Below are 144,179 nucleotides of genomic sequence, written 5' to 3'. Positions count from 1 at the left end.
ATTTATTTCCCATGAACTGAAGGGACCAGATGCCATGATCTTAGTTTTCTGAATGTTGAGCTTTAAGCCAACTTTTTCACTCTGCTCTTTCACTTTCATTAAGAAGGTTTTTAGTTCCTCTTCACTTTCTGCCATAAGGGTGGTGTCATCTGCATATCTGAAGTTATTGATATATCTCCCAGCAATCTTGATTCCACCTTGGGCTTCTTCCATCCCAGCATTTCTCATGATGTACTCTGCATATAAGTTAAACAAGCAGGGTGACAATATACAGCCTTGATGTACTCTTTTTCCTGTTTGGAACCAGTCTGTTATTCCATGTCCAGTTCCACCACAAATAGAATGAGTTCTAAAGCATTATTATAAAACATTTTTCCATAGCATTCAGATGTTAAATATAGGTGAGGAAGAGTTTTCTTGATTATAAAAATAATAGATTTTCTAGAATGTGCACATTTTGTCTTGTAAAAGGTACTCTAGCATGGTGTATACTACTAAATGGTCAAATTTGCTTCTATATACATTGGAATTTTATAAAAGTAAATGGCAGTGGACTTAGAAAAATAATTTTAAATATTATATTGTAGATTTTCCTCATTAATTGTATGACCTTGGCAAAACTATTCAGCTTATCAGCATATTTTATTGTTCATGTTTATAATAAAAACACTTAACCTCAAGTGATGATCATGTAAATAAAAGGTTTTACCTAAAGTAAATGCCCTGCATAAAACTGAGCTCACAATAAATGTTATATTATTTCCTTATTCACTATTATTATAGTCCCAATATACAATTATATGGATAAGCTTGACTATCAGTTCAATTCAGTTCAGTCACTCAGTCGTGTCCAACTCTTTGTGACCCCATGGACTGAAGCATGCCAGGCTTCCCTGTCCATCACCAACTCCTGGAGCTTGCTCAAACTTATGTCCACTGAGTAGGTGATGCCATTCTACCATCTCATCCTCTGTTATTGCCTTCTTCTCCTGCCTTCAATCTTTCCCAGCATAAGTATCCTTTCCAACCAGCCACTTATTTGCATCACGTGGCCTGATAAGTAATGGAGCTATTCAGGTTCAGTATCAGTACTCCCAATGGATATTCAGGATTGATTTTCTTTAGGAAAGGGACTCTTGCAGTCCAAGGGATTCTCAAGAGTCTTCTTGAACACCACAGTTCAAAATCATCAATTCTTTGGTGCTCAACTTTCTTTATGGTCAAATTCTCCCATCCATACATGATGACTGGAAGAACCATAGCTTTGACTAAACAGACCTTTGTTGGCAAAGTAATTTCTCTGCTTTTTAATATGGTGTCTAGGTTGATCATAAGCTTTTCTTCCAAGAAGCAAGTGTCTTAATTTCATGGCTGCTGAAATTTGGAGCAGCCCAGGAAAATTGGAGCCAAAGAAAATAAAGACAGTCCCTGTTTCACTGTTCTCCCACCTATTTGACATGAAGTGATGGGGCCAGATACCATGATTTTCATTTTTTCAATGTTGAGTTTTAAGCCAGGTTTTTCACTCTCCTCTTTCACTTTCATCAAGGGGCTCTTTAGTTCTTTTTCAATTTCTGCCATAAAGGTGGTGTCATCTGCATATCTGAGGTTATCAATATTTCCACCAGCACTCTTGATTCCACCTTGTGCTTCCTCCAGCCCAGCATTTCCCATGATGTACTCTGCATATAAGTTAAATAAGCAGGGTGACAATATGCAGCCTTGATATGTTCCTTTCCCAATTTGGAACCAGTCGTTGTTCCATGTCCGGTACTAACTGTTCCTTCCTGACCTACATACAGATTTCTCAGGAGGCAGGTAAGGTGATCTGGCATTCCCATCTCTTCTTAAGAATTTTCCACAGTTTGTTGTGATCCACACAGTCAAAGGCTTTAGCATAGTCAATGAAGCAGAAGTAGATGTTTTTCTGGGATTCTTTCACTTTTTCTATGATCCAACAGATGTTGGCAATTTGATCTCTAGTTCCTCTGCCTTTTCTAAAACCAGCTTGAATATCTGGAAGTTCTCAGTTCACCTACTGTTGAAGGCTAGCTTGGAGAATTTTGAGCATTACTTTGCTAGCATGTGAGATGAGTGTAATTGTGTGGCAGTTTGAGCATTCTTTGGCATTGCCTTTCTTTGGGATTGGAATGAAATCTGACATTTTCCAGTCCTGTGGCCACTGCTGAGTTTTCCAAATTTGCTGGCATATTGAATGCAGCACTTTCACAGCGTCATCTTTTAGGACTTGAAATAGCTCAACCGGAATTCCATCACCTCCACTAGCTTTTTTAAGTAAAAGGCAAAGGAGAAAAGGAAACATACACCCATCTGAATGTAGAGTTCCATCAAGTAGCAAGGAGGGATACAATAGCCTTCCTAAGTGATCAGTGCAAAGAAATTAAGGAAAATAATAGAATGGGAGAGACTAGAGATCTCTTTAAGAAAATTAAAAGTACCGAGGAAACATTTGATGCAAAGATGGTCACAGTAAAGGACGGATACAACATGAACCCAGCAGAAGTAGAAGATATTAAGAAGAGGTGGCAAGAATACACACGGGGGAAAAAAAAAAAAGGAATACACAGAAGAACTAGACAAAAAAGATCTTAATGTCCCAGATAACCAAGGTGGTGTGATCATTCACCTAGAGTCAGACATCCTGCAGTGCTAAGTCAAGTGGGCCTTAGAAAGCATTACTAGGAGCAAAGCTAGTGAAGGTGATGGAATTCCAGCTGAGCTATTTCAAATCCTAATGGACGAAACTTGACTGTGATTTACTCAAAACTGATTAGTGAAATTAATGGAATTGGTGTGGGTTGGGTGAGGGGACCTATTTCAGTTTTATCATCCATAGGTAAATAAGTATTTGGAAAGTTAAGTTAAATAAAATGCACAATAAAATACAAGAGTGGATTTAAGATAAGATGTCTAGTTTTCTCACATAGATTGTGGATAGTCAAGATGTTTCCATGAGTAAAAAGAATGTTATGTGGTATTTGATAGAGTCAAGCCCTATAGGGCTTGCTATCCCATACAAATACAATGATTGAAACATGATTTTGCTATTAAGAAAACAAGTATTGTTAGATATATAAATAATGAATTAATAAAATATGAAAATAAAATTAATTTATGTAAAAGTATATACATGTCATACAATAAAAAAGGTTATGACTGGCTTTGATTTATTAAATGGGTAATATAATCTCTAATTCAAAAAAAAAAAAGATTCAGTAGGAAAATGCATGGAGCTTAGAGTTTACTAGCTTAATATTACATTCAAAAGAACTGAGAAAGGAAACAAAAGAAAGGAAAGGAAAGAAAAGTTTCTGTGGAGTTCACAGAACTAGTATTTCAGTACTATAACAGAAAAAAAAAAAAAAAAAAACACACACACAAACAAATGAGAGTGATGTGATTAGCAAATAGGAATTATCAGATAAGCTTTAATGGGAGAGTTTTATGACTTGAATTGTCCCAGCGTTATTCTACTAGGTAAAGACACCTTAGATCAAATTATATGGACAACAAAAAGTTGAAAATGAGCTTTGTTATACTGCTTCTTTAAGTGATTTGAATGCCAAATTTGAAAATACATCAATTTGAAAATAAAAACAAAAATTGCAATATTCATTTCCATTGTTGATTTTCTGGGCCTTCCACTGTGGCTAGGAGTTAACAGTTTGCTCAGTTTTTATTCTGCTTTTAAGAGGCATTATTATAATACTGCTAATAGTTTCTTTATAATAGCTAAGATGTAGTACTTCCTACAGGCCAGACATTGTGGAGAGTTACTTTATATGAATCACTCTGCTTCACATAATTTGGGTCCATATTTTTTTTACTGCAGATATTGCTGGATCAACCAGTTGTGCACCAGTTACAGTCTAAGACAAGGGCTAATCCAGGAGTGTAAGGAATTTGACAATCTGTGACATTATGATTTATTAAAATTTAAAAAACAAACCAAAAAACAAACCAAAAAACTCTAGCAAGGAGTTCCTAAAGCCTTTGACTTTCCTAAGTAATGAGAGCATTAAAGATGTCTTTTGTTAAGTTAATGAAGTGACTTTGGAAAAACTCAAGGTAATCTAAGGTAGGGGAAGAGGGGGTTCCAGGGAACTGACCCTGACTAGAATGTTGGAACTTTCAGCTCCATGAAGGTACCTTTTGGGAGGAGGAGAGGGTCTGGATTCATCGGTGGATAAGTCACCAATGGCTAATGATTAAAGCTGTCTTGTCTGATGTAATCATTTAACCATTTATAGTGGAGCCTCCATAGATATTAAAAAGGAGGGGATTTGGAGAGGTTTGAGGTTGGTGAACATGTGGAGATCTGTGCAGAGTGGACCATCTAGAGAAAGTTAGAAAGCTTCTTGTTCTTGTCTGCCTGGTTGTTCCTGAGTTACATCCTTTTAAAATAAGCTAGTAAACTTAGGTAATTATTTCTCAGAGTTCTGTGAGATGCTCTAGCAAATTAATCAAACCCAGTGTGGGAGTCATAGGAATCTTTGATGTATAGTCCTTTGATCAGAAGTACAGATAACAACCTAGACTTGCAACTGATATCTGAAGTGGGGAGGAAGAGGTAGGACTAAGCTCTTAATCTATGGGATCGAATGCGCTGACTCTAGTTAGAGTGCCAGAATCAAGTTAAAATGTAGGACACCAAGTCAATGTCTTCTGAGAATTAGAGATTTGGAGAATTGCTTGGTGGTGTGGAAAAATAAATTACACATGGTACACTTAAAGGGAAACAGAAACTTGTGGATTCGTGTGCTTCCCTTTCATGTTTCAGACAGACAATTCTAGGACTCATTCTAAAGGGCTTATCAAAGTGACATCATTTCACAAGGTTTATTGAAGTGAAAATTTAACCCCAGTTGCACACAGTTGTGTCAAATTCAACTGCATACCATTTAGACTGGCTTTCCTGGCTTTCAGGTTTTCTTCTTCTTAATCGCACTGTATTCCTTCCCATATTGAACCACCTGCAGTCAAGTGCCGGAGCTAGTCTCTGTTCTTAGTGGAACCCAGATTTCCATCATTAATAAGATAGTTCTGATGCAGAGTCAATCTGCAGTCAGAAGTAAGGACGCTTACACCAGTTTCAGCCTTTTGATACATGATGAGAACCTTGAGTATGTAATAAGATCACAATTTGTAGGATTCTCACAAGTGGAGGCCTGGACTGACTCACAAGTGTATGGTGAAGCATTAGTTTATGGCAGGCATGGGAGACGACTAGAATGGGGCAATCAGTGTTTGTTTTAAAGATTGTAGAAATCACTGGCTCATGGTAATGGCTATAGAAGCCCAGAAAAAAGTAGCAGTCTCAACTTAGCCAATATCAGGTCAAGGCGTACTATCAAAGTTAAAACACATCCATGACAGCATGTAGAGAGACTCATATCTTCTGCAAGCACAGGGAAGATTCTCTTGTAAACGCAGGCCCAAGATGCAATTAATAACAAGGCTACAAAGGGGACAGATGACATAGTTTGAAGAGTTATTTTGCCAAGTTCTCTGACAGAGAATCCTGGACACTTGAGACCTAAACTCTCCCCTGAATACTTGAGTGGAAGAACTTGAGAATCCTGAACACACACATTTACCCTGACCCTTTGAGCAAGTAAAAACACCTCCTTTAACATCTATGGAGGAAACACTGCAAAATTCTCAGCCAATTATGTCATAACTGATTTTGATTGGGTTGAATAGATAAGGTAAAATTTAGAGCTTGACAGGAGATAATTTGTTAAAATGAAGGTGTTCACTCATTAATCATGCTTAACATCTCAGTAAGGAAACTTGGGGCAAATTTTAAAATGCTTCTAGGAATAGTTCCAAGAAACTTGGATACATGGGATGGCTTATAGTCAGTGAGGTAGAAATGCCTGGACTTCCTTAGCAGAGTATGGAGTTAGATAGTTCTGAACTAAGGTTCAGTTCAGTTCAGTTCAGTCGTTCAGTCATGTCTGACTCTTTGCGACCTCATGAATCGCAGCACGCCAGGCCTCCCTGTCTGTCACCAACTCCCGGAGTTTACTCAAACTCATGCCCATCGAGTTGGTGATGCCATCCAGCCACCTCATCCTCTGTCATCCCCTTCTCCTCCTGCCCCCAATCCCTCCCAGCATCAGGGTCTTTTCCAACGAGTTAACTCTTCACATGAGGTGGCCAAAGTATTGGAGTTTCAGCTTCAGCATCAGTCCTTCCAATGAACACCCAGGACTTATCTCTTTTAGGATGGACTGGTTGGATCTCCTTGCAGTCCAAGGGACTCTCAAGAGTCTTCTCCAACACCACAGCTCAAAAGCATCAATTTTTTGGCGCTCAGCTTTCTTCATAGTCCAACTCTCACATCCATACATGACGACTGGAAAAACCATAGCCTTGACCAGACGGACCTTTGTTGGCAAAGTAATGTCTCTGCTTTTTAATATGCTATCTAGGTTGGTCATAACTTTCCTTCCAAGGAGTAAGCATCTTTTAATTTCATGGCTGCAGTCACCATCTGCAGCGATTTTGGAGCCCCAAAAAATATTGTCTGACACTGTTTCCACTGTCTCCCCATCTATTTCCCATGAGGTGATGGGACCAGATGTCATGATCTTAGTTTTCTGAATGTTGAGCTTTAAGCCAACTTTTTCACTCTCCTCTTTCACTTTCATCTAGGATGCATTTATTAAGGAGACCATAGAATTTACCACTTGAATATGTTTTCCAAGATCACCTAAAGGGCACAGTTCAATAAAGCAAAAAGAACAAATAAGAAAAAAAAAATATTCAGTAAGGAATAAAAGATGAAGGGCACTGGCATGTTTGAAAAGTTCAGCCGTGGTTGCCTTTGTAAATCAAAGCTAACAGTAAGAGATGTGACCATGGAAATGTGCTCCCTGGTTTCACTGGAATTAATAGAATTCTGAAATTTCAGAAGCCCAGGAGTTCCAATTAAATGACAAAGAATGGTGAATATAATTACTTTAATGGGCATCAAGGTTAGACTGGCAATCTAGATGACTTGGCCTCAGGGATAACTTGCAATGCTAAAAGACCATAGTCTTTCTAGGGTCAAGATACCTCAGAATAGTCCTTGACTTATTTATGGAGAAATAAAAAATTGAAAGCTGAGAGCACAGTCCTGATATCAGGTGCTACAACCATATTCTCTTACTAGGTTCCAAATCTAAGCCAAACCTTAGACCCATAGTAAAGGAGAACACATATTCTTTTGTACAAAAGCCCTAAAATGCTACACTAAATACATAAGACAAAGAAACAAAGCCTTTTCAATCCTTCCCTAAGGCACTATAAGGCAAAATTTATGGGATACAAACCATAACTGGAATCATGGTCCATGTCCATCTCAAGGGGTTTCAACAGGCCTGTGGACCCACCTTCTGTTAATTTCCTGGCCCCCAAATGCATAATTAGAATGGATATAGTTAGCTGTTGGCCCTAGGAGGAGTGTGGTAGGAAAAAAACCAAGTCTAATGTCCTATGCACAATCTAAGATAGACAACAATATCAATAATTAAATTTTACCAAAATGTAATAAAGATTAGCACTAATAACAAATAATTAAGCATTGCAGGTTCATGATCATGGTAATATGCACTATCATGGAATAAACACATAGGCTTTTGGGGTGGATGATGAAAGACTACTATAAGCTTATCCATGTAATTCCATTGTGAGCTTTTCCACAAGATATGGTATTTTTGTGGAACACATTAAAATAGTTTCTGGAATTTGGTATGTAGCTATTGATCTGAAAAACACCCTCTTTATCAGTATCTGTCAATGGAATGATAACAATTATTTTATGTGTGGAAGACAACAGTATATAGTCACTGTCTGTTCCCAAAGACTTCAATTAAACTGCTTTCTGGACATTATTGGGCTTCCCTGGTAGCTCAGAGAGTGAAGAATCCACCTGCAACGCGGGACACCTGGGTTCGATCCCAGGATTGGGAAGATCCCCTAGAGAAGGGAATAGCTACCCACTCCAGTATTCTGGCCTGGAGAATGCCATGGACTGTATAGTCCATGGGGTCACAAAGAGTGGGGCATGACTGAGCGAGTTTCATTTCACTTCACTTCATGTCCAGTACTTATCATGAATGGTAATTTCAATAGCTCATCCCCGACATAAGAATAAAGTGACTAAGAGTTATAATGTCTTCAGATAAAATGCTAGTTATCTGGCCAAAAAGAAAGGGAATCTAAAATGGATAGAAGGGAGAAAAATGATCAATTACAGCCTTGTGGCTAGCTGATGCAATGTGAAATGTAGGTGAAAACATCACTCTTTTTATGCTGAATTCCTCTCAAAACATCAGGGAAGCTCTACGACTCTAAAGCATTTAGTGCAAATTACAAGCTCGTCTCTGTGTAAAAGGGCATATCACAGTCCTCTTTTACCTTCCTCACTTCCTCTGGGCTCATTTTCTCACTCTAGATAGTGCTGTAACAATCAGCTAGATGCAGTTTTAAACCAAAAACACCTCACCTCAGTTAACAGTATGTTGTGCACATTTCTCATTTTCTGCTCTGAGCCTTCTCTGTGGTCACTGAATGATTTCCCTGCAGGAAGCAGCTCAGTTAACCTGATGCATATCCAAATACAGAAGTTATAGTTTTTATTCTCCTTTAACTGAATACTTAAGTCCAACATGAATGGAACAGGGGAAAATTTTCCACTTTTAAGTGGAAATTACATAACACAAGGAGTGGATATATTTCTCTATTACATAGTAGTGAATAATTCAGATAATATCACATTTTTATCAAAATATGGTTATTCTTTTAAAACTCTTAAACTTTTTATCAGAAATTGCAATTAATATTGATTTCATTTTATTAAGTTTATCATAACCATTGAATGCCATACTAAAAATATTTCCTTAATTTAACCACGATGGATAAGTTATTTTTATTTATAGAGCTTGATGCTTTTTAATTATAGTTCCTTTCCTCTTAATATTATTCAAATTAAATATCATAGAGTATGTGAATATTTTCTAAAATGGTACTTTTTTAAAGAAATACATTAGAAATAATTTTTAAAATGTTAAAATAGTATTCATTGATACATTTACTTAGAAAATATAAATGACATGGATGGATGTGGCAAGCCTTAGTAAAGTGACATAAGATTAGGAAGAATAGAAAGTATAGAAACAGGTAGCTTTTGTGCTTTAGTGCAGAGATTAAGAGTAGTACAGTAAAAGAATATGAGATCCTTTTAACTGCTTGAATGGACAGAGTTGAACTCCTGAGAGGTGCCCTTGGGTGGAGTTATAGATTTTTAGGCTTCATTATGAGCTCTAGATTTCGACCTGTGGAGAATTGTATTAATTATCTGTCTAGGGTCCCTTAAACAAATGATATAATAGGGTCTGCGACTGTTACTCTAATTTACCGTGTCATTTTAAAGAGAGTAGATGAGGCAATTAGCAATAAACAGACAGCAATGTGTTACCAGCCACAGATAGGTCAATAAGTGTTAGTCTAAACACACATTAGCCAGTGATGTACTAAAAATGATTTGGAAGGCAGCTCTGGGTGAGTTCATATCACCAACTTATGAATTGACTTTAAAACCTCACTTGTAAATATCAAAAAAAAAAAAAAAACTTTTTTGTTGTTGTACTAAAATTTAATACAGTGATTACTATTTTTATTTTTGCTTTAAAGCAAAAATGTGAAGAACATAGTCTTTCAGGACAGAAAATAGACACTGTTTTAAAAATAATTAAAGGAACTATAAAGTGGTTAAGTTACTCCTGCAACTATTACCTTGTTTTAAGTAGTATTGCTAATGAGTTTGATGGTGAGAAAAATTCAATAATTGTAAACTGATGCTTGTACCTTGTTGAAGTAGAAGTCAGCAAACTCAGTTCCCTTGACTAAACCAAGTGACCTGTCCACTAAGACACACCACCTGCATGGGGCAGAGAAATGCATCAAACTGAAATAGTCTACCAACAGATATCAATCTCTTCTTTTTGTGAGTAAATATATATTATATATTATTAATTTATTTATATAATATATATAAAATATATTATATATAATATAATTATTTATATATTATATAAATATATATAAAATAAATATATATAATATAATATATATTCAATTATATTTTATGTTCTGCTTCATAAAGTGTCAGGATGTTGATCATGTCACAAGTAGTGGAGAGATATTTATAAGAATAAAGGAAAATACACCCTGAAATAAAGACTAAGAACTTTGATGTTAGATGCTCGCAAGTAATGTTGATTAATGTATCATGAATGATACTGTGTATGCCATACATCACCAGAAAACAAATAAAAATAATTGCATTTTCCCAATTGGGAAATTTTATTTAGTTTTTATGAATAATTTAAAACAATTATTGTGACATGAAATAATATTTCCCTAAATTTCTAACTGACCAGTTATATGTAGTTAAGTTTAATCAGGTTATTATAGAATCACTTCATTTACTTTTATTGAAAAAAGTTTAATGTCAAGCTAATATTTTATTAATTTTATAACCAAATCCAGGGAGTACTTGCTACAATATTTTAAAGTTAGAAACATTAAGACTCTACTCATAAAAAGAACCAAATATATCAGAAAAGAGTATAAGAATTTTGATATATTTAAGTTTACAAATATTGAATATTGTTTATTTTAAAAAATATTTGCACTTGTACATATTCATCTTCCCACTTGAATTTGATATTGAACTTCCATTATATTTATAAATATTATGAGAAAACAGTTGATAATATAAGCAAGATCTCTGCATCTGAGAACTTTTCAGGATATATAGATGTAGACAAGACATAGATAGGGACCACTTCAAAGTTTGGGGAATAATGGTTAATCTAAGTTATAAAGGGGTAAGTACTTTTTAGTATTATATCATTTTCCTAAATGAAAAATATATTCTAGGCACTTTTCAGTAGAAAATGAATCATGTATAAAAATTTAAAATATATTAAACAAATGTATAAATGTACCAAATAAATTTCTTTCAAAAATAAATGCTAAGTGAAAACTCAGTAGTATTTTGTAAAAAAGATCAAATCATGGATACTACATTAACACAATATTTTATATACTGATAAGCCATGCTTTACTATTTACATAAGTCCAATTCAGTGAAAATAATTATTCTTTGCAGCTTCATCTTGAATTATAAAGCAGTTGAATATGTCCTTGGAAACTATAGTACATTGATTATTCAGAACTGGTTAGAGCCTATCATGTATGGGAGATGTTTAATTTTCTAGACCCCTAATAATTTCTAATAAAATGTATGTGTTTTTTTTTTTTTTCATTTTAAAATAATTTTAAAGCTGTTAGCTCAAAATGGAGGTGGGAAAACCTTTAAGTTGCCAATATTCATTTATTGATAATCAGAACTTCTAAATTCCCAAAAGTCAGATGCTTTCCAATGAGTAGATCCCGTCTAAAACATCACTTAAATGTGTTTTTATCATCCAGTGAAACAAATATATAAGTAGATATAGCTGTGTTATACAAAAGATTAATGTTGACCACTGAAGTCAGAAACTACAAAACCCTCAAGAAATAGATGAACACTGTTGACAGGTCTTGGAAAAAGAGGCCCTCTCTTGCATTGAGGGGCCTTTGTTGCATATAGGGAAAAAATGGCAAAGCATCTATGGAAGGGGAACTTGGAAACAGCTGATATATGTGACTATATTTATATAATTTATATAAATTTTATAGGTACATATATATGTGATTATATATACTCTTCATTTTGCTATAAAATTTTTGTGTTTTTTTTTTTGTTTGTTTTGTTTTTCAGTATTGAGAGCTCTTGTATGTTAGTTTCCTGTTGCTGCTGTAGCAATTCACCACACACATTAAAATACACATTTATTACTTTAAAGTCCCATAGGTCAGAACTCTTACAGGGGTCTCACCAGGCCAAATTCAAGATGTCTGGAGGCTCTAGACAAGAACTTATTTTCTTGCTTTTTCCAGCTTTTTCCAACCCAGCAATATCGCCTCTTACCATTCTGTCATAGTAATAGCCCTAGCTGCAGCTCTTCAACTGAAATACCCATGTGATTAATGTGGTCCCCCTTGACAATCCAGGATAATTTTCCATCTTGGGCTCTTAATTTAAATCACATCTGCAAAGTCCATTTTGCTTTGTAAGCCAACAAGTCCCAGATATTGGAACATTAACATCTTTGGAGGACATAAATCTTCCAACCATAATTTTGGTATTTTAGGTATATATATATATATATACATTTTAGGTATGTATATATATCTTTATATTTCTAAACAATATATATTTTTATATTTCTAAACAATCCTCATCAAATAAAAAATATGGCTCCAGAGATTCTAATTCTTTTATTGTATTTTATAGGACAATGTGCTAATTATTTTTATATCTCATAAAATATTAAAAATCAAATAAATTTTGTCCCATAATCATCCATTTCACTTGATATTATATATGAAATAACATGCTTGCATTCAATCTTATTTATTTCACTTCCTTGAACTTTCTAGGAATTACAATATTTCATTATTATATCATAAAATAATTCTTAAATTTCATAAAAACATCTATTTACCTATGTCTCTTATTTACATGTCTCCCTATGCTTCAGTGTTTATATTACTAATGAACAATATAAACTCTTGGTTCAGTCCTAGAGGAAAATTATATACAAACTACAATTAGAAATATATGAAGTGAATGGATTAATTTGCTTCAATTTCGGTGCTTATAGAAAAGTCAAATGAGACACCCAGTATGTGGTCAGTTCCAGATTGACTAGTGAAAGTTCTCTGAATACCATGCTTAAGTGTTAAGTAACTGCACATACTATCCAATGTATCTGGCCTCCATTATCTTAGATATAGCTAATGTAGTTAATGTTAACACAGACAATGTAAGTAAAATGCATATAAGAGTGCCTGCCATTGTTCAAGGGTCAAATATATATTATATATTTATTATATTATAATATATATATTACATATACATAGTATATACGTATACATATATATACACACACATATATATATATATATATTTATACATGTGTGTGTGTGTTAATTGCTCAGTCATGTCTCCTCTTTGCAACCCCATAGACTGTAGCTCACCAGGCTCCTCTGTCCATGGAGTTCTTCAGGCAAGAATGCTGGAGTGGATAGCCATTCCCTTCTCCAGGGGATCTTCCCAATCCAGGGATGGAACTTGGGTCTTCTTCATTGCAGGCAGATTCTTTAACTATCAGGGAAGTCCAAGAATACTGGAGTGGGTAGCTATTCTCTTCTCCAAGGAATCTTTCTGACCCAGGGATCAAACCCTATATATACACATATATTAATATTAATACAATTTAGTCAGTCATAAAAAAGAAGGAAACCCTGCCATTTTATTGTAAGAGTAGGTCTTGAGGGCATTATGCTAAGTGAAATAAGTCAGACAGAGAAAGACACATACTGTGTAATGTCACTTGTATGTGACATTACTTGCTCTAAAAGAGCAAGACTCAGAAAGAGAGAATAAAAGAGAATGTTTGAATGTCTGACATAGATATATACTCAAAAAATTTATATGTTACCATATAAGAATAATGAATATCATCACTGTTACTATTGTATAGAGCTCTCACATGAGTGTTTCAATCTGAATTTGAGATTTGAAAGTCCTCAGTATTTGAAAAAGTTTAAAATATTTGAGATTTTCAAGGGAAAACAGATGAGATATGAAAAGGAAAAAGATAAAAATCAGAATCACCAAAAATTGTCTGTCACATGACAATGAATTAAAGAAGGATGTAAAGTATAATAAAAGGGAAGAAATCAGTCATTAAACATTCTGAAATCAACTAGCATAATCCAACACATCAACAGACTGTAGAATACAAATCATGATTGTATCAATTGCTGTAGAAAAAATGTTCGACAAAATGCAAAGCACATTCATAGTAAAACTTCTCAGCCAACTAGGAATATAGGGGAACTCTCTCAACTTGATAAGGGCCATCTATAAAAAGTCTACAGCTAACATCATACTTAAATGTGAGAAATGTGAAACTTTCCTGCTAAGCTCAGGAATAAGTCAAGGGTGTCTCCTCTTACCACTGTTTAAAAAAAAAAAAAAAAAAAAAATTAGAAGCTCTTGCCAATATAATAAGGCAAGGAAAAGAAATTCAAGGTATACAGGTTGAGACATAAGACTGTCTTTATTCAGAGAGGACTTGATTATCTATGGAGGAGATCCAAACTAACTGGTAAAAGCATACTTGGAACAAACAAGCAGTTATACCTAGCAAGCCTTTTCAGTGAATTAAATTCAACATGTGTAGATCTTGTTAATTTTGCAGGTGAGTTATAAAGCACTGAAAAGGCTTGTTTACTGTTTAAACACATTGGCCAGAAAGTGACATGCTCTACTGATGATTACATTTTATTGGCAAGTACTAATCACATGACAAAATCTAGAAACAAGAGCAAATGAGGAATACAGTATTTGGCTTTTCAATCCTTTTCTAGTGACAACTGTATATTAAGTAAGAGGATCCACAGTGCTATAGATGGTTATCTGTTTCTGTGCCTGCATACTCAGTCATATCTAACCCTTTATAACCTCAGGGACTGTAGCCTGACAGGCTCTGCTCTCCAAGGAATTTTCTAGGAAAGAATACTAGAGTGGGTTGATAATTCCTACTCTAGGGGATCTTCCTGACCAAGGGATCAAACCCACAATACCTGCTTGGCAGGCGGATTCTTTACCACTGAGCCACTTAGTAAGCAGCAGAGATATATCTAGAAATAGAATTACTGCTGATAGACTAGGGGCTTCCCTGGTGGCTCAGTGGTAAAGACTCTGCTTGCAATGCAGAAGACCTGAATTGGATCCCTGGATGGGGAAGATCCCCTAGAGGAGAGCATGGCAACCCACTCTAGTACTCTTGCATAAAGAATCCCATGGACAGAAGAGCTTGGCAAGTTGCAGTCCATAGCTACGATGCAGTCCTTAGTCACGGCTGAAGTCACTAAGCAGCAGATGAGAGATTAATTGGAGTTGAGAGTCATTAATGGGGAAGAGTCAAAAACAATGAGTGATGCATAGAACAGTCATTCCATTTATGGCAACAAGACATAAATCAGAGTTGGTAATTTTAGTGATATTAAAATTAAGTCAAAATCTTAGTTTGGGAAATTTTAACATTAAGATGTTTAAAAGATTTCCAGGTAGCCAAGAATTTGAAAGGTAGCTTGAAAGGTGGCTTGAAAGATTTCCAGGTGGCCAAGATTTCCAGGAATCAAGAGCTTTTCAAAGAGGTTAAGACTGAAAAGATTATACCAAAACTTATTTAAACTCACGTGAAAAAAAAGTGAAGTGAAAATGTTAGTCTCTTGGTCATGTCCTATTCTTTGCGACTCCATGGACTGTAACCCGGCAGGCTTCTCTGTTCATGGAATTCTCTAAGTAAGAATACTGGAGTCGGTAGCCATTCTCTTCTTTAGGGGATCTTCCCAACCCAGAAATTGAACCTGGGTCTCCTGCATTGCAAGTAGATTCTTTAGTATTTGAGCCACTAGGGAAGCCCTTAAGCTTATGTAGTACCTTGCTATCTGTTTCTACAAAAATATGAGTAGATCCAATATTAGCTTTCAATTTTGAATATCAACATTTTAAATTTGGAATCTGTCTCAGTAAGTTGTTTTGGTCAAAGGAGTGCAGAGCACAATGATGATGATGTGGCATTTTTTAATTTTTTAGATTTTCTGACATCCTTTCTATATTCTGGCATCTCAATCCTACTTATAGTATGGGGTCTAAGGGAAAGAACTGAAAGACTATCCCCCCCCCCACCTTATTTTATTCCATTTCCATCAGAGGACAAATAATAGCATATTGCAGCATTTTGAGCATCTGTATTGAATGCAAGGGCTTCTCTGGTAGCTCAGTGGTAAAGAATCCACCTGCAATGGGGGAGATGCAGGAGACATGGGTTCAATTCCTGGGTCTAGAATATCCTCTGGAGGAGGGCAAGGCAATACACTCCAGTATTCTTGCCTGGAGAATCCCATGGACAGAGGAGCCTAGTGGACCACAGTTCATAGCTTGCAAAGAGTCAGACATGATTGAAACGACTTAGCATGTCAGCACACTGAATACAAATAAAATGGATTCAAATGAATTCTTTTTAATGGCTGAGTAATATTCCATGGTGTATATGTACCACAGCTTCCTTATCCATTCATCTGCTGATGGGCATCTAGGTTGCTTCCATGTCCTGAAACTGGAGCCCATTATACAGAGTGAAGTAAGCCAGAAAGATAAAGACCAATACAGCATGCTAACACATATATATGGGATTTAGAAAGATGGTAATGATAACCCTATACGCAAAACAGAAAAAGAGACACAGATGTACAGAACAGAATTTTGCACTCTGTGGGAGAAGGTGAGGGTGGGATGTTTCGAGAGAACAGCATCAAAACATGTATATTATCTATGGTGAAACAGATCACCAGCCCAGGCTGGATGCATGAGACAAGTGCTCCAGCCTGGTGCACTGGGAAGACCCAGAGGAATCGGGTGGAGAAGGAGGTGGGAGGGGGAATCGGGTTGGGGAACACATGCAAATCTATGGCTGATTCATATCAATGTATGACAAAAACCACTACAATATTGTAAAGTAATTAGCTTCCAACTAATAAAAATAAATGAAAAAAAAAAGTGAATACAAATAAAACTTATCCTTTCCAACTAACACTTCATGGAGGACTTGACAATATCTACAGCATTTTGTAAGGTTTATATTACAATGGATGATATAATGTGGAGGAATGCTTGAGTTCTTCAAAAATCTTTTCATTCTATTTAAATATCTGAATCATAAACATTTTCTCCTTTTATCATTCTGCCCTTCTGAAAACACCCCTTCTCATCTGGGTGATTAAAAGCTGTAATTTAAAAGTTTTCTCTAACTTAGATTCAGCCATCCTATAATATACTGGATTATACAGTACTTAAAATATAAATCACTGGTCCTGGAATCATAGTACCTTTTTCTCAGAATTCAGTAGGTTAGGTAAATAATTGGCATGCCATTTAATCAAGTAATTTAACCTCTTTACAACTGTAATTCTTCATAGAAATAGATGCATATTGTAAAGAAAATTCACTCCTAAAAATCTATGAAGGTCAAAAGTAATAATATGTGTAAAGTATACAGCAAATGCAAAACAAAAGATTTTGTGGTATTATTAATACTGGTTAGAGTATACATTAGGATAAAAGTATCTGGTCCAATCACTTCATGGCAAATAGATGGGGAAATAATGGAAACAGCAAAAAACTTTATTTTCTTGGGCTCCAAAATCAGTGCAGATTGTGACTGTAGCCATGAAAATGAAAGACCCTTTCTCTTTTGAAGAAAAGTTATGACCAACCTAGACAACATATTAAAAAGCAGAGACATTACTTTGCCAACAAAGGTCCGTCTAGTCAAATCTATGGTTTTTCCAGTAATCATGTACGAATGTGAGAGCTGGACCATAAAGAAAGCTGATTGCCAAAGGACTGATGCTTTTGAACTGTGGTGTTGGAGAAGACTCTTGAGAGTCCCTTGGACTGCAAGGAGATCCAACCAGTCCATCATAAAGGAGATCAATCCTGCACATTCATTGGAAGGACTGATTCTGAAACTGAAACTCCAATACTTTGGCCATCTCATGTGAAGAACAGACTTGTTGGAAAAGACCCTGATGCTGGGAAAGATTGAAGGCAGGAGGAGAAGGGGAGGACAGAGGATGAGATGGTTGGGTGGCATCACCAACTCGATGGACATGAGTTGAGGAAGCTGTGGGTGTTGGTGATGGACAAGCAAGCCTGGCATGCTGCAGTCTATGGGGTCGCAAAGAGTAGGACATGACTGAGCAACTGAACCGAACTGAGGATGGCCTTGCCCATCAGAACAAGACCCAGTTTCACCCATGGTCAGTCTCTTCCATCGGGGAGGTTTCATAAGCCTCTTATCTTTATCCATCAGAGGGCAGACAGAATCAAAACCACAGTCACAGAAAACTAACCAAAGTGATCACATGGATCACAGCCTTGTCTAACTCAATGAAATTATGAGCCATGCTGTGTAGGGTCAACCAAGATGGACAGGTCATGATGGAGAGTTCTGACAAAACGTGGTCCACTGGAGAAGGGAATGGCAAACCACTTTAGTATTCTTGCCTTGAGAACCCCATGAACAGTATGAAAAGGCAAAAAGATAGGACACTTAAAGATGAGCTCCCCAGGTCAGTAGGTGACCAATATGCTACTGAAGAGGAGTGGAGAAATAAGAAAGAAGAAGAGATAGAGCCAAAGTGAAAACAATGTCCAGTTGTGGATGTAACTGGTGATGGAAGTAAGGTCTGATGTTGTAAAGAACAATATTGCATAGGAAACTGAAATGTCAGGTCCATGAAACAAAGTAATTTGGAAGTGGTCAAATAGGAGATGGCAAGAGTGAACATCGACATTTTAGGAATCAGTGAACTAAAAACCTATAAACAGTCTAAATATCTACTAGCAAAAGGATGGATGGACAAATTTTTGTCATATATTAGCAGGTAAACCATATAACAATGTAATTATTGAACTGTAGAAACAACTAACAAAACAGATGGATCACCAAAAATGATGCAAGACGAAAGAAAACACTGAATCATGAATCCACTATATAAATTCATAAAACAGATAATAAAATGTTTTGATTTTAAGAAATGCTTAAATGAAAGGGAAAGTGAAAGTCGCTCAGTCGTGTCCAATTCTTTGCAACCCCACGGCCTATACGGTCCATGGAAATCTCCAGGCCAGAATACTGGAGTGGATAACCTTTCCCTTCTCCAGGGGATCTTCCCCACCCAGCAATTGAACCCAGGTCTCCTGCATTGCAGGCCGATTCTTACCAGCTGAGCCACAAGGGAAAACTTAAGGGGCAAAAGTATAAAGAAAATAAAGGAAACGTTAATCACAAAATTTTGGATATTGGCTGAGTCAAGGATGCAAGGGGAAGGTTCTGAATGATGAAGATAAATGTGAGACTTTGGAGTCATGTAAATACGTTTTGCGTTGGCATATGTGTGATTACAATGGTTTGTGATTTACAATTTTTTTCTTTAAACTATATATGAGTTTCTGTCAGTCTTCTGTCCATATATATATCACAATTTGAAGAAAAATTTCCTATTAAAAAACAAATGAGAACAAACAAAAAGAAATAGACAAAACAAACAGCCCCAAACAAGGCAAAACAAGATCAAACACTGAATGAACAAAGAAAGGAACAGCATTCAGAATTAGCAAGATTGGATAGCCAAATGGAGGTTACTTTCTGTAACCTTAAAGCCTTAACATGTTTTCTCTGATTATTATTCCACTGATCAATTTGTAAATTGAATTTATTCTCAGAACCTGATTATAAACAAATTTAACAACAGAATGATTCAATCAGATATGCACACAATATGATGAGTTATTCATTTTGGAAATTATCATTTTATAAACATATATACACTCTTCAAAATTTTCCCATTTTAATATATTTACATATGGAGAGTGTCAAATCTATCATCTGAGCCCCCACAGAAGTCCAACGCCGTGACAAATCTAAATTTATTATGAATATCTGTATTCTCAACCTTCATTCTAGTATGCTAATAAGTTTTCTAGGTTATATGTAGACAGATAGTTACAGGCTTTAGTTGTAGTGAGGAATATATTATCTTAACTATGTCATCTATCATATTCATATCAGATCTAACTGGAGCTTACTCTGCAGTCATCAAAAGTGTAAAGTGTACTTCTTTTGTGACTTGCTTTATTATAATACTATGTTGTCTCTAGTTAGAGTGAGATTTTAATTACAGTGTTTTTCCCCCCTTGATGTTTCTCACTCTCTTCCTAATTATGGTCGGAATATTGGCTAATAAAATTATCAGATCACTTCAAAAAGAAAAGAAAAAACAAAGTAACATAACTGGAGTTATGTCTATACTGTTTTATAATAGAGCTTGAATTGCTTTAACTGCTGAACTTAATCACCGCTACTTTATCCTGTTTAAGGCTTAAATATATTCATTTTTATCTTAGTAGAATTACCTCCAAAAATAATATTTGATTCTTTTCTAGATTAAACTAATAATATACCCTAAACTATGTCATTGATTTAATCTTTGTCCAAATAAAATCAGAAGCCACTGAAGACATTTGAGAAGAGGAATGACAAAATCTAACTTAATATGTGATGTGTTGAAACTGGGACATATAAAATCCATATATACTAGATCTATTTCTTTTTTTTCTCAGTTTTTTTAATTGAATTAAAAGTTCTTTAAATTCTATAGTGCTTTACAATTTCAAAAAGTTTCAAAATACATGATTTCATATATAATAACCCTTTTCCTCTTCTACCCTTTATTTGCCCCTCCCCCTTTCCTCTTCTCACTGGTAACCATTAATTTATTTTCTACATCTGTGAGTCCTATTCTTTTTTGTTTTATTAACTAATTTGTTGTATATTTTAGATTTCATATATAAATGATAAGAAGATTTATTTATTCTTAATTCAATGAGAACATCGCATTCAATGTTATAAAAACCTTTAATTTTTTTTTTTTTTTTTTAATTTACTGGATTCTGTAAGAAAGCAAAAAGTATTACAGTGATTTTTGGTAATTAAGTACCATTTTGCCAACTCACAGGAATTAAGTTCAATGTAACTTCTTTAGTGTTTTTCAAAGGGCAAGAAGCTATGTTATGCCAAAATCTCTTATAAAGTAGATATAGATTCTTGAAATTGGAGTATACTGATTCACTGTGACAGATTATATGCTAGATAAAAATTGTACCTAGATAAATAAAGATCAAATAATCAAATGGTTTTCAAATATATGCTTGATAACTGAGTTGATATTTTATTAAATCAGTTTTCTTAAAAGGCTTTTCTTTATGACTTAAAGTCAAAAATTATATACTTAAGAAGGGGCATATATGGTGGTTATATTTATATATAAAATTATGATAAATGGCTTATTGAAATTGGGTATGAGCAAATTCTAGCTTTAGAAAAATTTATTCAAGAAATTGAAAGAGTTAATTCTTAGGTAGGTTGATAAGGAGACCAGGCCCCTCTAAAAGGAGAACTGGGTCCAGAGCCCTTGAGGAGAAAGGGACAAACTTTTCTTTTTTTTTTTTTCCTAAATTGCTCTGTCTTAGTCACATAAGACATTTTTTCTTAAACTGAGTTGTTATGACAACAATCTTTAAGACTAACTTCTTTCAGCCCAGAGCTAATGATTATACAACAAAACAATTCATCTTTCTCAAGGGTATGTTTTTCCTTCTGTTCTGTACTAGTGATTATATAACAACAATGTATCTTTCTGGAGGACATGTTTCTTCTTAGCAAGAACCTTCTGACTAATCTTGTTATTTTGTAATCTTGTTATGTTTTGGGAGTGGGTCAGTTCAGTTCAGTTCAGTCCAGTCGCTCAGTCCTGTCGGACTCTTTGCAACCCCATGAACCACAGCATGCCAGGCCTTCCTGTCCATCACCAACTCCCAGAATCTATCCAAACCCATGTCTATTGAGACAGTGATGCCACCCAACCATCTCATCTTCTGTCGTCCCCTTCTCCTCTTGCCCTCAATCTTTCCCAGCATCAGTTCAGTTCAGTTCGGGCACTCAGCCGTGTCGGACTCTTTGTGATCCCATGAATTGTAGCACACCAGGCTTCCCTGTCCATCACCAACTCCCAGGGTTCACCCAAACCTATGTCCATAGAGTCGGTGATACACTCCTGCCAGCTCCCCCTGACCCCGATCCTTCCCAGCATTAGGCTCTCTTCCAAAGAGTCAACTCTTCACATGAGGTGACCAAAGTATTGGAGTTTCAGCTTCAACATCAGGTCTTCCAATGAACACCCAGGACTGACCTCCTTTAGGATGGACTGGTTGGATCTTCCTGCAGTCCAAGGGACTCTCAAGAGTCTTCTCCAACACCACAGTTCAAAAGCATCAATTCTTTGGCGCTCAGCTTTCTTCACTGTCCAACTCTCACATCCATACATGACCACTGCAAAAACCACAGCCTTGACTAGACGGACCGTTGTTGGCAAAGTAATGTCTCTGCTTTTAAATATACTATCTAGGTTGGTCATAACTTTCCTTTCAAGGAGTAAGCGTCTTTTAATTTCATGGCTGCAATCACCATCTGCAGTGATTTTGGAGCCCAAAAAAATAAAGTCTGGCACTGTTTCCCCTCTATTTCCCATGAAATGATAGGACCGGATGCCATGATCTTAGTTTTCGGAATGTTGAGTTTTTTTTTTTTTCTTTCTTTCTTTTTTTTTTTTTTATTAGTTGGAGGCTAATTACTTCACAACATTTCAGTGGGTTTTGTCATACATTGATATGAATCAGTCATAGATTTACACATATAAGCCAACTTTTTCACTCTCCTCCTTCACTTTCATCATGAGGCTTTATAGTTCCTCTTCACTTTCTCCAGTAAGGGTGGTGTCGTCTGCATATCTGAGGTTATTGATATTTCTCCCGGCAATCTTGATTCCAGCTTGTGCTTCTTCCAGCCCAGTATTTCTCATGATATACTCTGCATATATGTTAAATAAGCAGGATGACAATATACAGCCTTGACATCAGGGGCTTTTCAAATGAGTCAGCTCTTCTCATCAGGTGACCAAAATATTGGAGTTTCAAATTCAACATCAGTCCTTCCAATGAACACCCAGGACTGATCTCCTCTAGGATGGACTGGTTGGATCTCCTTGCAGTCCAAGGGACTCTCAAGAGTCTTCTCCAACACCACTGTTCAAAGACATCAATATTTCGGCACTCAGTTTTCTTTATTGTCCGATTCTCACATCCATACATGCCTACTGGAAAAACCATAGCCTTGACTAAATGGACCTTTGTTGACAAAGTGATGTCTCCTTTTTTTTGAGACCTTTCTATTGTTAGTTCTAATCTTGTTAATTTAAGAGGTTGTTGGAGTGGGTCAGGTAAAAGTATATAATGCCTTGATAAAACAAGCAAGTGGGGCACTCTTCTCCTTCGGATGTCCATATCAGAGATTTCTCTGTCCTTTTTCACTGTAATAAGACTTCTGCCCCACAAAAGCTCTGATTGATCAATCCTCGTCCCTGATCCTGAAGCTAAATCTTCATAAGAGATCATGAATTTGACATCGTTCACCATAAGCTATCAAAACCTAAGTTTTGTAAAATTTAAGCATCTGTCCTAGAGCTAAAATGTAAGGAAGAACTTTACTCAGTAGCCATATATTTTTAGAATATTTGATGATTTATGTAGTCTGACCTCAGACTATAACTTATCTATAGTCATCTGTAAGTTCACCTATAACAAATTGTAAGCTCAGACTGAAGAAAACATACAAATTGCATTTCACCTCTTGAAAATTTGATTTTCATCACCTCTCCTTAAAATCTTCAAGGATGAAGTAGACATTATACTCTTTGAGTTGCTACATAGCATAGAAAATTAGAAATCTTTCTGATTCATTTAATAAGGTATCATAACTGGTCATTAAAAGACATCACAAATCAATACTGAAGATGATTCACATTTTTCTAAACAAACACAAAATTATCAACTCAAATATTAGGAAATTGAGTTAGAAGTTTTAATTAGCTAAAAGACAGAAAGTCTGCTAATCTGATATTAAAACAATCAATAAAACAATGAATCAAAAGCTGAATGGTAATATTTGTCAATTTCCATTCCATAAATACTCTTTTTCAGGTTAACAATGATACATTACCTAACACAGAGTTGGGAAGAAATAAGCATATGATCATATAGCATTTTTACTCTACAGGTGCAATAGACACGTTAATAAATTACCTCAAAAGCAGAGATAGCAGTAAAATATAGTAAAAAAGGAAGTTACAAATTTTGACTATTTGTTTTTAACATTATTGTAACTTTACATCCTTTCACTTGTAAAAGCATCTGTATTTAACATGTGTAAATTTTTTGTGAATATTTAACAGTAAGCTATTGGAAGCCTACATGAGCTGACTCCAGTATACCACTGCATTCACTTATTCTCTATCTGTATATATACTCAAACAAACATAAAACAACTGGTGGAGGCCCAACTTTATGACCTACTCTTAAAGAGCTCATTATGTGTTCTGGAAAGAATCTAAATTTTGCATTGGATCAGGTGAGAAGCAGAGTTTTTCTATGTTATGCAATTGTTTCAATGAAGTCAGAGACTCCTCATAAATCAGTGTTCACAGAGTTTTGTTTTTTTGTTTAATCATATATTGAAGCTGTGCTGTGCTGTGCTTAGTCGCTCAGCTGTGTCTGACTCTTTGCAACCCCTGTTGAAGTTAAGAGCAAGCAATTGCAGTTTACCTTAGAAGGAGATGTTTAATGTCTCTTCATAGATTTAGTTACTTTTCCCAGAATTAAAAAAAAAAAAAAAAGTCACAAAAATACATATTCCTTTGGAGAAAAAAAAACTCTCCAGTATAAAATAATAATAAGCAGAAATCTCAATTAAATAGAAGTGGAAAACCAGAAGGGGAAGCTGTTATTTCTTGTGACAAAAGTAGAACCCAACAGGAAGAAGACAAACTCTTCTTTCCTAGCAAGAACTCAGCCAATGGAAGTCAAGGATTCAGTTACCTGAACCATCCCAGTTTACTTTTCCCCTTTATAAGAGCATTCTCCTTCCCTTACTTTGTGTGGACTTTCACATGGCTCACCATGTTTGCAGACTCCAAAGTGAAATTATCTGTTGATTCCCAATAATTCCAATCTTTGCTGGAGAAACATCCAGCCCTCTATTTGTATTAGGTCAACATAATAGGCAAACAGAAAGACAAAAATAAGCCTTTTGTAAAACTTTATGAAGATCATACATGAAAATGTTTCTAACATAAAATATTCATTGAGATTCTAAAATTAGGCTTCTTTTCTATTACTTTAGACAATTCTTTAAAAAACAAAACAAAACACTAGGGAAAGCTGTATTGCTGAAAGAGTTGAGAGTTCTGCTCTCAAATGTAAAAAAGAAGTGCATTTTTCTCATTAACCTCAATAAATGAGCTAATGTATTTCTCACTGCTGGTTACATGAAAATATTATAAAGGCAACACAATAGATTAAATCTACTCAAAACATATTTTCTTCCCAGTATGAATAGCAACAGCTTCTTCGGTCTGTTTCGATGTTAAGTCAATTTCAGAATATTGGAATGCAACAGAGCCAGAGAGTTCACTTATATTTACTTCGGTGGAATGTGTCTCCTGGACTGAGTGTAATTATCATCTAAGTGCATCTTTGATAGAAGAATATGACTTAGGGCAATAGTTTATAAGTGAAACAACTATTATAGATGAAAGCATTTTTTTTTTTTACATTAGAATGAAAGTAATGAAGGACATATGGAACATCATGTGATTTACTGTCACAGATAATATTTTGGGGGAATAAAAAAAACTTAAATATCTTGTTGACAGGTTCTTTATTGTACCTAGTGAACCAATTTATTCTATTAAAAATAAACAGAGCATGCTTAGGCTATGATAGTAGTCTTCTAAAGTGTTTCTTCAATGTTTGATTTGTCAAAGTATGATTGTAGTTAGAGTAGAAGCAATAAAATTAATTTGTTTTTTATGCTAACCTGAGAAGTCTGAAACTAGAAAACAGTTAATTCTTAGAATTTCAAAAAGTCATAAAAGTTACATTTCTTTTCAACCTGATATATATGAAATAAAGTAGCCATTTACAGGAAATATAGAATGTCTATGCAATGGAATATATGTATCTTTCAAAGAGTATCCACAACCTATAAAACACAGAAATCCTTAAATGACAAATAAAATATGATCTATGATCTATACACATAAAGCCTACACACACACACACACACACACACACACATACACACACACTGCCATACAGAACCACTGGAAGATACTTAATTCTATCTAATCCATCAGTTCACTTGTAAACATTGTTCCCCCTGATTTGGAAAACTGTTATTCTTCCAGATTTAGCTTCTCAATTCCCAATCGTACCACAAGAGCGCTCAAACTCTACTTATTCCAGGATAATTCCCTTATCATTCCAGGATGAGATCTATAATCACCTCTGTGCAACTACAGATCCCTGTGTGTAGTATTACTGGATTACTGATGTAGCTTGTTGAGATAACTATTTTACTGAAATTGAATCTCACTTTGCTAGTATTTAGCAGGAATAGTTTTCTTTCTTTTTTTAAACTTTTTTCAAGCCCTTAGACAGTATGTAGTACATTTTCTATGAATGTTTACTGAATGAATTAAAAGAAAAAACACAACATACATATATATTCTTTATCAGTCAAGAAAAATATCTTTTTTTTAATTGTAACATGATATGGTCTGTTTATTGGGACATGATGATTTCACATTTTTTTTTAAGAAAAAATATCTTTACATATTCATCAACTTTTATCCTATCAGTGATATCACTAATACTCTAATATATAAAAGATACTATACATTATATTTAATTAATTTTATAACCATGCTACTCAATTAATAAGTCAATCTTTGATCTATCTTTTCAAAATAAATTTTCTAGTTAATTTTATAAATTTCAGCTGCATTGTTTTAGGTCATCGAAAAAAGATTAATGCAAACAACATAAAGCCAAAGTACATTTTTTGTTAATTTTATTTCTATCTTTTATGTAAGATTTTTTTTTCACATTTGAAATGAAAAAAATGGTATACTTCATTTAAATGAAAATTTCTGTTCCTATTTGAGAATATGCAGTGATAATAATTGATATGTGCCTAATGGTTTAATAGTAAAGAATTCATCTGCCAATGTAGGAGACAGGTTTGTTCCCTGGTTCCTGAAGATCCCCTGGAGAAGGAAATGGCAACCCACTCCACTGATCATGCCTGGGAATTCCCATGGACAGAGAAGCCCTGGAGGGCTACAATCTGGGGGGTTGCAAATGAGTCAGGCACAACTGAACAACTAAACAACAACAACAAAGATCAAGACCTGGAGATGCCTTTGCCTTGCTTCTTTGACAATATGACAGGACATACTCATTTATACATCCCAAGCTCTTTGGAAGAAGACATAATTATTTTGTTGGGGAGCTAGTTATAAACCCCAGCCCCTTAGTTTTGTGGGATAATCAACAGCTAGGACTATATTTGCCTGGAAAATTCCATGGACAGAGGAGCCTGGTGGGCTACAGTCTGTGGGGTCACAGAGTTGGACAAAACTGAGCAACTGACAACAGGTATCCATTGAGTTTGGCTGACATTATCTGTCCTTCACATAGATACTTTTGCTCTACATGTATCACATTGTTTCTCTTGACACAAGAAGAAAACCTGTTGGACTGCCAAGTACAGCCCCCATTCTAGCAAAAAGCTTTATATGTGATAGACTACCAAGACTAAACGAATAAATGAATGAATGCATGTTCAGACTTTGCTATTTAGTATCACTGACATATTTTTAAAAATATGGAGTACTATGTTTTAAATACATGCCCAGGGATACCTGGGTTGGGAAGATCCCCTGGAGATGGAAATGGCAACCAACTCAAGTATTCTTGCCTGGGAAATCTCATGGATAGACAAGCCTGGAAGGTTACAGTCCATGGGGTCCCAAAAAGTTGGATTCGAGTTGGCAAATAAACAAACAACAAAAATAGCCTATACAATTTCACTGACTTACATGATTGCAGCTAAATAAATATTTCATATTTAGCAAGCTGCCAATTAAGAAGTAAATTAATTGTGTAGTCAAAATATCTGAAAGAACTATCAAGGATACATATAACCTCTACTTAATATATATTACACAATGTTACATGTTCACCTATTATTATTACTTTTGAAAATGGTATCAAACTGCTAATGTACTTTAAATAGTCTTCAAAAAAAAATATATATATATATATATCAAATAAGCTTAGTATATCAAAGTCAGAGTGTAAAGTAAATTTTTTCCAAAATTTCAAATAAGTAAAAGCCAAAAAAAAAAAAAGATTGAAGCCTTTCAAATCTCTTAAGAATGACAAATATTTTAGAAATAAAGTTTGATTAGAAAGTTGGAGTTGTTTTTTGATAGAAGCGTTGCATCACTTTGAAAGTATGAGGTAAATTAATAAGATTTTAACAGGGAGTACAAAAATGCAAGTCACAACTTGCCATTAGATCTCCTTCTTGCCAGGAAAATAGTAATAATAGAAAAATATATTAAAGTAGAATAATTTTTATATGAGTACAAAAATATAATTTTTATGTATTGAGATGATAGAGCTAATTCAGGAAATCATAGGAATGTCAAATAGTTAAAATTATATTTATTGTATTTATTCTACCACTTTAATCTATGAAAACAGAATGCTTTATTTTATAATTATGGTATTCATGTCTCAAAAATACCTTGTTCCAATCAGACCCCAAATTAATTTATTTCACCCAACAGATTTCTGAAAATAATATTCTATTAGAAACATTAAATTTTAAGAGCTTAATGAACATGTATACTACCTATGATCGAGGTTTTCTGCTAACACAAGTGATAAATGATGAGGTAAAAATTGTGTTCTACATTTAATGCTATTGGAGGCCACAGGGGAATACAGAGAGTAAATTGTGGTCTAACATATGCAGTAACAGTGCTATATATAGGTTGCTTTGTTGTCATTGTTGCCGTTCAGTAGCTAATTTGTGTTCAATTCTTTGTAACCCCATGGTCTTCAGCATGCCAGACTCCCCTGTCCTCCACTGTCTCCCTGAGTTTGCTCAAATCTATGTCCATTGAGCCAATGATGCTAACTAGCAGTCTCATTCTCTGCATCCCCCTTCTCCTTGCCTTCAATCTTTCCCAGCATCAGGATCCTTTACGATGAGTAGGCTTTTTGCATAAGGTGGCCAAAGTATTGGAGCTTCAGCTTCAGCATTAGTCCTTCCAATGAGTATTCAGGGTTAATTTCCTTTAGGATTGACTTGTTTGATCTCCTTGTTGTCCAAGGAACTCGCAAGAGTCTTCTCCAGCACCAGAATTCAAAAGCAACAATTCTTTTGTGCTCAGCCATCTTAGTGATACAACTCTCACATCCCTATTTGACTATTAGAAAAACCATAGATTTGAGTGTATGGACTTTTGTTTTTTTTTGGTTATACTTTTTTTTTTTTCATTTATTTTTATTGGACATTTGTTGACATAATGATGTCTTTGCCTTTTAACACACCGTCTAGGATTGACTTAGCTTTCCAACCAAGGAGCAAATATCTTTTAATTGCATGGTGGCAGTCACCTTCCACAGTGATATTGGAGGCCAGGAAAATAAAATCTGTCACTGTTTCCACTTTTCCCCCTTCTATTTGCCATAAAGTGATGGGACCAGATGCCATGATCCTATTTTTTTTGAATGTTGAGTTTTAAGCCAGCTTTTTCACTCTCTTCTTTTACCCTCATCAAGAAGCTCTTTCGTTCCTCTTCACTTTCTTCCATTAGAGTGGTATCATTTGCATATCTGGGGTTGTTGATATTTTTCCTGGCAATCTTGATTCCAGTTTTGATTCATCCAGTCCTGCCCTTCACATGATATACTCTTCATATAAGTTAAATAAGCAGGGTGACACTATACAGGCTTGTTGCACTCCTTTCTCAATCCTGAACTAGTCTATTGTTCCAAGTTTGGTTCTAACTGTTGTTTCTTGACCTGCACGCAAGTTTCTCAGGAGACAAGGTAGTGTGATCTAGTATTCCCATTTCTTTTAAGAATTTTCCACAATCTGTTGTGATCCACACAGTCAAAGGTTTTAGTGTAGTCAATGAAGCAGAAGTAGATGCTTCTCTGGAATTCTCTTGCTTTTTCTATGATCCAATAGATGTTGGGAATTTGACCTCTGGTTCCTCTCCCTATTTGAAATCCAGTTGTACATCTGGAAGTTCTGTGCTCGGGTACTGCTGAAGCTTAGGTTGAAGGATTCTGAGCATAAACCTGCTAGCATGTTAAATAAGTGCAAATGTATGGTAGTTTGAACACTCTTTAGCATTGTCCTTCTTTATAATTGGAATGAAAACTGACATTTTCCAGTCCTGTGGCCACTGCTAAGTTTTCCAAATTTGCCAGCATACTGAGTGCAGCACTTTCACAGCATCATCTTTTAGCATTTGAAATAGCTCAGCTGGAACTCCATCACCTCCACTGACTTTCTTCATAGAGATGCTTCCTAAGGCCTGCATAAACTCATACTCTTGGATGTCCGGCTATAGGTAAGTGACCACACCACTGTGGTTATCTGGGTCATTAAGCTTTTTTCTGTATCGTTCTTTTGTTTATCCTTCCCAGATCTTCTTAATCTCTTCAGTTTCTGTTAGGTCCTTACCTTTTTTATCCTTTATTGTGTCTATCCTTGCATGAAATGTTACCTTGATATCTCTGATTTTATTGAAGAGATCTCTAATCTTACACATTCTATTATTTTCCTCTATTTCTTTGCATTGCTCATTTAAAAAAAAAAACCTCTCCATTCTGTTCTTTGGAACTCTGCATTCACTTGAGTATATCTTTCACCTTCCCCTTTGCCTTTCACTTCTCTTCTTTCCTCAGCTATTTGTAAAGCCTCCTCAGAGCACCACTTTGCCTTCTTGCATCTCTTTTTTTCCCTTTGGGGTGGTTTTGGTCATTGCATCTTGTTCAGTGTTACAAACTTCTGTCTATAACTCTTCAGACACTCTGTCTACCATACCCAGTTCCTTGAATCTCTTTGTCACTTCCACTGAATAATCATAAGAGGTTTGATTTAGGTCATACTTGAATGGCCTAGTGCCTTTCCCTACTTTCTTCAATTTAAGCCTGAATTTGCATTGAAGAGCTGATGATCTGAGCCACAGTGAGCTCCAGGTCTTGTTTTTGCTGACTTGTCCAAAGAACTTCTCCATCTTTGACTGAAAGTAACATAGTAAATCTGATTCATTGTTGATAGTCTGGTGATGTTCATGTGCAGTGTTCTCTCTTGAGTTGTTAAAAAAAAAAGTGTTTGCTATGACCTGCATTTTCTCTTGACAAAATTCTCCTGGCCTTTCCCCACTTCATTTTGTACTCTAAGGCCAAGCTTGCTTGGTCTTCTGGGCATCTCTTGACCTCCTACTTTTGCATTACAATTACCTATGATAAAAAGAACTTCTCTTTCCAGTGTTAGTTTGAGAAGGTGTTGTAGATTTTTATAGAACCAGTCCACTCCAGCTTCTTTAGCATCAGTGGGGCATAGATTGGATTACTATGATGTTGAATGGTTTGCCTTTGAAACAAACTGAGATCATTCTGTCATTTTTGAGGTCACACTCAAGTACTGCATTTTGGACCTTTTGTTGACTATGAAGGCTACTCCATTCTTCAAAGGGATTCTTTCCCACAGTCGTAGATATAATGGTCATCTGAATTAAATTGCCCATCCCTGTCCATTTCATTTCACTGATTCCTAGGATGCTGACGTTTAATTTTGCCATTTCCTGCTTGTCCACGTCCAATTTGCTTTAATTAATGGGCCTAATATTTGAGGTTCATATGCAACATTGTTCAGTGCATCGTTAGACTTTTACTTACACCATAAGAAACATCCACAACTGAACATCGTTTCTGCTTTGGCCAAGCCACTTCATTCTTTGTGGAGCTATTGTTAATTCCCCTTTGTTCCTCCCCAGTAGCAAACTGGGCACCTTCTGACCTGGGGATTCATTTTCAGATGTCATATCTTTTTTCCCTTTTCATACTGTTCATTGTTCTCTCCAGGCAAGAATACTGGGTTGGGTTGCCATTTCCTTATCCAGTGGATCACGTTTTGCCAGAACTCTTCACTATGACCTGTCTGACTTGGGAGGCCCTGCATGTCATGGCTAATAGCTTCACTGAGTTACACATGCTCCTTCATACGTTCACTGTGATCGATGAAGGGGATTTACATTGTTATGTGAACATACAAATTGGCTGAAACAACATGTCCATCATTTTCTTAGTCTCATTTAACAAGATGCTTTTTCTTTCAATTTTTCTAAATCAAATATATTGCTATTAGAAATAGCAATATACAGTAAATGAAGCAGTATTTCATTAGAGTTTTAATTAGCTATCATTTGGTTCTAAAGTTCAATAATATAATATCTCCAAATTTTGATTGTATATTGCCTTTTGTCATTTTGCATTAACCAGCCAATGTAAATAAAGAAAGGTTATATGCAGCATCATGGCTCACTTAGGTCTTTAATGATAATTCAAAGAAAAAAGTAAGTGGTGTGTCAGGAATTACAAGTTAACATACAGGTAAAATATGAGCCTTCAATTGTCCTAAATGGAGAATGAGAACATAGGGAAGGGCCAATTATTACAGGCACCTCCTAAATCCTACTTAGAATGTGAAGTTTATTCTGTAGGTGATAGAAATCCCTGAATGCACAGAAAGTTAAGTAATTTGTTTAATTTTAGAATTAGAAAAATCAGTCTGCTTGAAGAGAGAAGAATGAATTTGAGTGGTTAGGAGAAGAGAAAAAGCACTGATTACTTGGAGATTATTTTAACATCTACAACCTATAAGAGTCTACTTGTGGCTGATCAAAGTAGGCATGCAGAAGAGGGACATGTATTAAAATGCAACTGAGACAGTTATATTTCTAAGAAAAGGTTTTACTTCCCCCTTTTATAAACATGTTTTTTGCTTATAATGGTTAGTCATAGGCAATATTTCTTGGATCCTCTTAGATCCAGGCAGGATTTGGGCATGATCAAGCCAGCTAAGTCATTTCAGTTGTGGCTGACTCTTTGAGACCCTATGGACTGTAGACTCCCAGGCTCCTCTATCCATTGGAATCTCCAGGCAAGAATACTGGAGTGGGATGCCATGCCCTCCTTCAGGGAATCTTCTCCACCAAAGAACTGAATCCACATCTCTTATGCCTCCTTCACTGGCAGGCTGTTCTTTACACTGGCCCCATCTGGAAAGCCCTTTTACATAAAGTTCAGTTCAGTTCATGCCATCATCTTAGTTTTCTGAATGTTGAGCTTTAAGCCAACTTTTTCACTCTCCCCTTTCACTTTCATCAAGAGGCTTTGTAGTTCCTCTTCCCTTTCTGCCATAAGCGTGGTGTCATCTGCATATCTGAGGCTATTGATATTTCTCCAGGCAGTCTTGATTCCAGCTTGTGCTTCTTCCAGCCCAGCGTTTCTCATGATGTACTCTTAATAAAGTAGATTATCCCAAATAATACAAGGTATAAAAGCAGCAGAGCTTGATAACTGATTAAATGTGGTCCATGCATGAAAGACAGAAAGGCAGACAAACAGAAATATTTAGAGAGATAGAGAGTGTAGTAGGGATTATTCTCAGATTAAACTGATTAAATGTTTCCCATTCTTTTATATGGCCAGGACTAAAAATTGATACTGCCCTTAACAAATATATTTTCTTTCTCCTAAAATTTTTAGAAATAGTTCTTTCAAACACACTGTTTCTTTCTTTCTTTTAATTGATCACACTGTTTAAAGATGATGAAATGTTTAAGTTCAAAACTGTGAAAGTTCTGTTATTTTACCTTACTTAAAAGCCTGCCTCAGCTTCATATACAAAAACTTACTGAAGACATCAACACCTAAGTTAAAGACACAGGTGGTTTATCACTCACAAGATCCAGTTAGCTCTGGTTCCCCAAAGGCCAATCCACTAAGGTTGATGAGAAGAGGATTAGGTGTTTATCTGATCTTGAGTGGGTTTACATCACAGGAAAATAATCCCCAAATCAAGGGATCCGGAATGTTTATAAATTTCTAGCTTATCTACTCATACCCCCCTCCTGAAAAACCAATTACTCATTGTCCTGGGATGTAAATGATTGTCCCCAGGACAACATGGAGAAGGATTTATCTTAACCTTGGGAAGTTTCTAGGGTCTCTCTTTAGGCTGACACTTTCTCTAATTTCCAAATCATATTCTATGTTCAAAAACACTCCTTCTCTGAAGACCTGAATGGTGCAGGAATATAAGAAGAAGTTCAGGGAAAATTGTCTCTTGACATATTTATACATACAACTCAGACACAGATATAGACATATACAAACACATGGATACACACACTTAGAGTTGATCATCATTACTTGTGAATACAACACTTTCAGGATCATCTACCCACTAAAATTTATTTGTAAACCCCAAATCAATAATCAATATAAGCTACACTTTTGCCTAGAGACAGAAAGAGTCAGTGCAATGTAGTGAAAAAAGTTCAGGTTTTGAGAACAGTTGAGTGAGTTGGATTCTAATTCTGCACCCATTAGTGGAGCTTAACACTTCTGATAATCATTTTCTCTTTTGTAAAATATAGAACATAATTTACTGAATGAGTTGGTTTTAGCATTTAAGACTACATTCTATGTTATACATAGAAACACCTATATATTTCTATATATCTTCCATTGGAGTCATGATTTAATATTCACTAATTCAGAGTTCAGTCCTGAATATTCATTGGAAGGACCGATGCTGAAGCTGAGACTCCAATATTTTGGCAACCTGATGTGAAGAACTGACTCATCTGAAAAGACCCTGATGATGGGAAAGATTGAAGGCAGGAGAAGTGTATGACAGAGGATGAGATGGTTGGATGGCATCACCGACTCAACGGACATGAATTTGAGTGAACTCCATGAGCTGGTGATGGACAGGGTGGCCTGGCATGCTGCAGTCCATGGGGCAAACAGTTGGACACGACTGAGCGACTGAATTGAACTGAACTGAACTGAATTCAGTTTTCAAGGTTATTTAACGGGCAGTAACTGCTGTGAACGTTCTTTAGTTGCCAAGTTGTGTTTGACTCTTCTGCAATGCCCTGGACTGTAGCCCGCCAGGCTCCTCTGTCCATGTGATTTCCCAGGCAAGAATGCTACAGTGGGTGGTCATTTCATTCTCCATGGAATCTTCTCAATCCAAGGATCAAACCTGTGTCCAGGCAGAGTCTTTACGTCTGAGCTACCATGGAAGCCCCAATTACTGTGAATAGGAGTATATATATATATATATATATATATATATATATATATATATATATATATATATACACACACACACATATATACATATTTTTACATACATACATATATATATTTACATACACATATATATATATTTGAAAGCTCATGCTAGGTTCCTTCCTGTCTCCCTTTCTTTCCTGATTCATTCAGTTCAAAAGTCATTAGATGAGGTTGAGCAAGGTAAGTATTTTTGCTAGTTGGGCAGTGGTGGCATTGCCCTGCTTGGGTGTCAGAGCCTGAGTGGGATGACAAGGACATCCACAGATCCTGGTATGGGGTGTCAGAACCTAGGCCTAATGAAGAAGATGTTCATGTGGAAAGTGAGCAGTAGTTACTGCAGTGCAGGTCGATCTGCCTGGCCCAGGATGTCAAAGCACAAGCATGAGAAGTGTGCACCATAAAGAGTGTCATTGTCTTTGATGGTGAGGGGGGATTGTTTACCTAAAGGAAGACTGATCAAGTAAATATATTGAAGATGATAAAAACCAGTTTTCTCATGGTCAATTTCAACTTGAAAACATACTAGTCATATTTTCAGCAGAGAATAATATTTAGCATATATATATATACCATTTGATCCATATCCTATTGAATATTTTCTAAAGATACCAATATATGAAACACATTTTTCTTTTGATAATTTATCAGGATGGATTTTAAGAGTATTGTTGACTTTACACAATCTTATTTGGAGACTTCATCATTTTAATCATATTAAAATACCACCCAAACATATTAAATCGGATTTAACTCATTGGAAATTGAGTTGTACTGGGTTACATTAATGAACAAACATAATATTGGATATACTCTGGAATAATAAGTTATTATTTGGAGCTTTTATTATTTTATAGATATCAGAAGAATCAAATATAATTATAATCCATTGAATACATCTAGCTCATAGCCATTGTATATTTGCTGATTTGAATATCTCATTATATGAGTCAGTACAATGTGGCTAATGAAACAAATAGTAAAGATATATCACACACATCCTATTAAAAGGGTTAATCTATATCACAAGGTAGGATATGCATGGAACTAAAAATCTAGAATATTTCCAAAATGCTATTACTAAGTTTTACATTCATTTTTCATTATTTTGCATAATGATTTCCAACACTGGATACTTTACAAGTTAAAATTTTTCTTATCATTTGTATTATTTTGAAATTGTACAATTAAAGCTGAGATAATTTTTTTGAGATAATTTTTTTAACTGAACCATTTTTAATATTTTAACACAATGATATTCTATATCAATGTACAATTTAGTCAGCTGGAGGAAAATTGCTTTTAAGCAATCCAAGGAGAGTATAATTTGTCTTGTGTGACTGCATTTGCAAAAACAGCTACTGCATAGAACAAAAAGTCTTAAATATATCATTACTGTGGGTTCCCACTGAGCCAGGGAAGATTCTCATAAAGCAAGAACATAAAGCTGATCATGTTGATTGAACAACTATGGTGCATTTCCTGGATTTTTTGAAAATTTGTTTCATTTGCAGATTTTGCACTTATGGCCATTTATAAGCAATAAATGAGTTTCTTTTTATATTAGGAATCAATTCTGTTAAGCTTCATTGTTCTATCTATATCTACCTCCTGCACTCCATTTCCTAAATAACTTCCCTGTTCATTAGCAATGCCTTGCAAATACTGAAGCCATTGATGTGCACTCATGTAATTTATGCTCAAATGGTAAAAATGACCGCAGAGGTACAGAGTTATTTTGTGGTTCTTCCGCCTTTAAAGTCGTTATGGCTTAATTTTTCACTCTGCCTGAATGCCATAGAAACATTAGCAGTGGATTCATGAATTACTAATGTGGTACTTAGAGGTGAAATGTAAAGACCTCATCTAACTTTGAATATTTGCTTATACATTGCAGATAATTAGGTATAGCTGATAGGCAATATTGCCCCCCTCCTTGCTGTTGGGATCTCCAACAATGACATTTAATACAATATATTTCTCAGCATTAACTTCACTTTAAGAATGTCCAGGTGAGTGTATTTTAGGGTTCTTCGAGCTGGCACCTCATTGAAATGCTGTTGTTTTGTTGTTTACCTTAAGGTTGATAAAATTAGTCACATTTTATATAAGACCTACAAGTTATCAACATGAATGCAATTTTTATTTTGCTTTGCTTTGGTAAGTTTAACAGTCTCTTTTGAACAATGTAAGTTAACATTTGCTTAAGTACTAGCTAGAGAGTCTACCTGTCCGTAATATTTATTTTATAAAATGATTAGCATTCTGTGAAAATAAAATGCAATAAGCAGGCTGGAATACTGTTTTGTTTTAAAACTGGCATGTGTCTTTTCTTAATTAGCTATGGCTTGCTTGCTCTAGGCCATTTGCTTTAATCTTTGAAAACAGTAACACTGAATATTTATTCTAATGTTTCAAAGTTTACAATGTATCTGCAAATGTATTATCTCATTTGATACAATGTATCTGTAAACTTAATAATTGATGTCTAGATTTAAGCTATAAAACAGTTATTTAGAATGAAATGAGACAGATTTTATCTTTGTTTCTCATTTACATATATTAAGTGTGTTTTATAAAATTCTAACTCAGAAATTAAATCATGTAGTGAATCTGAAATAGAAGATTATAGTTATTTTCCTACACTAGATCCTACTTTATCAACTGCATGCCTATAGAAGGGAAAAAATACTTCCTTTTAGGCCAAATAAATAAAAGGATGATAACAGAGACTTTGTTTATAGTTTGTCATTTCATAATAATCCAAGTTTTTGTTTGTTTAAGTCACCTATGAAATGTCAGATTTTATCCAACAGATGTTTACAGAGCTGTTATTTTAAATTGGTTTAAGGGATAATAACACCGTCTGAGACTATATTCTTTTTCTTTTTTATTATAGAGTACTTTTTGAGTTGCAATAACTTAACAATAAGTGGGAAGCTAGGTTTTAAGATCTTACAGTAATCTCTACATTTTAAGAACTATGGAAGCATAAAATTGCATATACTTTTCATGATTATGAAGAAATAGACTCTACAACATGCTATGAAATTCATGCTTCCTTTGAGAATTTTGGGAGGGATTTTTGGGGAAAATATTGTTTTTGAAATTTAACAGCCAGGTTTGGATAAAACCTCCTGTTGAATAAGATACGAGGTTCAACCTTGAGAGGTAGCACTCATATTACATCCCAAATGGCTCCATGTCTAGCAAAAGTAAGATGGAACCTTAAAATACTCAGTAAGATGCTTTCTTAATACTTACATTTATAATGTGATATTTTACTAATAATAACTCTGACTTCCTCATTTAAACCCATACTCTGTCTAATGGATCAGAAAAAAAAAAAAAAAAGATAGACGCAAAATCAGTCAAATATACAAACACCGCCATCACCATCACTACCAATACCAACCACAAAACATAAAGAAATCAATGCTTATTTTTGAAACTATTTTATTTAAAACATAGAGTTTTATTTTCTTTTCTTCCCCTAACTAGAATGTTTAAAGTTTGGAAGAATTTTCCTATTGGCCTGTGAAAATTTTGCCTATTTCTGACATACTTACTTTCCTACCTTCCCCATGGCTAGTGAAGAAGCATATGGCTAAAAACATGCCTGTCAGAAAAATGCAGCCCACATTTTGACTCAGATGATGGTGACCAAAGGAAAAAAAGGGAGGTGAGGAGAGGGGAGAACAAGTGAAGTTGCAGTAAGTTCTGTTAAGTCTGTAAGTTTTGGAATGATAATGATTGCTATCAAATAAAGGTATATAGGTTAATCAATACATGGCAGGAAAGTATCAGAGGTGCAGCAAGAAATAGTGCTTAAAGCAAAACACCTGGCAGAGCAAAGCCAGTAATACAAATTGTGGAGTAAAGTGAACAAATCTCTTATGGGAGAGATTTTTTTTTCGTGTGTGTGTGATTTGAATAACTATTTATTTTCCTCTTGATATATATTTTTTTATCTAATTAATGTATTTATTTTAATTGGAGGCTAATTACTTTACAATATTGTACTGGTTTTTGCCATACATTGACATGAATCAGCCATGGGTATACATGCGTTCCCTATCCTAAACACCCCTCCCACCTCCCTCCCCATCCCATCCCTCAGGGTCATCCCAGTGCACCAGCCCTGAGCGCCCTGTCTCATGCATCAAACCTGGACTAGTGATCACTTCACAAATGATAATATACATGTTTCAATACTATTCTCTCAAATCATCCCACCCTTGCCTTCTCTCAGAGTCCAAAAGACTGTTTTTTACATCTGTGTCTCTTTTGATGTCTCGTGTATAGAGTTATTGCTACCATCTTTCTAAATTCCATATATATGCATTAGTATACTGTATTGGTGTTTTTCTTTCTGACTTACTTCACTCTGTATAATAGGCTCCAGTTTCATCCACCTCATTAGAACTGATTCAAATCCATTCTTTTTAATGGCTGAGTAATAGTCCACTGAGTATATGTACCATAGCTTTCTTATCCATTCATCAGCCAATGAACATCTAGGTTGCTTCCATGTCCTGGCTATTGTAAACAGTGCTGCAATGGACATTGGGGTACACGTGTCTATTTCAATTCTGGTATCCTCTGTGTATATTCCCAGTAGTGGAATTGCTGGGTCATATGGCAGTTCTATTTCCAGTTTTTTAAGGAATCTCCACACTATTCTACATAGTGGCTGTACTAGTTTGCATTACCACCAACTGTGTAAGAGGGTTCCCTTTTCTCCACACCCTCTCCAGCATTTATTGTTCGTAGACTTTTTCATAGCAGCCATTCTGACCACTGTGAGACAGTACCTCATTGTGGTTTTGATTTGCATTACTCTGATAATGAGTAATGTTGAGCATCTTTTCATGTGTTTCTTAGACATCTGTATGTCTTCTTTGGAGAAATGTCTGTTTGGTTCTTTGGCCCATTTTTGATTAGGTCTTTTATTTTTTCTGGAATTGAGCTGCAGGAGCTGCTTGTATATATTTTTTGAGATTAATTCTTTGTCAGTAGTTTCATTTGCTATTATTTTCTCCCATTCTGAAGGCTGTCTTTTCACCTTGCTTATAGTTTCCTTTGTTGTGCAAAAGCTTCTAAGTTTAATTAGGCCCCATTTGTTTATTTCTGTTTCCATTACACTGGGCGGTGAGTCATAGAGAATCCTGCTGTGATTTATGTCGGAGAGTGTTTTGTCGATGTTTTCCTCTAGGAGTTTTTGGTTTCTGGTCTTATGTTTAGATCTTTAATCCATTTTGAGTTTATTTTGTGTATGGTGTTAGAGAGTGTTCTAGTTTCATTTTTTTACAAGTGGTTGACCAGTTTTCTCAGCACCACTTGTTAAAGAGATTGTCTTTTCTCCATTGTATTATCTTGCCTCCTTTGTCAAAGGTAAGGTGTCCATAAGTGCGTGGATTTATCCCTTGGCTTTCTATTTTGTTCCATTGATCTATATTTCTGTCTTTGTCTCAGTACCATACTGTCCTAGTGACTGTAGCTTTGTAGTATAGCCTGAAGCTAGGCAGGTTGATTCCTCAAGTTCCATTCTTCTTTCTCAAAATTGCTTTGGCTATTTGAAGTTTCTTGTATTTCCATACAAATTGTGAAATTATTTTTTCTGGTTCTCTGAAAAATACCGTTGGTAGCTTGATAGGGACTGCATTGAATCTATAGATTGCTTTGGGTAGGATACCCATTTTCACTATATTGATTCTTCTGATCCCTGAACATGGTATATTTCTCCATCTATTTGTGTCCTCTTTGATGTCTTTCATCAGTGTTTTATAGTTATATATATATAGGTCTTTTGTTTCTTTAGGTAGATATATTCTTAAGTATCTTATTCTTTCCGTTGCAATGGTGAATTGAATTGTTTCCTTAATTTCTCTGTTTTCTCATTGTTAGTATATAGGAATACAGGGAATTTATCTGTGTTAATTTTATATCCTGCAACTTTGCTGTATTCATTGATTAGCTCTAGTCATCTTCTGGTGGAGTCTTTAGGGTTTTCTACGTAGAGGATCATGTCATGTGCAAACAGTGAGAGTTTTACTTCTTTTCCAATCTGGATTCCTTTTATTTCTTTTTCTTCTCTGATTGCTGTAGCTAAAACTTCCAAAACTATGTTGAATAGTAGTGGTGAGAGTGGGCACCCTTGTCTTGTTCCTGACTTTAGGGGAAATGCTTTTAATTTTTCACCATTGAGAATAACGTTTGTGGATTTGTCATATATGGCTTTTATTATGTTGATGTATGGTCCTTCTATTCCTGCTTTCTGGAATTTTTTTTTTTTTTTAATCATAAATGGGTGTTGAATTTTGTCAAAGGCTTTTTCTGCATCTTTTGAGATAATCATGTGGTTTTTATCTTTCAGTTTGTTAATGTGGTGTATCACATTGGTTGATTTGCAGATATTAAAGAATCCTTGCATCCCTAGGATAAAGCCCACTTGGTCATGATGTATGATCTTTTCAATATGTTGTTGGATTCTGTTTGCTAGAAATTTGTTAAGGATTGTTGCATCTATGTTCATCAGTGATGTTGGCCTGCAGTTTTCCTTTTATGGCATCTTTGTCTGGTTTTAATATTAGGGTGATGGTGGCTTCATAGAATGAGTTTTAAAGTTTATCTTCCTCTGCAATTTGCTGAAAAGCTGGTTTGATGGTGCTGAATTCTCTCAGCTTTTGCTTGTCTGTAAAGCTTTTGATTTCTCCTTCATATTTGAATGTGATCCTTGCTGAGTTACATGGAGAAGAGAAGAGGGAAGATGGAGATAGAGGTGACCAAGAAGAGAAGAGGGGGAATCAAAAGGAGAGAGAACAATCTAGCCAGTAATCAAATCCCTATGTGCTCTCCACAGCCTGAAACACCCAGAGAGATTCACAGAGTTGGGTAGAGAAGAGAAGGGGGAGGGAGGAGATAGAGGTGATCTGGGGGAGAAAAAGGAGAGTCAAAAGGGGGAGAGGGCAAACAAGCCAGTAATCACACATCTAAGTAAAAATAGATACTGAAGATTGGTTTCTTAAAGGTACAAAATTGATAACAAATACCAAAAAGCAAAGTTTAAAAATCTAGAGTAGAGGTTAGGCTCTCAAAATTACAATATTAGAAAAACAAAACAAAATCACAAAAAAAAATATATGAAATTTTCTTTAAAAATAGGGTCTTTTTTTTTTTTTTTTAACAAGGTAATAGTAAGTTATAAAAATGAAAATTAAAGGAGAAATAAAGGACTTAAAAAAATTAAAAATGGCAATAGTAAAAATATATCTAGGAATGTCTCTGGAGCTGTTGAGGGCAGTGGGGCGGGGGGGAGGTCAGTTCAGTTTCAGATAGTTTATTGTTCCAGCTTATACTTCTCAAGATCTATGCTGCTGCTGCTGCTGCTAAGTCACTTCAGTCGTGTCCGACTCTGTGCAACCCCATAGTTGGCAGCCCACCAGGCTCCTCTGTCCCTGGGATTCTCCAGGCAAGAATATTGGAGTGGGTTGTCATTTCCTTCTCCAATGCACGCATGCATGCTAAATCACTTCAGTTGTTTCCGACTCGGTACAACCCCATGGACAGCAGACTACCAGGCTCCTTTTTCCACGGGATTCCCTAGGCAAGAGTACTGGAGTGGGTTGCCATCTCCTTCTCCTGTCAAGGTCTATAGGCCCCTTCCAACGTAGTCGGTGCTAACTACAGGGTTTCATCTGTTGTACCTGTCACTTCCAAAGCGGTTCCCTCTGTTTATTTTGACTTCTTCAGTTCACAAGTCTCTTCAGTGTCCAATTTCCCCCTTGACACAAGGGGGAGAAGGTCACTTATTTAGGCTCACTTGTTCAGTCATGCTGTGGGGAGGGAGAAGCACTGTAAACAAATATCCCTGGTGTGAGTGGGGAGAGCTTGCAGTGTCTGGGCCACACTGGGTTTGCCGCCATTCACAGAGTGTGTGCTTTCCCGGTCTTCACTGCTCAGGCTCCAGGTTGCTCTGCAGAGAAACTGTCTAAAACGGGCCATGGGTTCCGTGCACTTCCCAGGTCTAACCCGCTCGTGTTCAGGTTCTCAGGTACTCCACAAAGGTGCAGACTCAGTTGGGCCTTCTTTTGTGCCTTTCCCAGGTCCCAGCAGCTCAGGTGACCAGGTGCTTGGTGAGCTCACTCTCCCCAGGTGGGGTGGTGCGTCTTATATCCTCTCCCATCCCAGCTGCTGGGTTTTCAGCGGGAGTGCCATCTCAGGTGTGCCGTGTAGGGAGAGATGCCTTTTTCCCCTTTTTGGCAAGATTTTAGAAATAAATCTTGCAACTTAGCTTTGAGTGAAGCTCATCAGTGTTGCCCATAATACTTTGAGCTGACCAAAGTGAATATTTCTAAACAAAACAAAAACATTTTCATATAATCTTTGAATCTAGAATCAAATTATAAACCTTATTATTGATTCATTATTTTTCTCCTGTGAACTTTGCTAGTTTTTTCTACACCATATTTCATTCATAAGGGTCAAATTATCTTTAAGGATATACAGAAAATAGTTACTTATATTAATTTGGTAGTCTCTATATGATCATGGCACAGTACCATCTAAACTCTGAACTCCTAAAATTGAATGCAAGAAAAATTAGAATTAAGAAATAATAATAAGACTATTTGAAAGCATGTCAAGTTTCCTCAGCCTATCCTTCTATTATTATAATTCTCTAAGCTTCAAATTTTATTTTAAGATAACTGAAGAATTAACTTAAGCTCAATGTAGATTTTTTGTAGTTTTGCTGCATAGAAGGTAATAATAACTTTTTAAAAACTATTTTTCTGAACTTAAAAAGGAAGAATTCTTTTGAGTGCCTTTTTTCCTTTCTCACTTTGGTACTTTCCTGCTGGTCAAAAGACCATGATCTGCTTTCATCTTATGATTACCATATACTTTCAGAGTTATCAAAACCAACAAGGAGAGTGATCATTTCTCATTGCCAGCAATCTTGGATGACATGTGTTCTATAACTATTATATATAACTTCAGAAAAATAATGCTGTGACAAAGATATTTTTGACAGTCACTCCTTACAACCGCTCAGTACTAAATTCATGGATTATATGTGCCTTTCCTAAAGATGCAAAACCTATCAGAAGGAATAGTAGCAGAATGAGGTTGTATTCTCACAAGAATATGAAGGATTATGAAAATATGTTAATAATGACCTGGAGCTTGACACCATGTCATCAGGTACTTTCACTTTAAATATACTGGTTCATATATAGGAAAACACTACATTAATTTTTACCTAACATTTATCCAATCACCTACGTACCTGTCTACCTACCCACTTTATCAATGATTTGCAGTTTTGATCCATAAGATTAATAGTTGATAAAGTAATTCTAAATGATATTATTCTCTTTAATCTATTTAAACCAGTTTAAATTAGTATTCTAAATATGTGTCCTACTTTCTTAATATTGGAAACTCTCTTATTTACTCGTAAGATAAAGATAAATACTGTGTCATGAATTCTTTAGTTAGAAGGAATAGCTCCTAGAGAAGGAAGGAACCAATAAGAAAGACCTTCTGGTACACGATAGGAAATACATTATATCTTTATTCTCACACCCCATCTCTGCTCAGTTACTACAGGTCACCACTTGTGCTACTCTCATTTTACCATCTGCAACAGACCATTTAGGAGATATTGAAATTCTTATACCAGCCTCTTCACCACCCAAGGAGAGACTCTCCAATAATATCCCAGAAAACTAGTTATGTCTCTCTGTTATACCTACCGTACTAAAGATCAGACAACAGGGTGACACGGATTTCTTCACAAGTTCTCAAAATTGAGGTAAGTCTAATCTTAGAAAGTTGAGGATATCACTGATAGAGATGTGCCTCTCTGAATTCACTTTAATGGGGGGAAAAAAAGGCTCTAGAAATAATTTCAAGGGAAAGAAACTAAAAAAGAACCAGTTGTCTAAATTGGCTCTTCCTTAGACCCAAGTTTTACTTAATGGCCCTATATAAAGTACTTTACTCATCCTCAATATTTCAGTCAAAATCAGAAACCATAGATTTATGGCATATTGTACACAGTGTCATGAAATTCCACAGAGCATAGCCTATAAACAAAGAACACATTTTACAAAAAGTGGAAGTGCAGCTCTTGACTCATGTTCATAGAATTGACTAGTTGCAAAAACTTCCCCATCATTCTGAAGCAGTCTTTCTCTTAGAAGCGTAAAATGATATTTTAAAGATTTATTCACAGTGGCAGATAAACTACTCTAAGTCATCCAAAGAACAGTCATCAAAATCCTATCATTGACATGAGAATTATAATATTTACATGGGAATATAAATGACCAAGCTAGCCAGAATGATTATGGTGAGAAGGAAGTAAGCTGTGGATTAATACAACAATCTATCAAGACTTATTTTAAAGCTACAATAATTGGGAGCTCTGTATTATAATGAGAAATATTGCTAGGTTAATTGGATTTACTTATTAAAAAATTAAAAACAAGTGCTCAGGGCTGGTGCATTGGGAAGACCCAGAGGCAAGGGATGGGGAGGGAGGTGGGAGGGAGGATCAGGATGGGGAACACATGTAAATCCATGGCTGATTCATGTCAATGTATGGCAAAAACCACTACAATATTGTAAAGTAATTAGCCTCCAACTAATAAAAATAAATGAAAAAAAAAAAAACCTTTGGAAGTTGCCACTCTCATACTTTCAACAAGGAAAACCTGAACAAAATTTAAATTGGCTATTTTTTGTACTCATCAGAAAACTGAGGTGGCAGGCAAAACTGCCACCCACTCCAGTCTGAAGAAGCAAAAGAACCCAACAATCACATCTAAGGTCTCCTTATAAAAGCAGAGGTCACAAGGACCACAAATTCGTAGAAACACTTCAATGGTAATTTTGACAAATTATTGGAAGCTGAGCATAGACTAGAGTGAGAGTGAGCCACCAATCAGATATGCAGATACAGTGGGGCTTCAAACTAGGTTTCTTTTTGGGTTTTACTTTCAGGGTCCTCACTGTGTTATTACAGTGAAGAGTGAGAAAGATCCCCTTGTGGCTCTGGCAGGTGGAGGAAAAATGTAATCAGTATGAAACACTTGGAGCATTCTCCATTAAAAGAAGGTCTGCTCTACAGTGGAAGATGCTTTACGAGAGATTAACTCCACTACAGAGAAAGGTATTTCTCCTACTCTAGCCCCCTCTAACTTTCCTGTCTCTCCTACTAAATTTTAAAAATAGAGTATTTTTTATATTAATTTCCCATTTAATTCAGTGTCTATTACCCAATATATTATTTCTAGATTTTGACAGAGTTATAAGACATGCTTAAAGGTAAGAAAAAGCACAGTCTGAAGAGACAAAGCATCTAAATCAGACTTAGATATAGCATAGATGTTAGAATTTGCAACAGGGAATATAAAATAATAAAGATCTAAAGGAAAAGTAGATAACTTAAAAGAATAGATGGGCAGTATAAGCAAAGAGATGGAAACTCAAAGAAATCATCAAATACAAATGTTATGAAAGATTGTAGCAGAAATGAAAAATACCTTTGATGAGCTCATCAATAGACTAGAAACAGCTGAAGGAAAAAAAAAAATGGGTATTTTGAAGACAGGTCAATAGAAGCTTCTAAACTGAAATTTAAAGTGGAAAAAAAAAAAAAAAAAAAAAAAAAAAGATGACATAATACCAGTACTCTGAGAACTGATAATTCCAAAAAGTGTAATATATGCATGATTGTAGTAATAGAAGGAGGAGTGGTGCAGATGAACTATTTGAAGTAATAATTACCTAGAAACTTCCAAAATGACAGCCAACAACCAGATCTGGGTAGCTCAGAGAACAAGAAGAATCAATACCAGAAAAAGTGCAACTGGTTATATTATAATCCGAACTTCAGCACTAAAGAGAAAAAAAATATTCAAAGTAGCTGTAGTGTGATGGGGCATTTGACCAATAAAGGAATAACATTAGAAATTACAGTGAACATCATCAGAAACCATGCAAGTAAAAAGAATAAAATGAAATATTTAAAATGTCAAAGGAATGAAACTATCAAACTAAAATTCTATAGCTGGGTGAAATTATTCTTAAACAATTAAAATTAAAGGGGAAAGAAAGACTTTTGCAGACCAAATAAAAAAAGAAAAAAAGAAAAGAAAAAATACCTGAAGGAATTCATCACCAGCAGACCTGTCCTGCAAGAAACATTAAATGAAGCTCTTCAAAGAGAAAGAAAATGATATAGAAACACAGCTCTGCAGGAGGAGAAAGTAAAAATAAAAAAGTACTCATAAGGATATAAGTGATGATAAAGTAAAAGCATTTATATTTCCTATTCTCAATCGACTAAAAAAGAAAGATTAAAAAAATAATTATAGTATCAATGTATGGAGTGATTATATAATGTTGGTGTTGTTCAGTTGCTTAGTCCTGTCTGACTCTTTAAAGCCCCATGGACTGTAGCAAAACAGGTTTCCCTGTCCTTCACCATCACAATGGAGCTTGCTTAAACTCATGCCCATTGAGTTGGTGATGACATTCAACCATCTCATCCTCTGTCATCCCTTTCTCCTCCTGCCTTCAATCTTTCCTAGCATAAGGTCTTTTCTAATGAGTCAGATTTTCACACCACGTGGCCAAAGTGTGGGAGTTTCAGCTTCAGCATCAGTCCTTCTGATGAATATTCAGGACTGATTTCCTTTAGGATTGATTGGTTTGACCTCCTTGCAGTACAAGGGACTCTCAAGAGTCTTCTCCAACACCACAGTGCAAAAGCATCAATTCTTCCATGTTCAGCCTTCTTTATGATCCAACTCTCACATCCATACATGACTACTGGAAACACCATAGCTTTGAATATACAGACGTTTGTTTGTAAAGTAGTATTGAGAGGGTAACAGGCAGGAAGGCCAGGGGTCTCCAAACGGAGGAAATAGGTTGCAAGTGCCAGACATTTTTATCTCTCTTAAGAGGCAGGAGGAAACAAACCAGCAGTATTTTTTCCTTCTCTATACAAATTTAAAAGGAGGTTTCTCTTAAAATGCTGTGTTGCCATGATTCCTGGTTTCACCTGAAGCTAACTACTCTCAAACCTTGAGTTAACCAATACATTTCTTTTTCTTATGGAAATGTTGTCTTAAGATATGTTAATGTGCTATGCATTTACCTCAGACTCTAAGTTCCCCAAATTGCCTAACCTATTTACTCAGATATTGTTCCCCTAATCTATGTAAATGAAACTGTTAGTTGGTAATCTGCACTTCTACAAGATTCAAGTCAATCGTTTTATGGCCAGGGATGAATTATCTGGTGCCATTCTAAATTCTAAAACATTCCTTTCTTTTCATTAACATACTGTGAGTGACTATATAACATACAGCTAAAGACTAGGAGGGGGGTATTCTTTCTGCCCCCTTCTGATGCCTATGTCAGAAGCTTTCTCTATCTCATTTATACTTTAATGAATCTTTATTACACAAAAGCTCTGAGCGATCCAACCTCGTCTCTGGCCCCGGATTGAATTCGTCTCCTCCGGAGGCCAAGAATCCCGGCGTCTTATCGTTCAGCAACAACCTTTCAGTATCTCTGCTTTTAATACACTGTCTAGGTTTGTCATATCTTTTCTTCCAAGAACAAATGTCTTTAGATTTCATGCCTGCTGTCACCATCCACAGTGATTTTGGAGTGCAAGAAAATAGAGTCTGTCACTGTTTCCATTGTTTTCCCATCTACTTGCCATGAAGAGATGGGACTGTATGTGATGTTCACTGTTTTGGAAATGTTGAGTCTTCACTTAAGTTCAGTCAATCAGTAGTGTGTGACTCTGTGTGACCCAATGGACTGCAGCATGCCAGGCCTCCCTGTCCATCGTGAACTCCCGGAGCTTACCCCAACTCATGTCCATTGAGTCGGTGATGCCATCCAACCACCTCATCCTCTGTCCTCCCCTTCTCCTCATGCCGTCAATATTTCCAAGCATCAGGGTTGTTTCAAATGAGTCAGCTCTTTGCATCAGGTGGCCAAAGTATTGGAATTTCGGCTTCATCATCAGTCCTTCCAATGAACACCCAGGACTGATCTCCTTTAGGATGGACTGGTTGGATCTCCTTGCAGTTCAAGGGACTCTGAAGAGTCTTCTCCAACACCACAGATCAAAAGCATCAATTCTTCAGCTCTCAGATTTCTTTATAGTCCAACTCTCACATCCATGCATGACTACTGGAAAAACCATAGCCTTGACTAGACGGACCTTTGTTGACAAAGTCATGTCTCTGCTTTTTAATATGCTGTCTAAGTTGATCTTATCTTTTCTTCCAAAGAGTAAGTATCTTTTAATTTCACCATCTGCAGTGATTTTGGAGCCCCCAAAAATAAATTCTGCCACTGTTTCCACTGTTTCCCCATCTATTTGCCATGCAATGATGGGACTGGATGCCATGATCTTAGTTTTCTGAATGTTGAGCTTTAAGCCAACTTTTTCACTTTCATCAAGAGGCTCTTTAGTTTTTCTTCACTTTCTGCCACAAGGGTGGTGTCATCCGCATATCTGAGATTATTGATATTTCTCCTGAAAATCTTGATTCCATCTTGTGCTTCATCCAGCCAAGCGTTTCTCACAATGCACTCTGCATATAAGTTAAATAAGCAGGGAGACAATATATAGCCTTGATGTGTTCCTTTCCCAATTTTGAACGAGTCCATTGTTCCATGTCTGGTTCTAACTGTTCTTTCTTGACCTGCATTCAGTTTTCTCAGGTGGCAGGTCAAGAGATCTGGTATTTCCATCTTACTAATAATTTTCCACAGTTTGTTGTGATCCACACAGTCAAAGGCTTTAGTGTAATGAATGGAGCACTACACTAGTAGTTGGTTTTTTTGTTGTTTTTTTTTTTTTTCCTGGAATTCTCCTGTTTTATCTATGATCTAACAGATGTTAGCAATTTGACCTCTGGTTCCTCTGCTTTTTCTAAAACCAGCTTGAACATCCAGAAGTTTGCAGTTCATGTACTGTTGAAGCCTCGTTTGGAGAATTTTGAGTATTACTTTACTAGCGTGTGAGATGAGTGCAATTGTGTGGTAGTTTGAACATTCTTTGGGATTGCTTTTCTTTGGGATTGGAATGAAAACTGACCGTTTCCAGTTCTGAGGCCACTGTTGAGTTTTTCAAATTTGCTGTCATATTGAGTGCAATATTTTCACAACATCATCTTCTAGGATTTGAAATAGCTCAACTGAAATTCCATTACCTCCAGTAGCTTTGTTCATAGTGATGCTTCCTAAGGTCCACTCGACTTCACATCCCAGGATGTCTGGCTCAAGGTGAGTGATCATACATACCATCATGATAACCTGGGTCATGAAGATCTTTTTGTATAGGTCTTTGTGTATTCTTGCCATCTCTTCTTAATATCTTCTTCTTCTGTTAGGTCCATACCATTTCTGTCCTTTATTTTGTCCATCTTTGCATGAAATGTTCCCTTGGTAGCTCTAATTTCCTGAAGAGATCTCTAGTCTTTCCCTTTCTGTTGTTTTCCTCTATCTCTTTGCCTTGAGCACTAAAGAAGGCTTTCTTAATCTCTCTTTGCTATTCTTTAGAATTCTGCATTCAAATGGGTATACCTTTCCTTTTCTCCTTTGCCTTTTGCTTCTCTTTTCAAAGTTATTTGTAAGGCTTCCTCAGAAAGCCATTGCTTTTTTTCCGTTTCTTTTTCTTAGGGATGGTCTTGACCCCTGTCTCCTGTACAATGTCATGAACCTCCACCCATACTTCATCAAGCACTCTGTCTATCAGATCTAATCCCTTGAAGCTATTTCTCACTTCCACTGTACAATCATAAAGGATTTGATTTAGGTCATACCTGAATGGTCTAGTGGTTTCCCTTCTTTCTTCAATTTAAGTTTGAACTTGGCAATAAGGAGTTCATGATCTGAGCCACAGTCACCTCCAAGGCTTGTTTTTGGTGACTATTTAGAACTTCTCCATCTTTGGCTGCAAAGAATATAATCAATCTGATTTCGGTATTGCCCGTACGGTGATGTCCATGTGTAGAGTCTTCTCTCATGTTGTTGGAAGAGGGTGTTTGCTATGACCAGTGACATCTTTTGGCAAAACTCTATTAGCTTTCGCCCTGCTTTGTTCTGTACTCTAAGGCCAAATTTGACTGTCACTCCAGGTGTTTCTTGACTTCCCACTTTTGCATTCTAGTCCCCTATAGTGAAAAGGTGATCTTTATTGGGTGCTAGTTCTAGAAGGTCTTGTAGGTCTTCATCGAACCTTTCAGCTTCTTCAGCATTACTGGGCTGAGCAAAGACTTGGATTACTGTGATATTGAATGGTTTGCCAAACAGAGATCATCCTATCGTTTTTGAGATTGCACCCAAGCGCTGCATTTTGGATTCTTTTGTTGACTATGATAGCTACTCCATTTCTTCTAAGGGATCCTTGTCCATAGTGGTATGTATAATGGTCATCTGAGTGGCCCCATTACTGCATGGAAAATCGAAGTGGAAAAGGTGGCAGGAGTGACAAATTTCCTCTTCTTGAACTCCAAAATCACTGCGGATAATGACTGCAGTCATAAAATCAGAAGATGAATACTTCTTGGCAGAAAAGCAATGACAATCCTGGACAGTGTGTAGAAAAATCAGAACCATTACTCTGCTGACAAAGGTCTGTATATTAAGGCTATGGTCTTCCAAATGGTCATATACAGTTATGAGAACTGGGCCATAAAGAAGGCAGAATGCCAAAGAACTGATACCTTCACACTGTGGGGCTGAAGACTCCTGAAAGTCCCTTGGACAACATGGAGATCAAACCAGTCAATCGTAAGGGATATCAACCCTGAATATTCACTTGAAGGACTGATTTTAAAGCTGAAGCTCCAGTATTTTGGTCATCTGATGTGAACAGACAACTCATTGGAAAAGTGCCTGATGCTGGGAAAGATTGAAGGTAGAAGGAGAAGAGGGCATAAGAGGATGAGACAGCTGGATGGCATCACTGACACAATGAATGTGAACTTGGGCAAACTCCAGGAGATGGTGAGGGACAGGGAGGCCTGGCACGTTGCAGTCCTTGGGGTCACAAAGAGTTGGACACAACTGCCCAACTGAACAAGAACAACAACGAGCAGCTGGGTAGATAGAGGTCTGTTAACTGAGTCATGGCAATCTCGGGAAAGGTAAAAGGTACACTCTACATCTATCCTGCTTGAGAGTACCTTCAGATGTCCAGGTACAATTAGTGATTAGTTAGGTGATTATGAGTTATTGATTTATTGGTGAAGTGAGGCTATAGATATGAATTTAATATAGACATGACATTTAAATCTGTGGTGCAAAATATATGAGGAGAGATAAAAAGAGAAAGAGAGTAAAGAAACAAAAATGAGAGGTTTTCAAAACCAAAATTTCCAAGATCAAAATATATTGCATAAGGAAATGAGCAGTAATCAGCAAATAGCATTACTTCTGATAATACTAAAATCCAGTAATAATGATTTCCTTAGGGCACTTAGTATACCTAAAGGTTTTTTAACCATTGGTCCTTAAAACTCCTACCTAAAATGACTTTCGCAGCATTGGCCCAGTATAAAATACAGAATATTCAATGTTCATATAGGTCAATTTCTTTACAACTATTCATTATTTGGGAAACAACAACCTCAGATATGCAGACAATACTACTCTAGTGAAGAAAGCAAAGAAAAACTAAAGAGCCTCTTGATGAGGGTGAATGAGGAGAGTGAAAAAGCTTCCTAAAAACTCAACATTCTAAAAACTAAGATCATTGCATCCATTTTCATCACTTCATGGCAAACAGATGTTGAGAAAGTGGAAACAGTGACATATTTTCTTTTCTTTGGCTACAAAATTACTGCAGACTGTGACTACAGCCATGAAATTAAAAGACACTTGCTCCCTGGAAGAAAAGCTTTGACAAACCTACACAGCACATTTAAAAGCAGAGACATCACTTTGCCAAAAAAGTCTGTATAGTCAAAGTTATTGTTTTTCCAGCAGTCAATGTGGGGATGCAAGAGTTGGACCATAAAGAAGGTCCAAATATCAATGCTTTCAATTTGTGATGCTGGAGAAGACTCTTGAGAATCCCTTGGACAGCAAGGATATCAAAGAAGTCAATCCTAAAGGAAATAAATCCTGAATATTCACTGGAAGGACTGATGATGAAGCTGAAGTTCCAATACTTTGGGCACCTGATGGGAAGAGTTGACTCACTGGAAAAGACCCTGATGCTGGAGTAAATTGAGGGCAGGAGGAGAAGGAGGCAAAAGCCGATGAAATTGCTGGATGGCATTATGACTCAGTGGACATGAGTTTGAGCAAGTTCTGGGAGATAGTGAAGGATAGGCAAGTCTGTTATACTGCAGTCCATGGCCTCAAAAAGAGTCAGGCAAGAGTCAGGCAAAGAGTCAGGCAAGACTTAGAAATAAAACAACATTACAACATTTTTTTTTTTCTGAATTCTTATTCTCATCATTAAATAAAATAGATTATAGATTTTTATTTCTTTTTTTCCATTAATTTTTATTAGTTGGAGGCTAATTACTTTACAATATTGTAGTGGTTTTTGCCATACTTTGACATAAATCAGCCATGGATTTACATGTATTCCCTATCCAGATTCCCCCCTCCCACCTCCCTCCCCACCCCATCCCTCTGGGTCTTCCCATTGCACCAGCCCCAAGCACTTGTCTCATGCATCCATGATAAGTTTCAAAGCTTTTTCAAATTTATTTTCATTTGTTACTGGAAATCTGTTTTTTTTTTTTTTTTTTTTTTAAGAAACAGAAAACTTTCTTATTCTTCTCCTAGGCATACTTCTATTCAGTCTCTCAGTAGTGTCTCTTTGCAACCCCATGGACAGTAATCTGCCAGGCTTCCCTGTCCATGGGACTTCCCAGGCAAGAATACAGTATGCATTCATTCCTTCTTCAGGGGATCTTCCTGATTCAGGGATTGAACCTGCATCTCCTGCTAAGTAGAGAGTTCTTTACCACGGAGCCATCTAGGAAGGGTCACATAGCATATACTTATTGCAAATATGTTGCTCACTGAATTAATGCTTATCCTTTTAATCCCCTTGAGGGAAAAAACATATATATGTCTAAAAACCTTATCTCTACCTAAAAGAGAAATACAAACTGTTTTAAAAGTATTTCCATAAAATGACTCTCTTGCTCTGAAATGGAGCATATGAGTTTGTTTTTAAATATAATCTATGCAAGTTAAATTAGGATGCTTTGAAATCATTTGATTGTTTCTATAATTTATCCTATTGAATAAGCCATCAGTGTTCTCAGAAAATAAGGCACATTCTTTGATCAACACGTTAATTTGACAGTCTCCTCTGCAATAATTGTAAGTTTTGTTATTATGACATGTATCTGTAGTTATTATTTATTCTTGGAAAAGATTATTGCATGTTTGTCATGACATATGAAAGGAGGAAAACTACTGTTGAAGAGGAACAGGGAGAAATTCACATATATTGATCTAAATAAAAAACTAGATTAATCCTGAGTTTACGATCAAGAATGAGGTCTAGTATCCACTATGATGGAGTCAATTAACTCTTTCCTGAAGAAAAGTCCTTTTTGACAGACTGGGAAGCCTCAGCTAAAGCTAATCCTATGACCTAAGAAATATTATTGATCTAAAACTGAATAATATAGTTTTCTAACACACAGTTCTTTGGCCTAAATAACTTCTCAACCGAATTCTTTTACTTATTGTTTATTGAGTTCAGATTTTTCACTGAATCTCTGTATATACACAATGGAGAAAATAAAATGAACTAAAAACAGTGTGATTGTGCCATGTTACTTTTAATCTTGATATCAAGGTTACATATCAAATCCCTTAAATTTCTTCAATTTATGAAGAGAATTAACCACTCTGGTGAATTACTGTATAATCACTAAATGAATTAAAAAATGCACAAAAGTAAATGTTTCTTTGGAAAACAAAAAAATGAAGGAAAGAAAAATTTCAAAACTGCCAAATAGGAGGCTAGTGTGTAGTAGTGAATGTGAAAGAGGCAAGTTCAGAAGAAATAAAAATTTTGAGAATTAAACTTAAGACAGAGAGCTTTAAACACTGGTTAGGAAATTTTGTTATAGAAATCTATTAATAAAAATCTATTGCATGTCTAGAAAGGCTGTCCCCACTGTGTCTAAAGGTTAAGATTTAGTTTTAGACTAAACTAAAGGAAAGGAAATCAGTTCTGAATATTCATTGGAAGGACTGATCCTGAAGCTGAAGCTCCAATACTTTGGCCACCTGATGCAAAGAACTGACTCATTGTAAAGACCCTGATGCTGAGAAAGATTGAAGGCAGGAGGAGAAGGGGAGGACAGAGGATGAGATGGTTGGGTAGCATCACCGAGTCAGTGGACATGAGTTTGAGCAAGCTGTGGGAGTTGGTGCTGGACACAGAAGCCTGGCATACTGCAGCCCGTGGGGTTGCAGAGCCAGACACGACTGAGCAACTGAGATGACTGACTGACCTAGTATTAGACATTTAAGGCTCTTTGTGGTACATGAACCATTTGAAGGGACACCTTTTGAATTTATACATTAAACTGTGCCAAGAAAAAAACAGAGCTGATCTTCTCTTAACAGAAATTTTCAAATAATGTTATCATGTTCCTACAAATATCCTGACTATATAGAATAAGCATTATTTGCTAGATTTTTTGTTAGGCATAATGATTTTGTATGATCTGTTAATATGTGTTTAGGGATTATAAGCAAGAACATTAGAATTTTTATAACAGAATGTCAACATAGAATTAAAGGAGAATGAGTTAACATGTTACTATGGGAATGATTGTTTATTTTCTTAACAAAGAATCTTTTAAGATGGCTTTCTATACAAAGGCATCTTATCTGTGAATCTTATTCATCCTACTGAATACATAGATGTTCTTTTATTTTATTCTAAAGATTCTGGGGCAAATTTATTAATAGTAGAGAAAGGAAACATACATTTGCCTAAAACTATGAAGTATTATTGATTTGAAATGCCTTATGCAAAAATAATCAACATTTCAGTGACAATATTTGCAATGACCTAAGAAAACTGTTAACTTCACCATGTAAAGAAGGACATAATATATTCAAAATAAAACTGCATATGATAATACATGAAATTACTGTCACAAAATATTTGACTATTCAGGTTTGTTTCCTTGAAGAATACTTTTTAAAAACTAGGATAGTTACAAATAGTGGGAGTTGTTAACAATCTGTCACCCCAAATCAGAAAACAATGAGGCATTATCTGGAAAATGTAAATTTCCCTTGACATAGTAATAAAGTTTATATTCAGTTTAGTGATTTTAAAATGTTTCTTTCAAATTATCAATAAAGCTCTTCATCTTCAAATCTAAAAATGAAATTAGACGTCATGGACAGATGAGCCTGGCAGGCTACACTCCATGGGGTAACAAAGAGTTGAACAGACTGAGCATCTAACGCTTTCACTTTCACACTAAAGAATAATAGAATTCTTCCAAAATAAACAAGAAATTTAAATATGAAGAAAAATTTAACTAAAGTTAGTTTGACTTGAAAACATCTAAACTATGCTCAAGATATTACTCATATGAGGGAGGTGTGGTGTCTTTTTTCCTTATAAATTTACTCTCAAGTAGAGAAATGATTCTGTGATCATGTATGTTTAAATGCATCCCCATTCAAATTCATCACTAATATTCTCACTGAAAAAGCAAAATATCCAGAGCTGCTTTTCTGGATTATTATGCTAAGAACAAGATAAAGTTATTGTAGAAAAATATGGGCTGTATATATATAAAAAAAAAAAAAAAAAGTGGTTTCAAAGTTAAACATCCAATATACAGGTTCAAGTGGTTTTTTTTTTTTTTGTTGTTGTTGTTTTTGTTTTTTTATGTATTAACCCGAATGCAAGATGGTATATTATTAGCTTCGCTCTACAAATGAAGCAATTGACACCAACAGACAGTAAGTAACCTTCCTCAACTAATCTGGCAAGTAAACCTAGACTAAAACCCAACCAATTAATCCATAATGTTCAAGTATTTCTCTGCTAGAAAATACTATGTATATATAGGGAAAGAGTAGCTCAGATCAGTTCAGTCGCTGAGTTGTGTCTGACTATTTGCAACCCCATGAACTGCAGCATGCCAGGCCTCCCTGTCCATCACCAACTTCTGGAGCCTACTCAAACTCATGGCCATTGAGTCGGTGATGCCATCAAACCATCTCATCCTCTGTCCTCCCTTTCTCCTGCCTTCAATCTTTCCCAGCAGCAGGGTCTTTTCAAATGAGTCAGTTCTTTGCATCAGCTGGGAAAAGTACTGGAGTTTCAACTTCAGCATCAGTCCTTCCAAAGAATATTCAAGACTGATTTTCTTTAGGATGGACTGGTTGGATCTCCTCGCAGTCCAAGGGACTCTCAAGAGTCTTCTCCAACACCACAGTTCAAAAGCATCAATACTTCAGTGCTCAGCTTTCTTTATAGTCCAACACTCATATCCACACATGACTACAGGAAAAACCATAGCTTTGAAAAGATGGACTTCAGATGGAAAGTAATGTCTCCACTTTTTAATATGCTGTCTAGGTTGGTCATAGCTTTTCTTCCAAAGAGCAAGCAACTTTTATGGCTGCAGTCACAATCTGCAGTGATTTTGGAGCCCCCCAAAAGTAAAGTTTGTCACTGTTTTCATGGTTTCCCAATCTATTTGGCATGAAGTGATGGGACCAGATGTCATGATCTTAGTTTTCTGAATGTTGAGTTTTAAGCCAACTTTTTCACTCTCCTATTTCACTTTCATCAAGAGACTCTTTAGTTCCTCTTCACTTTCTGCCATAAGGGTGGTGTCATCTGCATATCTGAGGTTATTGATATTTCTCCAGACAATCTTGATTCCAGCTTGTGCTTCATCCAGCCCTCCATTTCACATGATGTACTCTGCATGTAAGTTATATAAGCAAGGTGACAGTATACAACCTTGACGTACTCCTTACCCGATTTGGAACCAGTCGGTTGTTCCATGTCTGGTTCTAATAGCTGCTTCTTGACCTGCACACAGATTTCTCAGGAGACAGGTAAGGTGGTCTGGTATTCCGATCTCTTTAAGAATTTTCCACAGTTTGTTGTGATTTACAGAGACAAAGGCTTTGGCATAATCAATAAAGCAGAAGAAGATGCTTTTTTGGAATTTGCTTGCTTTTTATATGATCCAACACATGGCAATTTGATCTCTAGTTCTTCTGAATTTCCTAAATCCAACTTGAACATCTGGAAGTTCATGGTTCACGTACTGTTGAAGTCTCACTTGGAGAATTTGAGCATTACATTGCTAACATGTGAGATGAGTGCGATTGTGCAGTAGTTTGAAGATTCTTTGACATCGTCCTTTTTTGGGATTAGAATTAAAACTGACCCTTTCCAGTCCTGTGACCACTGCTGAGTTTTCCAAATTTGCTGGCATATTGAGTGAAATACTTTCACAGCATCATCTTTTAGGATTGGAAATAGTTCAACTGGAATCCCATCACCTCCACTAATTTTGTTCATAGTGATGCTTCCTAAGATTCACTTGACTTCACATTCCAGGATGTCTGGCTCTAGGTGAGTGATCACACCATCATGATTACCTGGGTTGTGAAGATCTTTTTTGTACAGTTATTCTGTGTATTTTTGCCACCTCTTAATTTCTTCTGCTACTGCTAGGTCCATAACACTTCTGTCCTTTATTGTGCCCATTTTTGCATGAAATATTCCTTTAGTATCACTAATTTTCTTGAAAAGACCTCTAAGTCTTTCCCATTCTGTTGTTTTCCTCTATTTCTCTGCGCTAAGCAGTGGGGAAGTCTTTCTTATCTTTCCTTGCTATTCTTTGGAGCTCTGCTTTCAAATGGGTATATCTTTCCTTTTCTCCTTTGTCTTTCGCTTCTCTTCCTTTCAAAGCTATTTGTAAAGCCTCCTCAGACAACCATTTTGCCAATTTTTTTCCCTTGGGGATGGTTTTGATCACTGTCTCCATCCATAGTTCTTCAGGCATTTTGTCTATCAGATATAATCCCTTGAATCTATTTCTCACTTCCACTGTATAATCATAAGAGATTTGATTTAGGTCATACGTGAATGGTCTAGTGGTTTTCCCTACTTTCTTTAATTGAAGTCTGAATTTGGCAATAAGGAGTTCATGACCTGAGCCACAGTCAGCTCCCAGTTTTGTTTTTTGTGACTGTATAGAATTTCTCCATTTTCAGCTGCAAAGAATATAATCAGTCTGATTTTGGTGTTGACCATCTGGTGATGTCCATGGGTAGAGTCTTCTCCTGTGTTCTTGTAAGAGGGTGTTTGCTATGACCAGTGTGTTCTCTTGACAAAACTCTGTTAGCCTTTGCCCTGCTTCATTTTGTACTTCAAGGTCAAACTTGCCTGTTATGACAGGTATCTCTTGACTTCCTACTTTTGCATTTCAGTCCCCTATAATGAAAATGACATCTTTTTTTGTGTGTGTTAGTTCTAGAATCTCTTATAGGTCTTCATAGAAGCATTTAATTTCAGCTTCTTCAGTATTACTGCTTGGGACATAGACTTGGATTACTGTGATATTGAATTATTTGCCTTGGAAAAGAATGGAGATCATTCTGTCACTTTTGAGACTGCATTCATGTAGTGCATTTCAGACTCTTTTGTTAACCATGAGAGCTACATAGCTTTCTTAGTGGCTCAGACAGTAAGGAATCCATGGGCAATTCAGTAAATAATCCGTGGGCAATTGTTGTCCATAATGCATTTCATCATGAAATGGACCCTCTAATAAAGATTTCCAGGGAATTAGGGAAGGAAATTCACATTAAGGACAACATAGAACCTTAATACAAACTCTTATTCATAGGTTTATATCTCTAAAAATGCAAGGTCTTCCCCTTTCTTTTGAAAGGATATAAACTACTTTTTTATTAACCAGAATATTTAAGTTCAATTCACCCTTTCTTCAAAGCAAAGTTGGCTAGGCATATCATCCAAACACCAATTTTAATGGTACTGAAACATGCTTCATACATGAATTTTCTTTTCCCTCTTTCACTAGTGAAAGTGAAAGTTGCTCAGTTGTGTCTGACTCTTTGCCGCCCCATGGACTGTAGCCTGCCAGGCTCCTCTGTCCATGGGGATTCTGCAGGCAAGAATACTGGAGTGGGTAGCCATCCCCTCCTCCAGTGTGTCTTTAACTCTCTCCCCCTACAAATTATCCAGTAGGTTAGAACATAGAAGCAACTCTAATGGAAAGAGAATGAGATCTGTTTTTCTACATGTTGCATAAATTCAACATTTTTTTTTTCATTTATTTTTATTAGTTGGAGGCCAGCCATTTCACAATCAACATTTTTTTTTGACATTTATCACATGACTCAAAGATTTCTAGGTATCAAATATACAATAGTACAAATTACAAAGCTTTTAGAAGAATAAAAGAAAACTAACCAAGTGGAAATACATTTGTTCTACAAAATTATATTGATATTAATAATTCACAGAACATTACTTTCTGAGGAGCTAAATAAAAATTAATCATGATGAATTATATTTTACATTAGCATGTACAAAGAAATGTTTAAAACCATACACTTTATAGAAGAGAAAAAGTTGTCTTTGCAAAAACGAAATCAATGAATTTGGGAGAGAAATATATTTTAAGAGATGTGAAAGTGTACCCTTCCCTAATTGATAAAAATGCTACTATATGGCGTCCCTGGTAGCTCAGACAGTAAAGAATCTGCTTGCAATTTGGGAGACCTGGGTTTGAACCCTGGGTCAGGAAAATCCCCTGAAGGAGAGCATGGCAATCCATTCCAATATTTTTGACTGGAGAATCCCCATGGACAGAGGAGCCTGGTGGGTTACAGTTCACTGGCCACAGAGCCGGACACTACTGACAGACTAAGCTCACAAAGGCAGAAACAAACAAATCATAAACAATGGTATCTGACAATGATGCAAGAAAGTTTCAATTCTTTTATAAGGGAAACAACTAATTATCAGAGATGTATTTTGATGAAGCTTTTCTTCTTTTCCTTTCTGAAAACAATTCAACAAAATAGGAGCTTGTCACAGTAAGAGGTTAAGAAAAACCTGCATGAAACAGAGAATTTGACATTTAGATATCACTTTTAATTTTATACAGACTTCTTCTTAAGGAACTCAACTAAAGTAATTTGTTGGTTGCTGAATAAGTGGATTTTGAACAAGATAATTTATTAATTTTATTTTTTTCAGATTTTATCTGTTTCTAGAGTGCTTCTAACAGTCATATAATAATTCATGCTACCCAGTGTATTTCCTCTATTTCCCTTTCTGATCCATTTCTTATTTTATTCTATTAATATTTAAACTCAGAAGCAGACTCATTTGTGATCAATGATTAATTTAAATTCTATAAATAACAAATATTTTATTTAACAAAGAAAAAAACAGAAAATTAGTTCCCAAAAACTACGAACGTGAAAACTATTATGAGATGAATGGACTTCTCATGCATTTAAATGACATCTGTCAAGAAATATAGTCTATATTAATACCTCACAGGTCACTGTAACTTATACAGTAAAATTACTAAAGGGAAGACATATATCCTCTAAAAATGAGCAAAGCAGAAATAGTTTTATAGATACTCTGAAAACTAAAACAAAACAAATACCATAAATGTATACACTCAAATTTATTAAATAAAATACAGATTAAAAAATTTAGTTTTGGGAACATTTCAGGGACTGTAATAAATAAGCAAGGAGATATTCTTAGGGTAGTGATTCTATGAATTAAAAACTATCAGAGAATTTCCCAATGGCCCAGTGGTTAGGACTCTGTGCTTTCACAGCTGAGGGGCTGGGTCCAATCCTTGTTTAAGGAACTAAGATCCTATAAGCCACATGGAGCAGCCAAAAATAAATAAATAAATAATCAAACAGCTTTCTCTTATACAATAGTTCCAAAAATATTGAATGTATTTTCACAATATATTCAAAAGTTATCCAGAGTATTTGTTCATTTTGGATAGTATTTCTTTTTGAAATCACAGATTCTCTATTTTTTATCACCTTTTAAATTTTATAGTTGCTTTAGATTTATAGAATAAATTGCAAATATAATATTGTGTCCCATATCCAGACACATCCAGTTTTCCCTATTGTGAACATGTTATATTTGTACAGTAACTTGTCACAATTAATGAACAAGTATTGATGCATTATTATTAACTAAATCTATACTTCATTTAGATTTCCATAATTTGTAACTGATGTCTTTGAGACTGTCCCAGGATCACATCTGGAATGTGACATTACATTTATTCATCCTGTCTTTTTAGATTCATCTTGATGGTAACAAAGAACTTTCTTAATTATAATAAGTGACTTTAGTTTCTAAGGCAGAAATTTAAAAAAGTAACTTCTTTGTAGACATGTAAACTAGGAATTTTTTTAAAAGATTAATTTGGTAACTAATGTGAACTGATTACCTGACTGTTAGTAATGATAAAAAAAAAAAAATCCTCATTCCTTATTTACAGTTCTGTTACCTAGAACTCACAAACCAAGATATTTTGTTTGCATTTAATTTAAATATAGCATAAATATAAATAATAGTGCTAGAAATATTTAGCTATTTGCTAAAAGTCTTTGTTCATATCTTCTTGGCACAATGGAACAAAATTTGTATCATGTCTTAGAGTTAGGGGCTTCCTAGTTGGTGCAAAGATAAAGAATCCACCTGCCAAAGCAGGAAATTCAAGAAGCACAGATTCAGTCCCTGGGTCAGGAAGATGCCCTGAAGCAGGAAATGGCAACCTGATCCAGTATTTTTGCCTGGGAAATTCCATGAACAGAAGAGCCTGGTGGGCTATAATCCATGGAGTCGCAAAGAGCCAGACACGAGAGTGACTGAGCACACACACACTTTAAGTTAGGGTTAAAGGATACTGTGAAGGTGTATCCAGTGCAGGAGCATCTATCCCCATGAAGTAGAAGTGTACTGCTGGGATGTTCTGCCCATCCTGTAGTTTAGGGATTTTTATGGCGGTTTCATAATGGACACACGATCCTTTGTTTACTCAGTTTCCAGCTCCTCTCAGTGGATGAAAGGTGGGACTAAAAGTTACAGTTTCTAATCATGGCTTGGTCTTTTTTGGTAACCAGTCACCATCCTGAAGCCATCCAGGTGCCCAGCAAGATGCACTTAAACAGAACAAGTGACCCACTTGTTCTATCACCCATGAAACACAAAGGGATTTAGGAGCTCTGTGTCAGGAACCAGGGTCAAAGAAAAAAAATTAGAACAAAAGATGTTCATAGCACCCTGATGAGTCAGGACATTATAAGAGTTTTAGAAGTTCTTTGACTAGAACCAGGATCCAAGAACAAATTTTAAAACAAAGATGCTCCAAGCACTTCTATCATTGGGGAAATTACAAAATTTTAGGAGCTTTGTGTCGGGGAACCAGGGGCAAAAGTCATATATTTTTTATTACATCTCTTGGGCTTCCCTGGTAACTCAGATGGTAAAGCATCTGCCTACAATGCAGGAGACCTGGGTTCGATCCCTGGGTCGGGAAGATCTCCTGGAGAATGAAATGGCAACCCACTCCAGTATTCATGCCTGGAAAATCCCATGGACCAAGGAGCCTGGTGGGCTACAGTCCATGGGGTCGCTAAGAGTCAGACATGACTGAGTGACTTCATTTCACTTCACTTCTATTACATCTCTAGCCACAAACTCCTTATAGCAAAATGATCATAAAAGTCAAAAGACACTGGCACATTCCTAGAATTTAATTCAGTCATTAATAATAATCCAGTCCACCACCATACCATATTGAAAAGTTTTCCAGGACAAAACCACTCCATTTTGCTTTTGATCTTGTCAGGTTCTAAAGGCAGAAATGGTCTTAGAAATACACTTCTAAGTGAAGTGAAGGGAAGACTTCACTTCCCCTTCAGGAATTTGGTACAATTGATCTCTGAGATGACATCTCTTGTTGTAAGATTCTTTTGAGGTTATTAATGTAAATGTAAATTTCTCTTAATACATAACCAATTTATTTATTGCTTTATCCCCAGTTGCTCTTTTATCTTCCTCATTTATACTTAAACTCTTCCACCTCTGAAGAACACATTAAGTCATTGTGTTGATCTAGATTTCAGGAAATGATAATAATATAACAAGTTTCTCACCTTGAGCCCATTCCCATTCACATAAAGTAGGTTACATAAGTGTAGAAGGACTGAGGTATCTTTTCTTGCCAGTCAATAATACTGAATTCACTGTTAACTCTAATTTAGCCAGATGTAGCAAAGGTATGATTTGCCCCATAAATTCCTTAGGTATTCTGACATAAAGCTTAAAATATAGTTTCAATTTTTGCTTAGGAATCATCCCTGCTGCTAGTATTTAAGGTACGTATTGGAGCCTTGGTCCTATGACATCTGCATCAAGTAGGGAAAATAATGTTGATGTAATGTGAGCAAGAAAGAACAAAGTATGGTCTTTATACTAGCATCCTCCAACACTTGTCAAGAATTGCACAATTCTACCAGCATCCTGCCCACTTGCTTCCCAGATCCAATAGAAAAACACAGAAATCTATCTGGTGTGGTGCCCTTCTTATTTCCCCCCACTTGGGTGTAAGCATGGGCTTATTACATGATGGCTCAGGTGGTAAAGAATCTGCTTTCAATGCAGGAGACCCAGGTTTGATTCCTAGGTTGGGAAGGTCCCACGAAGGAAGAAATGGCAACCTGCTCCAGTATTCTTGCCTGGAGAACCCCGTGGACAGAGGAGCCTAGCAGGTTACAATCCAAGGGTCACAGAATCAGACATGACTGAACCACTAATGCTACACCCGCTTGAAAGCATGTAAGCCAGCTCTTCATGCCTATCTCTCTGTTTTAGACAACCAGTGTTTCAACTGCCCATTCTAATTCTCTATTAAACTATTACCCTGAGGAGGCTATCTTTCTGCCTACAGATGGACATTACAGGCTGTGCATGTGTGCATACTCAGTTGCCTCAGTCATGTCTGACTCTATGACCTTATGGATTATAACCCACCAGGCTCCTCTGTCCATGGATTTTCCAGGCAAGAACACTGGAAGGGGTTGCTATGTGCTTCTCCATGGAATCAGGGATTGAACCCATGTCTCTTGCAGTTCTGGCATTGCAGGCAGATTCTTTACCATTGGGCCACTGGAGAAGTTCCATAAAGTGTGTTCCTTGATGTGAACAAATGATGACTTGCCATCCAAATTGGCACAGTAAATACTATTCTTGTTCTTTTTCATTACTCTTAGCTTGTGTACCTATCACCCTTAAAGCAAAATCCAGTCAAGAATTAGTGTCTTATTCCTGTCAAGTTGGAGTGCTCACTCACCTAGAGCCAGACATCTTGGAGTGCAAAGTCAAGCAGACCTTAGGAAGCACCTCTACAAACAAAGCTAGTGGAGGTGATGGAATTCCAGTTGAGCTATTTCAAATTCTAATATATGATGCTGTGAAAGTGCTGCACCTAATATGCCAGCAAGTTTGGAAAACTCACCAGGGGCCACAGAACTGGAAAAGTTCAGTTTTCATTCCAATCCCAAGGAAGGGCAATGCCAAAGAATACTCAGACGACTGCACAATTGCACTCATTTCACATGCTAGCAAAATAATGCTCAGAATTCACCAAACTAAGCTTCAACAGTTCTCGGTGAACTGAGAATTCCAGATGTTCAAGCTGGATTTAGAAAAGGCAGGGGAACCAGAGATCGAATTGCCAACATTCATTGGATAATAGAAAAAGCAAGAGAATTCCAGAAAAAAAAAATGATTTATTTGGGATTCACTGACTATGCTAATGCCTTTGACTTTGTGGATCACAACAAACTGTGGAAAATTCTTCAAGAGATGGGAATACCAGACCACCTGACCTGCCTCCTGTGAAACCTATATGCAGGTTAAGACATGACAGTTATAACTGGACATGGAATGACAGACTGGATCAAAGTTGGGAAAGGAACACATCAAGGCTGTATATTGTCACTCTGCTTATTTAACTTATATGCAGAGTACATTATGTGAAATTCCAGACTGGATGAAGCACAAGCTGGAATCAAGATTTTCAGGAGAAATATCAATAACCTCAGATATACCGATGACACCACCCTTATGGCAGAAAGTGAAGAGAAACTAAAGAGCCTTTTGATGAAGATGAAAGAGGAGGGGGCGGGGGGAAAGCTCGCTTAAAACTCAACATTCAAAAAATGAGATCATGGCATCTAGTCCTGTCACTTCACATTAAATAGATGGGAAACAATGGAAACAGTGACAGACTTTATTTTCTTGGGCTCCAAAATCACTGCAGATGGTGGCTGCAGCCATAAAATTAAAAGACGCTTGCTCCTTGGAAGAAAAACTATGACCAACCTAGACAGCCTGCTAAAAATCAGAGACATTACTTTGTTGATAAAGATCTTTATAGTCAAAGCTATGGTTTTTCCAGTAGTCAATGTATGGATGTGAGAGTTGGACCATAAAGAAGGCTGAACATGGAAAAATTGATGCTTTTGAACTGTGGTGTTGGAGAAGACTCTCGAGAGTCCCTTGGACTGCAAGGAGATCAAACCAGTCAATAATAAAGGAAATTAGTCCTGAATATTCTTTGGAGGAACTGATGCTGAAGCTGAAGCTCCAATATTTTGGCCACCTGATGCAAAGAGCCTACTCACTGAAAAATACCCTGATGCTGGGAAAGATTGAAGGCAGGAAAAGAAGGGGACAATAGAGGACGAGAGGGTTGGCTGGCATCACCAACTCAATGGACGTGAGTTTGAACAAGCAGAAGATGGTGAGGGGCAGGGAAGTCTGTTGTGCTGCAGTCCATTGGGTCACAAAGAGTTGAACATGACTGAGCAACTGAACAACAACCTGTCAAGAACTGCTTATGGTCACCCGGGGCTACCAACAGCAGTTTGATTTGCCAGCTATGTTCAGGGTCTTCCCCACAGGAAATCTGTCACACAGACATCTGAAGTTTTTGTCTATTTTACTGACAGAATAGCTCTTACTAACGTTTTTGTGCCTCAGAAAGTGCAAGAGTACTACAACTAGATTCAATCCACCTCTCTTTGGTGCAGAATCTCCATGCTGGCTCAGTTCATGGAACCAGTTGGCCACCTTAAGTAAGCACATGGTGAATGTACATGTCAATTTCCATGGTCCTCTGAGTCTGGAAGGGTGTTCTTCCAATGAATATTAATATGTTCTATATATTGCACCACTTACAGTTCCATAAGATTGTGTCCCAACATGCATTCCCTTAATAGACCCAGCTCTCCATTGCCCTTCTATAAGACCATATTGTCCAGGCAATTAGTCAATGCTAATAAGTCAGTAAAAATCCAACCATGGGGGCTTTTTACCATTTTGAAACTCCTTCATCATTGCTAGGATTACAGAATGAAATTCAGCCAGCAAGCTCATTTTTCTCCCTTTCTTTGCTCAGAATGTCATCCTTAACAATAGGATGTTGTCCATTGGCCTTGGAATTCCCACCCACAAACCAAGCAGCTCTTTGTTGGTCACTAGAGAGCTGTTCAAAGGGTACTGTCCAAGCGATGACAGAATCTTGCATCTTCTCATTCAGTTCCAAAGTTAGTCCTAAGTGAAAATAGGCTTCCTGATACTGAGGCATCATCCTTGCATTCCTCAAGTAGCAAAATTCTGCATAAACCATTTTATTATAATTATGGATCTTTACTGGGGACTTCCCTCCCCATTTCCCATTTCAAGAAAATTAGAGATACCATTGGAACATTTCAGGCAAAGATGGGTTCAATAAAGGACAGAAATGGTATGGACCTAACAGAAGCAGAAGATATTAAGAAGAGGTGGCAAGAATACACAGAAATACTGTACAAAAAAAGATCTTCATGACCCAGATAATCACGATGGTGTGATCACTCACCTAGGGCCAGAGATCCTGGAATGTGAAGTCAAGTGGGCCTTAGAAAGCATCACTACGAACAAAGCTAGTGGATGTGATGGAATTCAGCTGAGCTATTTCAAATCCTGAAAGATGATGCTGTGAAAGTGCGGCACTCAATAAGCCAGCAAATTTGGAAAACTCATCAGTGGCCACAGGGAAGGAAAAGGTCAGTTTTCATTCCAATTCCTAAGAAAGGCAATCCCAAAGAATGTTCAAACTACCACACAATTGCACTCTTGTCACTTGCTAGTAAAGTAATGCTCAAAATTCTCCAAGCCAGGCTTCAGCAATACGTGAACCATGAACTTCCAGATGTTCAAGGTGGTTTTAGAAAAGGCAGAGGAACCAGAGATCAAATTGCCAATATCTGCTGGGTCATCGGAAAAGCAAGAGAGTTCCAGAAAAAACATCTATTTCTGTTTTATTGACTATGCCAAAGGCTTCGACTGTGTGGATCACAAAAAACTGTGGAAAATTTGTTTTTTTCCAGTGGTCCTTTATGGATGTGAGAGTTGGACTGTGAAGAAAGCTGAGTGATGAAAAATGAATGCTTTTGAACTATGGTATTGGAGAAGACTCTTGAGAGTCCCTTGGACTGCAAGGAGATCCAACCAGTCCATCCTAAAGGAGATCAGTCCTGGGTGTTCATTGGAAGGACTGATGCTGAAGCTGAAACTCCAATACTTTGGCCACCTGATGTGAAGAGTTGAGTCATTGGAAAAGACCCTGATGCTGGGAGGGGTTGGGGGCAGGAGGAGAAGGGGACAACAGAAGATGAGATGGCTGGATGGCATTGCTGACTCGATGGGCATGAGTTTGAGTAGGCTCTGAAAGTTGGTGATGGACAGGGAGGTCTGGCGTGCTGTGATTCATAGGGTTGTAAAAAGTTGGACACGACTGAGTGACTGAACTGAACTGAACTGAACTGAACTCCCTCTCCATTTGAATGTTTTTCTAAGTCATCGAAAACATTATGGGTTATTTCAGATTTCAATATTATTTTATATCCCTCAGTTAAATGGGTAGTTTCAACTCATGCCAAAAAGGAAGCTACTAATTCACTCTCAAATGGAAATCATTTAGTCCAAAATTACCAGTAGTTGTTACTAAGAGGAGCTCACAGGATTTTGTGATAAGCTCCAGCCTATATTTCATATACAACTATTATACAGAGAATTTTCCGGACTGTATTGCAACCTCTATTCTACACTGTGTGTGTTTGGACAATCATTTGTTATCATTTAGCATGTCTAATTAATATTATTCAATGACCCACATACATAACCTCTCTTTTATAATACTATGTAGAGTGAACATTCCCCAATCCAACATAATGTCTATTCCCATAATATACTCATAGCTCAGTCGGTAAAGAATCTACCTGCAATGCAGGAGACCTGGGTTCAATTCCTGGGTTGGGAAGATCCTTTGGAGAAGGAAATGCAATCCACTCCAGTATTCTTGCTTGGAAAATCCCATGGACAGAGGAGCCAGGCAGGCTATAGTCTGGGGTCGCAAGACTTAGCGACTAAACCACCATCATAATATACTCAAGTAAAGGAGATACAACTTTTTCACATATAGCCTGTTCAAATGTACCAATTTTTCTCCAGACTTTCACCTTAATCCCATCAACACTTGTGTCCCTAACTGTAGCCTCCATTAGATTTCATCAGTAGGTTTTGGTTTTACAGTTTTAGGTAGAGGGATGATCTCTAGTATGACATAATAGTCACATAAACCATTTTAAAAAAGCAGACACAACTTCCTATCTAAGGCATGTTTAAATATTCCAATTTTTATCATAATTCTATCAATCTTTACATTTCTATATTCTTCCAATTTAATTGTATCCACCATTAGAGCTTTACAAAAGGGTTTTAGTCTATAGTCTTGGGGCTCCCATATCACTTTATGGCATATGAGAATCAGTGTTCCTCCATTTTCTAATAACATGTTCCACATTTCCATCTGAGATCTCACCAGGAGTTCAGGATGGGGAACACATGTAAATTCATGGCTGATTCATGTCAATGTATGGCAAAAAACACTACAATGTTGTAAAGCAATTAGCCTCCAACTAATAAAAATAATTGGGGGAGAAAAAATAAACTCTTGGAGAAGACACACTGATAAATGTGATGGCAAGAATACTGAGAAATTGAATTATTATTAAACTCTGAAATTTACTTTGAAATAAATTCTGACCTTTTTTAAATCCAGTCGAGAAAATAATCCCATCATCTGCCAAATGATGAGGATCCAGAGAAGTGTATTAGCCAAATCTCCAGATTTAGTTTCTCTGCAGTCTCATTTATTTTTCTAGAGAAGTTACAGATTTTTGATAATGTAGGGTAACAAAATGTAACATCCTTCTCACTAATGCATAGGTACTTTCCTGAAATGCTGGTATGATGCTTTATTTTGAACAACTGCTTTTCTCATTTCAAATACCTCTCATGTTAGCATTTTTTTTTTTTTTAAGGTTTATAAAATTCTAAATTTTCTTTGAACTAAAGTTCAAGGCAGTTTTTGGAATCACGTGATGTACTTTTCCTGCCTTCAGTATGGCATAGCTTGAGACAGCTGGAAGAAAAACTTATGCTGTCAAGAAGCCTCCTTCAGTTTATTAGCATCACATCATTTGAGGTAGGAATGGTGGATCCAATGATCAGTAACTTATAATTTTACTATAGTATTAGTTGCTATCAGAATCCAAGTATAGCCTCTTTCATCTTTTGTTTTGTAGTTTGTTGTTTTGTTTTCTTCCTGGTGATGTCTCCACTAAATAGAGTGTCCAGGGTACAGGAAATCCATGTATATGTTCAGGAAGGTGTTTTTTTTTTTGTTTTGTTTTTTTTTAATCTTAAATCTAGCTTATTGATTATAAAGCTGTGTAAACTATAAGTCCTCTACCCACTAAAATATCTGACAATGCCTCTTTGGAAGATATTATATTCAAGGTTATAAAGCTGGCTGTTAATCTCATGAGTGTCCCAGTAATATATGGAAAGTATAGGGGATTGACAGCCATTAGCATTGAGTAGCCCTTTAGTCCTTAAATGTAAACTTTTACCTGAGCCGATAAGCCTATAATCACTGAAACATTCTTGAATCCCTGAGATGGAGAAAACTGAATAAAATTTAAATGCAAAAATCTCAAAAGGTTTCTGAGGCTCAAGTTCCTGTCTCTAAATAAAGCAGAAACCTTTTCAGATAACCTTCAGGATTGTATTCTTCACCTCTAGGGAATGTACTAGAAACACCCTCAGATATCCATGGTATTCATGCTATATTTCCCCACCATTGATGTTTTAGGTTCATTTTAAGTAATCTTTGATATAATGGCATGTAATACTTTGCCAAATTCTATTTAAGGAAACTTGTTCTTTTCAGAGATGATCAGATTCTGACTGTTCTGGTGTCTTAAGAAATGATCATCATTTGCAGAACATTTTGAATTTACTAGTAAACTAATCCAACTCAAGATTGTTATTAGATGTTAATAAATGCCTGGACAAAATCAATGGGCAATGGGTTTGGATTTCTTTATAAAGGATTTTGATTATTGTATCCTACTTAGCATAGAAGCCAGTCAAAAGCATTTTCTCTGGCTTCAGATACTTGTTTCTTGGTATTTAGATTTATTTTAATCACAACTGTTCCAGTAGTAATGACTATATCATGAAGCGATTCCTAAATCTAAATGTCATTCTTGGGCAGTACGGGACTTCCATTAGTAGTTAAAAACCTTCCCTGCTTCTATAATTTAAAAAATAATGTACAACTCCAGAAACATGTCTATTCTCACTATAGATGTTGACACTTTAGAGACTTGACATGTTCCAGTAAGAGCTATCAGCAGAGCTATTTATGTTGATTTAATATCTGGAACACCACTGGATCTTTTTATCTACTGAAATCAGTAATACTATATTTAGCCTCATATTTTTCCTCCTTGTTTAATGTAAAAGTCATCTACAAAGAAAATAAAAACAAATTATCAAATGTATTTTAAATAATAAGCTTTAAATAACAAGTTTGAGGCAAGTGAGCTCGTGAAGAGCCAACTGACAGTCACTAGGTATTATTTCATCAGGAATGCCCATTAATATGGCAAGATTTAAGCTGTTGCATGAGTGCAGGGCTATGTAAGAAGAGGATTGTCTTCTATATCATATGAGGTTAACAAATTGGCAGAAAATTGTTGCATATTATCAGAAGTTAAGTTTGGAGAAAGGAACGCAATAATAAATTTAAATCATTTCCCAGAATAAAATTGGCAGACTAAAATTCTACTAACTACGTGGAAAAGGCTACAGCCCAAAGAGAGTAGTCACACAAGTATTCTTGCCCAGGAAATCCCATGGACTGAGGCGTCTGGCGGGCTGTACAATCCATGGGGACGCAGTCAGACACAACTGAGCATGCATGAACAGATGTCAGAGATACTATGTCCAAAATCACACTGCAATGTGCTACAGTCGATGATGTCACTTTGTTAATGAATGGACAATATTAAAAGTATATTCAAATTTTTCATGCACAAAGGATAGATAAGAAAAACTTAAGAGCACAGATGAAGAAAACTTAAGAGCATAGAGGAATGATTGAAACTCTGGTATTCCAGTGTCTCACCTTTGGAAAGTCTATTTCAGAGAAATTGGTAACTGGTAACTATATTGTAGGAGAGGAAAAAGACTTTTTTTTTTCCTACCCTCTTATGTTTTCTAGTGAGGCCTTCATAAGTTAAGACTGACAAAGGCAGTTTAACAAAAGAAAAGCAGTTTATTAACATGTGCATCACACATACAATCACACATACAGAGGGAGGCAATTAGGAATGAGTTAACTCAGGATACTTGGTGGATACTTGATGTGTTGTTCAGTTGTGACTGACTCTTTGCAACCCCATGGGCTACTCTTAGCAAATTCCTCTGTCCATGAGATTTTCCAAGCAAGAATACAAGGGGGTTGCCATTCCTTCTCCACAGAATCTTCCCGACCCAGGAATCGAACTCTCATCTCTTACATCTGCACTGGCAGGCAGGTTCTTTAACACTAGCATCACCTGGGAAGCCAGAGTAAATCAGGGGGTGAGTTAAAACTTAGGCTTATATAGCATTTTAGCAAAAGAACAATAAAGTTTTAGAGAAATAACCAAATAAAGGGAAAAAAGACTGAGTTTAGAGCATGGTAAATTGTGGGAAGATAAATAGATAGAGGAAACTAAAGGACGATGAAGGCTAGTTAGTAAGATTTGCTATTTAGACTTTTCTGGTGCTGGCTTTGTGATGATAAAGATCTTGACTTTTCTATGGTGATCAATTTCTGTCCTTCCTGATAGAGAAGGAAGGGAGCATGCCTTTACAGATTTACATCCCGCTTTCACACAAATAAGGGGAAGGTAGAGAGATTTTCTCATGTCTGCTTTTTCTCAATTAGCTTTAGTTTAAAATATCCTGTATGCCAAAGTGGCATAATCTGCTACTCTTCAAAACTTTATCATTCTCAAAACTCCCCAAATTCTCTCTTGGTTGTTGGTTAAGGAAAGTTCTGTGATCCACAATCAATCCACTACTGCTTGCTTTGCAGACAGCATGCAGCAGAAGATAGACAGGAGATTAGTGGATTTGTAATATATCTTTGGAGACACAGTCACCCTTTACAGTAAGTTTGTTTTATTTTTTTTAGAAGAATAAAGAAATTCTACTACTAAAATTTTCTTTCAGATGAACAGAGTATTAAATCATCCACATTTTAATAAAATTGGTGCCTTTCTTAAATGTAAGTTGGTTCAATAATTTATACAGACAGTGAGAAAAGCTTTGGCACACAACTGTTCAAGTGTATTGTTGATTTTCTCAACTGAAATAAATAAAAATAAATAAATAAATATTGACTTTTCAAATATACAGCTACAATAAAAAAAAAAGATAGCACAGTAAAATAAATAGAATCTAAAACACATAGGCAAGAATAATATTTAGATTGGTAACCACCAGAAAATGAGATATAATAATCATATATGTAGCCCCAAGATCCTGAACAACATTATAGCCTTGTCCTTGAGATTTCTTAACTAGAAGAAAAAGGACCTATCATAGTCATGATCAAACATATCTGTACAGAGTTCTTTCTCTTACTGTTTTAGAGCGTATTAAGGGAGTTCAGCCAAAGCTTTTCTAGGATCATTATTACTAGGGTTTTAGCACAGAAAAGGAAAACATCCTTCTTCTTGTAATATACAAGATAGAGAATTCGCTAAAATTAATGAAAGGAATCTAAAGGCTGGGTTATCAAATCCAAAATGCATTCAGGGTCTTCCCAGGTGGCTCAGTGGTAAAGAATCCATCTGCTGATGTGGGAGACATGGGTTCAAGCCCTGGTCTGGTATGACCCCACATGCTGCAGAGCAGCTAAATACCTGTGCCACAATCAGTGAGCCTGTGCTCTAGAGCCTAGGAGCCACAACTACTGGAGCTCACGCTCCCTAGAGCCCATGGTCTGGAACAAGAGAAGCCATCACAATAAGAAGCCTGCACACTGCAACTAGAGATTACCTCCTGCTCTCTGCAAATAAAGAAAAGTCCATGCAGCAGCAGACTCAGCACAGCCAAAAAAAAAAAAAAAAAAAAAAAAGCATCAACAACAGGATACATTCAGTATAAAATCAGACCCAGGTCCTCAAGAAAAGAAGATTGAAGTGTTAACCATAAATTGGCCTTGCCATGGGTGTTTGCCATCTACTTTTATAAGGATTACATCAAGTGTTGCCACAGCTGCTTACCTCCAACACCCACTGAAGGAGCTCAGAATGGAGAACAGAAATAAGGCACTCTGTACTCCAGGAAAACTGACAGGACAGGTCTTAAGATACTTAGATATTCTCAGGAGCTGATTTTATGAGCCCAACTCTTATATTTCCTCATATCTAAAAATGGACTAAACTCCTTCATGGTGTCTCTCATGACTAGCAGAAGCTTCACGAGACCAGCATAAACTTTCTAAAAAATAAATGTGCTTGATTGCATGTAATCCCTCTTTACCAAAATCTCTTATGTTCTGTCCTTCCCCCCAGTTCTTTGGAGCAGTTTCTCGGAGCTATTTGAGGTGCTGTCTCTTGAGCTGCAGTCCTCCTATTGCCCCAAATAAAACTTAACTGGCAACTGTCATATTATGCACTTTTTTTTTTTTTTTAAAGTCAACACAAGAAACCTTTGATGGGCTCTAACTTCATTGAAAAACCTGATCCAGGAATGGAGATAGATTTATTTTCAATCCAAGTATTGACACCAAATTCTACAAAGGAACATTTGCTATGAGATTGCAACATATGTTCACACTTTATTCCCCAAACAGTGCAGCTTAAGAGACATCTTAGGAAAGGAATTGCTCTGCTACCTGCTGGGGTGAATGGCTTACATTAGGTCATAAACAACGTAGGAGTCATGGAAGGTGAACCTAGGTGCAGTCTTACATGTCCAAGGTCAGAGAGTATGTGCAGGTTACATGTCCAGATGAGGAAGACTTCTCATTGAACAGGCACAGGAAGCAGTCTCTGGGCTAAGAGCAGTCACTTTCATGTTTAATTATGTTATTTACAATGTATGGGGAATTCTCCATGGGCTTGTACAGCAAAATCAAAATTAAACATCTTAATTTAAAGAAAACAAAAATAAGGTTTTATTATTCAGATAAAGTTTTATTCATGAGAAATAGAATTTACCTGGGAATCTAAGGCCTATAGTTTGATTATTTTCCAGTTATCTAAAAGGTGTGATCTTCTTTGGATGATACATTTTAAAATTCAGGGGGTGGTCCTAAGATGGCAGAGGAATAGGACAGGGAGACCACTTTCTCCCTCACAAATACATCGAAAGAACATTTGAATGCTGAGCAAATTCCACAGAACAACTTCTGAATGCTGGCAGAGGACATCGGGCACCCAGAAAGGCAGCCCATTGTCTTTGAAAGGAGGTAGGAAAAAATATAAAAGATAAAGACAGAGACAAAAGAGATAGGGATGGAGATCCATCCTGGGAAGGGAGTCTTAAAAAAGAGGGAAGTTTCCAAACACCAGGAAATACTGTCACCGGCAAGTCTGTAGGGAGCCTTGAAACTGGGTGACATAACCGGGAGGAAAAATGAATAAATAATTAAACCCCACAGATTACATGCCTTACAGCAACTCCCAACGGAGAAGCAGCGCAAACGCTCGCATCCACCACTAGCAAGCAGAGACTGGGCAGGGAGGCACTGGCTGCATTGCTTAGGGTAAGGACGGGCATGAATGCCCTGAGGGTAATCTGAGAGAACTAACTAGAGACAGCCGCCCAGAATGTGGGGTAGCTATCCTGCAAAAAGCCCTAACCTAGTAACCGCCAGGCCCGCCCACAGAACAGAAGACTGAGCAGAGCTAGCCTGCTGCGGGCTGGCCCATCCCCTGCTGGAGACAGGCAGGTGAGGGCAGCCAGAGCCGGAAGGGGGCAATTGCGGCCCCACAGAGGCCTCATCTAGCAAACTGCAAGCAGGCTTCCTTGCTTACCAAGACTTCTTGGGATTCTGGACGGTTGACATCCACTGGGAGGGTTGCAGCCAGAGATCAGCTCCCCAGAAGAGACACACCACACACCTGAGAAGGCGTGCCAGTTGTACACCCAGAAAACCAAGCGGCAGGGACAGGGAGGCGATAAGTCTCAACTCCCAACTGGGGGCGACTGCGCTCGCCAAGCACCTGAGCTGCTCGGACCTGAGAAGGGCAGAAAACACAGGCCCAACCAAGTCTGCGCCTTTGTGGAGTACCCAAGAAACTGAAGCTGAGTGGCTTAGACCTGGGAAGTGCATGCAACCCAGGGCCCGCCTCAGACAGTTCCCAGCAAAGCAACCCAGAGCCTGAGCAGTGTAGACTGGGAAAGCACACACATCGTGAGCGGGGGCAAACCCAGTGCGGCGGAGACACTGTGAGCACTCCCCACTAAGTATAAGCAGGATCAAGGAACTATCTGAAAACGAACTGACCCTACATTGTCCACAAAAACACCAGAGAAGTCCTAGATATATTTTTACTATTATCATTTTTTTTAATTTTTAGTTTTCTAAAATAAGCCCTCTATTATTCCTTTAATTTTCATTTTTATAACCTACTATTACTTTGCAAAAAAAAATTTTTTTAAAGCAAACTTCATATATATATATATAATATATATTATATATTATAAATATATATATACAAATTTTATATAATATATAATATATATTATATAATATATAAATATGTATATAAATAATATAAATATTATATATAATATATAAATATATATAAATTATATATAATTTTTGTTACTTTGTTTTTTTTTGTTGTTTAATATTGTATTTTTGAAAATCTAACCTCTACTTTAGATTTTTAATATTTGCTTTTTGGTATTTGTTATCAATTTTGTACCATTAAGAACCCAGTCTTCAGTACCCATTTTTACTTGGGAGTGAGATTACTGACTGGATTGCTCTCTCCCACTCTGGACTCTCCTTTTTCTCCACCAGGTTGCCTCTATCTCCTCCCTTCCCTATCTCTTCTCGACCCCACTCTGTGAATCTCTTTGTGTGTTCTGGGCAGTTGAGAACACTTAGGGAACTGATTACTGGGTAGATCAGTCTCTCTCCTTTTGATTCCCATTTTTATCCTCCTGGTCACCTCTGTCTCCTTCCTCCTTCTTCTCTTCTCTGTGTAACTCCGTGAACATCTCCAAGGGATCCAGACTGTGGAGAGCACATAGGGAAGTGATTACTGGCTAGCTTGCTCTCTCCCCTTTTGATCCCCCCTCTTCTCTTCCTGGTCACCTCTATCTCCCTCCTCCCTCTTCTCTTCTCCATGTAACTCTGTGTACCTCTCCGGGTGTCCCTCACTGTGGAGAAACTTTTCATCATTAACCTAGATGTTTCATCATCAGTGCAGTATAGATGGAGAAGTTTTGAGGCTACTGTAAGAATAAGATTAAAAACTAGAGGCAGGAGGTTTAGTCCAAATCCTGAGAATACCAGAGGACTCCTGTCTCCAGGGAACATTAACTGATAGGAGCTCATCAAATGCCTCCATACCTACACTGAAACCAAGCACCATCCAAGGGTCAACAAGTTCCAGAGAAAGACATACCATGCAAATTCTCCAGCAACACAGGAAGATAGACCTGAGCTTCAATATACAGACTACCCAAAGTCACACCAAACCCATTGACATCTCAAACTTATTACCGGACACTTCATTGCACTCCAGAGAGAAGAAATCCAGCTCCATCCACCAGAACACTGACACAAGCCTTCCTAATCAGGAAACCTTGACAAGCCACCCGTCCAACCCCACACACAGTGAGGAACCTCCCCAATAAAGCAGAACCACAAACTGCCAGAATACGGAAAGACCACCCCCAAAACAGCAATATAAACAAGATGAAAAAGCAGAGAAATACTAAGCAGGTAAAGGAACAGGATAAATGTCCACCAAACAAAAAAAAAAAAAAAAAAAAAAAGAGGAAGAGATAGGGAATCTACCTGATAAAGAATTCCATATAATGAGTGAAAATTATCCAAAATCTTGAAAAAAAAATTGGAGTTACAGATAGATAGCCTGGAGACAAGGATCAAGAAGATGCAAGAAAGGTTTAACAACGACCTAGAATAAAAAAGAGTCAATATATAATGAATAATGCAATAAGTGAGATCAAAAACACTCTGAGGGAAACAACAGTAGAACAACAGAGGCAGAAGATAGGATAAGTGAGGGAGAAGATAAAATGGTAGAAATAAATGAAACAGAGGAAAAAAGAAAAGAATTAAATGAACACTGGGGTACATGTGTCTCTTTCAGGTCTGGTTTCCTTGGTGTGTACGCCCAGGAGTGGGACTGCTGGGTCATCAGCAGACAAATGGATAAGAAAGCTATGGTACATATACACAATGGAATATTACTCAGCCATTTAAAAGAATACATTTGAATCAGTTCTAATGAGATGGATAAAATTGGAGCCCATTATACAGAGTGAAGTAAGCCAGAAAGATAAAGACCAATACAGTATACTAACGCATATATATGGAATTTAAGAAGATGGTAATGATAACCCTATATGCAAGACAGAAAAAGAGACACAGATGTATAGAACAGACTTTTGGACTCTATGGGAGAAGGCGAGGGTGGGATGATCTGAGAGAACAGCATCAAAACATATATATTATCAAGTGTGAAACAGATCGCCAGTCCAGGTTGGATGCATGTGACAAGTGCTCAGGGCTGGTGCACTGGGATGACCCAGAGAGATGGAATGGGGAGGGAGGTGAAAGGGGAATTCAGGATGGGGAACACATGTAAATCCATGGCTGATTCATGTCAATGTGTGACAAAAACCATTACAATATTGTAAAGAAACTAGCCTCCAACTAATAAAAATAAATGAAAAAAATAATTAAATGAAATGAAGACAACCTTAGAGACCTCTGGGACAATGTTAAATGCCTCAACATTCGAATCATAGGAGTCTCAGAAGAAGAAGACAAAAAGAAAGACCATGAGAAAATACTTAAGGAGATAATAGTTGGAAACTTCCCCCAAAATGGGTAAGGAGATAATCACCCAAGTCCAAGAAACCCAGAGAGTCCCAAACAAGATAAACCCTAGGCGAAACACTCTAAGACACCTCCAAGACACATATTAATCAAATTTACAAAGATAAAACACAAAGAGCAAATATTAAAAGCAGCATGGGAAAAGCAACAAATAACACACAAGGGGATCCCCATAAGGATAACAGCTGATCTTTCAATAGAAACTCTTCAGGCCAGAAGGGAATGGCATGACATACTTAAAGTGATGAAAGAAAAAAAAAAAAACACACACAAAACTTACAGCCTAGATTACTGTACCCAGCAAGGATCTCATTCAAATATAAAGGAGAAATCAAAAGCTTTACAGACAATCAAAAGCAGAGAGAATTCAGCTCCACCAAACCAGCTCTCCAACAAATGCTAAAGGATCTTCGCTAGAGAGGAAACACAGAAAGGGTATATAAACTCAAACCCAAAACAATAAAGTAAATGGCAACGGAATCATACTTATCAATAATTACCTTAAATGTAAATAGGTTGAATGCCCCAACCAAAAGACAAAGACTGGCTGAATGGATACAAAAACAAGACCCCTATATGTGTTGTCTACAAGAGACCACCCTCGAAACAAGGTACACATACAGACTGAAAGTGAAGGGCTGGAAAAAGATATTTCACGCAAATGGAGACCAAAAGAAAGCAGGAGTAGCAATACTCTTATCAGATAAAATAGACTTTAAAACAAAGGCTGTGAAAAGAGACAAATAAGGACACTACATAATGATCAAAGGATCAATCCAAGAAGAAGATATAAAAATTATAAATATACATGTACCCAACATAGGAGTACCGCAATATGTAAGACAAATGTTAAAAAGTATGAAAGGGGAAATTAACAATAACACAATAATAGTGGGAGACTTTAATATCCCACTCACACTTATGGATAGATCAACTAAACAGAAAATTAACAAGGAAACACAAACTTTAAATGATATAATAGACCAACTAGACCTAACTGATATCTATAGGACATTTCACCCCAAAACAATGAATTTCACCTTTTTCTCAAGTGTGCATGGAACCTTCTCCATGATAGATCACATCCTGGGACATAAATCTAGCCTTGGTAAATTCAAAAAAATTGAAATCATTCCAAGCATCTTTTTCTGACCACAATGCAGTAAGATTAGAAGTAAATTACAGGAGAAAAACTATTAAAAATTCCAAAATATGGAGGCTGAACAACATGCTTCTAAATAACCAACAAATCAGAGAATAAATCAAAAAAGAAATCAAAATATGCATAGAAATGAATGAAAATGAAAACACAACAACCCAAAACCTATGGGACACTGTAAAAACAGTGCTAAGGAGAGGGTTCATAGCAGTATAAGCTTACCTCAAGAAACAAGAAAAAAGTCAAATAAATAACCTAACTCTACATTTAAAACAATAGAAAAGGAAGAAATGAAGAACCCCAGGGTTAGTAGAAGGAAAAAAATTTAAAAATTAAGGCAGAAATAAATGCAAAAGAAACAAAAGACCATAGCAAAAAAAAAAAAAGGCCAAAAGCTGATTCTTTGAGAAGATAAATAAAATTGACAAACCATTAGACAGACTCATCAAGAAAAAAACGGAGAAAAATCAAATCAACAAAATTAGAAATGAAAATGGAGAGATCACAATAGACAACACAGAAGTACAAAGGATCATAAGAGACTACTATCACCAACTATATGCCAACACAACAGACAACTTAGAAGAAATTGACAAGTTCTTAGAAAAGTACAACTTTCCAAAACTGAACCAGGAAAACAGAAAATCTTAACAGACACATCACAAGCATGGAAATTGAAACTGTAATCAGAAATCTTCCAGCAAACAAAAGCCCAGGGCCAGACAGCTTCACAGTTGAATTCTACCAAAAATTTAGAGAAAAGCTAACACCTATCTTACTCAAACTCTTCCAGAAAATTGCAGAGGAAGCTAAACTTTCAAACTTATTCTATGAGGCTACCATCATCCTAATACCAAAACCTGACAAAGATGCCACAAAAAAGAAAACTACAGGCCAATATCACTGATGAATACAGATGCAAAATTCCTTAACAAAATTCTAGCAAACAGAATCCAACAACATATTGAAAAGATCATACATCATGACCAAGTGGGCTTTATCCCAGGGATGCAAGGATTCTTCAATATCCGCAAATCAATCAACGTTAATACACCACATTAACAAATTGAAAAATAAAAATCATATGATTATCTCAGTAGATGCAGAGAAAGTCTTTGATAAAATTCAATATCCATTTATGATAAAAACCCTCCAGAAAGAAGGAATATAAGGAAAATACCTCAACATATTAAAAGCTACATATGAGAAACCCACAGCAAACATTATCCTCAATGGTGAAAAATTAAAAGCATTTCCCCTAAAGTCAGGAACAAGACAAGGGTGCCCACTCTCACCACTACTATTCAACATAGTGTTGGAAGTTCTGGCCACAGCAATCAGAACAGAAAAAGAAATAAAAGGAATCCAGATTGGAAAAGAAGAAGTGAAACTCTCACTGTTTGCAGATGACATGATCCTCTACATAGAAAACCCTAAAGACTCCACCAGAGAATTACTAGAGCTAATCAATGAATATAGTAAATTTGCAGGATATAAAATCAACGCATAGAAATCCCTTGCATTCCTATACACTAACAATGAGAAAACAGAAAGAGAAGTTAAGGAAACTATTCCATTCACCATTGCAAAGAAAAAAATAACACACTTAGGAATATATCTACCTAAAGAAACAAAAGACCCATATATAGAAAACTATAAACCATTGGTGAAAGAAATCAAAGTGGACACAAATAAATGGAGAAATATACCGTGTTCATGGATTGGAAGAATCAATATAGTGAAAATGGGTATACTACCCAAAGCAATCTATAGATTCAATAAAATCCGTATCAAGGTACCAACGGTATTTTTTAAGAACTAGAAAAATAATTTCACAATTTGTATGGAATTACAAGAAACCTCGAGTAGCCAAAGCAATCTTGAGAAAGAAGAATGGAACTGGAGGAATCACCCTGCCTGACTTCAGGCTCTATTACAAAGCCACAGTCATCAAGACAGTATGGTACTGGCACAAAGACAGAAATATGGATCAATGGAACAAAATAGGAAGCCCAGAGATAAATCCACGAACCTATGGACACCTTATCATTGACAAAGGAGGCAATAATATACAATGGAGAAAAGACAATTTGTTTAATAAGTGGTGCTGGGAAAACTGGTCAACCACTTGTAAAAGAGTGAAACTAGAACACTTTCTAACACCATACACAAAATAAACTCAAAATGGATTAAAGATCTAAAGGTAAGACCAGAAACTATTAAACTCCTAGAGGAAAACATAGACAAAACACTCTCTGACATAAATCACAGCAGGATCCTCTATGACCCACCTCCCAGAATTTTGGAAACAAAAGTAAAAATAAACAAATGAGACCTAATTGAAATTAAAAGATTTTGCACAAGAAAAGAATCTATAAGCAAGGTGAAAAGACAGCCTTCAGAATGTGAGAAAATAATAGTAAACGAAACATCTGGCAAAGAATTAATCTCAAAAATATACAAGCAACTCCTGCAGCTCAATTCCAGAAAAATAAACTACCCAATCAAAAAATGGGCCGAAGAACTAAACAGACATTTCTCCAAAGAAGACATACACATGAAAAGATGCTAACATCACTCATTCTCAGAGAAATGCAAATCAAAACCACAATGAGGTACCACTTCACGCCAGTCAGAATGGCTGCTATCCAAAAGTCTACAAGCAATAAATGCTGGAGAGGATGTGGAGAAAAGGGAACCCTCTTACACTGCTGGTGGGACTGCAAACTAGTACAGCCACTATGGAGAACAGTGTGTAGATTTCTTAAAAAACTGGAAATAGAACTGCCATATGACCCAGGAATCCCACTGCTGGGCATACACACCAAGGAAACCTGAACTGAAAGAGACACGTGTACCCCAAAGAGAACGTGTACACGTTCATCACAGCAGTGTTTATAATAGCCAGGACATGGAAGCAACCTAGATGTGCGTCAACAGACAAATGGATAAGAAATCTGTTGTACATATACACAGTGGAATATTACTCAGCCATTAAAAAGAATGCATTCGAATCAGTTCTAATGAGATGGATGAAACTGCAGCCTATTATACAGAGTGAAGTAAGTCAGAAAGAAAAACACCAATACAGTATACTAATGCTGTTGCTGCTGCTAAGTCACTTCAGTCATGTCCGACTCTGTGTGACCCCATAGACAGCAGCCCACCATACTCCCCAGTTCCTGGGATTCTCCAGGCAAGAACACTGGAGTGGATTTCCATTTCCTTCTCCAATGCATAAAAGGGAAAAGGGAAAGTGAAGTCGCTCAGTCGTGTCTGACTCTTAGCAACCCCATGGACTGCAGCCCATCAGACTCCTCTGTCCATGGGATTCTCCAGGAAGAGTACTGGAGTGGGTTGCCAGTGCCTTCTCCAGTATGCTAATGCATATATATGGGATTTAGAAAGATGGTAATGATAACCCTGTATGTGAGACAGCAAAAGAGACACAGATGTATAGAACAGTCTTTTGGACTCTGTGGGAGAAGGTGAGGATGGAATGGTTTGGGAGAACGGCATTGAAACATGTATATTATCATATGTGAATCAAATCGCTAGTCCAGGTTTGATGCATGATACAGGGTGCTCGGGGCTGGTGCACAGAGGGATGGGATGGGGAGGGAGGTGGAAGTCGGGGGTAGGGGGGGTTCAGGATGGGGAACACATGCACACCCGTGGTGGATTCTAGTCAATGTATGACAAAACCAATGCAATATTGTAAAGTAAAAAAACAAACAAACAAAAAATCAACGAACTAGGAATTCTCTGGTGGTTTAGTGGTTAAGACTTTGAGCTCCCAATGCAGAGGGTCTGGGTTCAAGCCCTGGTCAGGAAACTAGATCTCACATGATGCAACTAAGAGTTTTTATGCTGCAACCGAAAATCTCACAGGCCCCAGTGAAGACGGAAGATTCCAAGGGCCACAACTAAAACCCGGTGCAGCCAAATAGAAGAAATCAATATTTTTTTAATTCAATGAGCATCATAAAGCATGATAAATTCATACCAAAGAAGATTGAAGCATATGTGACTTTCAAATGTAGTAAATTTACCTTACATTAAAATAAAAGGTTTGAGCACTGCTGTAAGCAGTTTAATAACAACTCCGAAAATAATCCACCACCCGTTATAGTCTATTAGATTAAAATATTTTTCTTCAATTTGATGCAGCATACTATTAGTATTAGAAATGGTGTGCTATAACTTAAAACATTTCTAAACTTAAGCATTAATGTATATAACAAAAAACTTAACTTAGCATATCACTATATCACAGCAATTTATTTTTATTTCTAGCAAAGTAAATTTTCTCTACTTGTTTATATACAGATTTTATTTTAACCCTAAAATATATGAAGTATCCTAAATAATTATAATTTACATTTAGATTTTGCATAGTTTATATACTAAGTACCTAATTTATCTCAGGAACAAATCTGTCTTTAAAACAGTGCCATTTCAAATGATTTGTTGAATAATTGAAGAGTGTTTTCTTCTCATTAATCCAAGGTCAACATTAAAAAAAAAAAGTCTCATAACATTAAAAAAAAAAATCTTGAACTTTAAAAGAATTCCTATTCAAAATAAGGAAACACCTCCCATATTACTGTCTTTCCAATTCCCACAGTAGCTCTTTATGTTGTTGAGGGTTTCACAATTCATCTTAACTAGATCTGATTAGCCAACAAATCTTATGTTTTATGTTACTTTATGGTTTGCTTTATTATCCACAAAAATGGTTTACAATATCTAATTGAATATTTATATTCACCCACAGTCTATTTGGAACAAATGGCAAATGACAGTTTAGGGAGACACAAGTATGAATGTTCAAAGACAAAGAGAATAAAAAAGAAAAGGCATCAGAAAGAAAGATCCCTGAATGATGAACAGCAGTACAAAGTAACAGGGAAGCATAAAATAAAAGATTGTGATCTGAGTATCCAGAGATCAAGAAGAACTTAATCTGCCCTAAGAGAGATAGGGGATTTAAATGTTAGGTTGCTTGAACATGAGAGTTTGGATGGGGCTTTATTAAAAGTCATTATAAACAGCAGTTTAATCATAGATCTAATTCCAAACTCTGTAAACAGAGAGCTGATTGCCAATCATGATATATTGCCTTGAAAATGTGTGCAAGAGAGCCTGACTAGCTGTGGGTTAGGATTGATACTTAGGTGAATGATGTCTGATGCATGATCTCTGAAGAAAATAATTTAGCTTCTGGACCAAGGACAGGGCTTGATCACTTAAGAGCTTCTGTGTAGCAGAGTTTTATTAAAGTATAAAAAGGGACAGAGAAAGCTTCTGACATAGACATCAGAAGGGGAGAAGAGAGTGCCCCCCCCCTTGCTAGTTTTAGAAAGGGAGCTATATACTTTTTAAGTTGGCTATTGCAATAAATCAGAAGAATATTTCAAGGTTGTAAAGATCTAACCAGATCCACTCCCACAATATACATTTAAAAATAACAGGATTAGAACTAACAATAGAAAGAACTTATCAGACCCACTCCCACAACTACACTTTAAAATGACAGGATTATTCAGGAGGTTCTTAAGAAGGAAAAACCTGTCCTCAAGCAGGATACATTGTTGTTATATAATCATTGGTAGAGTTTAAAGGAAAACATATCTTTGAGCAAGATGAGTTGTTTTGTTGTGCAATCATCAGCTCTCGGCTTAAAGAAAAAAAAAAAAAAAAAAAAAGTTTGTCCTTTTCTCCTTCTTGAGAACTCCAGACCCTATCTCCACCTCTCCTCCTTGAGAGCCCCACCTCCCTTTCTGCTCCTCAGGGACTCCAGACTTCTTATCAACCTGCCTAGGATTTGACTCTCTCATTCCCCTCTTTTCTTTTAGGAGAATTATGTTGCCAAGGGAAAGGGGCGTCATTTTCACTCCATGACTACTTCCTGCTGTTGTGGGTGTCACCCCTAAGTTATTGAGGTGACATATTTTCCTAACCCTCACATTGAGGGTCTCTGATTGAGGGGCCCAAAACAATATAGTTGGGGGAAGCTGTGGCACGAATATGACCTTGGACAAACATTTGTAACTTAAAAGCTTTTAGACAGTTAGAAACAAACCACATTGTACAGTTACAGATAAAAGACAAAATAGTCATTAAACCAAGTTAAAACATAATCAAAATTAAGAGTCACAGTTTGCCCATAGTTAAGGTACAATATGTTATGCCAGTCCATCTTAGGATTGTTAGATGCTATCACTGAGTTGAAGAAAGTCTTTTTCTTGAAGTGGAGAAACCCACCATATTAAGCCTTCAGTTGATGAAGAGGGAGTGCCCCATAGACCCAGCAGTTAGACCGATTGTGGAGGCTGGGTCGGGGGTCACCTCCTGGAGTTCTCCTAATATCTGAAAAGATGAAAGCTGAGTCACATAGTTAACTGTAAGGTTTTAGGATCTATGACAATATCTGTGTGAAAAAAATGGTCAGCCATTGAGACAGTCCCTTCTTCTTAGGAGTTCAAGTCTTCATTAAAGCTATGGGTAAAACTTTAAACCAATTGTCTTGTGCTTCCTGACTTAGCTTATAGGGGTGTCTTTTAATAATGTCATTAGCCTTTTCAAACTTTCCTGAAGATTGGGGTTTCCAAGAACAGTGTAAATGATATTCAATTCCTAGAGCTTTTGACACCCCTTGAGTTACAGCAACTTTAAAGATGGAGCCATTGTCATTCTGAACTTTAGAGTTTAAGATCCCACTTACATCATGAGAAGTCAGTACAGTAAGATTTTGCCCATTAATAAACTTACGAGCTTCAGGCATTAGCAAAGCAATAGTACTAAATAGCCTTAAGCAATTTGGCCATAACCCTTATTTTCAGTAACAAACAAACTAAACTCTGATCCTGTGGGCAAGCTCAAATTTGGAGCCTGCAGGAAAGCAGTTTGAGGAGCCTAAAAAGCTTTTTGAGTCTCTGGGGACCAGACCAGCTTGTCAGTTCGGGCCTGTTGAGTCTCAGTTATAAGTTTGTATAAAGGCTGGGCAAGTTCCCCATAACCCAGAATCCAAATGCAGCATATAGCCTGTATACCCAAGAAGCCTCTCATTTGTCTTAAAGTCATAGGTAGAGGATGATTTAATACAGGTTTAACTCTAGAAAGCAACCTTCAAACAAATGACTGAAAATTATTTGGCTCATTCAGGAATTTCAGACAATACATTGTAAGGATTAAGCACTTATTATTTGCATCTTGAAAAGTCTCCATTTATCATTTGACTTTTTTTAACACCCCAAATAGGAATGTTGCATGGATTATTATATGGGATTAATAACCCCTGCTCCCTTAAATTTTCAATTATGGGTTTTAATCTTTTCTTAATCTCAGGCTTTTGTGTGTACTGTTTTTGATGTGGAGACAGCTGAGGGTCTTTGAGTTTGAAAATGACAGGAGCAGCATTTTGTGTTTGACCTACAGTTTTTCCATCAGCCCACACTCTAGAATTTACATTTTGTTCAATTAATGGGACAGAAAGAACAGGCTCCATATTCTTGAAAACAGAGGCCTGAGCCTTGTTCAGTATATCCCTCCATAGAAGGTATGAGGGAGACTCTGGCATGATTAGAAACTCAAGAAAATAGCAGAGTCTCAGCTGCAGCTTAACAGATGACTGAAATAATAGCGCTTGGCTTGACCAGATTAACCTCATTCTGGTAGTGGATTGGGAAGAAGGAGGATCAGGGACTTCAGTGAGCACAGAGAAACAACCAATGTCCAAAAGGAATCGACTGATTGGCCCCCCACAGTAATTTACACCCAGGGTCCCTTGGGTATTATTAGGATGGGAGCTTGTGTGGGGATCCCCGGAGCACCTTCAGTCCCGCTTGTCCTGAGAGTCCCACCCCTGGGACCTGTGCCTTAGAGGACAGTCTTTTCTCCAGTTCTTCTCCAGTGTGGTCCTTTGTAGACTGGACAGGGAGCTGGGGGTGGCTTAGATTCTTGAGAGTAATCCCACTTGAGGTGCCCCTCTATCCCACAGTAATAACAAGTCCATCTCTTTTCACCTGGGTTCCTCTAGACATTTATCCTCAGGCTGTTTCAGAGCAGATCTAACAGCCATTGTTGGGGCTTCGGTCTTTTGCCAGGTTCTTTTTTCTTCTTATTTTCCTCCTCATATTCTCTACCATAATATGCCATCTGAGCCAGCTGCAACAGTTTGTTAAAGACTGATTTGGTCCAAACGCCTATTTTCATAACTTACAGCAGATATCTTGAGCTGACTGGGTGAGAAATCTATCTTTTAAGATTCCTTTTAAGATTCCTCCTCCTTCTGAACTTTTGGTATCAATGTCAGTAAACTTGCAGAGAGCCTCCCATAGTCTATCTAGGAATTTACCAGACATTTCCTTCTTTCCCTGTTCTATGTCAGTCAACTTAGCATAGTCTAAAGTCTTAGCAATTACTCGCTTGAGTCTATCAAGGATACATCTGTTATGGAAATTGCTTGGCTCCCAGTAAGGAGGAGGGCTATTTTGTGTTTCTTCTTTCCCTTTATCTCACATTCAAACTATTCATCTCCAAAAGTAGTAGCTTCCTCCAAAACTCAGCTCTCGAGTCAGGAGTCAGCATCTGTCCCAAAATATGCATTATATATCTCCAAGTAAGCTCATGTGAAGTCGCTCAGTCATGTCCAACTCTTTGCGACCCTGTGGACTGTAGCCTGCCAGCTCCTCTCTCCATGGGATTCTCCAGGCAAGAATACTAGAGTGGGTTGCCATTTCCTTCTCCAGGGGATCTTCCCAACCCAGGGATGGAACCCGAGTCTCCCACACTGCAGGCAGACGCTTTATCCTCTGAGCCACCAGGGAAGCGGTTAGTCCCATAAAGGCTTCTATGTACCTTTTGGATCTTCTAAGTAGTCTTGACTACAATTGGGACTGTTTGAATTTCTACCTAGACTGAGGCAACACTTCCTGGAAGGGTGCCCTGATTCTCAGCCTGTTCAGTTTAGAGCCCCAGATACAGGGGCAAAGTAAGAGGATAGGAGAGACCTGAAGGTTTCACACCCAAATCTGCACCCTTAGGACATAAGTCTGGCATGTCTGGCAGAGAGATAAAGAGAAACACATACAGCACTTCTACTCATTTCTCTTGTTTTCTACAGAACCAGCCTAGTTGTAAAATAGTGTTATAATTGAGAGACCCTTCAACAAGCCAGCGTTCCCTATCTTCCAAAGGATACTGTGGCCATTCAGTAACACAGAAGAAAATCAGGTGTGTCTTTATTAAATTCTAGGGGTCAAACTTGTCCCCGGTTTTTAGAATACATTTTAAAGGAGTGGTCTTGGAACTGTTAGCTCCCATCTGTAAGAGAAAAAAAAGCGGCATCCAAAGCCATGGCTTCTTTCCACTGGAGGTGTCCATCCCTGCTCTAGATGGGAGTGTAGACAGACTTTCTATTAAAGCTATCCTTCTCTGGTCGCATTTGGTCTGTCCCTTACAGAGACAGGCATCCTACTTGTCCCTTCTGGTTCTACCACTGAGGTGGGATGGAGATACACCAGGTGCAGACCTGATGCCATCCCAAATTGATTTCCAGTTCCTTACCATCAAGACCTTTGTTTGATTTGCCCTTTTCCTCTGATGCCACCCGGGGTGGAGCAGAATAATTTTCCGGAATGTTTCCCAAGCTAGGACTACTGGGGGAGCATCCATCTTACGCGTGCCTGTGAACTTTCCTGAGTACAGTCCTGACTGCAGCAGAAACAGTGAGTTTAAAAGGGATGGAAACAATCAAGATGTCCCTTCTGAGTGTCACCACACCAGTGTCTGTGATAGCAAAAGAGGGGGTGGAGGATCGGCTAGCAAAGAAAAAGTTATTTTTGTCCTCGAGCTATTTGGGACAATCATTCCAGTTCATTCCCACAGATTCCACAGAAAGAAATATCTAAGGAGTTGAGACAAAAGCCGCCAGAGAGCCTCCTCTGGTCCACTAAGAGCTAGCACTACAAAAGAAGCCCATTGCACTTCCAATCTGACTAGATCCTACAATTCCCTATCTGTGTCCTCAAAAACCTCATAGTTACCAGCAGTGCTTCTATCCATATAGATTCACTCAGGTCACTGGCCCCTGAAGCAGGCAGCCAAGAGAGTGACTTCTAGCCTGAGAGATGCTGCCAAAGCTAAGCTCTGCCTTGCTCCCAAGAGTGTCTTGTTACTTTTGGCTCCTAGCGAGGCTAGGCGCTTCTGTATATGGGGTCTAAGTAAAAGTACATGGTAATAGCATGGATTACAAGTCCCTTAAAAGTCTATGATCCAACAGATTAGGTTAGTGTTGTAGCCATGCTTTCCGGAAACAAACTCACTCAGAAGGACAATGCAGATAGTGGAGTGCAGTTTATTACACCGGCGGGCCCAAGGCAGAGTCTCCTCTTAGCCAAGAGCCCTGACCAGCATTTGTGAAAATCTTTTGTACCCAGTGTGTACGTGTCCAAACCCACCACCCCAAATCCCTTGAGGCTTACAAAGGAAGAGTAAATACAATCACAATAACCCCGTCATTCACGTGTTATGTGTTCAAACAGTTAATAATCAATAAGCCCTCTGTTACATTCCAACCAGTTAATAACTGATAAGCCTGTGCTTACATTCTGATAGATCCTGTCCGGAGGCAGGGGTGATTAGTGTCTGTTTTCTCTTAGGTGATGAGTAACCTGAATAGGATCTTCAAGGTTCCCCTGTCAGGAGGGGGTCTTATCCTTCCACTGTCATTCCCACAGGCACTAAGCAGAGAGTTCAGAGTCCACTGGAGAGGTGGCCGAGCACGATCAGCACGGACGGGCCTCAGATGGAGTCCAAGTCCTATGAATTCCTTCTTCTTTAATAGTTCTAACTCCCCATGCAATTATGAAATGGTCAAAGAGACCAGGAGAAGGTGACTGAGAAAGGAAAGTTTGGTCCACATGCTTCGCCAATTTCTTGCTGCTCCCCTCACAGGGACGTTGGTTGTCCCTTGGCCGTGGCAGGCCAGTATAAACCCCCAACAAGGCTCCCCTTTTTAGGGCTGCTTTCCTTCTTTACGAGGCATCTCCATACTGCAGAGCAGGGCTTAATGCTCACTTAGTGCAGGATGTGTTATTCACTCACACAAGCACACCACAGAGTTGGTTAAGTAAAGCAGAAGACATGTATACTGAGAAAGCAGAGAGACTAGAGCTCTGAGTCTTCTTACTTTGTCCTGAAGACCCTGGACAAGCCCCCAAGAGGATAGTTTATGGTGAATGGTCAGATCATGGCTTATGGTCAGATTCATGATCTCTGAAGAGGATGATTTAGCTTCAGGACTAGGGATCATGCTTGATCACTCAAGAGCTTTTGTGTAGCAGAGTTTTATTAAAGTATAAAAAGGGACAGAGAAAGCTTCTGACATAGACATCAGAACGGAGACAGGGAGTGCCCCCCCCCCACCTCCTAGTCTTAGAAAAGGAATTATATACTTTTTAATTTGGTTATTACAGTAAATCAAAAGAATGCCTCAAGGTTGTAAAGGTCTTACCAGACCCACTCCCAAAATATACATTTTAAGATAACAGGATTAAAGAACTAACAATAGAAAGAGCTTATCAGACCCACTCTAAAATGACAGGATTATTCAGAAGGTTCTTAATAAGGAGAAACATGTCCTCAAACAGGATACATTGATGTTATTGGTACAAAGTTTAAGGAAAAACATACGTTTGAGCAAGATGAGTTGTTTTGTTGTGCAATCATCAGCTCTGGGCTTAAGGAAAAGAAGTTTGTCCTTTTGTCTTCCTCGAGAACTCCAGACCCCTTTCTCCTCCTCTGGAACCCTGGATTTCTTACCAACCTGCCTAGGAATTGACTTTCTCAAGATGTCATATGAAAACAGGAATTATGTAAAAGTATGGATTCCCAAAAGAGAGTCCTCCAACTCTACGTGGTACTGAGGGTGCTGCCTGGAATACTGATGGCTTCTGCTTCTCCAAATTCCCCAGAGAGCAGATTGGAAGCTTCTTTCCTGAGGTAACTGACCACCTCAAAATAAAAATATATAAACACTAATAGTAAAGAATTTCCCAGTGAAATGACTGGACCTTGCCAAATCACAGTAATTTAAACATATCACTTAGAACCTTGTATAAGCAGAGAATGTGTGATCAGCTTTTAAGTGTTTTACTCTTAAATATGAAGGGGCAACCAAAGATTACCATATATTTTTGGAAAGGGTCTATAATTATGGTTTATCAGGGAAAATCATTAAATCATTGCCTGATATAGCGCAAGAAAGGATGCTTAAAGAATGCAGGAGTTATGAAATAAATCCTTGATTAGCATACAAATGTGCTTATAGAATAATTTACTAATATCTCAAGCCTTGTTAACAGTCATTTTAGGTTGGTAATCAAGTTAAGTGATTTTTCTCTAATAAAACTCAGCTATTTAGCAACAGCTATTTAGCTTACATATTTCTGGCATTGAGATATTTTAAATAGGATTAGTGAATAAGTCTCCCAGGTCATTATAGTTTAATGAAACTATACTCATTGTACATTATATCTATATATGTAACATAGTCTTATATTCACTAGGGCTATAGGAAAATACTAAGTATTTTCAGTTATACTTATTTGTTTTCTCCTCCTTAATACAAAACTTATTTCTCCCCTCTATCTACCATACTTTGCAGAGAAGAGTAGCAGCTATGAACTGATTTATGTCTCCCCAGAAGTTACATCGAAGTCCTAACTTCTGGTATCTGTGAATGTTATGTTATTTGGAAATAGGGTCATCTTAAGGTGAAGTCAAGAGGCAGTAAGCTGAATACAGGAAGAAATATTTTTGCCACAAGAATACCATGAACAGTATAAAGAGGCAAAAAGATATGACACCAAAAGATGAGTCCCCCAGGTTGAAAGGCATGCTATTGGAAAAGAGCAGAGGGCAATTGCCAATAGCTCCAGAAAGAAAGGAGTGACTGGGCCAAAGCAGAAATGACTTACAGTTGTGGATGTGTCTGGTGGTGAAAGTAAAATCCAGTGCTATAAAGCACAATACTGCATAGGAACCTGGAATGTTAGGTCTATGAATTAGGGTAATTTGGACGTGGTCAAGCAAGAATTGGCAAGAGTGAACATCAATATCTTAGGAATCAGTGAACTAAAATGGATGGAAATGAGCAAACTTAATTTAGACAGCCATTATATCTACTACTGTGGGCAAGAATCCCATAGAAGTGGAGTAATCTTCATGATCAACAAAATAGTCCTAAATGCAATCTCAAAAATGTACTTGGGTGCAATTTCAAAAACAGCAGAATGATCTCAGTTTTTTCTAAGGAAAATCATTCAAGATCACAGTAATCCCATTCAGTGCCCCCACCATTGATGATGAAAATGCTGAAGTTGAACAGTTCCATAAAGACCTACAAGATTTTCTAGAACTAATACAACAAAAGATGTCCTTTTAGGGTATTGGAATGCAAAAGTAGGAAGTCAAGAGTTAACCTGAGGTAACAAGCAAATTTGACCTTGGAGTACAAAATGAAGCAGGGCAAAGGTTAACAGAGTTTTGCCAACAGAACACACTAATCATAGCTAACCCCCTTTTCCAACAACACAAGAGACAGCCCTATACAAGGACATTACTAAATGGGCAATATTGAAATCAAATTGATTATATTCTTTGCAGCTAAAGATGAAGAAGCTCAGTGCAGTCAGCAAAAACAAGACCTGGAGCTGACTTTGACTCAGATCATCAGCTCCTCATGGAAAAATTCTGGCTTAAATTAAAGAAAGTGGGGAAAACCATAGGCAATTCAGGTATGACTTACATCAAATATTTTATGATTATACGAAGGTGACAGCAGAGGTGGAGGTGAGAAATAGATCAAGGGACTAGATATGGTAGACAGAGTGCCTGAAGAACTTTGGACAGAGGTCCATAACATTGTATGGGAGGCAGTGGACAAAACCATCCCAAAGGAAAAGAACGGCAAAAATGCAAAGTGGTTGTCTGAGGAAGCTTTACAAATAGCTGAGGAAAGAAGAGAAGTGAAAAGCAAGGGAGAGAGGGAAAGGTATACCCAACTGAATGCAGAGTTCCAAAGAATAGCAAGGAGAGATAAGAAATATTTCTTCAATTAATAATGCAAAGAAATAGAGGAAAACAATAGAATAGGGAAGACTAAAGAGCTCTTCAAGAAAATTGAAGATATCAAAGGATTATTTCCTGCCAGGACAGGGATGATAAAGGACAGAAACAGTAAAGATTTAACAGAGACAGAAGAGATTGGGAAGAGGTGTCAAGGATACACAAGAATTGCACAAAAAAAGGTCTCAATGACCTGGATAACCAAAATGGTTGGTCACTCATGTAGAGCCAGACATCCTGGAGTGTGAAGTCAAGTGGGCCTTAGGAAGCATCACTATGAACAAAGCTAGTGGATGTGATGGAATTCCAGCTGAGCCATTTAAAATACTAAAAGATGATGGTGTTAAAGTGCTGCATTTAATATGTCAGCAGATTTTAAAACCCAGCAGTGGCCACAGGACTGAAAAAGGTCAATTTTCATCCCAATTCTAAAGAAGGGCAGTGAGTGCTAAATGTTCAAACTACTGGATAACTCTGTTCACTTCCCATCCTAATGCTTATGCTCAAAATCCTTTAAGCTAGGCTTCAACAGTACTTGAATTGTGAAATTCCAGATGTACAAGCTGGGTTTAGAAAAGGCAGAGGAACCATACATCAAATTACTACCATTCATTGGATAATAGATAAAGCAAGCTAATTCCAAGAAAACCTCTACTTCTGTTTCGTTGACTATGTGAAAACTTTCAACTATGTGGATCACAACAAACTGTGGAAAATTCTTAAAGAGATGAGACTACCAGACCATCTTACCTGTCTCCTGAGAAACCTCTATGTGAGTCAAGAAGCAATAGTTCAAATCCTACATAGAACCTTTATTTGGGCTCCAAAATCACTGCAGCCATGGAGTGGAGATGCATGCTGCAGCCATCTGCAGCAGTGGAGATGGAGACTGAAGTCATGAAATTAAAAGATGCTTGCTCCTCGAAAGAAAAGCTAAGACAAACATAGACAGTGTATTAAAAAGCAGGAACATCACTTTACCAACAAAGGTCCATATTGTCAAAGCTATGGTTTTTCCAGTAGTCATGTATGGATGTGATAGTTGGGCCATAAAAAAGTCTGAGCACCGAAGAATTGATGCTTTTGAACTGTGGTGTTGAAGAAGACTCTTGAGAGTCCCTTGGACTGCAGACATCAAACTGGTCAATCCTAAAGGAAATCAATCCTGAATAATCATTGGAAGGACTGATATTGAAGCTGAAGCTCCAGTACTTTGGCCACCTGATGCGAAGAGCTGACTCGTTAGACAAGACCCTGATTCTGGGAAAGATTGACGGCAGGAGGAGAGGGGGACAACAACAGAGAACTAAATGGTTGGATGATATCACCAACTCAATGAACATGAGTTTGGGCAAGCTCTGGGAGATGGTGGAGGACAGGGAAGCCTGGCATGCTTCAGTCCTTGGGGTCACAAAGAGTGGGACAGGACTGAGCAACTGAACAACAACATGGAACAGGGGATTGGTTTAAAACTGGGAAATAAATACTTCATAATTTTATATTGTCACTCTGCTTATTTAAGTTATATCAGAGTGCATCATGCAAGATGCCAGGCTGGATGAGTTACAAGCTTGAATCAAGTGTGCAGGGAGAAATATAAACAACTTCAGATGGTGACACAACTAGAGTGGTGCAGATGACACCACTCTAATGGCAGAAAGCAAAGAGGAACTAAATAGCCTCTTGATGAGGTTGAAAGAGAATTGCAAAAAATCTGGCTTAAAACTCAACATTCAAATAACTAAGATCACGGCTCCCAGTCTAATCACACCATGGCAAACAGAAGGGGATAAGTGGAATCAGTGACAGATTTTCTCTTTGGGGCTCCAAAATCACTGCAGACAGTGACTGCAGCCAGGAAATTAGAAGATGCTTGATTCTTGGAAGTAAGTCTATGACATCATAGACAGTGTATTAAAAATCAAAGGTGACACTTTGCTGACAAAGGTCCCTATAGTCAAAGCATTGATCTTTCCTGTAGTCCTGTACAGATGTGAGATTTGGACCATAAAAAAGGCTGAATGCCCAAGAACTGATGTCTTCAAATCGTGGTGCTGGAGAAGATTCTTGAGAATCCCTTGGACACCAAGGAAATCAAGCTAGTCAATCCTAAGGAAAATCAATACTGAATACTCATTGGAAAGACTGTTGCTGAAAGCGAAGCTCCAATACTTTGGCCACCTGATGAGAATAGCTGACTCATTGGAAAAGACCCTGATGCTGGAAAAGATTGAAGGCAAAAGGAGAAGGGGACAGCAGAGGTTGAGACGGTTGGATAGCACCACCGATTCAATGGACACGAACTTGGGCACACTCTAGGAGATGCTGAAGCACAGGGAGACCTGGCGTGCTGCATTCCAAGGGATCACAGAGAGTTGAACACCACTTAAGTGACTGAAGAACAACCACAGCAACGTGAAGTCATAGTGGATTAGTGTGGGCAGCTGAAATCTAATGACTGGTGTCCTTATGAGAAAGAAATCTAGAAATTCAAAGACACAGTGAGAATGTGTCCCTGGAAACAGATTAGAATGATGTGTCTGCAAGGCAAAGATTTGTATGCAACTATCAAAAGCTAGGAAGAAGCAAGGTAATAAGCTCTCCAGAGCCTTCAGAAAGAGGCTGATCTTGCTGTCACTTTGATTTTGGATTTCTGGCCTCCAGAACTGTGAGAAAATAAATTTCTCTCATTTTAAACTGACTAGTTTGTAGTATTTTGTTGTGGCAACCCTAGGAAACTAATAGACTTGAGTAACCCTAGCTTGTAGCAGTTAGTTTATTATGGATTCCATCTCAGTGTCAGTAATTGCCAGAATATGAATGTGGGTTTGATATATATATCCCATCATTCTAAATTAGCCTAACTTATTAGCTTTATTTTGCTGCTGTCCTGCCTCCTAACCAAATGGTTTAAATTTTCTTCCTTTCCTTGATTTTTTTCATCAGAATGGAGGATTATAGAGACTTTTTGCTTGGGGCTGGTATTTATTTCATCATCGCTATTCACTTTTAAGATGTAAAATGGTTTGGAAAAACAGTGCCTTTGAAACCATAGCATTGGGTTTAAAAACCACAGATTCTAGGATAATAATACCTTGGTGTATATTATAGCCCTGATAAATACTATTTGAGCAATTTACCTTGTTCTCCTAGAGCACTCAGTTTCATCTTCTGTAAAATGAGCACAAGAATAGTAACTAACTCACAGGACTGTAAGAATTAAATGAGTTAATAATCCAGGTGAAAGACTTCCAACAGCTCTAGGATACATAAATCACCAAGAATTAGCTGTTATGTTTCTTAAAAAGAAGGTGCTCCCATTTCCTCAGGATGTCTTTCTTTTACACTGCATGCTGCCTGCTCAGTTGCTCAGTCATGTCTAACTCTTTGCGACCCCATGGACTGCAGCCCACCAGGCTCCTCAGTCCATGGGATTCTCCAGGCAAGAGTACTGGAGTGGGCTGCCATGTTCTCCTCCAGGGAATCTTCCTGACTCAGGGATAGAATCAGGTCTCCCACATCACAGGCAGATTCTTTACTGCTGAGCCAATGATCTCTGCCCTATAATTTTTTTTAGACTCCCTTGATATAATAAATGCTTATGGCAAATGGTTTAATAGTGAAAAACCTTTTAAGGTTTTGCTATAAGTTTGGTAATGTTTCTAGAGTTAGGATAATATATGACTATATCCTTTTTTAACACTTGGAAATAATTTTTAAAAAGACTTTTTTTTTTGCAAATCTCTATTTTTATATCCAGTGTCTCTACATGTTTGCTATAATGACTCATTCATTGCTAATTTAGAAAATATTTAGTGACTGTGGTGGATTAAACCATCAAGTTGAAGGCGATTACTGTTTCAAGAGTAAACTTAACTATCTCACAACATGTTACTTTTATGTGTCATCAGAAGAACAACAAAAAAAAAAAGAGAAAACCTTTAGAAAATTAATCTCTATTGCTCATCATATGCTCACACAAAGAATAAAGATATAAATATTCTTCTATACTCTACCAGTTTTGAACTTTTTTCAATGAACCACAATATTTCTGAAACATTAGTGATTATAAACTATATATGAAACTTCTCAAATAGGCTATCTCAAATATTACTGAGCACCTTGATACCAATTACAAGTTTAAATTTACAAGATTAAATCTGTAATTTTTTCAAGTAAGAGAAATCTGAGTGCCATATAATAACAGGAATTTTTAGAGGCTAGAATATTATAAGTAAATTAAATTTAGATAAATAGACTCAGTTTAGGAGAACAACTCCCAAAAAGGAAAGTATGTTAAATGTTTAAAATAACTAAGAAGTTAGAACCAATAGAATGAATTAGATTTCCTAATATTATTAAGAATTATTACTGTCATTTGATCGTGATAGATGTATTATATGTTTGATTAACAGAAAAATACAATTTAAAGTGTTCTTGTCTTTTTAAGTGGAAATATAATTGACTGAACAATATGTTTCTATTTTCCAAGCCTCTATCACACAATATTTTTATGACTACTTTGATATAATATGTAAAAATTGTTTCCATTTTACTTAAATCACTACTTCAATTATTCAATATACATTTTGAATACTTATTATAGCCTGATAGAAATAATCAAGAACAATATGCTTAAAAATATTTAAAATGTTTAGAACTCTGAAAAATACATTATAGTGTTTACTGTAAGTATAGTAGATTATAACATAAAGCTGTAGATTTGACTGTAATAAATCTGATTAAATACCAAGCAAGTTATGAGTGAGAAAAATCAGTTCCTTCTATATAAAGGCTTCCCTGGTGGCTCTGTGATAACAAATCTGCCTGCAATGCGGGAACCACAAGAGATATGGGTTTGATACCGGGGTTGGAAAGAACCGCCTGGAGGAAAGCATGGCAACCCACTCCAGTATTCTTGCCTAGAGAATGCCGTGGAGAGAGGAGCCTGGTGGGCTATAGTCCATAAGGTTGCAAAGAGTTGCAAAGCTTGAACATGCCTGAAGAAGCAAAACATGTACACATATAAATTTACATATTTTTAACAAGAAAGTAATTTGACTAAAATGTCAGTTGAACAGCATCTGTTCTTTGAATAAGAGAAAACAGCCTTGGTTTAGAGTAGAATAAGGCAAGTTAAAATATTTAATGTCTTGTCGCTCTCTGTCCTTAATGATATGAGAAAAAAAAATAAATCTAAGGTAATCAATCTAAAGCCTTTTATTAACAAAGATTTAAAATAATAGTAAAAAAATTTAAATTTAATTGTGATATAGATGTTAGAGAAGACTTCGACTTTCAAAGTGAACTTCCTTTAATATAAAATAATGAACATAAGTGAACTGAGAATCAGAATTACTGGTTCAAATTTCCAAAGCAATTGAATCTCAGTAGAAAGCTTTGACTTGTCTCTAAGTTCAAAGGTCTTTCCAAAATACAATTTTTCAGAGAAATAAGAAAGAACAGTCAAAGGATACTACTTGATTACTCCATATCTGATATTAGTAATCAAAGTAGTTATGTTTTTTAAATACATAAAACCACAGAAAATATTAGCTCCATTTTTATTTCACACATTGTATCATTTTCTAAATTATCAGTGCAATAATTTTGTTTCTTTTTCTTTGTCCTTTGAGTTTACAAATAATAGTATAATGGTAGCATACTTCTGCTATTTGGTAAACATTTATCCATTCATTTATTGAGCAAACATTTATTGAGCCCATAAACATTAATAGAAATCTAAGATCCCTTAGAAATGAAATATATTACCAGAGAATTTAAAAGCATTTGGCAATTTCTTTCAGTCATATCTGTGTTTATGAGACATCATGATGTAATTAGTTAACAACTGTAATAACAGCATTTTCAGTAAACATGTTAGAAAACAATTTTATGCTGATAGTTTTAACTTTCAAATTATGTATTTTGAAAATGTGAACAGACACACATCAATATAATCATTTATAATTCTACACTCAGAAAATATCAATGTTAAAATTTTGGTGTATATTAATTCCAGTCCTTATTTCTATCCATTTATAATTGTAATTTACTTTTAACATTAATTGACTCACAATGAGAAGCAGAAGGAGGTTTCCCAAGTGGTAAAGAACCATAAGAGATGAGGGCTCGACCCCTGGGTAGGGACGATCCCCTGGAGGAGGTCATGGCAGGCAACCCGCTCTAGTATTCTTGCCTGGAGAATACCATGGACAGAGGAGTCAGCAGGCTACAGTCCATAGAGCCGCAAAGAGTTGGACAAGACTGAAGCAGTTAGCATGCATGCTGGAGAAGCAGAAGAAAAGTAATTAGAATCAAGAGCTCTTGAGCTAGAGAGTGTTAATCCAGTTCTGCTACTTTCTTCCTCAACAACCTGAGGATTTATGCGTATTATTATCTGATCTCACTGTGTCTTATTTTTCTTATTTGGTAAATGGGTAAAAATAATATAATCAATCACAAAGAATTTTGCAAATATTCAATTAATTAAAATATGTAACACTTAGATTAGGGTGTGACGAATAATAATCTATATCAATGATAATCACCACTAATGTATTCCTATCTGGTAACCTGCTTTTCACCTAATAATTATAGAGAATAGTGAGTGCACTGAAATTATTCTCCACTTAATTTTGAGGACTGAAAATAATAGTAGTTAGTCCAGATATTTTTGGCTAACTGTACTTGTAATAGTGCATGAAGTGGTTATGTGTTGTATGTTTAAACAATCCTCAGCTATGGGTATCTAGACATTACTCTCTTCCTCCCTACCTTTATGTTTATATTTCTATATTTTTGGTCTTAAATGCAAAATAATACACTTCTATTCAAATTAAATTAAACTTTATTGGGGTTTCACTGACAAATCACCAAAGTCCAAGAAAAGTAGAGTTGAGGGCTTTGGGAAAACTGTAGATATGAAAAAATTTTGAATGCTCTTTCTCTTTTTTCCTGTCTTTGTGCTTATTTTGTTTGTCTTTTCTTCCTTTTTGCTCCTTTTCCTTAACTGGCATCTTCCTTTCTCTGGCTGTAAGGAAGAGTTTGAGATCATGATCACAGAAGAAACAAAATTAGAATTATCTGTCTTCTGAAGTTATATACTACACCCTGGAATACGAAGATAATGTGAACATGCTGTCTAACTGGGTTGTCCTGCTCTGTATTTAAACTTAAGTGTCATAAACTTCATCCAGTTTCTCTTGTCTTATTCTAGTCAGGGAAGTAAGCATAACCTGCCATCTGGTGGAAATGAGATAAATGATTTCAGGAGGAAGCAAGGAACATTTACACAAGGGTAGAAAATGTGAATGCTTACTGGAAACTTACAGCAAAATAAATAAACTGCACAAATACATCCTGAAATGAGGCAAATTAAGGACCACATATAGCATGCTTCAATTGTTGCTTTGTGTTGCTATGTAGTACTTTTTCAAAGAAGCCTGAAATGAAATGAGATATCTTCTAATTTTAAAATTAATTTTAAAATGGTTATTAACAAGAGCAACAACAATAAAACATTATTAACAAAACTGAAAATCAAATTCAGTCCAAAGACCATGATTTCTGCTTCCTAGTTTTAAAGAGAAGACTTGCAAATTCCTTTTATTACAGTACTAATAATTCTAAGTGTTTTGATATGCATTTATTGAGATACTTGGGGTAACCAAAATTAGATTTGAGTCTTCACTTTGTTTTGAGATTTTGTACCTCATGTTCCTCATGCAAACTAAGATTCTAAAATCTAGTTTACTGATATGAAAATATATTGAAATAATATGTATTAGGCACCAGAACAATAGGAGTATCTTAACCAATTTACTTCCTTCCCTCACATATATTTTTTCTAAAAATTCTGTCACAAAAATAAGATATTTAAGGGGAAAAAAGGAACAACAAAGACAGGTGGACAAAAACTGAGAAAAGTATTTGCTCTTAAATATATATTTACATGCTACAAGCAAAAGTATGTTAACATCAAAGAGGAATGCCTGTCAATTGATAATTGTGAAAAAACAGGTTAACATTATTTGTAAAGGCTCTGTGAAGAGATAAGAGTCTATAAACACTAGAGCAATCAGCATGAACAGTGCAGTACAGAACTTGAGATGTAAAAGAAAAAAAACAAAACTGAAGAGGGTGAGACTACATTGTCTTTCTTGATAATTTCTGATACTTTTTTCTTGAGTGTTATCATCTGAGAATCAAGATTTTTGTGTAAATTTATCTTATATCTATGATTATATATTTCTACTTTAATAAAATCAGCCATGTTTGATTCCAAACACTCGGGAAATTTTAAGGAAAGCTTTGCAGAGCAAAGCAGTATCATAAGCAGGATGGCAATCACAATATTTTTTAAATTGGGTTCAGGGGGGCCATTTATTCCATCTGTTATTTCAACTAAACTACATTTCTGCCTTGAAAGTGTTTCATGAGACTCTAGTGAATGAGGAACATTTGTGATTCATTTTAGTACCAGAATATTCCAGAATAATTGGCTTTTAGTGGAGAGCTGCCATCATGAGCCAAGTTTTAAAATATGCTATTTTGCAGAATTTTGTGGCCGTAGAGGGATACTCTAAAAGGATATTATATTGGCATGTGCTACTACTAAAATGTGATTTTACAGTTATTAGTCAGAAAAGGATCTTTTTAGAATATAATATATATAACAGCACAGCCCTGGACAGAGAGATTTCTCCTATATTTTGTCCACTACAGAGACATTAAACTATGGCTTTGTACATATGTGACGTCTCTAAAATGGCATAATTAAGCTTTTAAAATAATTAGTCTAAAATTAATTTAATGTTTTTTTTTTTTCATTATGGAAACAAGGTAAGTGATGACTATTCCATGACAAAAGTCATGACCATCATGTTTACATGGCCAAAATAATTAAATGTACTATATATATAATTTTTTAATCCTATATATATAGGATTAAAAAATGGAAGAATAGATAGAGTTCTTAGTTAATTTAGAATGAATTACCAATGTGTATTCCTAATCAGGGGACTACATTGGTAAGAAAATTAAGTAAATAATATTGAGTACTGATTAATTTCCAAAAATGTAGAGATACATTTTTTAAAGAATATAAAGTGATGATATATAAGTTAATCACTACACAAATTAAAAAAAAATGTGTTTACATTATTTATTTGCTTGTTTGTTTTTACTGATGATGTTTGTCTCAAGTGCCTTATTATTTAACTAGCTGAAAAGTTAGACCTGGATGGGGAAACAGATTTCATTTTCAGAATTTATTCAAAATAAATAAGAAACAAACAATAAAAATCACACTATGACAAGCACTGTGGTAAAGATTTTCCCAAGGTGTGTGGGAACACAGAGACATAATTAGAATAAATAAGTTGATATGGAGAAATAATGAAAGGAAAATGTTTCTGGAGTATTTAACACCTAAGCTAGAATTTGAAGATCATCAGATTATCAGGGGGTTTATTGGAATAGAATGAAGTTAGAAAGGTTTTTCAGAATTCACTGAAATACACGGCTTAACATTTTCTAACAGATGGAAGAATAAATGAAGAATAAATCATTCGTATACTAACAAGTAAAAAAGCCATAGACAAAACAGCCTAGCCCATTTAAATACTTACAAGTAGCTCTGCAATACTGACAAAATTTAGAGGAAGACATCAGAATAAGACATGACCCTGAGAGAGTAAACTTTTTATGAAAGGTTTTTGGATATTTCATCAAAAGATTATCGAAATAATTAAATGTTTAAATATTTATAAATGTTATACATTAGCAGTACTGAGGATTGTCTGAGAAAGACAGATCTGAACAATAATGATAATTTAGACTATTGCAGTAATATTAGAGAGATTTTTATGAAAATTTGATTGGTAGCAGAAATAAAGAGATTCCACAATAGTTTAAAAAAAAAGATAATACAACTCAATGATCAGTTAGATATAAAAGCTGAGAGAAAAAGGAGCCTAGAATGTTTTTGAGATATAAATATGTACAATAGGAAGAATAGAGCTTTCACCATAGAAGAAAATTCAAGATTTGGAGCCAGTGTGAGGCTAATTCTAAAAATGTTAAATTTGAAATACCTTTCTGAAACTTGGGAGAATGTCTGGGTTTTGTTTTCAGTTATTACTACATGAGAGGAGCTATGCCAGGTGTTGAGACTCTTCAAGTATTTTTAATGTTATGTAGTGCCAATTAAAGCAAAAATTTGCATACTGAGTTTTGCATGATGAATATATAATAGGAGAAAGAAAAATCCTCTCTCACCAAGCCCAATATTAATGTGAATAGAGGAAAACCACCTGAGGAAGAAGAAACTAAGCCTGCGATGAGAAGAATAAAAAATAGGAAGTTATGCTCTCATGGGATAAACATATAATTCATCATTCAAACTGTTACATTTTTTAGAGTTAAATGGGGTATTATTAATAATTATACTAGGGCAGAAGATGCAAACCCAATCTGCTCTCGTCAAAAGGAGAATGCCTGGTCAACCTAATTGTCTTGGAAGCCAAGAGACAAGAGACTTACATGAGGAAAGCTATAATCATTAGTTCAAAATGCTAAAGAGATTTCAGGGGACTTAAAGATTGGAAATTTTTCATTTATCCACTTATAGACATTAAGAGATATATTAGTTTTCTAGGCCTGTCACTACAAATCAACAGAGACCTGGTTGTTTAAACAACAGAAATTTGTTTTTATCCAGATCTAGAGTCTAGAAGTCTGAGATCAAAGTATGAGCAAAGGTGATTTTGTTTTTTGTTTTTCCTGAGGCCTTGCTTCTTGGCCATCTTCTTTCTGCCTTCACATTATCTTCCTTCTGTATATGTCTGTGACCTGATCTCTTCTTATAACAGTATTAGTCATATTGGGTAAGAGCCCACCCTAATGACCTCATGTAACTGAATTACCTATTTAAAGACCTTATTTTCAAATACAGCTACATTCCATTCCAAGGTGTGGGTTAGAATTTCAGCTTATGAATTTGAGAGAGGGAGACACAGTTCAGTTCACAATAATAAATAAATGTAATAAAATAGAGTTTGATGGGTTAATAAGGTAAATTGCATTGTGCTTACTGTTGTTCAATGATACAGATTAGTTACTGTACATACTGAATGCAAACTACTTTTTGGACAAGCTTTAATCAATATTAGGAAAGTAAGGTGGAAGAGATGTATAAGTTCAAGGGAGGAAAACCACTTACATAGACACAAATCTTGGGCATCCTTTCTTAGCTGTAGATGGATGCTTTCATAACTGAGGATGAAATGACAAGTGGCATATCAGTGTACCTGGCTTCCTGAGTGGCTAAGTAGAGGTCAGTGATACAACCAGAAAGCGAGAGGCAGGTAGACTTCTATAGAAAAACGTTGACCTATAGGAAATAGAAGATGGGTGTAAATAAGGTTGATAAAGTCCATATTATTTCATTTTTCCTGGATGATCCTACTGATTCCTCATTTTTCTCATTCTGTTGAATAAGTCTCATGTGCCCAGAGAAGAAGGTCCCTTAGAAAGCAACTATTAGATTAATTGTACTATCACCATGTATTCTTTAAAAGCAATTTTCAAAGGTTAAAACACCTTACAATATCTTATTTAATTAATACGGGCCATTGAGATTACTTGCTATCATTGTTATTTTAATAAAACTACAATTGTGTTTTTGTACATCAATATTTTTGCACATTTTAAGAAATTTGCTTAACCTATTTTACAATGAAAATATCCTTGTCAATTTCTTAATAAATGAAAAATTTTATCAACTTTTTAAGTTAATTTAACATTTTCAATAGTTTTTTACTCTTGTATTATTTTTCTATATTTTTATATTGCCTGATTCTTAAGAGAACTTTTTTTTTGTTTTAGGTAAAATTCACTACTTTAAAGTATAAAGCTTAAATATATTGATAACAATTTTTATAATTTAAAACAAAGATATTTAAATTTTACCAATACATGATGATTTTTACATGCACAAAAATAGTTATAGTTTATTCTTGAAAATTATTTTCATTTACATATGACCAAGGGAGCCTTTCTCCCATGGCTCAGCAGTAAAGAATCCGCCTGCAAGTCAGGAGACACAGGTTCCATCCCTGGGTTGGAAACATACCCTGAAGGAGAACATGGCAACCAACTCCAGTATTCTTGCCTGGAGAAACCCTGGAGAGAGGAACATTGTAGAGTATAGTCAATATGGTCACAGAGTCAGACATGAGTGAAGCAACTTAAGTGTGCATACACACATGACCGAAGAAGTTAACAGCTATGTAATGCAAACATTTAATCATTTATCAGAGTAAACGTCCATGAAAAAGTCCTACATATATTGTCTATTATTGAAATAAATCATTTATTTGTTTTTTAAAATCTTTTTAAATTGTTGTTTGACTATTGAAATCAACAGACAAGGAGTTAATTTTCTTTTGGAAGATGTTAGTGTGTATTTACACTGAAGTGGTAAATTAAATAGTCAGTTTGGTTCATTATTGAAAACGAAAATAATAATCATAATTTCATAAACTCTTATACTTTATATCATTTTGTTAGTTTTGTGTTGTGATAACAAATTATCACAAGTTTAAGGGCTTAAGTCCAGACTGTCCTGTAAATCTCAGCAGCTCAAAAGTCCCAAATCTCACCATCTAAGTTAATAAAGTAGATATAGGTGAGGTTCTGTATGCAATCATTTAAAGGAGAGGGGGGGGAATCCTTTATGTCTTTGAACCTGTGAAAATCAAGCTAAAAACAATGTGCTCTCAAAATACAGTTGGTGGGACAATCACAGGATATCAGTTTTAGACATTTTCATTTGTAAACAAAAGATCATGGAAGGAAAAAGGAATTATTAGTTTCAATCAGTTTCAAAATTAATGTAAAATAAACAGCATTATGTTTTAAGGCTTGAGAATTACTCTTCGTCCCCTGGGATCAGTGGTAGTAGTTTAGTCACTAAGTAGTGTCCCACTCTTGCAAACCCTTGGGCTGTAGCCCACCAGGCTCCTCCGTCCATGGGATTTCACAGGCAAGAATACTGTAGTGGGTTGCCGTTTCCTTCTCCAGGGAATCTTCCCACCCAGGGATCCAACCTGCGTTTCCTGCATTGTAGGTGAATTTTGTACTGACTGAGCTGGAGGAAAACTTCCAGGATTGCTACCCAAATCTAAGAAGTCATCCTTGTTTTCTTCATGGAGACTGTGTTTTATGTGTTTGAAACTAAGTAGGTTTCATCTGCAAAGTCCCAGTTTTCTACATAATGTAACATAGTCACAGCATTATGGTGGGGGCATTGGATTGACAGGCGTTAGTTTGTCTGTTACAATCAGTTAGTAAAAAAGATTTTGAATCTAAAATTGTGAGCACTGGATAGAATGTGAATTCAGATGAACCAGGCAGCTTCTAAGTATTGTACTTTTTGAGCTAGTTTGTACTATTATTCCTGCCTCAGATATTTTCTATTCAGATTACAATATGAAATGGATGAATGGTAGAACTGGGCTATCTCAGTTTGATTGGAATTTAGATTGTTAACAAGTTAAATGAATCTTGATGATTTAACTCAAAATCATTAAACACAATGTGTTAAACACAAAAAAGTGCTATTTACATCACTGTGAACTCAATGGCAATGTTAATTTAATAATGTGTAGTTTTTCAATTTAGAAAAGTTAAGCTTCTGTAACAATATATCTAATATTTTTCTTTAATTTAATATAATGTTTAGAATACAGTGTAGATTCAAATTGAACTGACCATTTCAGAGATAATACTGTTGAATGAGCTCAGGCTCAGAGACTGCTTTTTATACTGGTGGCACTACTGTTAATATGTAATAATAAGTCAATCATAAACATTTTAGTAAAAATTGATTTATCTTTATTCATTTTCAGAAAACATTCCTATGAAATAATCACTGGACCGAGTCATGAGTAATATCAATAAAAGCAATTATTTTTATTTCATTAAGCAATTCTGGAGTTAAAGCTATTCCAGTGTTTTAAAAATTTAATTTTATGTTCTCTTGGGTTGAATAATATAGACATATATTTCTCAGAGAATATATACTTTTTCCACACTCATATACTATCTTTCAAGGAAATAATCTTTAAAAATAAATCAAAAGAAAAAAAAATTGTTAGTTTTTCATAGAATCTAGCTACTAACATTTTGACAAAGCTTTACTTTCAAATATGTGTCAACCAGATAATTTATACATAATGCTGGACTTTCACTGCTCCATTGATAGTCTCCTTAATATGTGTATTGAAATTATCAATTTCTATGACTAATTTATTTTAATGTACTGAATTCTATCATCAATGAAAGGCTCCCTATCAATTTTATTTTACATACTCAAAGATGTCTTTGAAGAAAAAACACATTTAAAAAAACAGATAAATTTTATATTTTTGATATGATTATTTTTGTATTTTTATTAAGTTAAACCATAAATTTCAGTTTTTAAGCAAATTATTAAATTCACTCATTTTCAATTTTGTGTGGTTAAGACAATTTTTGATGAGTTAAAAAGCTTTTCTAGGACTTTTGATCTAGTCAGAATAAAGTAACAGGGACTATATTTAACACACACTATGTGGAAATTAGAACACTGGACAAAATATGTAAAGAGATGTTTCTCAACACAGAACAATGCTCTCTGGGAGAAAGGGGACCAACAAGAAGGCCTGCTATTGACTCAATGACTATAAAAAGTTTTGAAGCAGCAACAAAGAGAGCAAGACCACAACAAAGCTTAACTGAGCAGATAAATTTCATAGTACAGTGAAGCCTAGGTCAGAATTTGCAGGGTGCAGTGTTGGATAAAAGAGAGGCAGTAAGGGAACAGAGAGAGAGAAAAAGAGAGAGAGAAAGTTTGCATTTCAGAGGTCTGCAGAAATGTCCCCTCAAATTTTTGGCTGTTACTGATCTACACATGTAGGAAAGCAACCACCTGAAGTCAAAGAGAGCATTACTAGAAAGAAATAACAGAAATATCCTTGTTGCTCACAAAGGGAGTAATTTAGTTGCAACAAGCCAGGTGGAAAGACCTCAAAATACCTGAGCACCATAAAGAGTTCTGAGAATTTTTCCTCTGAGAACATTCCCTAGTCTACAGGTTATTCTGGACAAATCATGTTTAAAAGTAAGCGTCAAAAGATTTACAATAATTCTAAATAAATCTGACTGTTCCTGAGAACAATAAAAGCCAGCATTACTTAAAGATTAAAAAAAAAAAAAAAAAACTAGCCTCTGACAACATAAAATTCAAAATGTTGTGCTCATAATTTAAAAATTAGCTAGTGTACAAAAAATATATAAAACTACAAAATTAACCTGCAACATGGAGAAAATTTCATCAATAGAAACATATTTAAATGACAGAAATATTAGAATTATCTGACAAGGGTGTTAAAGCTGTTACAATAATTATATTTCATGGATTTAAGGTAAAAGAGAAGACATGATCATGATGAAAAGAGATGTGTGTGTTTGTGTGTCTTCAGTCACTCAGTCATGTCTGACTCTTTGGAATCCCATGGACTGTAGCCTACCAGGTTCGTCTGTCCAGGGGATTATCCCAGCAAAAATACTGGAATTGGTTGCCAGTTCCTTCTCCTGGGGATCTTCCTGACCTGAGGGTAGAACCCGTGTCTCTTGCATCTCCTGCATTGGCAGGTGGATTCTTGACCACTGTGCCACCTGGGAAGTCTGAGAAGAAATGAAAAAGACCCAGTGGGACTTCTAGAGATGAAATACATATCTGAAATTTTAAAAAATCAATGACTAAATTTTACATATAATTAGACATTGCAGAATGAAAGATTCAGTGAAATTGAAGTCACAGCACTAGAGTACATCCAAAATAAAAAAGGAAGAGAAGAAAACTTTTGAATATTAAATTTGGGAAAATTAGCATTAGAATAAAATCTTCATCTTTCTGGCACTTTCAGAGCCTTTAATAATTGTCAACTTTTATAAAAATATATAAAACTGAGAATAGGTGATATAATCAAATAAAATACTTCATTGAGTCACTTTATTGTCCATTTGAATTAATTTAAAAGTAGAAAATCTCATGAAATTATTGATGCCTTATGTTTATTAAAATGTATGTTTATCATTGAGAGCATATTAAGCTACATTTATCAGAACTTCAATATTAGACTGAAGTTAATGTCAGAAAGTCAATAATAAAACTAATAGTGACTAAAATGTCTTTTCTCTTAGCCATTAAAAATGGCAGAAACATATCCAGAGAAAATTAAAAGCCAGATAAATATTAACATCCATGTTGATGGCCCATATTTATTTTAAGCACACATTATTATAAAATTGATTAATATAATATTTCCTGCTGTGAACCCAGTTTAGTGAGACATATTAGCTATTTTGAAGAATAAAATTAAAATAATGTTATAAATTGAAACATTACTTTCATGTGGCCCTGTTCTTTAATTACACTGACTTGGTTCACATAGAACAATTATTCACAGATTAATTCTAATGTGAGATTTTATACTCTACATTTAGCATAAGAACTCACAGTATGAAATTTATTCCTTAATTAAGTATCAAATGTTATGGATGGCTCTTAAAGATGATGTTTTTAGCACATGAGTTTACATATTATTCTCCTTAAAACTCTATTAAAAGCACCATGGAGATGAATAATATATATATATATATATATATATATATATATGACAAAAAATGGTAGTATAAGAGATCTATAAGAGTATATATATAAGAGATCTATAAGAGTATATGAGCTCTATTAACCAACTTACTATAACTTATTATAAACCTGATGAGACTGTTTTATTTCCAAAGAAGATAAAGTAGCTTACAGTACACAATACATTCCACTGAGAAAAACTGTGGAAAAGTGAGTATAATATAAAAGCATTTAATCAACAGGTATTAAGGAAGTATGGAAGCAACAAAAACTAAAGGGGATAATACCACTTACGACAGAATAATTTTGAAGTGGTAAACATACCTTTGCCAAAATCTAAGGATGTATTAGGCAGGAGACTGGAAACCTCAGTGAAAAATCTCTTAGAAATAAAGAAAATTTCACTGAAGAAGGAAAGATTTGAGTTCACAGCCTGCCAAGGAGACATCAGCATTTGCCAGTGAATACATTAGGTTTTATTCATAAAATTGCCACAATAGCATGATCTGAATGACTCTTTCCCAACAAAAACATACAAGATGGCCAATAGGCACAGGAAAAGATGTTTAACATCACTAATTATTATGGAAATGCAAGTCAAAACCACAATATCACCTCACATCTTTCAGAATCTGTCTTATTAAAAAGACAACTAATAAGAAGCACTGAAGAAGATGTGGAGGGGAAAAAAAAAAAAATCCACTTGTGAAAATGTAACCTGGTGAAACCACTATGGAAAACAGTTTGGAGACTCTCAAAAAATTAAGAATAACACTACTATCACATACAATCCAATGATTCCACTTCTGGGTGGTGAGCTGAAGAATATAAAATTACTAATTCAAAGAGAGGTATGCAACCCTATGTTCATTGCAGCATTATTTATAATAGTCAAATCATAGAAACAACCTAAGTTCCCCTTGGCAGAAAAATGGATAAAGAAGATTATGTGAAGATTTTATAAACACACACACACACACACACACACACACACACACACAAGGGAATACTGCTTAGCCAAGAAAAGATAAAATTGTGCAACAGGCAACAATATGGATGGACCTTGAGGATATTATATTAAATGAAGTTAGTCAGACAGAGAAAAACAAACTATATGATATCACTCATGCAAAAAATATTAAAATAAGTAAATGAATAAATTAACCAGCCAAACCAAACGAAAACAAACACACAGCTACAGAGAACAGAATAGAGGTTAGCAGAGTGAAAGGAGGAGTCAACAGTATAGTCACAAAGAGAAATTATTTTGGTGGTGAGCATAACATAGTGTAAACAGAAATTGAAATATAATGTAGAAGTCAAACAAATGATGCCATAAATCAATGTTATCTCAAAAGAAAAGAAAAAAGAAAGATACCACTTTAAAGGACTGTTACCTACTGAACACTCATTCACTGTTGGAGAAATGCAAAATATTAGAGACACAGGAAAATAATTCAGCAAATTTTCACATAAACATATTCTACTAATGATCCAGCAATTCAACTTCTATGTATCCGCACAAGATAAATAAATAAATAAATAAAAACGTATATTCTTACAAAGCCCATAGGCTAAGAATGACTCTAACCCAGAAGCATCCAATTTGCACCAAGTGATGAATAGATTAACAAAAAATAATATATCCATACAATTGGAAACTTCTTAGGGAAACAGTGAATGAAGTATATTAAGCAGAAAATATAAATCCCCAAAACGGTGTGCTAGAAAATAGAATCAAGACAAAAAAATATTAATACAGTATAATGTCATATGTATGAAATGTCATCTTTGCACATCATTAGTTGTCTAGGTTAAGAATGAGGGATGAAAAGAAACATAAGGGAATTTCAATAGTGATGAGATGTTGTAAAATTTGATTATAGTAGTGTTTTATGACTCTCTCAAATTGTCAACATTTGTTGGATCATGGAGAAAGCAAAGGGTTTCCAGAAAGATATTTACTTCTGCTTCATTGACTACGCTAAAGCCATTGACAGTTCATCATAATAAATTGTGTAAACTTCTTGAAGAGATGGGAATACCAGACCACCTTACCTGTCTCCTGAGAACCCTGTATTTGAGTCAAGAAGAAACAGTTATAATAGAACCAGACATGGAGCAACTGACTGCTTCCAAATTGGGAAAGTAGTATGACAAGGCTGCATATTGTCACCTCGCTTATTTGTTTTCTGTGCAGAATTCATCATGTGAAATGCCAGACTGGATGAACCACAAACTGGAATCTAGAGTTGCTGGGAGAAATATCAACAACCTCAGATATACAGATGACACCACTCTAATGGCAGAAAGTGAAGAAGAACTAAAGAGGTTCTTGATGGGGATTAGAGAGGAGAGTGAAAAAGCTCTCAATGTTGGTTTGAAATTCAACATAAAGAATGAATATCATGGCATCCAGTCCCATCACGTCATAGCAAATAAAAGGGAAAAAGTGGAAGCAGTAACATATTTTCTTTCCTAGAACTCCAAAATCACTGTGGACAGTGACAACAGTCATGCAATTAAAAGATGCTTGCTCTTTGGAAGGAAAACTATGACAAACCTAGACAGTGTTTTTAAAAACAAAGACATTACTTTGTTGAAAAAGGTCCATAGTCAAAGTTATGGTTTTTCTAGTAGTCATGTATGAATGTGAGAATTGGACCATAAAGAGGGCTGAGCACTGAAGAATCAATTATGGTGCTGGAGAAGACTCTGGAAAGTCTCTTGGACAGCAAGGAGATCAAACTAGTCAATCCTAAAGGAAATAAACCCTGATTACTCATTGGAAGGACTGATGCTGAAGCTGAAGCTTCAATACTTTGGCCACCTGATGCAAAGAGCTGACACATTGGAAAAGACCCTGATGCTGGAACAGATTGAAGGCAAAGGAGAAGGGATTGGCAGATGAGATGGTTAGATAGTATCACCAAGTCAATGGACATGAATTTGAACAACTTTCAGGAGAGAGTGGGGTACAGAAGTGTCTGGCATGCTGCAATCCATGAGGTTGCTAAAAGTCAGACATTACTTAGGGGCTGAACAACAACACTACAAAGTCTCTAAGGGTTTTGCATTTACCAAAATTCAGTTATGGTATGTGAAAGTACCTCACAAAAGCTTTATGAAAATAGTACAAGTTCTATCATGTACATGTATTCTAATGAAGGTGCTACTTGCTCAAAATAAATCTCAGTATGTGTGGCTGTTAAGTTAGGCATTTTTTCTATTGCAGAGGCACAAAATCAGCATCAACATGATTATAATGTAATAATGATGATTTCAAACAGTATGTGTTTACTTACTATGTGATGGGCACATTAAATTCTTAAAGAGTCATGAAAAACATACTATCATTATATTCACTTTACAGATAAAACTGAGTTACCAAACTACTAATTTATTTATCCAAAGTTGCAGAGCAACAAGTTGCAGAGCTGGCATGTGGACCTAGTGACCCTGTCTCTAGGGTTTCTGCTCTAGTCTACACCACACTCAGCTATTTTGTTTGTTATCTAATGATGGTTTATCAACAATAATGTAGAAAAAAAGCCAAATGGCACAATATTTAGAGAGATATAAAAATTATCAATAAAGGAATATTTATTAATCATAGTGAAATAGGAAATTAAGAAAGGCCAGATATATAGTTACAGCAGAAAACTCAATTATACAATCCTTTGAGGCTTTATTTTTCTTACCACCTGGCAAGTTGAGTATACAAAATACATAAGAAAAGAAGTGGGCAGCCCTGTGAGGGAACTTTATCTTACTATGAAGACTGAGCTCTACTGCTCATAATGTACTCCAATATCACTTTTATCATTCATAGTCAGTGAAACATAACTTTTCTGTAAGTAAAGTTTAACTTTGTAATACCCTCCTATGCAGTTGATAACCCATATAAACCTTAACCTTGAAAGAAATACATAGCAAAGATAAGTCAAAATATACTGTTGAAAACCTATCTGCTATTTAAGATGAGAGCATAGTCTATAAATATAAGAAATAATTGCAATAGATGCAATATCATAACTCTCACATGCCTCCATATGTTATGAATATTAGCTGTAGGTTTTTAAAATGTACATTGCTTTTGGAAATTTAACTGTAGGAAAGTTACTGTTCTTTGAACTTATGGTAAAAATATTCACAAAGTTTTTGATGTGAAGTTTCATACAGGATGAGATAAAGTATGTATCATTAAAAATGATTTCAGTATTGCTTTCTGTTTTATTAAATTGCATTTATAGCACAATATTCCAAAGCAAGTAAATCTGATGATGAGAAACCAAGAATATATGTATTCAACAAATTAACACTTCACTCTTTAGTTCACAAATATTCAATAAAAGCTTAATTTATTTTAAAATGTCTCTACTCCTTTACTCACTCATGTGAAAATACATTGAATTATATGTTTAAGTTCTTGACAACCAGCAATAAACTAGATCTTTAAACAATGCTTTCCAGAAACAAACACAAATAAAATTAAAACTATTTGAAAACAATAGAGAATTAACTATTAACTATTTTTCTAGAGAAAAAACTCTATAGAATTAAAGTAATTTATATTTAAGCAAAATAACAATATCAGTTGTGAAAAGTAAATGACTACTTCCAGAATATAAATTTTCTTTTTAAAAATGTTTGTTCAGAAAAACAGTTGACATTGTTATCAATTTATGAGCCTTCAGTCGAGAGTTTTCAAAATAACATTGCATCCAAGGAAACATTAAATAGGAAGATATATCAGAAATGCTGTGCAGTCGTAAATTTATTTTAGAATTGGTGTTTTTTATCATACTCACCAGGCAGAAAGAAAGCTTTAAAGTTTTATTTTGACACTATCACTATTAAAGGCCAAACTATAAATTCTAAATAATTGTCTTCAAAGTTCCAAGCTCACAAACATTTTCCAAGCTTCATACATCAATATTCTCTGCCTGTCAGTTTTGTACTGTACAATATTTGCATTATCACATTCTCTTTTGCATTTTCCCTTCCATAGTTTTTATTTATCTCTCAACCTCTCATTTTATTAGAGCATTTAATTCAGTATGTTGAAACCTATAGCTTCTATTTCCTTTTAAAATGTTATAACAAATATGTTTATCCAAGTACTCCAGTATCTATTACATTGAAAACTCAATCTCTCAATCCTTTAGGCAAGCCATTTTATAGTAGAATTCCTAAAACAGGTAAAGATTTAATTTTTGTAAAACATGGATGTAGTATGTCCAGGGCTCCAAGTTATACAACTATAGCAGGCCTCTCACATTGGAGTTGACATAGCTAGTGGCCTCACAGCACTATAATCCAGAGATTTCTTGACTTTTAGGCTGTTACATAATTTTCTTCCACCTTCCTCAACTCTTTCTAGAAAATAAATTCATAGCTTAAGTACAATGTAAACATATTTTCACCTAATCATACTAATCACACAAGAAAAGAGGACAATTAACACTTAAGGGGAAAAACAAAACAAATTGCCTCAAGTACATTAAAATATGTTCAATAGACAGAATATCATTTGCTCTCCAACACATCACTTATTTTCCTTATAGGGCTTAAAGTGTTCTTCACATAGTTAAGTATGTAGCCTTTTTGTGATTAAGAGAAGTATTTCTGAATTTTTATTACATAGAGGCTACAAAGAAAATGCTGTTCATGAAATAGAGTACTAAAGGGCCAAGCCTGAAAAAAATAAATAAGTTAATATTTCACTGAATTATTGGCTCAGAGCCCAGTTTTAACATAAAATTTACTGACAAGTTGATGTTTTTCTCATAAGTTGGCTGCACAATTTGTACATATATATGTTCAGGTCAGTTCAGTGGTTCAGTCGTGTCTGATTTTTTGCGACCCCGTGGACTGCAGCACACCAGGCCTCCCTGTCCAACACCAACTCCCAGAGTTTACCCAAACTCATGTCCATCGAGTCGGTGATGCCATCCAACCATCTCATCCTCTGTCGTCCCCTTCTCTTCCCGCCTTCAATCTTTCTCAGCATCAGGGTCTTTTCAAATGAGAATACTCTTTGCATCAGTGGGCCAATGTACTAGAGTTTCAGCTTCAGCATCATCCCTTCCAATGAATATTCAGGACTGATTTCCTTTAGGATGGACTGATTGGATCTCCTCACAGTCCAAGTGACTTTCAAGAGTCTTCTCTAGTACCACTTTTTAAAAGCATCAATTCTTGGGCACTCAGCCTTCTTTATGGTCCACCTCTCACATCTGTACCTGACTACTGGATAAACCATAGTTTTGACTATGTGAACCTTTGTCGGCAAAGTAATATATCTGATTTTTAATATGCTGTCTAGGTTGGTCATAACTTTTCTTTCAAGGAGCAAGCATCTTTTAATTTCATGGCTGCAATCACCATCTGCAGTGATTTTGGAGCCCAGAAAAATAGTTTGTCACTGTTTCCACTGTTTCCCCATCTATTTGCCATGAAGTGATGGGACCAGATGCCATTATCTTAGTTTTCTGAATGTTGAGTTTTAAGCCAACTTTTTCACTCTCACCAACAGACTCTTTAGTTCCTCTTCAATTTCTGCCATTAGAGTGGTATCATCTGCATATCTGAGGTTGTTAATATTTCTCCCATTGATCTTGATTCCAGCTTGTCATTTATCCAGCCTGGCATTTTGCATGATGTGCTCTGCATAGAAGTTAAATAAACAGATGACAATATACAGCCACATCATCCTCATTTTCTAATTTGCAACCTGTCCCTTGTTTCACATCTAGTTCTAACTGTTGCTTCTTTACCTGCATATGGCTTTACAAATGATAAGTAACGTGGTTTGATATTCCCATTTCTTGAAGAAATTTCCAGAGAAATTTGTTGTGATCCGCAGAGTCAAAGGCTTTAGTGTAGTCAATGAAGCAGACATAGATGTTTTTTTTCTGGAATTCCCTTGCTTTCTTCATGTTCCAATGAATGTTGGCAGTTTGATCTCTGGTTCCTCTGCTTCTTTACAACCCAGTTTGTACATCTGAAAGTTCTTGATCCACCTATTGCTGAATGGTTTTGACCTTATCCGTGCTAGTATGTGAAATGAGGGCAATTGTATGGTACATTGAACATTCTTTAGCTTGCTTTTCTTTGGATTGGAATGAAATCTGACCTTTTCCAGTCCTGTGGCCACTACTGAATTTTCCAGATTTGCTGGCATATTTTATGCAGTACTCAAGAGCATCATCTTTTAGGATTTTAAATATACACACTGTTTTCTTCTTTGAACTTTTTTGCTGCTGCTGCTAAGTCACTTTAGTCAGGTCTGACTCTTTGCAACCCCATGGACTGTAGCCTACCAGGCTCCTCTGTCCATGTGATTCTCCAAGCAAGAATACTGGAGTGGGTTGGCATTTCTTCCTCTAGGAGATTTTCCTGACCCAGGGATCGAAACCACATCTATTATATATCCTGCATTGTCAGGCAGGTTCTTTATCACTGTCGCCACATGGGAAGCCTGAACTTTATTAATGCATGTCTATTTTGTCTTGTAATGAAATCAAATCTCTGTTTATAAAGCTCAGATAAAGCCTTAGATTATAACAACTACGTTCAAATAACTATGAAAAGATTTTCATATTCTTTCAATCATTTCTGGTACTATTTAACATCATAGAATTTTTTTTCTTTAATTTCCTGCAACTTTTCTAAATTCATTAATTTTTTTACTAAAAACTTTATATGTCTGGTTAAGTCTTTTAACTCTTTATATAAAAGGCAAAGTAAATCTAACATTTTTAACAAAGATACAGTAAGACTGTAAAAACAGTATAGTATCTATCCATTTAAGAATTGTTTATTAGGAACACGACTTGTGAAAGGCACGTTGAATTCCATTACCAAATAATTTTATTTCGTTAATTCCATTATTTCAAACTATAGTATACTTGTAGTGTCTGTATATTATGTGTGTGTGTGTGTGTGTGTGTGTGTGTGTGTGTGTGTGTGCTCACCCTGTGATGAGCTTAGTTGCTCAGTCGTGTCTGACTCTTTGCGACCCCATGGACTATAGCCCGCCAGGCTCCTCTGTCCATGGAGATTCTCCAAGCAAGAATACTGGAATGGGTCGCCATTGCCATACCCTCTTCAAGGGGTTCTTCCCAAGCCAGGGATAGAACCCTGGTCTCCTGCATTGCAGGCTGATTCTTTACCATCTGCGCCACCTGGTGGCGCAGTGGGAAGTGCAAGAGACCTGGATTCTATTCCAGGTCTGAGAAGATTCGCTTGGAATAGGAAACCGCAAGCCACTCCAGTGTCCTTGTCTGGAAAATTCCATGGACAAAGAAAACCTGGCAGGCTGGGGTAGCAAAGAGTTGAACACGGCCGAGCGCGCGCGCGCACACACACACACACACACGTGAGTGTTTGTACATGTTTGTTTTGTTCTTCTAAGTACAAAAAAAGTAAAGAAAAATTGACTTAAAATTCAAGAAAATCTAAAAAAAAAAAAAAAAAAAGTAAATGGATAGTTAAAGGTAAAAATACCTGCTCATATAAATAGCATAAATGAAATCAAGTAAAATAAAATTGAAGGGTTTAGGCCCGACTATTCCCATCCTCCTTTTCATCTCATTCAAATTAGCAAAAATCCTCTAAACATCAAAAATAGCTTAAGAAGGAAACAAACCTCAAAACTCTGATGTTTACATTCTTAATTCTTACACTATTTGAGAGTAAATTTTAAACTTATTTCTCATAAACTTTTGATTGTTAATCTTTACTAATCATAAATATTATTATGAAATATTTTGCTTATGTTTCATAAATATGTTTTATGAAATATACGGAGTCATCAGTAGCTCTATCCCCAAATATAATTTAAGCTCTAGGAACCTAGTGAAATTAAAAGATGCTTACTCCTTGGGAGGAAAGTTATGACCAACCTAGATAGCATATTAAAAAGCAGAGACTTTACTTTGCCAACAAAGGTCCATCTAGTCAAGGCTATGGTTTTCCAGTGGTCATGTATGGATGTGAGAGTTGGACTGTGAAGAGAGCTGAACACTGAGGAACTGATGCTTCTGAACTGTGGTGTTGGAGAAGACTGTTGAGAGTCCCTTGGACGGCAAGGAGATCCAACCAGTCCATCCTGAAGGAGATCAGTCCTGGGTGTTTATTGGAAGGACTGATGCTGAAGCTGAAACTCCAATACTTTGGCCACCTGATGCGAAGAGTTGACTCATTGGAAAAGACCCTGATGATGGGAGGGACTGGGGGCAGGAGGAGAGGGGGATGATAGAAGATGGGACGGCTGGATGGCATCACCGACTCCATGGGCATGAGTTTGAGTAAACTCCGGGAGTTGGTGATGGACAGGGAGGCCTGGCGTGCCTGTGTTCATGGAGTCGCAAAGAGTCATACACGACTGAGCCACTGAACTGAACTGAACTGAGGAACCCAAAATAAAACAGTGATTCCCGCTGCAAGTCAGGAAATCCCTTAGGATTTAGGCTTTCACCTGATAGAAGATAAAATATCTTGTATCTTCCATGGGTGGAGCATCCCAGGGGGTTTCAAGCTCCAAGTCAAGTCACTGAATATTGGAATCGGAGTGAGATAACAAGAGTAATTGGCTCTTCTTTTTATAAGGCACTTTATTGTGGCCTTGAACTCCTTCAATAATGGGCAATTTACTCTTGTTGATGGAAACTTCTCTACTTAAATATCAATGAGAATTTGAAATTTTTGCTTATTTTGAACTGAAGTCACACTGAAGTTTTGATCCACTCATAATAATTCTTTGCTATAAGTTATCAGAGAAGAAGTTGAATATCTTAGCCAACGTGCATATATTTGTGTATTTGAAAAGAACTCCAATATGCCTTCTTTACTAAAGCATAATGAGGTTTTTTAACTTTATGAGCATATTCTGAATTTTCATCAGAATTGATCAATTCTAAATTTTGTTTTATGTCCCTGTTACAGTATGATTCCCAGAACTCTTCATATCAGATAAAATTATATTGAAAAACCAGATTGAAGTTAGCAGTTCCAATATTTTGACTAATTAAATTGGATATTTTTCAACATTCTGATTATGTTTTGCTTATTTAAGTGTCATAGAGTCTCTAAATGCCTATGCAAATTGGCATGTGGATCAGAACAGTAATTTACAAGCCTAAGTGTGAACTTTCATTGAATCATATTTACTTCAATATAAAGTTGCTGTAGTCTTTCCTTAAAAGAAGGAAAATGTTACAAACGTACATATGAATCTGTTTATCTTGAATGCTGCCTTCCATTAAATGTGACAAGATCATTACTTCACTGAATTTTTAATCATCACATGGAGAATTGCTCAGTACATTCTGCATCTGTTAATTTCAGACAGTACAAATCACTAACTCTGCTGATATGATTTGTCTTTATCAATGTCTGCATCAATAAAAGGACAAGTTCAGTTTCAACCTCTTCTGAGGGAAAATATGTAAATTTTATCTCTTTCTTGTAGTTCCTGTCAGATATTACATTTTAATGTTATTTCTCTACATTATGCAATTTAGATTTATATTCTACACATATTTCTGAAGCATAAGTTTTTTAATATACTTATGAAATTAAATTTTTTCTAGTCTTATCACAAACCAATCCTAAAACCTTGGTTTTAAAGTGTTATGAACTTGAAATATTACAAATTTATTTGGAGGCATTATGAATTTCAGTTCAGGTCAGTCATTCAGTCAGGTCCAACTCTTTGTGGGTGCATGGACTGCAGCACACCAGGCTTCTTTGTCCATCACCAACTCCCAGAGTTTGCACAAAATCATGTCCATCGAGTTGATGATATCATCTTACCATCTCACCTTCTGTCGTCCCCTTCTTCTCCTGCCTTCAGTCTTTCCCAGGATCAGGGTCTTTTCCAATGAGTCAATTCTTTGCATCAGGTGACCAAAGCATTGGATCTTCAGCTTCAGAATCTGTCCTTCCAATGAATATTCAGAACTGATTTCCTTTAGGATTGACTGGTTTGATATCCTTGCAGTCCAAGGGACTCTCAAGAGTCTCCTCCAACAACACAGTTCAAAAGCATCAATTCTTTGGCACTCAGCTTTCTTTATGGTCCAACTTTCACATCCACACATGACTACTAGAAAAACCATAACTTTGACTAGACAGACCTTTGTTGGCAAAGAAATGCATCTGCTTTTTAATATGCTGTCTAGGTTTGTCATAGCTTTTCTCCAAGGATAAAGTGTCTTTTAATGAATCTATAATCTTACAAATATGAACAACTTGTATATCTGTAACTATAACTTGTTCTTTACTAAATTGATGGAGGAAATGCACTACTGCTGTCCTTAGTTGCAATTAGTCAGATACGGCAGCTCTATAGTCATTGTTATCTTGGCCTCTTATCTCTCACTCAGACCAAGCCAGTAGCTTTCCAGCTGGTTTCCCTGCTCCAAGTGTTGCTTTAAATTAATTCATCTTTTTAAAGTATAAAACCAAGCATGACATGTCCTCATTTAAAATCAATCAATAAATTCCTATCTCCTAGAAGATACTGTCCTGGCTTTCTTGCATGCATCTAAAGTGTGACATGACCTTTTTCTTGTCCACACTCCCACTTCATCTATCAAGATTGAATAAACTGCCTTTGATTGACCCATTTTTTTCTATTCCATGCTGCTAACCTGGAATACAAAGGCCATTTCTATCAGGATAATTCATCCTTTGGCCTATCTGCCTCTTAATATTTAATTTTGATATTGTCATCTATTAACTATCTATGCATATATGTGTGTGTGTGTGTGTGTGTGTGTGTATGTCTTCCCTGGTAACACAGTGGTAAATAACCTTCCTGTGGACTCAGGAGACACAGGAGACATGGATTCAATCCCTGGGTCAGGAAGATCCCTTGAAGAAGGAGATGGCAACCCTCTCCTGTACTCTTGCCTGGGAAATCCTATGGACACAAGGAATCTGATAGGCTACAGTTCATGGGGTTCCGAAAGAATCAGATACAACTTAGTGACTAAACAACATAGACAGACAGTTAATTAAAAAGATAGATAGATAGCTGATGTTTGAACAACACAGGAGTTAGAAGTGCTGACCCCTCATGAAGTCAAAAACTAACTCAAGTATAACTTTATAGTTGGCCTTCCTTATCTGGAGTTCCATTGGTGAATTCAACAACTGTGGGTCTGGTGGTACCATAGTACTATTTAATGAAAAATAATCTGAGTGTAAATGGATCTGTGCATTTCGAACCCATGTAGTTCTAGGGTCAACTGGTATTCATATATACATATATATGTATAAATACATGGATACAAACACACATATGAAAGAGAGAGAGAGAGAAAGGGAGAATTTTCCAAAAGGCACTTGACTGTTCCATAGCATCTATTCTGACCTTTTTGCAATCACTCCTGTTATTAGAAACCAAAGTCTGTATTTTAAAAAATAAATCTATTCATGTCATTAGAATCTTTCAATGGTTTCCCAATATTTTCAAGAAAATGACAAATGTACTAAAAGTTTTCTGCATAGTGTGCTCATTACCCTCTTTTCTTCTAGTTCTGTTAACTTTTACTCCCCATAACACCTTTTAAAGCCACACATGCTTCCTTTTACTTCCAAAATGCCTGGGATGAGCATTTGTTCCATTTTCCAATTAACTTCTCACTTTATACTTGTTTTGTAATGTTGTGTGATATAGCATTTGACTTGAATATATCACTATTTGTAATATTTTTGAGTGTATGTGTGCTCAGTCACTCAGTGATGTCCAACTCTTTACGATTCCACAGACTGTAGCCCAACAAGCTGCTCTGTCCATGGGATTTCCCAGGGAAGAACACTGGAATGGGTTGCCTCCTCCAAGGGATTTTCCCAACCCAGGTATCGAACCCGCATCTTCTGTAGCTCTTGCAATGGGAGGCAGATTCTTTACTACCGAACCACCTGGGAAGTGCCTTGTAATGTTTTACAATATTTAACTACAATGGTAAATTTTAACTAAATCTTGCCAAAAGTTAAAGAATAAGAGGGATAAGATTTGGATAAGTTCTAGATATTCTTAAAAACATATTAAGAGAGAAAGAGAGAAAGTTGAAGGGTAATAAGTAATTTAGTTCTCCACTAAAAGTAGTTCATAATTTCAGAAAAGATTACAGTGCCTGCATCATTATAATTTGACATCTAAATACCACCCAGCAATATTTCGCTCTTTAACAGATATACAATATAGGCAACCCCGTGATTTAATTTCATAAAGTCAATTTAAAATTCCCCAAAACAATGAGGAAACTAAGGCAAATGTATAGTCTTAAACACCACAGCACATGATAAACAAACACAATGTTCTTTAATTATATAGGTAAGCATTATTTAAAAATCTAAGGTTCAAATAAGAAAAATGATGCTTCTTTGAGCAGCTCATATCACAATCAAATCTATAAAGACATCAACAAGTACAAAACTGTGAAAGAATACACTCTAAAACAAAGATTATCTTTCTGTGACTAAGATCCAGAGATTGGTATGATAGTGGCAGCATTCTGCTGTGTCCTGTCAAGAATGAAAAAAGCTTAATCAAATGTTCTTGGATAATTTTACAAAGAGACCATCCAATTACCTAAAGCTATATCTCCATTCATTATCAAAGCAAATGAACAACAACAACAACAAAAATCACTACCTAATAATATAAAACATTTTATTTGATGTCCCTTATATTATCTTCATTTAAAGGAAACTACTATGAATAAATTTTGGAAAAAGACTACTGAATTTAAATCAAGTAACCTCAATATTCTTGTTTTACCACTATCTGGGTTTTCAGGCTTCGGCAGGTCAAATTGACTTCTATTTATGAACTAGCACCTATTGATTCATTTTAACTGATTACATTCCCTTTTAGGCAAATTTTAAACTTTAGTTTACACATGATCATTATAAATCATTATATAAATTTCAAGTAAGAGTAATATGCATTCTAACTACTAATGGATCTTTTTCATTCATATAGAAAATTATGTATCATAAATGACATTCAATATAATGTCATTTAGACATGAGTGTTTCTGATGAAGTCTCCAGCTTATATTATAGAAATGTGCACAGCTGTGGAAATCCATGTTTAGGAAAGACCTTGTCTTTTTGAGAGATTGCTAACACATCTGCCCAGCTTCTGTCGCTTAGAGAGACATAGTTTTCATTACGTTTGTTATTAGGAAGTTAACTAATCTTCCCTCTGACCTAGAATGCAACACTGTCTTTATTTTCTAAGGCTCATCATGTCACAGCAGGGGGTGCATATTATCAAGATATTTATTATTGGTTATATTAACATTGGCCACTGGTTAAGATGGTACTAGCCAGGTTTCTCCTTGTTTTATTTTTCCTGTTTACATTCTATTCATTAGAAGTGAATCACTAAGTCCAGCCTGAAATAAAGAAAAGAGCTCTGCCTGCCAAAGACAAGAGTATCAAATAGTTTGTTGCTGTTGTTCAGTTGTTAAGTCCTGTCTTACTCTCTGTGATCCCAGGGTCTCCCCTGTTCTTCACTCTCCCGGAGTTTGCTCAAATTCATGTCCATTGAGTTGGTGATGCAATCTAATCATCTCAGCCTCCGTCGCCCTTCTCTCTTTTTGCCTTCAGTTTTTCCCAACTTCAAGGGCTTTTTCAGTGAGTCAACTCTTCCCATCAGGTAGCCAAATTTGGAGCTTCATCCTGGGCAACAGTCAAATAATTTGTTAACATATGTTAAAACTGCCATCTGAATTACTATATATGGGAGGAAGAAAGGATATATTGAGCTCCTACAAACATCTATTTTCATTAAAGTTTTTTATTCATTAATTTTAGCTTTCATTGTTGGATCATGATAACAATACTGATGTGGGTTTATAATGGTGATTTCATTTATAGTTCCTTTATTTTTTCTACATTTATTAATTGGAATTCTTCTCTAAGGAAGAGTTATCTAATTAATTAAATCAGCTGCAAATATCCATATGGAGTGATGGATGTCTTTTTTGTGTTTATTTTTTTTGGTTTATAATGTAATAGTACTTTATTGTATCACTCAAATCGGCCCCGCTTTGCCCATTAGGAGCTGAGATCTCTTTCCATTTAGCTCCTGTGTCCTTTGGGAGTGCCAATATTCCTTCTCTTTCTTTGCTTTTTTCTCCTTTATCACCCTTCTTTTAGTACTTTCTTACTTTCTGACACTATGAATTGCTCCAGGATCATCTTATATTTTCCATTTTATAGCCTTAGAATAAATCAGATATCTAGGGAATTTGGTTCCTTTTATTAGAGAATGGTATTTTGAAACCTAGATCTGGGCACTAGGTTTGTTAAATACTACTGAGTTTCTGTACTTTTACACCTTCTCAGATGATAAAATTTGTCAATGCATGCATGAGTACTAAATGATGTATATATACACATATCTCTGTATTTTTATATCTATCATATGTTTGTCTAAATACAACTGAATTCATATGAAAATCTCTGACTTAAATCCAGCACCACTGAATTTTACCAGAGTCCATCCTAACATTTCCCTCTCCACTTGCTTATTTGTGATTTTTACCCCTGACAAAAATAAACCTACTTATTATGACTGTATATAATGTATATACATTTAATGTATTAATTTAAATGTAGTATAAGAAAAGTAGTTACAGGATTGCCAAGCTAGACTCATTCCTGTTAGAGAAAGTTTATTATCTAGAGCAGAGGGTGTCTTCTTCTCTATTTCTGGTAAATATGAGAAAGAATGAAAATAAATATTAAGCATCTACTAAAAAGTTATTACAAAGTCTAAAAATGACAACATGGAAATAATATATGATAACACTTTGCATGTTAAGTAGTAAAGTGAGATATTAAGTTAAAATGCTCAAAGGTCATTTTTCTTTGAGAAGGAAGATGTAGATAATAATGTCAAACCTAAGTAAGTTTGTTATATTTTTCAGGCTAATTAATAAAAGAATAATAACAGATAATATAATTTCTGAAATGATAGCAAAAATAGTGAAAAATGACCTGCCAACCCCCAGGAGAGAAGCAAACAAACAAACAAAAAAGCAACAAAAACAAGGAAATAAGATGGTAGATAAAAATATGACTATGTGAGTAATGACATATGGTAAATAGCTTAAAATAGTCTTTGGAAAAATATGAAAAGAACTCAAATTAAAGAACCCAAAAGTATGTATTATAAAATACATATCTATTATATTAGAAAATAGATTTTTACATTGTATAAATTCAATACATAAAAATAATTTTATCTTCATATGCATTGTCATAGCATCTAAATTCTGTAAAGACATGTTCAAATTTAAGAAACTGTGCTCAAACTAAGGTACTCTAATGTCTCTGAAGATAAATTTATTTAGATATTTAGCTTTCTTTTTTGCTTATGTAGAGTGATAAATACAAATAGAGCATTAGCACATATTTATAAAAATATTAAGGGAATTAGTCATTTGTTTTACATTCTGTATGGAACTTTTCTTTTTTAAATATTAGAAACATTTAAGATCAGTAAGAGATTGCCTTAGTATATTGAATCTGTGAAGGAATGCTGCACAGATTTGTTTCAACCTAATCTAAATTTGGAGGAACAAAAGCACTTTAATTAAAGGCTCTGCATTTACTCATCTTAGACTCAAAGCCTCAGTACCTTCAAAAACACTGGATGCTTTCTACTAGCATGTAAAAACAACTGATGATTATGACCATAGACTCAAGTGCCAATAACTAATGCTATTATTGTTGACTAACATTAAGAACATCATAAAAATAAGGGAGATTACTTAACAGAGAGTGTTAGTATATATTATATCAAAGTAATTGTTTTTCTTCTGATTTCCAGCACAGAAATTTTCTTAAAGTCAAATAGTGAGTTAAAAACCTTTCAAAATCCAGAGATAATAGGTGCTTAAATTATATAAGCATTTGAATTATTTATTAGTGACTATGGCTGCAGGTGTCTCAGATGGTAAAGAATCTACCGGCAATGCAGGATACCTGGGTTCAATCCCTGGGTCAGGAAGATTCCCTGGAGAAGGGAATGGTAACCACTCCATCGGGTGGCAAAGAATCAAACATGACTGAGTGAGCAACACTTTCATGACTGCAGGCAGCCAATCTAGATATTTTTAGCTGTTCATGTTATATGAAATATATTTAGAGACAAGAGAGATCTGTTGTATTGCTTCAATTCATTATACTTAGGCGAGTATGCACATGATACTTTGTTGACTATCTCAGGATAAACAGTTAACAAATTCCTTTATGTAATATATCTAATAGGTATCACATATAAGCAGAAAAATAAAAATTGCTATATTGCATACTTGGTTTAATTTAAACACAGTAATACACTGATTTTGAAGTATAATCAGCATTAAAGAATCATGTGGTAAAGATAACAACTTAAAGAAAACAATATAAATCTTTAAAATTTTGATTAGTATTATAGAAGTGCTTTGCTACATGGTAAAATAAATATGACAGTGATTCCACCTAGGTATGAATAATTATAATACACAATTTTGGACATTGTTTCCTCAGTTTCTTAAGAAAAATATCTATATGTTGAGTTCTTAGAAATGTGGTATTTCATGATAGCTGAATATAAAAATATTAAGTATATTCCTTAGATGATTGAAAACTTAGAATAAATTATTTTCTTAAAGTATTAAAAATCTTAAACTTCAGAGTCATTACATTTTGCGAACAGTAAAACACCAAGAAATTTCTCAGAATTTTCTTTGCATATGAAGATGAAACACTAAACCATATATATATATAGCTTCCCACATGGTGCTAGTGGTAAAGAAATTGCCTGCCAATGCAGAAGACATAAGAGACCTGGGTACGATCCCTGGGTCTGGAAGATCCCCTTGAAGAGAGCATGGCAATCCACTCTAGTGTTCTTGCCTGGAGAACCCCATAGACAAAGGAGCCTGGCGGACTACAGTCCATAGGGTCACGAAGAGTTGCACAAGACTGAAGTGACTTAGCACACACACATGCATATATATATATATATATATATATATATATATACACACACATACATACATACATATATATACATGCATGGTGATGGTTTAGTTGCTAACTCGTGTCCAAGTCTTGTGATTCCATGAACTGTAGCAATAGCCATAGGATTTTCCAAGTAGAATGAGCATTAGCATATATTTATTTAAAAATTAAGGGAATTAGTGATTTGTTTTAGATTCTGTGTGGTATATATATATATATATATATATATATATATATATATAGAGAGAGAGAGAGAGAGAGAGAGAGATTACTGGACTAGTGACCTCCTCTTTCTGGTAGGAAAAATATGAAAGAAGCATAGTTTTACATTAAATATATGTTTTAGTTCTTAAACAGGTAAATTCCTATTACATTGATTTATTCAAATATGTATTGTATCCCTTATTTGTTGTTTTTTTAAAATATGTACACCATTTTCCATCAAATTCAGACTTTCAGTTGTGTTCAGAAACTCTTACTTACATGTATGACACAGGATAAAAATAAAATTAATAAATAAAACAAAAATATTAATATATCCCTAGACTAATAGAAACATATCAATTTCAATCTCCCTTTTAAAAAACATATCTAAATTTATTCAACGTTTGCTTTCAATAGTTTAGTTTACAAAAAAAAACCCTGTCCTTTAATTGCATCATTATAAATACATGAGTTGGGATAACTATTTCAAATGAAACTGGCATTCCAAAAGTTGAAGTGAATGACAGTCAGCAAAAATTCAAATACTGACCAATATGGACAGCTAAGAAAACAGTTCCTGTAGAGGAGTTATGAAGGAGTTAGTGAATGACAATTCAACATGTTTTTAAGTTAAGGGAAAGTGGAATTTTACAAATATTTAAACATTGGAAATCTGAATTAAACTTTAAAATCAAGCTATATATATATGAATCACAATAAAAAATACCAGTGTTACCAGGAAGAAATAGAAGATCTTAACAGACCCATCACAAGCAAGGAAATCGAAACTGTAATCAGAAATCTTCCAGCAAATAAAAGCCCAGGACCAGATGGCTTCACAGCTGAATTCTACCAAAAATTTAGAGAAGAGCTAACACCTATCTTACTCAAACTCTTCCAGAAAATTGCAGATGAAGGTAAGCTTCCAAACTCATTCTATGAGGCCACCATCACCGTAATTCCAAAACCAGACAAAGATGCCGCAAAAAAAGAAAACTACAGGCCAATATCACTGATGAACATAGATGCAAAAATCCTTAACAAAATTCTAGCAAACAGAATCCAACAACATATTAAAAAAATCATACACCATGACCAAGTGGGCTTTATCCCAGGAATGCAAGGATTCTTTAATATCCACAAATCAATCAATGTAATACACCACATTAACAAATTGAAAGATAAAAACCATATGATTATCTCAATAGATGCAGAGAAAGCCTTTGACAAAATTCAACACTCATTTATGATTAAAACTCTCCAAAAAACAGGAATAGAAGGAACATACCTCAACATAATAAAAGCTATATATGACAAACCCACAGCAAACATCACCCTCAATGGTGAAAAATTGAAAGCATTTCCCCTGAAATCAGGAACAAGACAAGGGTGCCCACTCTCACCACTACTATTCAACATAGTGTTGGAAGTTTTGGCCACAGCAATCAGAGCAGAAAAAGAAGTAAAAGGAATCCAGATAGGAAAAGAAGAAGTGAAACTCTCACTGTTTGCAGATGACATGATCCTCTACATAGAAAACCCTAAAGACTCCACCAGAGAATTACTAGAGCTAATCAATGAATACAGTAAAGTTGCAGGATATAAAATTAACACACAGAAATCCCTTGCATTCCTATATACTAACAATGAAAAAACAGAAAGAGAAATTAAGGAAACAATACCATTCACCACTGCAACAAAAAGAATAAAATACTTAGGAGTATATCTACCTAAAGAAACAAAAGACCTATACATAGAAAACTATAACACACTGATGAAAGAAATCAAAGAGGACACAAACAGATGGAGAAACATACCGTGTTCATGGATTGGAAGAATCAATATTGTCAAAATGGCTATTCTACCCAAAGCAGTCTATAGATTCAATGCAATCCCTATCAAGCTACCAACGGTATTTTTCACAGAACTAGAACAAAGAATTTCACAATTTGTATGGAAATACAAAAAAAACCTCCAATAGCCAAAGTAATCTTGAGAAAGAATGGAACTGGAGGAATCAACCTGCCTGACTTCAGACTCTACTACAAAGCCACAGTCATCAAGACAGTATGGTACTGGCACAAAGACAGAAATATAGATCAATGGAACAGAATAGAAAGCCCAGAGATAAATCCACGAACCTTTGGACACCTTATCTTTGACAAAGGAGGCAAGGATATACAATGGAAAAAAGACAACCTCTTTAACAAGTGGTGCTGGGAAAACTGGTCAACCACTTGTAAAAGAATGAAACTAGAACACTTTCTAACACCATACACAAAATTAAACTCAAAATGGATTAAAGATCTAAATGTAAGACCAGAAACTATAAAACTCCTAGAGGAGAACATAGGCAAAACACTCTCCGACATAAATCACAGCAAGATCCTCTATGACCCACCTCCTAGAATATTGGAAATAAAAGCAAAACTAAACAAATGGGACCTAATGAAACTTAAAAGCTTTTGCACAACAAAGGAAACTATAAGTAAGGTGAAAAGACAGCCCTCAGATTGGGAGAAAATAGTAGCAAATGAAGCAACAGACAAAGGATTAATCTCAAAAATATACAAGCAACTCCTGCAGCTCAATTCCAGAAAAATAAATGACCCAATCAAAAAATGGGCCAAAGAACTAAACAGACATTTCTCCAAAGAAGACCTACAGATGGCTAACAAACACATGAAAAGATGCTCAACATCACTCATTATTAGAGAAATGCAAATCAAAACCACAATGAGGTACCATTACACACCAGTCAGGATGGCTGCTATCCAAAAGTCTACAAGCAATAAATGCTGGAGAGGGTGTGGAGAAAACGGAACCCTCTTACACTGTTGGTGGGAATGCAATCTAGTACAGCCTCTATGGAAAACAGTGTGGAGATTTCTTAAAAAACTGGAAATAGAACTGCCATATGACCCAGCAATCCCACTTCTGGGCATACACACTGAGGAAACCAGATCTGAAAGAGACACGTGCACCCCAATGTTCATTGCAGCACTGTTTATAATAGCCAGGACATGGAAGCAACCTAGATGCCCATCAGCAGATGAATGGATAAGGAAGCTGTGGTACATATACACCATGGAATATTACTCAGCCATTAAAAAGAATTCATTTGAATCAGTTCTAATGAGATGGATGAAGCTGGAGCCCATTATACAGAGTGAAGTAAGCCAGAAAGATAAAGAACATTACAGCATACTAACACATATATATGGAATTTAGAAAGATGGTAACGATAACCCTATATGCAAAACAGAAAAAGAGACACAGAAATACAGAACAGACTTTTTAACTCTGTGGGAGAAGGTGAGGGTGGGATGTTTCAAAAGAACAGCATGTATACTATCTATAGTGAAACAGATCACCAGCCCAGGTTGGATGCATGAGACAAGTGCTCGGGCCTGGTGCACTGGGAAGACCCAGAGGGATCGGGTGGAGAGGGAAGTGGGAGTGGGGATCGGGATGGGGAATACGTGTAAATCTATGGCTGATTCATATCAATGTATGACAAAACCCACTAGCCTCCAACTAATTAAAAAAATAAAATGAAATAAAAATTAAAAAAAAATACCAGTGTTATTATAAAAATCGTAGCACTGAAAGTGATTATGCATGAAATTACCTGTCTTGGTATCAAATTTACATTTTGCTCCTGCCACATTTCAAGCACTGTGCTATGTACCAGGAAGCAAAGAGAGAAGAAAAGACTTCCACAGATAAGCAAGCTGCAGGATAATGAGTAAAACACACACAGAGGCAGGGTGCCTTGTGTCGTGACTAAGTAGGTCCTATTGCTATGGGAGCCAATAAGAGGAACATAGTTTCGAGCAATCAAGGGAAATTTCTAGAGGAAGTGGCATAATACAAATTACCCAGAAGCAGAGTAAATACGAATGTTAAGCAAGTTGAAGCAAGTTGAGGGTTCATTCTATAGAGGGCAACATATAATGGAAGGTGCTTGAAATATAAAATTGAAGTTGGCTGATGGTGAAAAGGGCTGGTGGCTCAGACAGTAAAGAACCGCCTGCAATACAGGAGACCTAGGTTCAATCCCTAGGTTACGAAGGTCCTCTGAAAGAAGGAAAGGCAATATTTGTGCCTGGTGAATCCCCATAAAAAGAGGAGCCTGGAGGGTTACTCTCCACGGGGTCGCAAAGAGTCAGACACGACTGAGCGACTAAGAACAGCACAGCACATACCTAATCAGTAGTGTGTTTAAGACAACCAGCTTTGTTTGATTATTTATTTATTTTCCATGCACCCTTATAGGGAAATATGCACAAAGGCACCTCAGGGAAAACTAAATTTTTAATCCTCTATAGAGCTCTGGCTTCTCCATCATTCTAGGTTCAGTCAGCCACATAAAACTACTATGGACATTTCAAGAAGAAAACAATTAGATCCTGAAAATTAGAGCCTTACACAACTTTCAGAAGGACGGTTAAAGTCAAAGTTAGTGAAACCTTTCACTGGTTTCTAAGAACTCTGAAGGGCAGAAATCTCTTATAGGTGCTAATAGGTCCAAAGTGAATGAGGCACAGGAATGCTCCCAGAAGCCATCATACAACTCAGGTCTATCCTGTATCCATGGATCTCCCTGCTACCAGAGAACAATATCTTCTCTTCTACCTTTCATTAATTGTACAAGTACTGCTTATTTGTGGTCAATCTAACCTAGTTGCCCATGAACAAAAAACTCTGATAATTAAGTTCCTAGATTCTGGATAATTAAGAACCTGATTTGCTGCGTGAAAGTGTTAGTCACTAAGTCGTGTCCAACTCTGTGCAACTCCACATACTGTAGCCTGCAAGGCTCTTCTGTCTATGTAATTATCCAGGCAAGAATACTGGGGTGGTTTGCCATCCCCTTATTCAGGGGATCTTTCTGATCTGGAGATCAAACCAAGGTCTCCCTCACTGTAGGCAGATTCTGTACCATCTCAGCTACTAGGGAAGTCCTGCATAGTGTGTGGGATAATGCTGCTCTGTCAATCAACAGTCCAGTGTATCTCTATAATTCTTTCTAGTTTTCAATTTTGGTGAGTTGTGATGAATCACTGGAAGCTATCTTATGCTAAAACTAGAAACTAACCAATAAATCTTGCTTACATTTGATTTTTTTATTTCCAGAAGATTAAAAATATCTAAGGCAAATTCTGTAATTAACAACATATCAGAAGATTTAAGGTAAATATAAGGTAATTAAATTCAGCAGTAAAAATTTGTATCATAATTTTTCTATACCAGAGTATAATTTTTTTATGTTTATACATTGATAAATAATGGCATATGTAAATATATCATTAATTTGAGAAACAAAAATTAGATGGCATTGTTATTTCAGTTATACTGCATTCTATTCAGAAAGCTCATCTTCACAAATGTGTCTCCTTTGTCACAGGCACTGTTATATCAATGGCTTTTTTTTAACCTAATATTGGGTGTCCAACATGATATCAGGGGGTCCTGATAATGGTGTCCTAATAACCAAAGATCTGAGGAATGAAGGAAAGCCATCTTTTTTATTTCAAAACAGTGAGAATACCACAACCTATATTTTCAAATATGATTACAAGAACACCTACAGATAATATATAAAAATATTCCAGCTAAATTAAAAGAATAGATAAAGTTATACCCCAAGTGGAATGTTTCAGTAATTTATGAATTCAATCTTAACTGAAACACTTTTTTAGCAATAAGGAGAAAAATATGTCACACAGTAGTTTAAAGTTGTCAAGAGTGTCATGAATCAGCCATTTCATCCTTAAAGTGGAATTCCAGTGCAAAATATCCTGGTAAACAATTTTCTGTCATTTGAAAAGAGAAATTAAGTGATTCACTTATGTTTAGAAATTTGACTGGTTTTACTCAGATTGAGCAACTGAACAAAGAAACATGCCACAGGTGGAGATGGGAGCCTGTAATTCTGTGCACTTATTTACCCCAGAGAACTTGATCATGAATAAGCAAGCCAGGCATTTCTCTTTGTCTTGCATTCTGTTCTCACACACTATGCCAGCCCAACTTTTGAACACATCATCTCATTGTGTAATGGAGTTATAAGACCATCTGGTGTACTGAGCATTCCAGAAAACTGTGAGATTTTGGGAAGACGTGGTCTCTAAGTGCTTAAATAAAACATTCTCACCTAAGCTAATAACTGGACTATTGTATGTTCATCCAAATGTAGACCATTATATTTAACTTTTGACCTTAATATCTGTGTATGTGTGTATGTATACATATGTATCTATATGTCTTTATGAGAGTTGAGACTCTCATAAATCAATTTTGTGTAACTTGTTAAGAGATTTGAATCTCAAGAGTCTAGTCCAAAAACATATATAATAATTATTTAATAATATTATTTTCAGGAAACTCACTTCACCTCATAAACTGCTCACAATTAAGAAACTGATAAATGTAACTCTGAATTTCCCACCTCCAAATATCTTCTTCATGAAGTCTTCTCAATTTCAGTACATGGCAGTGTATTTTGGTCTAGTTTTTTGACCAAAACTGGAGTTTTATTTCTTTTCTTTCTCACTTACTCTACATTCAATCAACATAAACTTTCAATTTTGAAATACAACCACTTACTGGATTGTTATTTCACTGATTCTATTCACCATGATCTCTCACTTGGAATAGTGCAGTTGCTACCCAGCTTGTCTTCAAGACCTTACCCTTGCCCCTCTATAGCCTATTACTGACACAGTAGTCAGAAAAATCTCTTTATTTACTTATTTTGTCTTTGCTTTTTTTTTTTAATTTTTTTCATTCATTTTTATTAGTTGGAGGCTAGTTACTTTATAATATTGTAGTGGTTTTTGCCATACATTGACATGAATCAGCCATGGATTTACATGTGTTCCCCATCCTGATCCCCCCTCCCACCTCCCTCCCCATCCCATCCCTTTGGGTCTTCCCAGTGCACCAGCCCTGAGCACTTGTCTCATGCATCCAACCTGGACTGGCGATCTGTTTCACACTTGATAATATACATGTTTTAATGCTGTTCTCTCAGATCATACCACCCTTGCCTTCTTCCACAGAGTCCAAAAGTCTGTTCTATACATCAGTGTCTCTTTTTCTGTCCTGCATGTAGGGTTATCATTACCATCTTTTTAAATTCCATGTGTATGCATTAGTATACTGTATTGGTCTTTATCTTTCTGGCTTACTTCACTCTGTATAATGCGCTCCAGTTTCATCCATCTCACTAGAACTGATTCAAATGAATTCTTTTTAATGGCTGAGTAATATTCCACGGTTTATATGTACCGTAGCTTCCTTAGCCATTCATCTGCTGATGGGCATCTTAGGTTGCTGCCATGTCCTGGCTATTATAAACAGTGCTGCGATGAACATGGAGGGTACACGTGTCTCTTTCAGATCTGGTTTCCTCGGTGTGTATGCCCAGGAGTGGGATTGCTGGGTCATATGGCAGTTCTATTTCCAGTTTTTTTTTTAAGGAATCTCCACACTGTTCTCCATAGTGGCTGTACTAGTTTGCATTCCCACCAACAGTGTAAGAGGGTTCCCTTTTCTTCACATCCTCTCCAGCATTTATTGCTTGTAGACTTTTTCTCCAAGTGCTTAAGTGCTACTGCATAGGCTGGCTATAAGCCAGATGCTGTTGTTGTTTAGTTTCTAAGTCATGTCTGACTCTTTTGTGACCTCATTGACTGTAGCATGCCAGGCCCCTCTGTCTATGGGATTTTCTAGACAAGAATACTGGAGTATGTTGCCACTTCCTTCTCCAGGGATCTTCCCAACTCAGTGTGCGAACCCTTTTCTCCACACCCTTTCCAGCATTTATTGCTTGTAGACTTTTAGATAACAGCCATTCTGACTGGCGTGTAACAGTACCTCATTGTGGTTTTGATTTGCATTTCTCTGATAATGAGTGATGTTGAGCATCTTTTCATGTCTTTGTTAGCCATCTGTATGTCTTCTTTGGAGAAATGTTTGCTTAGTTATTTGGCCTATATTTTGATTTGGTCATTTATTTTTCTGGAATTGAGCTGCAGGAGTTGCTTGTATATTTTTGAGATTATTCCTCTGTCTGTTGCTTCATCTGCTATTATTTTCTCCCAATCTGAGGGCTGTCTTTTCACCTTGCTTATAGTTTCCTTTGTTATGCAAAAGCTTTTAAGTTTCATTAGGTCCCATTTGTTTATTTTTGCTTTTATTTCCAATATTCTGTGAGGTGGGTCATAGAGGATCCTGCTGTGATTTATGTCAGAGAGTGTTTTGCCTATCTTCTTCTCTAGGAGTTTTATAGTGTCTGGTCTTACCTTTAGATCTTTAATCCATTTTGAGTTCATTTTTGTGTATGGTGTTAGAAAGTGTTCTAGTTTCATTCTTTTACAAGTGGTTGACCAGTTTTCCCAGCACCACTTGTTAAAAAGTTTGTCTTTTTAACACAATTTTATGTTCAGTAATTTAAGTTTGTACTGTCACTATGACAGGTTCTGAGGACACAAAATTATTTTTCTCTATAACCTAACTATCAATAGGATTTTTTTGGGCTCCAAAATCACTGCAGATGGTGACTGCAGCCATGAAATTAAAAGACACTTACTCCTTGAAAGGAAAGTTATGACCAACCTAGACAGCATATTAAAAAGCAGAGACATTACTTTGCCAACAAAGGTTCATCTAGTCAAGGCTATGGTTTTTCCAGTGGTCATGTATGGATGTGAGAGTTGGACTGTGAAGAAAGTTGAGCACCAAAAAATTGATGCTTTTGAACTGTGGTATTGGAGAAGACTCTTGAGAGTCCCTTGGACTGCAAGGAGATCCAACCAGCCCATCCTAAAGGAGATCAGTCCTGGGTGTTCACTGGAAGGACTGATGCTGAAGCTGACACTCCCAATACTTTGGCCACCTCCTGTGAAGAGTTGACTCATTGGAAAAGACCCTGATGCTGGGAGGGATTGGGGGCAGGAGGAGAAGGGGACGGCAGAGAATGAGATGGCTAGATGACATCACAGACTCAATGGACATGAGTTTGAGTAAACTCCAGGAGTTGGTGATGGACAGGGAGGCCTGGCGTGCTGTGATTCATGGGATCGCAAGGAGTTGGACACGACTGAGCGACTGAACTGAATTGAACTGAATACAACATCACTGTTACCCCCAATAAAAGGGAATATTTGCAGAGAGACACACAAACAAAATGTGAGGACAATGTGAACAGACATAGGGAAAAGATGGCTTTAAGATCTTTCCTTAAGATATAACTTAAGGAAAGAGGCCTGAAAAAATTTCCTTCACTGCTCTTAAAAGGAACCAACCCTTCTAACATCTTGATTTTGGGCTTTAGCCTCTATAAGTATTAGAAGATAAAATCACTAGTCTATGGTACTTTGTTACTCAAACAAATCAAGACTCTTCCTGTGAACCTGTCTCTCTTACTCTGTTGAAAGCTACCATCAGTTCTTGAGAAGATTCTCTCTTAACTGATCTCCAAGTTTCTGTCATTTTTCTTCTAAATATATTTCCACAGAATACCTTATTGTTCCTTTGAATATATGTCAAATTCTGTCACTCCTCAAAACTTTTAGAAGTTCCCCATATTTTTGTTTGTGCTAGGTTGTGTCCAACTCTTTGTGACTGCACAGACAGTAGCCTGCCAAGATCCTTTTTCCCAGCAAGAATACTGGAGTGGCTTGTCATTTCCTCCTCCAGGCGACCTTCCTGACCAGGGGTTGAACCTGTATCTCCTGTGATGCCAGGCGGATTCTTAACTACTGAGCCAATTTGAAATCCCATCTTTACCATGGTAAAAAACAAAGTACTTGTTATGGAGGATAAGACCATACAGGCCTCTGCTTTCTCTCTGACCCCATCTGTTCTTCTCTGTTCCTTCACCTATTTCTAAGCTTTGTTCCACCCAAAATGGCCTCCTTGCTTTTCCTTGAATATGCTAATCATGTGTGGCTCTGGGCCTTTTACCCTTTGTTCCCTCCCCCTGGAAGGCTCACTCCTGAGATACCTGAAATGGTTCTTCATTTCACTCCCTTCAAGTGTCTGTTCAAGCATCACTATGTCAATCAAGTCTCTGTTGATCATACTCAGTACAATAGCACCTCACTCTCTCATAATTTTCCATTCCACTCACTTAAACATATTTTTCTCCAAAGCAATTATATCTTTATGACATAATATATGATGATTTAGACAATTCATAGAGATAAAGCAATAAATTAAGACTTTCTATAGTGTTTTATCACATGTTAGTTGAAAACATTATTGAATTTAAGAGGAAAAATGAGCATTTATACACTAATTTTTGGAATAAGAACTGTGAGTTCTTAGCATCTAGAAAGATGAAATAAAACCCAGATACTGTCATTTGGTTGTTCACAGTATAGCTAGAGAAGTGTTTACAAAGATGATGTCATATCTATGTCTCAAGGGAAACATGGAGGATTACATAGAGAAGGTGACATCTAACATTATGAAGAATGGATAAAATGTCAGGGAGATAAAGGAGGAAAGACACTCCAATCAGAGGACCAGGATGTACTAAAGCATAGAAGTGTGAAAAACTGAATGTTAGCAAGCTGAGTAGTTAGTTGGTTAAGTAGTTGATTGGCTAAGACAAAAAGAAGACAAGATGCTTTCTAACAGTTTTGTTCTGTTAACCTCTTTGGATCTAAAAGCTGGCAAAAAGGCTTGAAAACATATTTTATCTTTCCAAATAGTTACTGCAGAGCTGTACAAATAGCTTAGTAGTTTTTATTTTGTAACACTGACTGGAGTAGGTTTCTAGAATTTCACTTTCTCATCTTCCTTTGAGTGTAGCAGTTATGTTTAGTTGATTTTTATTCTCCAGGGGATATCATTTTCAATGAATTTATGCAAAATGCATTTAAAAATAAAAAAATATTATTTGAAAATTAAACTATTTATGTTTTACTACTTCACCTCATTTTTGCCAAGTTCATATGAATAAGCAAGTTCAAGAAAACTCTTGCCTTTTTTCTTTTGCTAAAAATCTGTATTTTTATTTCTCTGTTCAAATCAAGTAGTCTCTTCTTTTACTCCTATTACCTATGTCAAAATAACTACATTTTCAGTATACAATTTTGGTATATTCACACTTGTCTCTGGCAGTGCTGGATAAAAATTTAAGACTGTAATACATTCATATTGAAATTAAATAACCTGTAAAATATCAACATTTTCTTGAAAGAAAAACTTGCCAAAAATAATTTTTCAAACACATTACATTAAAAATTACTTAATTTCAATGAATTATTAGCTATAAAACTGTCTAGGGAAAATTAAATTTATTTCCTTTCTCTCTGCATTTTAATATAAAAGTAAATGACTAAAATGATATAACACAGATCTGTTCATTGAAGCATGCCAATAAAGTGTAAATTAAATTTTGTTTTTGTTTGGTTTAAACATTTGGCTTTGACTTACAATCCATAATATTTATACCTCAACATACATCTAATTTTGTCTAACTATTGTGAGTTATACACATTTGACTCTGAAAAGCTATTGAGAATTTTAATTGGCCTTATCTTAAAATATGAGAAAAATATATTTATAAAACTTAAATTTTTAGTTATACAGAACTGAAACAATCACGTTTGTCAAAATCACATGCTATTCTACATATTGTGTGACAGACTGCAAGAAACTGTGTTTCTCCTATTTTACAGTTTCACATGGAGTTTTAAAAAAGAATATTATCCACATTGGTATCATATAACAGAGCTATTTTGTAGCTTGTTGGGACTCCTCATTGCTTTGAAAATGGCTTCAGGGGATATAAAAAGGTACGACTGCAAGAGCAATGACAATCATAGCTGAATAGCTATCAACATTTTGGGAAGTAAATGAAAACATCCAAAAGGCAGTATTTCTAAAAGTCAAAGGATATGAAACCTCACTTGTATTAGGTTGGTGCAAGAGTAATTGCAGGTTGGTAAACTGAACTTTGTAATTTGATATTGAAATACATTCTTAAATAAATATGATAATACTATGCATAGTTTTAATGTGTATTTCTTGCTTCATGCTTTGCTAATGACTTATTAGGCTTCCCTAGTGACTCAGGCAGTAAAGAATCTGCCTGCAATGCAGGATACTCAGGTTTGATCCCTGGGTTGGGAAGATCCTCAGAGAAGGAAATGGCAACCCACTCCAGTATTGCCTGGAGAATTCCATGGACAGAGGAGCCTGACAGACTACAGCCCTTGGGGCCCCAAAGAGTTGGACATGATTTAGCAGACTAACACTTTTACTTTTCATTGATTCATTATTTGTTGTTTATTTTATATTTATTTCTTAATTAGTTTATTTATTTTAACTGGAGGCTAATTACTTTACAGTGTTGTGTACTGGTTTTTGCCATACACTGACATGAATCAGTCATGGGTGTACATGTGTTCCCCATCCTGAATCCCCCTCCCACCTTCCTCCCTATCCCATCCCTCAGGGTCATCCCAGTGCACCAGCCCTGAGCATCCTGTCTCATGCATCAAACCTGGACTAGTGATCTGTTCCACATATGATAATATACATGTTTCAATGTTATTCTCTCAAATCATCCCACCCTTGCCTTCTCTCACAGAGTCCAAAAGACTGTCCTTTAAACCTGTGTCTCTTTTGATGTCTCACATATAGGGTCATCATTACCATCTTTCTAAGTTCCATATAGTGCATTAGTATCCTGTATTGGTGTTTTTCTTTCTGACTTACTTCACTCTGTATAATAGACTCCAGTTTCATCCACCTCATTAGAATCGATTCAAGTGCATTCATTTTCATGGCTGAGTAATAGTCCATTGTGTATACGTACCATGGCTTCCTTATCAATTCGTCTGCCAAAGGACATCTAGGTTGCTTCCATATCCTAGCGATTGTAAAGTGTGCTGTGATGAACAATGGGGTTGTTGAACACATGCCTCTTTCAATTCTGGTTTCCTCAGTGTGTATGCCCAGCAGTGGGATTGCTGGGTCATATGCAGTTCTATTTCCAGTTTCTTAAGTAATTTCCACACACTTCTCCATAGCGGCTGTGTGAGTTTTATTCCCACCAACAGTGTAAGGGGGTTCCCTTTTTCCCACACCCTTTCCAGCATTTATTGTTTGTAGATTTTTGATAGCAGCCATTCTGACCAGCATGAGATGGTACCTCATTGTGGTTTTGATTGGCATTTCTCTGATGAAGAGTGAAATTGAGCATTTTTTCATGTGTTTGTTAGCCATCTGTATGTCTTCTTTGGAGAAATGTCTGTTTAATTCTTTGTCCCGTTTCTTGATTGGGCCCTTTATTTTTCTGTAATTGAGCTGCAGGAACTGCTTGTATATTTTTGAGATTAATTCTTTGGTGGTTGCTTCATTTGCTGTTATTTTCTCCCATTCTGAAGGCTGTCTTTTCACCTTGCTTATAGTTTCCTTCATTGTGCAAAAGTTTTTAAGTTTAATTAAGTATGATTTGTTTACTTTTTATTTTATTTCCAATACTCTGGGAGGTGGGTCATAGAGGATCCTTCTGTGATTTATGTTAGAGAGTGTTTTGCCTATGTTTTCCTCTAGGAGTTTTATAGTTTCACTCACACTCACCTAGAGCAGACATCCTGGAATGTGAACTCAGGTGGGCCTTAGGAAGCATCACTATGAACAAAGCTAGTGGAGGTGATGGAATCCCAGTTGAGCTATTTAAAATTCTAAAATGATGCTGTGAAAGTGCTGCACTCAATATGCCAGCAAATTTGGAAAACTCAGCAGTGGCCACAGCATTGGAAAATGTCAGTTTTCATTCCAATCCCAAAGAAAGGCAATGCCAAAGAATGCTCAAACTACTGCACAAGTGCACTCATCTCACACGCTAGTAAAGTAATGCTCAAAATTCTCCAAGCCAGGCTTCAACAATATGTGAACCGTGAACTTCCAGATGTTCAAGTTGGTTTTAGAAAAGGCAAAGGAACCAGAGATCAAATTGCCAACTTCTGCTGGATCATCAAAAAACCAAGAGTTCCAGAAAAACACCTATTTCTGCTTTATTGACTATGCCAAAGCCTTTGACTGTGTGGATCACAATAAACTGTGGAA

Source organism: Dama dama, chromosome 6 (assembly GCF_033118175.1).
Source record: "Dama dama isolate Ldn47 chromosome 6, ASM3311817v1, whole genome shotgun sequence".
Taxonomy (NCBI): domain Eukaryota; kingdom Metazoa; phylum Chordata; class Mammalia; order Artiodactyla; family Cervidae; genus Dama; species Dama dama.
This window is presented reverse-complemented; position numbering follows the sequence as displayed.